The sequence below is a fragment of the Symphalangus syndactylus genome, chromosome 19 (genome assembly GCF_028878055.3).
Source record: "Symphalangus syndactylus isolate Jambi chromosome 19, NHGRI_mSymSyn1-v2.1_pri, whole genome shotgun sequence".
Lineage (NCBI taxonomy): Eukaryota > Metazoa > Chordata > Mammalia > Primates > Hylobatidae > Symphalangus > Symphalangus syndactylus.
Genome location: NC_072434.2, coordinates 24,109,193 through 24,220,713, shown reverse-complemented (window position 1 = coordinate 24,220,713; position 111,521 = coordinate 24,109,193). Strand labels below are relative to the sequence as shown.

Genomic DNA, 111,521 nt, shown 5'->3' with positions numbered 1-111,521 from the left:
GCGCTCCAGGGGAGTGAGGGGACCCAGAAATGGCAGAACTTGGCAGCCATGTTGTTGTTACCCAGTGAGATTGCTCTGTCAGCAGGAGAAAGCAGTGCTGGCTGGGTGTGATTACATGCAGCTAAAAGAACAATGATGCTGAATGGGACTAGTTATAATTCAAAAGAAAAGACAAGTGGAAGAAAGTAGCTCGTGCAGCGTGCAGGTTGACTGGGTTTGTAAAATCTCCTGGGACCCTTCAGAAATACTTTGGGGAAGGTAGAGATGGGGAGGGAATTCTGAAGACTGAGGCCCTGCTGTATCCAGGGTGCAAAGTTTTCATGGACATAATTTTGTATCTTCTATATAGCCACTGTTCGTTCTTATTTAGTAGCAGCAAAATATCATGAACGAGATACATCAAAAGTCTTTCTCCTATCATTACATAATCACTACAATAATCTGAAAGCAGTTACTTTTGTGTGTGTGTGTGTGTGTGTGTGGTTGCCGGGCTGGGGGGAGTGCAGAGTCTCACTCTGTTGCCCAGGCTGGAGTGAAGTGGTGCCATCTTGACTCACTGCAATCTCTGTCTGCTGGGTTCAAACTGTTCTCATGACTCAGCCTCCCTAGCAGCTGGGATTCCAGGCATGCACCACCACACCCAGATAGTTTTTGTATTTTTAGCAGAGACGCAGTTTTACCATGTTGGCCAGGCTGGTCTCATACTCCTGAGCTCAGATTATTCACCCACCTCGGCCTCCCAAAGTGCTGGAATTACAGGCATGAACCACTGCACCCTTAAAGGCAGTTACTTTTTAAATCAATATAACCAGAGTTTTTGCTGAAAATGAATGAAACAGAGAAGATAAATATATTGTACTTTGAGCTTATCCATTCTTTAAACATGCCAAATTTACAGAAGCAGATACCTTTACAAAGACTTTTTATCTCAATTCTTTTTTCTTTATCAATCTCTAAACCACTGAAGCTGAAATTACTTAAATGCTCTATTATATCTATCTGTACAGTGATTGCTGTAAAATAACATTTTAATAAGTAATTTAATAAGGAAAGTGAAAAGGAATAAAGTAGTGAAAAACAGTAAAGAGATGCACCTGGACATTTAAAAGTATATAGTGACAGTGGCAAAAAAAAAAAGGCAAAATCTTTGCTTAGTCAGCAAGCTCTCAGTCATCTATTGCTGTGTAACAAATCACCCTGAATCTTAGCAGCTTAAAAGAACAAAGGTTTCTTACCTCACCATGTTTGTGGGTCAGGAATGTGACGTGGCTTGGCTGGGCTTCTCTTGGCTCAGGGTCTCTCATAAGGCTTGTAATCAAGATTTTGGTCCAAGTTTCAGTCATCTCAAGATTTGAGTAGGGGAGGATCTGCTTGCTAGCTCATTGACATGGCTGTTGGCTGGCCTCCATCCCTTGCCATATGGCCCCCCATGAAGTCTGCTTCATGACACAGCCACTGGTTGTCCTCACAGAGAGGTATCAAGGGTAAGCAAAAGAGAACAACCAAGATAGAGACCACTTTTTTTTTTTTTTGTAACCTAATCTTGGAAGTGCCCCCATCACCTCTGCTGCATTCTAGATCCAGCCTACAGTCGAAGGGTGGGTATTTCAGAGAAGCACCAATATTAGGACACGAGGATCTCTGGGGCCTATCTTAGAGGTTGCCAATCACAATCTCTAAGACAGAAAAGCTTTGGATCAAGGGTTAGTGTGTTATTGTTTATGAAATATTGTGCAGTTTGATATTTGGGCACCTTAATCATAATCTCCCTTGACACTCTCACTCTCTTTCATTGTTGAAATCACCCAGGTTCATTGGAATCATCAGTTTTGAATTCCACCATCTCTTTTCTGGGCAGTAATAATTGCCTCCTAAATGGTGTATAAGCAGCTCAACTAGTAAATCCTGTTAGTTCAACATTGAAACCACCCCAGAGTGATTATTTTTTTGAAACATAAACCAGATCATCCTGTACCTTTCAACCTTTGCTCCTATCACTCATTTAAGGATACTTTGCTGGATTCCTATTGCCCTTGAGACATTAGAATAAATATTAACATGGCTTACACATTTTTATGTGGCCTTGGCATAGACCACCTTAGCCTCAGGTAACAGCAGCCTCCTGAGAGGCTCTGTTCCAGCCAAATTATATGAGTCTCTATGCTTTCCTTGAACTGCCTTTCTTCTTCCAGTATTGAGGGTCTGCACATATTATTTTCTCTGCCTGGGATGCTCTTTGTCTCCTTATCCTCAATCCATGCCCCCAACTTCTCCACCAGTTATCATTTACATCTGTTAAGTGGAAACTTTTCCATTAATGTAGCGCTTGCCTAGGAGGTCTCAAAACTAATTTAGTTTTAATCACAACTAGTTCTAACCAGCTGAAGCTCATAAAAGACCATGAACTTTTTTGTTTGTTTGTTTTGTTTTTTAGATTGAGTTTTGCTCTGTCACCTAGGCTGAAGTGCAGTGGCATGACCTCGGCTCACTGCAGCCTCTGCCTCCCCCATTCCAGCCATTCTCCTGCCTCATTCTCCCAAGCAGCTGAGATACAGGCACATGCCACCATGCCAGCATTTTTGTTTTGTTTTGTTTTGTTTTTTCAGTAGAGACGGAGTTTCACCATATTGGCCAGGCTGGTCTCGAACTCCTGACTTCAGGGGATCCACCCTACTTGGCCTCCCAAAATGCTGGGATTACAGGCATGAGCCACCAGGCCTGGCCCAAAGACTATGAACTTTGAATAACCTGAGTACACCATTTACTGGACCTAAGTGAAGATTCTTTACCAATGAATAAACTATAAGATTTATTTTATCCAACCATGTATAGACCTTGGACTCATTTAGCTTATCCAGAGAGCTCCTTTTCAATTCTTATTTAGAACATTACCAAGGGTTTCCCTGTCTAGCATGTAAAAATCTGTAACTTTTCCCAGTTCCTTTTATTCTCTAGGCCTTTACTTAAGAGCCCTCTGTTTATATAACTGTGTGATTGATATCTTTCTCTGCCACTAGACTTCAAGCTTTCACAAAGTAGTATGTCTGGGCTTACCATGGTATCTCCCCCAACACTTAGCAACATGTCATTAAATAAATGGCCTCCCAGCACATATTTGTTGAATGAATGAATAATTTTTTATTTCATGACTTCATATTAAAAATCAGGAAAGAACTTGTTATGAACTTTTTTCTAGTTGTTTAGTTCTTAGGTTTTCAGGCAATGGCTGATATTTTTGACAGAATATAGATGAATCTATCTTAATTGCTATATTAGTACGTGCTTACCAGTTGCAAAAGGAATTTAATGATTTGGAGAAAGGCTATCTGTCCTCCCCTTTCTTCTGACATTACCAATAATGTGCTTGGCCAACTGTACAATACTGTCGATGTGTACAGAAATTCTTTTCTGAAAAGCACAGGTGATCATGTTACATCCTGAAGCCTGAGATCTGATTACTCTTATTATAGTAGTCTGAAAAGTTACAAATGTCATTAGTAGTCATTAAATTACTCTGCTTGGCTTTCTAAAGGAGCTCTGGTATTTAACTCAGCAATCTCTCATGGCTGTAACGTCTATAATTTGAACATGCATTTTCACGGGGCTGCATATATTTTGACAGAGTCTATGTTTACTGCTCTCAAAATGACCCTCAGGAATGAACGCGGAACCTGAACCAAAGAATTCTAATCGAAATTCATGGAAATCCAAGTCTTGGAATTAAGTGTGTGTGAGTATTGGCATGCTCAAATTGTCTTCTCCACCCCATCCACTACCCTTCTATTTTGCTGTGTTCAAGCAATTTAATTCTGCATCTAATTTTAATCTGTAAACCGTATCCCTTCCTGCAGTTGTAAAGCATGTGTTAGCACTTAACCAGCAGGAGGGGGTTGCCTAAGGTAAGAGGATTGATAGCATAACCCAGGCATCTTAAAAATGGCTTTGTGGGATTTGGCGCCACTAGCTAAGGCTTTATGTCCACGGGTCCAAGCTGTCTGTCCAGGGCTTAGGGAGACTCAAGCAGTGAACACAGAGAAATCTTTTATTCCTACTACTTGGTGTTGATTTTTCAGGAATATTTACATGGTGAGGGGCTGTGTAAGCAGCTCAGCATATTCACAATCAGCTTTCTTAGAAGGAGCAGGAAGAATGAGTGAACTTGAAAATGTGGTTAAAACCATTTAAAATTGTATTCGATTGTGATAGCAATGAGTAAAGTAAAAGAAATAATTTGGAAAAACACAAATATGTCTGCCACATAAATGCTACTCCTTCTAACTAGCTATAATTTATAGTATTAGAAATTAAGAAAAATCTATTTTACCTAAAAGTTATTCTGACATGAACGTCAAGGAGAAAGTTTGACTTTAAGATCAGTACATAGGATAAAAATCATATACAAATAAAATAACCCTTGAATGTCCTTAAAATAGTTGTAAAGTTCAAATGATTCATTTCATTTCCACAAAATAGTAAAGAGAAAATTAAATTATTTCCAAAATCTTTCCATATTTTTTCTTCCTTATATTACCTTTTCAGATTTAAGTGTATTCCTTGTTTAATGTAAACAATGCAACCCATCAATGGTGACATTCTGAGGGTAAATACCGTATGACATTTACTCTAAGATGTATCTTTCACATTTTAACATCTCTGAAACTAAGATGTGTCTTATGATTCAAGGCATTTTACGATTATAACAGTGAGGATTTCTCTTCTTTCTTTCTTTCTTTCTTTCTTCTTTCTTTCTTTCTTTCTCTTTCTTTCTTTGTTTCTTTCTCTCTCTTTTTCTTTCCTTTCTTCTTTCACTAGTTCATTCAATGATGGTTTGTCTTGCCATTAATTATTTCTTAGATAGGAAGAAATATAGTAGGTAAATTCTCATATGGTAAATATATAAGTAAAAGCTATGACTCCACTGGAAATAAATGCCATGCTTTGTATGTAGTTTTCTGAGACACCCACAACTCAACTTTGACTCACAGCATCAGACCTAAAGCATTGGATTATATGCTTTATGAGTAGATTCATTCTTGGCTCATTCATTCAGCTAATATTTATTGAGCTCCTGTTGTATGTTTGACGTCGTTGGTGCCAGGCTTAGAGCAGCAAACAAAGCAGGTAAACCCTCTGACTTGTAGAAATTTTTTATCTATGATTAATAAGGAAAACCAAGACTTAAATCACTTGAATTGGCGTGTCATGTTTCCAAATATGTAGTCTGAGGGTATAAACTTTGTTCTTGGATCACATGTTTATCATGCCCTAAATCCCAGTGACAAAGAAGTCAAGCTTAGCTATTGTTTTTAAAGGAATACACTATTCTTCTTTTCTTAGAAATAGTTATTCACTACAAGCTAAATTCTCAAAATTTGAATGTAAAGTAGATAACATAGCTTAGAGCCATCACTCTATCAGTTCTGTGGCATCAGGCATATTATTATTATCTTGTGCTCATCTTTAGAATAGTATTTCCTTTCTCAAATGGTTCTTGTGAGGATTAAAAGAGACATGTAGCCATATCATTGTGTGAATTCAATAAAGTAAATAATAATCCTATTTAACCTTATTTTGCAAATTGATCAAAAGTGAAAAATAGGTCAGGCACGGTTGCTCAAGCCTGCAATCCTAGCACTTTGGAAGGCTGAGACAGGCTGATCACCTGAGGTCAGGAGTCCGAGACCAGCCTGGCCTACACAGTGAAACCCCATCTCTACTAAAAATACAAAATTAGCCCGCATGGTGGCACATGCCTGTAATCCCAGCTACTCACTCAGGAGGCTGAGGCAGGAGAATTGCTTGAACCCAGGAGGTGGAGGTTGCAGTGAGCTGAGATTGCACCATTGCTCTCCAGCCTGGGCAACAGAGTGAGAGTCTGTCTCAAAAATAAATAGAGAAACAAATAAAAAGTGAAGAACAACTTGTGTTGTATTTTTTTGAACCAATACTTAGAGTCTTTTAAAACAGTAAAGAGGTATATGTTGTCAGCTTAAAACAAAATTAAAAAAGGGAGAAAACTTTAAAATAAAATTTTCTCAAAAAGGCAAAATCTAGATAAATATCAAGAGAAATTTTTAACTAAACTAAAGTTTGGTAATGACTGGTCTTGAAAGGAAATCACAAATGAAAATTAGACTCTCTCTTCTTTTCAAACTATCTGGAAAAGAAAGATTATTGATAAAAGATACCTACTTATAATAATTCCTTTAAATATTTGAAATACATTTTAATTTTATATATACCTTTCTTAAGATATCTTGATGCTACCATTGGGCAATGACTGCCCAATATCACTTAAAAGCACATCCTAGCATGTGAGTTATGACTTGATTCTTCTTATTTTTCATTAAAAAACTGGTAAAGTTTGTAACTGATAAAGTTACAGAAATAATAATCATTATATTATTAATGATTATGTTATGTTATGAAAAATCAAGAGCAACATTCAAAGCCAATGAGTAAATTAAATATTTTAACTTTTTATGTTATGAATTCAAGTCAATGTACATGAAAAGTATACTATTAAATGGAATTTTCATCAATGAACTTTATATATTTAACTGTCAAGCACTCAAATTCCTTCAGAGGAAATATAAAAGAGTACATAATTGACTTGATCTTTCAGACTAACTCATTATTACTTATGCTTATTTACCTTAAAATTTTGGACCTGAGTTTATCTTCATATTTAGAATGAGAATAAAGTTAAATAAAGTGCTTTTATAAGGCATTGTAGCATTCTGTGTGTGTTGTTTATGTTTAAATAAATGCATGCTTTATAACATTTAATAATTTTAAATGCTGTCATCAATGCCCTGTGACTAGTATGTATTAGAGTTCTAGCACTTTGGTGGGCTTTTAGTTCAATAAACAAATATATTTGGAATTTAATGATAGAGATATTTTTAAAATAAAGTCATTTAGTGGCTTACTATTATCTAAAAGAGTATAAGTAACACGTTTTAATCTCAGAAATGTAGAAGATATAATGAATATGACAGAAAATGGCCAAAATTCCAGCACTAAGAGTTAAAGAAAAATAATAACTTGTTATGTATTGGGGTACGATCATACACAGGAATAGTCTACTACTACTACTACTAAATATTTACTAAATGTCAGGCAGTACGCTAAAGTCATTGTATGAATTATTTCATTTATCCTTAAAGCAATATTGTTCAGGTAGGGAGTATTATACAAATTATATAGTTGAACAAATTCAAGCTTAGGAAAATTAATTTCCCCATGATTACTCTTCTAGTAAGCTGGAATTTAACCCTCTATCTGAGTTCTGAAAAATTTATACTTAAATATAAGCAGGATTTTTAATAAAAATATAGTTATTATTATTTTCCATCATATATGTCATAATTCATTTTCCCACTCCTCATTTTTGAACATTTAGCTTGCTATTATTAAAATTTTTAAAATAATGCTGCTTTGAATCTCTTCATACATACATACATAAATACATTTTAAAACATCACACTTCCTAATTTCAAAAGATTTCACAAAACTATCGCAATCAAAAACAGCATCGTACTGGCATAAAACAGACACATCAACCAAAGAAACAAGAAAGCCCAGTAATAAACCCAACTGCTTATGGTCAACTGATTGTTGACAAAGGTGCCAAGAACACACAATGGGGGAAGACAACTACTTCAATAAATTGTGTTGGGAAAACTGGATAGCCACTTGCAGAAGAATAAAATTGGACCCTTATGTTGTACCACACACTCACATCAACTCAAAATGGATAAAGGACTTTAAATATAAGACCTGAAACTAGAACTTTTAGAAGAAAACAGAGAGAAAAATCTCCATAACATTGGTCTAAGCGATGATTTCTTGGCTATTACCCCAAAAGCACAAACAACAAAAACAAAAATAGACAAGTGGGATGGCATTAAACTAAATTGTTTCTGCAGAGCAAAGAAAACAATTAGGAGAGTGAAGAGATACATAAGTGATATATAGATATATAAGAATATATATATATATTATATATATATTCTCGTCCATGGACTGGAAGAGAATATTTCCAAACTTATATCTGGTAAGGGGTTAAGATCCATAATATATAAGGCATTCCAATTTAAACAATTCAATAGCAAGAAAAGAAAAAACCTAATTAAAAAATGGGTAAAGGATCTGAGCAAACATTTACCAAAAGAAGATATACACATAGCCAACATTCACATCTTTTTTTTTTTTTTTTTTTTTTTGACAGAGTCTCGCTCTATCATCAGACTGGAGTGCAGTGGCGCGATCTCAGCTCACTGCAACCTCTGCCTCCTAGGTCAAGTGATTCTCCTGCCTCAGCCTCCTGGGTAGCTGGGACTACAGGCATGTGCCACCATGCCCAGCTAATTTTTGTATTTTTAGTAGAGATAGGGTTTCACCATGTTGGCCAGGATGGTCACGATCTCTTGACCTCGTGATCTGCCCGCCTTGGCCTCCCAAAGTGCTGGGATTACAGGCGTGAGCCACTGCGCCCAGCCTCAACACCTCTTATCATAAGGTAAATGCAAGTTTAAACTACATTAAGGTATCACGTCACACCTGTTAGAATGACCGTTATCAAAAAAACAAATGAGAAGTGTTGGTGAGGATGTGGAGAAAAAGAGAGCCCTTGTATACTGTTGAGGGGAATGTAAATAATTCATATAGCCATTTTGGAAAATAGTATAGAGGTTCCTCAAAATACTAAAAAGAGAATTACCATATAATCCAGCCATCTCACTTTTGGGTATATATCCGAAGGAATTGAAAATTGGTACGTCAAAGAGACATCAACAATCTCATGTTCACTCCAACTTTATTCCCAATAACTAAGATATGGAAGCAACTTAAGTGTTCAATATATGAACGGATTAAAATAAACGTGGCATATATAAACAATGGAAAATTATTCATCCTTAAAAAGGAAGGAAGTTCTGCTATTCCTGACAACATATATGAAACTGGGGGACATTATGCTAAGTGAAATAAGGGAGGCACGGAAAGATAAATACTGTATGATCTTATATACATGTGGAAACTAAACAATTTAATTTCATAGAGACAGAATAAAAATGTGGTTACTGGAGGTTGGGAAAGTGGGAGAGGAACAGTGATAGGAAAGATGTTTATTAAAGTTTACAAGGCTTTATTTAGACTAGAGGAATAAGTTTTAGTGATCCTATCATATCGCATGGAGACCACAGTTAATAATAATGTGTTGTATATTTCAAAATCGCCAAAAAGAACAGATTGTTAACATTCTTACCATCAAAAAATGATAAATTCTTGAGGTGTTAGATATGTTAATTACCTTGATGTAATTTTGCTTCAATATATTTATAGATCAAAATATCACATTGTGGAGTTTGAGACCAGCCTGGCCAATGTGCAAAACCTCGTCTCTACTAAAAATACAAAAATTAGCCAGGTGTGGTGGTGCGTGCCTGTAATCTCAGCTACTTGGGAGGCTGAGGCAGAAGAATCGCTTGAACCCGGGAGGTGGAGGTTGCTGTGGGCTGAGATTGCACCGTTGCACTCCAGCCTGGGAGACAAGAGCGAAACTCAGTCTCAAAACAAAAAACAAAAAACAAAAACAAAAACAAAAAAAAATCACATTGTATCCCATAAACATACATAATTAGTATTAGCCTATTAAAAATAAATACAATAGGTAAATGGGAATTATAGAAATACAATTATTGTATTTGTCATACAATATGTAAATAAAAGTTTACAAGCATTGTTAAATTATTGATAAAATTGTTTCCATAACATTTAAATCAGATCATACTCTCACGAGCATTGTATAGTTCTGAAGGCAAAGAACAGAAATCATCCTTAGCTAAATAAAATAGGACTTATTTTAAGCCATTAAAATTATTATAGACACCGAAAACAACCATCAAGAAAAAAAAAACAAAAGCAGAGCAAATATGGCTGGGAAAATGGTTTCTGGACCTGGAGCTTTTCGGACTAAAGCTTTTTCATCCGTCTCTCAGGGAACTGCAAAAATCTCATGTCTATTTCTTGTAGGTGCTCTTCACTAACCACCTTCCATCTTTTATTTACTTTTTTTACATATAAACAAAGAAAAACGTTAATCTATTCCAAAGCTTCATGAAATTATACATTTTGTACACACCTTCTACTCCTGAAAGATTTATGTTTTTTTAATTCAAATTCATAAGAATGAAAATAAAAAAGTTTCAGTCAAATGGATGGATTGAGTCCCTTTGGCACAGGTGTGTACTTCCGATCTAATTTGCCATAGCTGGAAGGGTGTGTTTCCATGTTCAAAAAAGGAAACGGAAAAATCAAGCCTATTTCCATGGAAATGGAAAAATCAAGCCCAGAAGTTTCAGCAGAAACCAAAGACAATCTAGTATAGTATGAGAACATTCATGTTACCATCACTAAATTTTCTTCATCAGTTAGCTTTACTAAAGAAATATTACATCTCATGGTTTTTAATTTGAATTTTCATAAGTAAAGCAGAATTTTACATCATGTGTGTCTCACTCGTTTGCTTTACATCTGTGACCGCTCTGTTCATGTTCACTGTTCATTTGTCTCTTCAGTTGTTAATTTTTTCTTACTCCTTTTTGTATATTAAAAATGTCATATATTAAGTGTATTAATCTTTTTTCTTTCTTATTGTTCATTTTCATTTGGCTATCTGCCTTTTCATTATATGGTTATTTTTGACACGTTATAGTTTGAAGTTCAATGTAGTCAAAGTCATTCTTTTTTCTTTTTGCCTCATTTGTGTTAAAATTGAAAATATTCTTCATCATTTCAAGGATATTAAATTTTCAACTACGTTTATTTTAGAAAATTTTCAGAAATTACATTTAATTCATTAACATACTGAAATTAAGCTTGAGAACTTATACGAAGTTCCAGATATTATTTTTTTCTCATTTAGCTAATATTCACAACGCTTTTCCCGCCAGAACGATCCATCTATTAAACATTTTATTCCAGGTGCATTAAAGGGTTTCACAATATGATTACGTTTTTAAAATCACTTTTTAAAATACTGTGAAGAAAATATTGAACAGTTGGCTGGCTGATGGTGGGAGGTAGGAGACTATTGGAATAGTCCAAGTAAGAGTTGTGCATTTCTGGACTAAGATTCGTAGAAGTATACAGAATAATTGAAATATTAGCAGGATAAAAAGTGAACATCTTCAGGACTGTGCGATTATATGTTTAGAAAAGGAGAGGAAGCAAGGTTCAGGAACATGAAATGAATTGAGATTTATGGCTTTGGTTTCCAAGTAGATCAAGAGTGCTATCCCTTGGGAAAAAGATGATAAGTTATCTGTAGTCATGGATGGGCTTGGGTCTGTGAGAAGAGCAGAAGACAAATATGTAGCTTTGGGATGTGTAAGCTGGAGATAAAGACTTGGGTATCCGCAGCATCTGAGCAGATGTAAACATCATTCACGTGCCTGAGATTCCTTCAAAGATGGTAAGACAAGAGAAGAGAAAAAAAGCCAGAAAGTTAAGGATGGGTCTCAGAAGGATACTGGCATTGGGAGTTCAAGCAGATGAAGAGCTTCTTAAAAATAAATAAATAAGACATCACTGTAATACAGACAGAAATCCAAATGAGAGTAGGATCACAAAAGTGAATGGGGACTGGAGTTTAGGAAGAAGTGGTCAGCGATGTCAGGCATCAAGGGGAATTCAAGTAGGATAACTGGCAGAAAAGTTTGATTTGTATTTGGCAATATGGAGCTCACTGGTGATTTGGGGAAAAGCAGTGTCATTAGAATGATGTTATGCACAAGTGGGAGAGAGAAATGGTAGAAGATGCCAAATTACATATAGTTAAGGTGAAATGGGAAGTAAACAAATATAGACAGTGCTGCAGGCTACTACGTACTATTTCTAAAATCTTAGCTTTTAAAAAGAAGAAAAGAAGTGGGGTAAGTAACTTGAGGATAAAGCAAGTATAGAGAAGTTTTTCTCAAATTTCTTTTGTTTTCTATTTGAGAAGAGAGAAAACCGAACCTTGTCACATGTGAAATGGAGCCAGATGGTGAGAGAGGAGGGGGATATCACAGGGGAAGAGTCCTGAGCAAGGCAGGAGGCTCACGTGAGAGAACTCAGGGCAGAATCCTACGCGTTCATAAGCTATAAACAAGGAAGTGGAGGGAATAATCACATGGACTCAGGCTTCTCAATGAAAAACAGAAGTCAGTTCATCTGTTGAGAGTGGAATCGTGGAAAGGAGCAGTTGAGGAAAGAGGTAAACATTTAGGCTAAGCACGAAGGAGTGGAGTAGAAGAAATGCTGGGTCAGAGTTGAGGGACGGAGGCATTTGGAGGCCCCTGAGTATGTATACTAATGTGTCCGTAGGATGATGTGATTTTATTTTTCAGCAACACTGATATTGAAAGGACAGTTGCCTTGGAGATAAGAGAATGAGAAACTAGAATGGTAAGAAGTGATAGACAGAGTGGGATATTAGATATCAAATGTGGTAAAATATTTTAAGGTTATGATGAGGTCTAGAGCCGGGTCCCAGCAATGGGTTTCTGTAATGGGAGTTAAAGGCAAATGGGATTTAGAATATCAAGGAAAAGAAAGGATAATTTATTTGACCATTAAAAAAAAAAGAACATTGAAGCCATCCGGGTACTCCAAGCATAGACACTCAGGAAAGCATTTTATTTTGCTATATAATTATTGTCATTATGAATGGTAAACTTAAAACTGCTGTGATCAAATTTAATGACAAATGTCCTATATAAAAATGCAGAGGCAGACCACTTAAGAAAAACCATGATATGCATAGGCTTTTACTTGAAAAGTCAGATGAGTAAACATGAGGCAATTAATGGGCCATGACTGTAAGTCTAACCACGCAGTTCATGCACGAAGAAAGTGGGTAAAGTTTTAACTTAAAGTGGAAATTGAATTGGGAAAATCAATCCACTATATGACTGTCATGAGTGTTCTGATAGTTATATAATTATGTATATATTATTTTCTTCATGTTTAGCATGTTACATAGCAAGAGGCAGAGTTATATGAGCAAATCCTCACCCAGAGAAGCAGAAAGCTAAAATTATCTGGTGTTTCTATCCCACTTTGACCAGAACATCTAACAAAAGTTGTAAAGAACACATATTTGTAAGTGTTGTTATTGTCAATGGCATGAGTGCTGACGTCCTACTTTATGTCTTCTTTTTACTCACACTATAACAGTAGGAAGGTGAGCTAACCCAGATGATGATACTATTTGTTTGATGGACAAAATAGTTTTGCCTTCTCTAAAACATGCTCTGTTTATAGCATACAAAAGATAGAGAAGCATTATTCTTGCTTAAACCAGTGCCTTTTTCATTGAAACCTCATCACATGATATAAATTGAATAAATAAACCAGAAGATGCTGACGAATTGAAAAACTTAAAGAACAATAGTACTACTTTGAACACATCTTTCAAAGATGGAATATCTGTTGATTGTGACAGCAAAAAGCGGGGCCACAGTTGCATTCATTGTTCAGTGAGCTTGTCCACACAGTTCAACCCACCGACAGCAATGAATGTTGATTGTGACCTTTTACAAAATAATCTCTGCAAAGGGAAGAGAAAGTCCTGGTGTGTCCACCTTTGGTTTCCTGTCTTCAGCGAATTCTGAGCACCATGGAGTAGATGATGGTTAGCCATAGGGTACAATCAACGGTCGATGGTTTTGATTTTAATTCCAAACTCACCGACAGCGTTGAATGTTCACTGAAGCAACCTCGAAACTCAGAATTCTACTCACTTTACAGTATCTGTAAGTATCTGAAGGGGATGGGAGACAGAAACAACAGTACCTTCAGTCATATATTTTATGCATTTTTATGCCATTTCAAAAGAATACAAAAGAAGACAAATAAGAAGCATGATTCTTCCAACAAAGAGTTTGGCAAACCTCCACATCACATTGTATGAGAGAAAAGGATCGGTTTCATTCAGCTAATAAAATGGCCTATATTGGGCTAGCTCCAGAGATGGAATTATCTCATTGATAAAGACACGGAGAATTTGTTATTCAAAGTATGTTGGGGTATAAAATCCAAACAATATCTTATAATTTAAATATTGTTACGCTTACAGTAGGCAAGCATTATGTATATAGCTTATACAAAAATTAAACAGAATTACCTTAGATTTCCTCAAATTGGCGTTGATGATATCATTTATATTTACATTATATATTTACTATATTTTATTCTAGAATAAGGCTTTAAAATTAGTATAACTTCCTAAGAATAATCTTATTTAGAAAATACTGAACAAATTATAAATGAAGAAACCAGCTCAATTCATTTTTCTTAGCTTATGGCACAAAGATTTCATTAATACAGTGCAAGGCAAATACAATCTATGTATGCTACAAAACCATTCATTTCCTATCATTTTAAATAACATCTAACATCTCCTAACATCTCTTTATGGGTAGATGGGTGAGGGATTATTTTCATAGTCTTTATTTTCTAAGACTGTTTTATCATTAATGCTTATTTTAAAATTATTATGAACTCTACTGAATTTATTTTTAGAGCCATTTTCAATAATTTTCTACCATCAATTAAAACAAAAGTCACCTTGGATGTATCTAAACCAGAATAGAAAGTCATTATTTCATACATTTAAGTTGCATCTCATATGGTTATAGAGTAATTATCTGTAGGAGGGACAACCCACAATAATTTGGAATGCTACTTTGAAGGTGATAATGGTCTATTCAAGTGAAGGCAATTACTCTCAAAATGTTAGTGAAATATGTATCCCAAATTTTTACACATTCTTACATTTCAGTCACTTAGAATTATTTTAAAGCCAATAATTGTTTGACCTTTTAGACAAATTATTTACATGAAAACATCAACATATTTTTTTTGAGAGAAACAGGGACTAGAGATCAACTGGAAGTAAGTTTTAAAGTGACAAATAGTCACAGAATATGAAACAGTGATGTATCTGAATTTTGCATTGTTTAATTCTTTTGAAAGAAGCAAATTTCTCCCACAGAATAAAACCCTAGAAGAATGCTTTATCAGTAGGCATTTCTGTCTTGCTGCTGGAAAGAATATTATCATGGGACTGAGGATTCATTTGTTTGCATTATCAATTACGACTGAAAGCATATCACTCCTGTTCTGTTGCCTGCCTATTGTGGTATTAGTGTCAGGTCAATATACAACTGTTTTCAATCATGCCTATTCATCTCTTGCTACATCTGCTAACGTTTGTATAATAGGGATGTTGTGATAAAAGACTCTACACTGTGTATTTTCCCTTAACACAAAATGCATTTGGCCTACCAGTAAGCAACGCTCTAGGTCAGTTACAAATAATTACAACGCATAAGTATGTTATCTTTTGTTTTCCAAAATATTCTCCTAGAAGTCTTTGGAAGAATACAATTAACTTAATCCTAAAGTTGTTATATTCTTAGAATAAAAATCTTAACTATAATTGATTTAACAATAAAATTCTTAAAAATCTTGTAATGATTCACTTGAAACAATAGAAGTTACATTAAATGTCTTGTTATTTACACACAAAATAGCAATGATAAATAAAGTGATTAATTATTTTTTCTTTCCTTGGGCTAACCATAGACATAGTTTGTTAAAGATAAAACCTCATATCTTAACAGTTTAAATCCTCCACAATGGAAAACAGGATCTCTGTGTACTTGCTTCCAATTTATCTAATGTCAGAGAAGATAGTAAACTTTAGGCTCTATATTCTAAATTATTTTGGGAAATACAGAAAAATTGTTCTACTTGTTGGTTCAATTTAGTTTTCTGCTCACTCATGTGGTCTTGCAATTACTGTCGTGTACCTTCCAATCCTATATCTTTTCCATCTTTATTTTCATAACTTAATCCTTAGTTATAAATCATTTATCTTGAAAATATTAAGATGCAATGGTACTGAGATTTCACATTTTCTGGCAATTTTTTAGAACACATTGTTCATAATTCCAGAATTCTAAGTTGGTGGTAGCAATATGCATTCTTGCATAGTTTCCCTTGAATGAAAAAAAAGCCACAAGCAATAGGTCATTTATGCATAAATACTCTCTTACCCCTTCTTCCTGATTTTGGAGGGTTGTGTGGGTAGGATAAAACCAATCCAATTTGCATCCAAGCCAAATTTATTGTAGCTTTCATTTCTCATCCCTAGACTTGTGGGAACATTAAGTATTTCAGTTTTGCTTAAGGTTAGTAGGTCATAAATAAACCAAAGCAATTTTTTTGCTTTGTGCAAGAGGGTCACGAAATACATGAAATACCACTTTTAAACAAAGCAAACCCTAACATGAATTGACAGAGGAATATAAAAAAGTAGTGCAATGCGCCTCAGTAAAAAGCCATAGGGATTTGGGATGCTGAAGTTGTCTGTTTTAGGAATAGATTATATATCTTGTTTGATGATCTGTATTTAATTTAAGTGACTGCCTCTGCCAGTCCTTCCAGAGGGCAAGTGTGTGAAATAGAGCATCTCAATGTCAGTCTTCAGTCCTTTCCTCTGCCTGATGCCTTGACCTAAATTGGGCATGTGGGCATTGATCTGGACAAATGAAAGAGACTGAGTCTTTGCTGCCATGCACATTTTATCCTTAGTTCTACTTAGTTTTAAAATCTGGGGAGCAGCATGTATGCATAAATAGATTTATAGTTTAGTCAGTTTTATTTTATGTCATGAAAGTGAATCTATTCAAAACAAAAGAAGTGAAAAATATTGCATTAAAAAATGCCATTGCTGTTTCCTCCTCCTCCAAAGGAGATAACACTATTTCTGAAACCCATCATAAATAAAATTTCTGCTTAACTGGTATTTTGGAGTCCCAAGATCCCTTTCTCATGTCTGTCTCCATTTTCTTAGAAGACTTCTTCCACTGCTCAGGATATAAAATCTCAATAAATCCTTCAGCACTGGCACTATTACCTTCCCAGTTATGCAGTTAAAGTGCTTATCACAGAAATGTTCATTCTGGGTAATTATAATTGTAATTATGGGGCCTTCTGGCTGCTTTGATAGAAAAAGCAAAAGCATGAAAGAGGTCAGAAACTGACTAAATGTGATGGAGAGCCAAGTTGGACACTTGGACATGGTTCTCCATTGAGAAAGAAGGAAAATCAGGGCGAGTCATGCCAAAGCTTGGCTCCAATAAGACATCTTTTACTACCGAAATACTAGCACCCCTCAGAGAACTATAATTATATTTCCAATAGCTTTGTAATTAATGATAGCCCTTACTCCTGATAACAGAAAAGGGCCTGAAAAGTTTCTGGTTTCCCGTCCCAGAAAACTGTGGGAATAATTCTACATTACTCACTTTGTAAAATGTCTTACGAATTTCCTTTTGAGAAGGGAAGAATTTCCACTACAACCTTTGCACTATTTGATAAAGCTATCAGTAATTGAAAAAAATTAATTGGTTTATTAACATACATATTAACTGTATTTACATATAAGAAACCCACATTGTGCCTCTGTTACAAAACAGACTTTGAGCGATTTAAAAATGTTTTCCAAAATATCTAGGAATCCAACTTACAAGGGATGTGAAGGACCTCTTCAAGGAGAACTACAAACCACTGCTCAATGAAATAAAAGAGGATACAAACAAATGGAAGAACATTCCATGCTCATGGGTTGGAAGAATCAATACCGTGAAAATGGCCATATTGCCCAAGGTAATTTATAGATTCAATGCCATCCCCATCAAGCTACCAATGACTTTCTTCACAGAATTGGAAAAAACTACTTTAAAGTTCATATGGAACCAAAAAAGAGCCCGCATCGCCAAGTCAGTCAATCCTAAGCCAAAAGAACAAAGCTGGAGGCATCACGCTATCTGACTTTAAACTATACTACAAGGCTACAGTAACCAAAACAGCATGGTACTGGTACCACAACAGAGACATAGATCAATGGAACAGAACAGAGCCCTCAGAAATGATGCCGCATAGCTACAACTATCTGATCTTTGACAAACCTGACAAAAACAAGAAATGGGGAAAGGATTCCCTATTTAATAAATGGTGCTGGGAAAACTGGCTAGCCATATGTAGAAAGCTGCAACTGGATCCCTTCCTTACACCTTATACAAAAATTAATTCAAGATGGATTAAAGACTTATATGTTAGACCCCATTAAAATCCTACAAGAAAACCTAGGCAATACCATTCAGGACATAGGCGTGGGCAAGGACTTCATGTCTAAAACACCAAAAGCAATGGCAACAAAAGCCAAAATCGACAAATGGGATCTCATTAAACTAAAGAGCTTCTGCACAGCAAAAGAAACTATCATCAGAGTGAACAGGCAACCTACACAATGGGAGAAAATTTTTGCAACCTACTCATCTGACAAAGGGCTAATATCCAGAATCTACAATGAACTCAAACAAATTTACAAGAAAAAAACAAACAACCCCATCAAAAAGTGGGCAGAGGACATGAACAGACACTTCTCAAAAGAAGACATTTATGCAGCCAAAAAACACATGAAGAAATGCTCCTCATCACTGGCCATCAGAGAAATGCAAATCAAAACCACAGTGAGATACCATCTCACACCAGTTAGAATGGCCATCATTAAAAAATCAGGAAACAACAGGTGCTGGAGAGGATGTGGAGAAATAGGAACACTTTTACACTGTTGGTGGGACTGTAAACTAGTTCAACCATTGTGGAAGTCAGTGTGGCGATTCCTCAGGGATCTAGAACTAGAAATACCATTTGACCCAGCCATCCCATTACTGGGTATATACCCAAAGGACTATAAATCATGCTGCTATAAAGACACATGCACACGTATGTTTACTGCGGCACTATTCACAATAGCAAAGAGTTGGAACCAACCCAAATGTCCAACAACGATAGACTGGATTAAGAAAATGTGGCACATATACACCATGGAATACTATGCAGCCATAAAAAATGATGAGTTCGTGTCCTTTGTAGGGACATGGATGAAACTGGAAAACATCATTCTCAGTAAACTATCGCAAGGACAAAAAACAAAACACCGCATGTTCTCACTCATAGGTGGGAATTGAACAATGAGAACTCATGGACACAGGAAGGGGAACATCACGCTCCGGGGACTGTTGTGGGGTGGGGGGAGAGGGGAGGGACAGCATTAGGAGATACACCTAATGCTAAATGACGAGTTAATGGGTGCAGGAAATCAACATGGCACATGGATACATATGTAAGAAACCTGCACATTGTGCACATGTACCCTAAAACCCTAAAGTATAATAAAAAAAAAAATGTTTTCCATAGTAAAATCCAACCAGTTGACACATACTGAACACTGAAACTTTTTTGTTCTTTTTATTTTTGAGACAGAGTCTAGCTTTGTTGCCAGACTGGAGTGCAATGGCACGATCTTTTCTCCCTACAGCCTCCGCCTCCGGGGTTCAAGCAATTCTCCTGCCTCAGTCTCCCAAGTAGCTGGGACTACAGGCACGCGCCACCATGCCTGGCTAATTTTTTTGTATTTTTAGTAGAGACGGGTTTTCATCATGTTGGCCAGGATGGTCTTGAGCTCCTGACCTCATGATCCGCCCACCTTAGCCTCCCAAAGTGCTGGGATTACAGGCATGAGCCACTGCATCTGGCCAACATTAAACATTTTTAAAGCGCTTTAAGCTCTGGAAAGATTTAAGAGATTTACAGTCTACTCAACTTTTTGGTTTGTTTTTATAAGTGTTTACAGATATAAATGTTTGTGTGTTGTTTGTTTAAAAACTGCATACAAAATTAAATATTCAGAGTTTAATGTAATAAGAAAGTTAAAAAGAATCATTGTAACTCCAACATTAATATTTTAATAACCTCCCATTGATTATTGATATTATTGATAATTATTGATATATTTTGCTTATTTTACTTTCCTCAAATTTATCACTTCTTACCACATGCTGGTTTAAACTGTTTTTGTTCAGTAGAGTGTATACATGCACACTATGTCTGCATGCATATTCTATGTATATGAATTGCGGCATTGTAAAGGTGTAGTTTATTGGGCAGCATAATATAATAACTAAAGAAACAGCAATAGAACTGAGTCAATGAACCCAGGACCTCCCAGTCATTAGCTTCATTGTATAACCTCTATGAGATTTGGTTTTCTGAATAAAATCTAGATAATAAAACCATTCTCATATACAGCAGTTCAATATAGTTCTGAAAAATCCTTTATAACAGATATATTTATTATAAGGGATACCATTATTTAAGGGGACCAGATTAAATCAGGGTCTCCTAAGATTCTAATGCTTCTTCCTTCAAAAACAACTGTTTACCCACTTCTGAAATAATAAACAAAATCTATTAGCCTCAAAACATATATATATATATATATGTATTTCTTTTTTTTAAATTTATGGCACAATAATATTCCCAGTAAGGTACAGCACTCTGCTGTGTGGCTTTCTTACCTGGTAGGTGGTAATGATTGACAGACAGGGAGAGCTCTTCCAAGACAGGTAGTTCTAAAGAGGATTGATGTGTACTTGAAAGTTATAATTAATCTTAAACTCTCCTAAAGTTAGGAACCTTGATTAACCTAATGCATCCCTGTCTTAATCTTCAACATTAATGCAAAGTATGAAGACTATGGTGTATTCAGGATAATTATTACTGTTAACTTTTCAAAATAGTTTATTGGTCTTGAGCTTACGCTATAAATTATTTTAAATCAAATCAGTATGCCATTGGCTGTCTACATAGAATTAGACTAGTTTTTAAATTTTTTTGTATTTTTGAAAATTGTTCAATCTTCATATTTTTTAATATTTCGAGATTTGTCTACTGGAAAGCTATTTCAATGTTTATTTGCTCTGAAATTTAGACTTCTTCCTGAAGCAAAAAATAAAAATAAAGTGAGAGAGAGAGAGGGAGAGAAAAATAAGAAAGCAGAGAAAGAGAAAGAGAAAAAAATAAAATATATATAACTACATTTTTTTCAAAATCCGTGAGCTTATAGTGCAGATAAATTATACTGAGCTATCAAAAGTAATCCTTTATAAACAATGAGTTATTTAAATAATGAATTTACAAAAAAAGATAGAAAAAAATTTCATTTTTATAGAAAAAAGCACAATGATGATGTGAAGTTTGAAGTTAAATGAATGTAATGAAAAATTCAAATTATAGTTGAAGCCATGTTATTTTTTTCATAAAGATAATCAATCGTGTAATAGTATAACCCCATGACTTCCACAAACGGTGCCAATGCCACAGTGAGCAGTGTTTATTTTTAGCAAAGAAATATAATGCCCTCAATCCAAGAATTTGTACTAACAGTTGATTAATTCTTCAGTTTAGGAAGTACAGATATGTTAACTGATATTCAAAATAACTTAAAATTAATCCCAAATAAACACTACCATATCAGTAACACAACTTATATTATTATGTTTTTATTATTAATACTAAATATATTTGTTATGAAAAGAAGTAGTCCCCCTTGCCTAGACAAATTATTAAAATTTGCTAGTGGGTGGAACGTGAAATGTACAGTCAACAAAAACACGTTAGCCTTTTTAATTTTTTATGTGAATCATTAAAATGTTATTTTATTGTTGTATCATGTTACTTTGGAAAATGAGTGATTATAATTGTATTTTTAGAATATTGAGAATATCTTTCAAGTTTTCTTTGCTCCATTCAAAATACAGTCTACAAATTGGAATCTCCCAAGCTCTTTGACTGCATTCCCCACTATGTTATTAGAATACCTGACTATTTTGGGAGGATATTGTGGACGTATTTCTGGCTTCATAAATTATACAAGCATCTGTTCTTTCAATCAACAGGATACCAAATGTTTTTTACATCAATCTGTGTGAAACAATGTATATAATACTATTTTATTTCCCATGAGCTTTTAGTAAGCACTGACTTTGCAGTCAAAAAATGTTTGAGTAATTAAAATGGTGGAAGAGAGATGAAAAATAGTAACAAAAATGTATTACAAAGTAAGATCTGTGTGAACTTTTAAAAATAATGTATGATATAAAAGTAGTTACACTACCTTTCTGGGTTTCTATACTACATAGACATTTTTAAATCAATTGACAGAACTTGAGAAGTTTTAAATACAAAGCTGAATATCTATTAAAAGGCTATTGCTCATGGCTCTAATATTACATAAAATGCTATATTAGGATAATATGAAAATTTATAAAATTTTTGATACTGAGTTCTGGTACACATTACATGGATTGTTTACTTCACCACAATTGTCTTTATAAAAAATTATCTTTTAAGAATGAAGAATCTAAATAGACTTGAATATGCAAGAAGTTCTCTAAACCTTCCCTAATGTAACCAGCAGGTTACTGTTTTCTCTCCATGGTGACCTGTGGGCTGAGAAAGGATTCCAGCCAAAAGTCAAGACTCCATTATAGTTAAATATTTTATTTCTTGATAAATAATATAAAAATGAAATACTTTAGCTCAAACATACACCATTATGACATGTTTGGATTATCTAAGGAATATATACATTGATTTTGGACTCTGATAAGAAATCTCTTATAGTCCTGAGATTCTGCAACTTTTTACTTTCTGTTTTTTATTTTCCTTAATCAAAGAGAATGATTCTAGAGGGCTTAATTAATATTTTCTCTATGCTACATTTAAAAGAACAAATAGGCAAAAATCCAGTATTTTGTTAACAATTCACAGTACATTTTTCTTTATAAAAAATATTTATAGATCAGATATTCCTTGAACAATAGGATCATGTGACTACTTGATTCATTGAAATCACAACTGAGGAAAGAAAAAACAAAAGACTTAATCTGGGGATTACTTTGTGTTTCTACCAACAGAAGGATGTTCTTTATTACATGTGTAGCAATAATACAGATATTATAACAATTTTAAACTACTCATAGTCTTTACAATATTTTCTTCTCCAAAAAGGATACTGGAAAATTAGATAGATAAGTGAGAAAGTTACTTCACAATAAGAAAGTTTTCCTCCATTTGTATTTTCAAATCTTCACTGTTGGTCTGCTTTATTTTTATATTTATATATGTACAGAAAAATGAATGGCTTAAATTTTCAAAAAGTACCACATTATTGATAATAGCCTATTAGAGATAAAGGTAAATCACATTTGATGTCATTAGGTAACTGTGGAAAACTATGATTTCATTTGAACAATCTTTATGAATTTATTACCTACAATCCTGAAAGGACCCCTTCCCACTACCACTAATCCATCTAAAACACCTAGTTTCTAGCAAATACATGATGTAATTGTGTTATACTTTTAAAGTTATTCCTGTGGGGCTTAATTTACAAGCAACCTCTTTCCTGTATTAAATATAAATGGTTACCAGAGATCAACGCAGAGAAAAACTGATACAATTACCCAACTGAAGAATGACTTTCAAAAATATTAATATTTGCAATTAATAATAGAGTGGCTTTATAGTTTACATGTTTTAATCAGTGAGGGTATTAATTAGATGATCTTGGATCAAGTTAACTCAGGTGCTTTTTAAATACCTTGCCTGAAACTCTAATTAAATATACTACTCTTCCCAGTTTCCTGTCTTAAAACTAAGTTTTTAGTGTCGCCTGGAAGCTGTTAAACAGCTGCAACAGTCGAACCATGAAACTAATGTCTTTTAGGGATGAGTGGATTACGCAAATGCAAATACAGTTAAGTTTCTTCTGGGAAAAGGTCTATAAATGCATAGATTGAAAAAAAATAAGCTTAGTTATCAAAAACTTTCAGACATAAGAATATAAATATGCCCATAAGTACCTTAAGTGCTTTATGAAAACAGTGACGATTACTATACAAATAAAGAAACACATTGTATGGCCATAGGAGGAAGACAGAAGTATTTATTCCGTAGAAGTATTGAGCTACATACTCAAATTGGCACAAAGACTCAAAACATTGAACAATTTGAGACAAGCTATCAGATAGTGACACAATTCTAGCTTATTTTTTATGTCCTTTATATTATTCTATGTATATAATGTATTAGCTTCTATTAACAGTTTTTTATTTTCTATTTATTAACCAAGAATTTGTTTCAAAATTGTACAAGAAAACAATATAAATTAAGTTCCATATTTGTACCTTGAGACTTACAGGCTATCTGATATTTCCAGTTGACCTTTAATATAAGGAGAAAATAAGATAGTGTAGTAGGTTAAGGGCAAGTACACCAAGATGATACAGAATTCTAGTTTCAATGCTACATATTTTTCACTGTGAAAAGTTTTCTAAAAATGAAATATAGGCACACCGGTAATTTAATCAAAGTTTCTCTTTCTTGGCCTATCTCTCTCACTAGACAGTGAGATCCTTTGAGTCAGAGGCTGTTCTTTAGTCATCTATGGACTGTGGGCACCTAATATATTTCCTGGAGACAGGAGGCACTCAGTAAGTGCTTGTTGCCTCTTCCTTGATTCCCTAGCGCACATCAATATCTAGCTATTTAACTCGACTCAGTTTATTTCCCCACTATCCTCCATTTACCTGACTTCATAAAAAGCAGTGTAGAAGTAGATAATTTTCATATTGGTGCCCTATGTGTCTGAATGCAATCTATTGCATTTAAAGTTATTTTTGAGAGACTGTATACTTATTCTAATAATATTTTCATTTTTGAAAACATTTCTATATTATCCCTGTTGATCAATGCACATGGGTACCATGTAAAGTATAATAATTTGGGGCCCATGCGAAACAGTATTCATGAACTGTTTCTAGCTTTATTCAGTAAAAGGGTAAGTGGAAGGAAGCAGAGAAGACAGTAAAGTGCCTTGGTTAGACAAAAGTCCTCCTTGGAAATGAGTTTATCTACTTCTGCTCTTACCCTAACATATCTTCAGCAATAGGTTTCACCCCTACCCAGGTATCCAAACCACATACTATTTTCTCATTAAGGTAAGTTCTGGCAAAAAACAAAAACAAAAACAAAACAAAACAAAAAACAAAAAAATATATATATTTGTTCTGTAATGAACATATATATGTTATATATATATTATATATATAATATATATATTTTTTCCCAGATTAAAATCCACCTAAATTTTAAAATTCCAATTCTTGTGGACCAAGCTGATCAACCAAACTGATCAACTACTATATGTACAATATTTTGCAACATTAAGAGTTTCTAAAGCTATTTTTGAAACTTGAATCATTCTCAAAGGATGGAAAGTTGTCTTGTTTGAGTATCTTTGAAGAATGGGGTTAAAAAAAAAATGGTTCAACTTAATGGCAACTCCTAAAAACACTGTGATCAGTGGCAGATTCCCTGGCTTATGGTGCCATCTTTCAAGGCATTCAACTCTGAAGGGCAAACAGCATTTGGATGTATACACTATAGGGATGTGTTTTTCCAAAAATTAGTCACATCAATGTAAATATTGATATTTATTTTAAAAACTTAGCAAATGGAAAGTTTGTTTCACAGCCAAAATTTTAAAAAAATAAAAGTGATTTTTACTAACAGTTAAGATGCTGCCAGTTAGAGTGTTCATAAGGGAAAATGTTTTAGCATTCTTGGATTTTTTTTATTGAAGTAATTTTAGCTAGCAGATACTTTCCCCCAAAGATATCATTAGAAAGAACATTAAAAATAACAAAATAACTTAGGGTCTTTTTTCCAACACTTCTTTTGCTTTCATTAAATTCAGTTTATATCAATGTCTAAAAAGTTGATAATCATTCCATTGTCATGTCATCTCTTGTTTTGTCTTTCAGTACAGCTTTCTCTGTGAGACACTGATTTACATTGTAATCTGTGGTCATCATATTGTACCTAAAATTACACTTCTAAATGTTGTATTGGATTTCTTCTTACTGTTCAAAAGAAGAAATTCTGACCAGTAAACAACAAATTGAATTATATAGTCACCTCGAAGAATAAGCATCCCCAAAATAGCTTCAAACATATTGACTGACTTGAACAACCCAATTAGTTTCTCTCTATACCTAATAACTAACTACAGAGAAGGCGTATTTTAAATAATGAGATTTACAGATGAATCCTATCATTCTGGAGAAAAAAAACTATAACAATATATTATGCTTCAATCTATCCTTAGCTTTTATTTTCACATAAAGCAGAAAAGTGATTTTGGCCATACCATTTCAAAAATCTTCTATTTTTTTTTTTGTTTTAGGGTAAAAAACTTGTTTATTAAATGGACGTTTTTAACCTGAATATTAATTTATAAATAGCTTCTTTCACATTCTCAATTCTATATTCTGCCCAGTTTTGTTAAGATCACCTGAATGATACAAAAGTTACTAATTTATAATGACTTGAAAGCAATCACACAAGCACACCATTCTATGGATCAGAACTGCAAGACTGAATCTGTAATGAACAAAATTAGCCTCATGAAATATTTTTCAGTAAGCACTTTTAACTTATCCTAATTTTCTCATACTATAATGGAAACATTTGAGGGCATTCCAGAGAAATAATTCCATTTCTTTGGGATAAACAATTAAAATAAAAAAAGCCAAAACATCTATTGGGGAGAAAAGATATCAACGAGTAAGCTTTCACTTCTATTATGGGAAATAGCTTGAGGCATATGGCAGAAGTAATGGCAAGTGGCTTGATTTTCCTCTGCCTTTAAATACAACTTTTTACTTTAAAGTTAACATTATATTGAAAGCACAATTTTTGTAAGCCTCTGTAACTACTAAAGATATCTTATTTGAAAGGACAGTAAAATGTTAAAATTAGATGCACATACATCATCACAAATTTGGAATAATTTTGGGGGAAATAATGGAATTAAAATATACAGTGCATACTGAGAAATTCAAAACAGATGTCTCCTAAAATTTAGTATATTTACATCGTTGTAAACAGCATATCTTTCCAAAACATGACATTTTACCTTTAGGAGAGTTTTTGTGTGTCTATAGGATGATGGGGTGAGAGAGGGAGAACATGTTCTATTCAAAGTTCTACATCTGATAAAACCAAAATTGAGTTTTTACAAATTATTTTAAGTATGACAATGTTTCTATTTGAAGGAATTTATGAGCGAATAAAGTAATAATTTGCTTTAAGCTGACTTATTTTCAGGCTTTTATATGTGTAGTACAGAATATTTGATTTTTATATTTTGAAGATTTTAGAGACTTTTAAACAAAAATGTATACCAGAGGGGTTTCACAATATTTCTCTCCACCAATAAGGCTGAATTTGGAGGTTGCACCAATTGTCTTATTTTATGGCATTATAGTTTGCTTTGGAATTCTCAGAAGGGTATGTTCAGGTCCTTGCTGTAAAACTGTGGAAACATAAGGGAAGTCTTCAGGAATCTGAAGTTCAAATTTCCAAGCAGGAATAACCCCGCCACCTTTTTAAATCTTTTTTTAGTTTTAGATGCAAACATGGAAACTAAAGGCTCTATTTTATTGGAAATTTAGCAATTTTCTTTTTTCTTCTTGTTTTCCTTTTTCTTCTTTTTTAAATATATTTTTATTATACTTGCAGTTCTAGGGTGCATGTACACAACATGCAGGTTTGTTACACATGTATACACGTGTCATGTTGGTGTGCTGCACCCATTAACTCATCATTTACATTAGGTATATCTTCTAATGCTGTCCCTCCCCACCTCCCATTCCACAACAGGCCCCAGTGTGTGATGTTCCCCTTCCTGTGTCCATGTGTTCTCATTGTTCAATTCCCACCTATGAGTGAGAACATGCGGTGTTTGGTTTTTTGTCCTTGCGATAGTTTGCTAAGAATGATGGTTTCCAGCTTCATCCATGTCCCTACAAAGGACATGAACTCATCATTTTTTATGGCTGCATAGTATTCCATAGTGTATATGTGTCACATTTTCTTAACCCAGTCTATCATTGTTGGACATTTGGGTTGGTTCCAAGTCTTTGCTATTGTGAATAGTGCAGCAATAAACATACGTGTGCGTGGGTCTTTATAGCAGCATGATTTATAATCCTTTGGGTATATACCCAGTAATGGGATGGCTGGGTCAAATGGTATTTCTAGTTCTAGATCCCTGAGGAATCGCTACACTGACTTCCACAATGGTTGCACCAGTTTACATCCCCACCAACAGTGTAAAAGCGTTCCTATTTCTCCACATCCTCTCCAGCACCTGTTGTTTCCTGACTTTTTAATGATCGCCATTCTAACTGGTGTGAGATGGTATCTCATTGTGGTTTTGATTTGTATTTCTCTGATGGCCAGTGATGATGAGCATTTTTCCTGTGTCTCTTGGTTGCATAAATATCTTCTTTTGAGAAGTGTCTGTTCATATCCTTTGCCCACTTTTTGATGGGGTTGTTTGCTTTTTTCTTGTAAATTTGTTTGAGTTCTTTGTAGATTCTGGATATTAGCCTATCCAAGGCTGGTTCAACATATGCAAATCAATAAACGTAATCCAGCATATAAACAGAACCAAAGACAAAAACCACATGATTATCTCAATAGATGCAGAATAGACCTTTGACAAAATTCAACAGCCCTTCATGCTAAAAACTCTCAATAAATTAGGTATTGAAGGGACGTATCTCAAAATAATAAGAGCTATTTATGACAAACCCACAGCCAATATCATACTAAATGGGCAAAAACTGGAAGTATTCCCTTTGAAAACTGGTACAAGAAGGGATGCTGTCTCTCACCACTCCTATTCAACATAGTGTGGGAAGTTCTGGCCAGGGCAATCAGGCAGGAAAAAGAAATAAAGGGTATTCAATTAGGAAAAGAGGAAGTCAACTTGTCCCTCTTTGCAGATGACATGATTGTATATCCAGAAAACCCCATCATCTCAGCTCAAAATCTCCTTAAGCTGATCAGCAACTTCAGCAAAGTCTCAGGATACAAAATCAATGTGCAAAAATCACAAGCATTCTTATACACCAATAACAGACAAAGAGTCAAATCATGAGTGAACTCCCATTCACAATTGCTTCAAAGAGAATAAAATACCTAGGAATCCAACTTACAAGGGATGTGAAGGACCTCTTCAAGGAGAACTACAAACCACTGCTCAATGAAATAAAAAAGGATACAAACAAATGGAAGAACATTCCATGCTCATGGGTAGGAAGAATCAATATTGTGAAAATGGCCATACTTCCCAAGGTAATTTATAGATTCAATGCCATCCCCATCAATCTACCAATGACTTTCTTCTCAGAATTGGAAAAAACTACTTTAAAGTTCATATGGAACCAAAAAAGAGCCCGCATTGTCAAGTCAATCCTAAGCCAAAAGAACAAAGCTGGAGGCATCATGCTACCTGACTTCAAACTGTACTATAAGGCTACAGTAACCAAAACAGCATGGTACTGGTACCAAAACAGAGATACAGACCAATGGAACAGAACAGAGCCCTCAGAAATAATACCACACATCTACAACTACCTGATCTTTGACAAATCTGATGAAAACAAGAAATGGGGAAAGAATTCCCTATTTAACAAATGGTGCTGGGAAAACTGGCTAGCTATATGTAGAAAGCTGAAACTGGATCCCTTCCTTACACCTTATACAAAAATTAATTCAAGATGGATTAAAGACTTAAATGTTAGACCTAAAACCATAAAAACCCTAGAAGAAAACCTAGGCAATACCATTCAGGACATAGGCATGGGCAAGGACTTCATGTCTAAGACACAAAAAGCAATGGCAACAAAAACCAAAATTGACAAATGGGATCTAATTAAACTAAAGAGCTTCTGCACAGCAAAAGAAACTACCATTAGAGTGAACAGGCAACCTACAGAATGGGAGAAAATTTTTGCAATCTACTCATCTGACAATTTAGCAATTTTCTATCAAAGCCTTTAATACAAATAAATAAATACTTGTTTTGTTATCCTAACTTCCATGAGACAGAGAGAGTGTGTGTGTGGGAGGAATGGAAGGAAGAAAGAAAGGAAAAGTAGGGAAGAGAAGAGAAGGGAGGGAAATGAAAGAGAGGAAAAGAAAGGGAAGAAAGGAAGTAAGAAAAGGAAAGAGGAAGGAAGGAAGGAAGGAAGGAAGGAAGGAAGGAAGGAAGGAAGGAAAGAAGGAAGGAGAGAAAGAGGAAGAGAAAGACAATGGAGAGAAGGTTTCTAATGGGCATGGTGCCACTGTAACAGATGGTCATGGGTATAGACAGCCAGGAGAGGCGTATGAGCATCAAAGGACATAAGGGCTAAAGGCAAGGCTGATCTGGAACCACCTAAACATTTATCTTTCCTGTATGAATTGAGAGAATATTTACTAATGGATTGACTGGAGTCTATTTTTTTGTTATTCTTTAATCTGAACAACGACTCTCTTGAGATTCCATACCTGAGCTGAGCAGGAATAAACTCTTGTACTTTCTACTACTGCAGAGTTTTATATTTGGACAGTTGGATAGTACTTACACGTCCCATTAGCTAACAGGTTACATTTATAGTCAAATATATGCTATGCAATAGCAGCTTTATTTTAACAAAAAAAATTTTAAATTGCTTATTTTGGTTTTCTTTTGTGAAACTGAAAATTATATAAGTCCATGGTTTAATTTCAGAGATTTCAATGTAAGAATTAGATACCTAATAAAGCCTATATTATACTTTAGGCATTACTTTGATTATAGATTATCAGCTGAAAGTGAGTATAAATTTGGATTAGTTCTCACTTAACTATACAAATATACAGATTCTGTGATAAAAAAGAAATCTTAAGAAGTAACCTAAAATTAATAATTATCAGGTAATAATGAAAACCTATTAACACTAATTCTATTTATTTTATTATAAAGAATATTCTACCTAGATTATACCCCTTATCAAAATTTTAACTCTTAAATTTCTAGTTCTTTGGATGTTCACCACATAGTCTAATAGAAGCACTTAATTTCATAAAGTGATGACTAAGAAAATGTAACAAACTTGCCTAAAACCCCACAAAAATATAAAGACAGAGCCAGGAGTCAATGTATAATCTGGAGTCATTTCTAATAATCATTTCCTCTTTTTTAGGGGCTCACTGAAATTCATGGGTTGGGCAAAAAATCTCTTCCCAACTTTTAAGACTATGATTATTGCTTCAGCTCTTGTTCCATTTTTTGATTCATCTTATGAGTTTATTTTTATTTTATGTCAGTGCAGAGATAACACCTAGAGTGTTACAATGTTTCATTATAACAATACAAACTTACTGCCCTATTCTAATTTTTTTCTCTCTCTTTTGTTTTATTTAACAAGTACACTCAAGAATCTAAAACTTTGCAGTGCCTTCAGATCAGTGTCATCACACTAGTACCCATGGAAAGCCAGTATCTCCAGCCCTTCCCTTCTGTCTCTTAGAGAGCCACAAGGAAATACATTTGATCTCAAAATGTCATAAAACATCAGCCTCCATTCATTTTTTTCTTCTGAAGAGCAAGAACGCTTAACGGATTTTTCTGTATTATTTTTATGTGAGACAATGCGTTGAATGCTTTATACTTTGTAATAAATAAAATGCCTACCTGGTTCTTAAACTTCTTGATATTTTTTCTCCCTTCCTTCTCCTTCTCTTCTTCAAATAAATCACTTATTTTTCAATATTTGAAATGGCAAATGGTAAATCAAGATTTGAAGACAGAGCCAAAATTTGCCTTGCAGAAATATACATCAGACCTTAAAATAGTATTTTTTTCAATATACCTTCCCATTAAGTAATTGATATCTTTAAAAAATGTAAAAAAATTCAAATTATCTTGGATCCATGTGAGAGATACTTATATTATGTGATATTTACCAACATTTCATATTAATATAAATATTTAGGTAATTTGTTAACAATTACATCACTTTGAGAGTTATTTATGCTTTTCTGTCTTGTCTCCTACCTCCAACCCAACCTATATACATTAATATATAAATAATTAGACTCTTAAAAAAGTAAAATTATGCTAACTCTACCGAACAATAGAAAATGAGAAGTGGGAATTCCATACAACAGAAATTTTCTGAATTCTTGTCTGTCCAGGCACAAAGCTCATTTCTGAGGTCTGCAATTCTCTCTATAAAATCCGTGTGCATTGTCAGACATCAGAACGTGTCCTGGATCCCTGTTGGCATATGTGGCAGAGTCATGGCCCTCTTCGTGCCACTGCAATTACCAGAAGAATCAATGAGCAGAATAATGTGCTGCCTTTTTCTCTAGGATTTCTTGCTGAGATGATTTAGGCAGTAGATTTCCCCAAAATCAGTGAAGTCCCAGGTGACATTTTTTTTGTTTTTGTTTTGTTTTTGCTTTGTATGTTTGTTTTATTAAACACTCACTGTAAGTAATTTCTCTGCATCATTATATAAAATAAAAGGAAAATAATTAGGAAAGGTCAGATAGAATACTTTTTTTTTCATTTTAAATTCATTTCATTTAAAATGTATTCATTTAAATTAAGAATGGCCTAAGTTAAGAATCATTTTCTGTTTGTTTGAAGCAGGGAACAGTCACGTTGTAGTCCAAGAACTCTGACAGCAAATTTCAGGATGGCAAGGGCTGACCCTTTTTGCTGCGTTTAATGAGCTGGGAAGGCCTGAGTTGGCAGTGTTCATTCACATCCACCAGGGTCCTTTGCTGCAGGCTCTTTTGCCTTCCGTGAGGAAATGCAGAATCAGAGCCCCTGGGTACAGCGCACTTCTCAGCGCTGGGATTTTAAAAAGCACATGTAACCTGAAGAGGCTGATTCTGCGGTGGATTTGTTTCTTCTAGGGAATATTCCAAGGGGCCTCTTAGCTCTTTGCCCCTGCTCAAGTGACAGCTTTCAGGTGATATGGCCAAAAACCAAGGCAAGTAATCTGCCTTAGGCTGTGCATTGTCCCCACCCAGGCATTTCTCTCAAGAAGGACTCAGCCCATAAATCAGAGACAGAAAGTCTGTCTCAGAGGAGCGTGAAGGACCCATTGTCTGCAGCACTTGGCTGTTTGTTGAATGTGTGATTACAAGCTGGAAAAACGCAGCCCTTGCAGAGACTCAAGTGCCTGAATTATACAACAGCGATTAATTAGGACAAATTTCAAAGTTGTGAAAAAATGAACAAGTTTTTAGAATGAATGGGATTAATTTATGATGTATAGTAGGCAGTCTGTCTAATTGATGTACCCTTTAGACAAGTAAAATAATTAAAAGCCTATATATTCTACCAACTTCATGTGAATTTTTTCAATCAATTTCTGTAACTCCTTTTGGAACTAAATATAGCACATGCTTTTTAACTTGACAAAATCTGCTAAGTGTACTAGATGCTTAATCTTACATAAAGAATTGAACTAAATAACAAAGTATAAGCATGGCTTCTAGTTTTAAAAATCCTCAAAAACTTGGATTTTGGTTTTTTTTGTGTGTATGAAAACACTTTCCTCTTTCTCAGGCAAGGTTGAAAGAAGATACTTTGGTGTTACATTGAAATGATAGCCACTATCACAATGAGTTACTTGGTGATTTAAAAATTTTCTCTTCAGAAATGTCATCATGTTCATTGAAAATTCCAGAGAATGTGCTGAATGTAGAAAATAATAATGAATAAAAAAGTCTTCAATGATAAAGCATATAATAAACCATAATCTTTTAAAAGTTACCTTTCACTTTCTGGCTTAGAATAATTATAAACATATATAGAATTTAGATTGAGGTAATCAACAATACTGGATCATTTCCTCCAAGGGAAGACATTTTAAAGAGGTGAAATGAACTGTCTGGTAATATTTTGGCGTGTTTATGAGAATAAACAGTAGCTTGAAATAAACAAATTCTGTGAACAGAATACTATTGTTATCCTATTGACTCATTATTTAATAAAATTCAGCTATATATTATAAGAGTGTAAGTGCAGAAAAATCGATAACACAGATTAAGACTAAAATATTTCGGGTTCTATGAGTGTGACTGCTACATGTAATGTGCATTTGTTGAAAATAAGACTACAATCCATTTTTTTTTTTTTTTTCTTTTTTGAGATGGAGTCTCACTCTGTTGCCCAGCTCTGGAATGTAGTGGTGCTATCTCAGCTCACTGCAAGCTCCGCCTCCTGGATTCAGGCCATTCTCCTGCCTCAGCCAGGCCCAATCCATCTTTTTATTAGTCTTTACATACTTTCTTAAGTAAAACTTTACACACATCCCTTTCAAACCTAAGTTGCCTTCTGTCTGTGTGTTTTGCATTGATGACATCAAGTATATACATAGGGAATGAAATTAAATGTTTACTTCTCTTTTCATTGTCCTTGTTTGTAATTTACAACTATGAATCAGTCCATGGTAATAAATAACTTGCACTAAATATTTGTGTACATGCCTGCTATTCTGCTAAGTGCTCTGATACGGTTTGGCTGTGTCCCCACCCATATCCACCTTTGAATTGTAATAATCCCCACGTGTCAAGGGCAGAGTCAGGTGGAGATAATCGAATCATGGAGGCCGTTTTCTCTGTACTGTTCTCATGGTAGTGAGTAAGTCTCACGAGATCTGATGGTTTTATAAATGGGAGTTCCCCTGCACAAGCTCTCTTGCCTCCTACCATGTAAGACGTCCCTTTGCTCTTCCTTCGTCTTCCATCATGATTGTGCAGCCTCCCCAACCATGTGGAACTGTGAGTCAATTAAACCTCTTTCCTTTATAAATTACCCAATCTCAGGTATGTCTTTATTAGCAGCTTGAGAACAGAATTATACATGCTTTCTCTTCAATACCTCTCAACACTACATCTTGGTAGGCAGTCACATGATTAAATCTAAAGTCCTCACCACAGCTTATATGAATGGTCTGAACTGTTTCCCGCATTTTGTTTCCCATCTTCTTCTTTTCACTCACTCTTCTCTTGTCACAAGTGCTTCTTTTCCATTTGCAGAGCATGCTAAATACGAAATAGCCTCAGGGCCTTTGTGCATGCTGTTGTCTCTGTCTAGAATGCTTGACCATTAGTTGGAACCATGACTCATTTTTCTCACTTCATTCATGTCTCTAGTCAAAAGTTACCCTCTCAGGGAAGCCGTCCCTCACCACCCAATCAATAATAGTACCTTACTTTATCAACTTACTGTGGTTTTTTGTTTGTTTGTTTTGCTTAATTGCAAATATCACCATAGAATATTACATTAGATACTAATTCAGTCCTTTAGTAAATAGGTAACAAATACCTGATACATACCAGGCACTATTCTAAGATCTTGGGATATGGCAGACAGCCAAATAGACAAATGTCCCTGTGCTCATGCAGTTTACATTTTAGTGAGAAAGATGAAACATAAAGATAAATAAGTAAAAGATGTGCTGTATTAGAAAAAAATAGGACCAACACTTGAAAACTAATAGAACAGGAAAGGGAATATGAACTGTGATGAGGGTGGGATTTAAATTTAAAGTAGGTAACCAGTGAAGGTGACTTTTAAACAGGAATTTGAATCATGAGAGGGAGCTAACTCTTTAGACTTCTGTGGGAAGAAAATTCCAGGAAGAAGACAGCACATGCACTAAGGGCTGCAGGTAGGAGAAGACGGGTATCATTAGTCTGTCAGTTTATTATGTGTCCCCTACTACCAGAATGGAAGCTCCATTGCAATGGGTATTTTATTTGTGTGGTTTACAACTAAATCCTTATAGCCTAGAATAGAAATCTCTGAATAAATATGTTTGAATGCATTAAACAAATTAATTATTCTCAGTTTACCAATGAGGAAATTGACACACATTTAACTAATTTGCCCAGAGTACCAAGGTGGTAAGTAGTGGGCTTAAGATTTGAATTTGAAAAAAAAAATACATTTATATACGTATACCTCCACAGTCTGTGTTCTAATTACTATCTTCTGCTGTTACGGTAGCTTCCAGTTCTCTCGGAAAGTAAGAACATGTTGTGGGTAGACTAAATGACTGAACTGGTAATCAGGGCAGACAAATCACTATTCTGGATATTTTTATTCCCAATTTTAATTTAGATTCAGAAAGGTTACATGAGGTAATGTCCAGAAGTTCCCAAGGTTAAGGCCAGAACCATCTGAATCAAAGTCTCATGTGATCACTGCTATAGAGATTGGCAAGTCATAGATAGTTAGTCATGATTGTATAATTTATTACTGTATGACTTTGGACAGTATTCTTTCTTTGTGCTTCAGTTTCCTTAGCCACAAAATGAAAAGATTGGGCTAGATAACCCCTAAATCTTTTTTCTGTTTTTATGGTATCTTATCTTTAGATATTAAGTCCCCGAAAACACTCTGAAAAGGTTTGAATAGTTCTTATCTACCAAAGAGATGAGTAGACATTATCTGTGACGAGAAACAGACAAGACATGTGAAAAAAAAAGGGTTATTAAGGGGGGCAACTTGGTATAACAATTCATATGTTAGAAAAAGAGCACATAAATATTAGACTGGTGTCACTGAAAAACAAAGTGAGTAGAGGGAGAAGAAGGATGTTTGAATCTGCTAAATTTTCTGGGCTCAGAATATGAAAAATTTTTAATACCATGGTAGGGAGTGTGGACCTGATTCTATGGGTAGCAGAATGTCTAGACAATTGCAACACAAAGTTATCTGAGTTGTATATATTTTACATGGTCAGTGATACATCTACTGTATGGGCTACAGTAAAAGTTAATCAGTTTCTTATTTATTCATTTATGTTTTGAGATAGGAGCTCACTCTGTTTCCCAGGCTGAAGTGCAGTGGTGTGACCACAGCTCATTGCAGCCTTGACCTCCCTGACTCAAGCAATTATCTGGTCTCAGTCTCCCAAGTAGCTGAGACCACAAGCGCATGGTATGACGCCCAGCTAATTTTTGTATTTTTTTGTAGAGATTGGTTCTCCCTATGTTGTCCAGGTTGGTCTTGAACTCCTGGGCTCAAGCGATCCTCCTGTTTCAGCCTCCCAAAGTGCCGGAATTAAGTTGCTAGCCACTGCACCCAGCCAATCAGTTTCTTATTTTAAAATATTTTCAACTTGATTTGAATTGTGACAAGTGAAGGTGGAGAAGCAAGAGACAGAGTTTAAAAAGTTATTGGAATAAATTATAAAGGTGTAAAAATAACTTTGGGAGGCCTTCCTTCCTCCCCTCTACTTTCCTGTACTGGGTCTTTGTAGACTGTAAGGCGTGGGGTTCCTGCTCTCACGCAGCCTACCACAGCATAGACAAGAGCATTACGTAAACAACACAGAAACTCATTCCCCAAATCACTTACAAGGTGTAAAGTTTAAAAAAAAAAGTTCTAAATTGAATGAGGTGAAATTTAGAGTTTTTAAAAGGCTATGTGGACATGTAATGGCAATTGAAGGGAAGAGTTGTAGGGTTTATCTAAGTAGTTAGTTCAATGGTCAAGAAAATAAAGAACAATGAAAGTTGCAGTTGCCTGTCCTCCCACACATTTATTTTTTTTCCCTCCTTTCTTTTCCCTTCCTCCTCACACTTATTTATGCTTTGCATAGCCATCTGTGTAAAAATCTCAAAAAGCTTCCTTTAGAGACTGTGATTCACCAGTCATTGCACAGTATTGCATTTCTTGATGACTCACATGTTGAGTAACCCATGTGCACCCTTCATTTTTAAATGGAGATGTGTCTTTCCTCTAGAGTTGTTGAATATCATTTATAAGGTCAGTTGCACATTAGTTCCTCTACCACAGAAGCCGTAGGAAAAAATCAATATATAGTTTCCAGCAACACCATATAAAATGCAGTATGGAAATTTAGTAGAAATCCACTTCAAAACAGATAAGTCAAAAAGAAAAAAATGTAAAATGCAAATGCAAAGAAGTACAGATGTCTAGACTTTGACCATATTAGACAATTTCAGATACTTTCGAATCTAAAATTTTAAGTTAATTCTTAAGTATATTTAGTTAAATTTAAATTTAACTACATTAAGCCAAACCACGTTACCAACATAAAATAATGACTTCATTCTAGAAATAACTGTAGTGTCTAGCAATATACTGTATTCAAGCATGAAATTAACTGCATATGATAATGATTGTTTCTAAAAAGCAAAAGAATTATTGCACTGATGGTTTTGATTTGTATATATGTATATATGTAATTTTATATTATATATGTATATATTTTAGTAATACGCATATGTATCTATTTTTTTAATTATATAATTGCCTTGCTTTAAGTAGTACGTATTTTTAGAAGTGAACTAAGAAGTCAATATGCTTTATTCTCCTTTTCCAAACAGATCCTCATATTCTGAGCAACGACAACCACAGACACCCGTATTATTTCCCCACTTTGTTCTTTTTCTTTCTTTGTTTAGTTGACTGCCTTCCATATTTTTAAATCAAAGCCTTTATTTATTCACCTACCCTCATAATATTTTAGAATATATGTCTTGGTCACCTCTAAACTGTTCAAGTTTTTAAAACATTATGCGTCTCACATTTTGTGTATATTTTTACAGTAAATATTTTGAAGTGGGAAGAAGAGTATCGTATCAAAGAATGGCCACTTCCCAAACTTTAAAGCAAATTGATTTTGGAAAAGTATTTTCTCATAGTCAGGACGCAGCTCTTCCAAAATAAATGACTATATCAGTGCTCAATGGCAGCAGGCTTCTTACAAAGTTGATGTCTGAGAGATAACTATTTCTATTTTATGTGGAAAAACTTCAGTGCAATTAGTTGATCCATGATAAGAAAAACAAAGTTTATTCATTTAAATGATGGAGACATGAGGACAAATAACCATTCTCATTCAGAAATAAAATGGTATTGTACTAATATTTCAGAATGTTTGCATTTTTAAATTAATGTTCATATCCAAATTATGTTTCTCTTTTTTCTAGTCAACTCTATTTTAGTTGTATCTGAAAATATTTTAGCATTATTATCAACTACTTTTTACCAACAAAATATTTTGTCCTTTATTTCAGCCTTAAGGAATCATTAAGCTCCATTTTGTTTTACGCTAATGAAATAAACACGTTGGAGGAAGTGAAATCAATTTAATAAAAGCAAAATGAACCTAAAATTGTATGCTCCAGGAGACAGGCACTATACGAGCATTGATAAGAGCTTGTTATAGCATAGGTATTACTGATAGGTTTAGAATATAGATCTCTTTAGTCGAAAATGAAGCCCAGTAGTTGTAAAGGTGATAAACACTTTTGTAATAACAAAGATGTAATAGTATTATGTTTCTTTAAGAGAAACACAGGAAGGGTTTCTGGGACTTTTTTAAAAGAGTACCATTCATATTTTATGAATTATTATGTGAACTATTATTTATTTCATAATTCCACATTTAAAAATTAACAGTGCCTTTTGCTCCTTCTTTTTGAAAATAGATTATGATGAAAGGAGCAAAGATATTTTGATGAAGTGACTACAGGGTGAAATTTTCAGGCCACATGAAGAGAAGGATAAATTCACTACACCTGTGCTTGTTCTTTTGCATGAGCCTGTGGAAATGATAGTCCAGTTCTCTGACATGAAACTGGATTAACCCAAAGGATAATGAGTAGTTACCTTTAGGGGATTTCCCTCATGTGTTAAGGCATGAATGATATTTCTATTCACTAAAATTCAAAAAGAACTAAACTACAAACAGTCCTCATGATGATTACTGAACTTTTCCATGCATAGATAAGCACTTTGGAAGATACCAAAATGTATTATTATCTAGAGTTACTCACAAAGATGAGCTTAGGTGGCAACCCCTGAAAGATCTGGATTTGAAGCACCTAAACAATTCCTACCCTATCAGGTCAGGACAAGTAGGATTTGTATCTAAGCTCAAAAATATGTTTAGTACCACAAAAGCATTAATGCTCCCTATGACTATACTGAAGGAGATTTCTGCAGTAATTCTTAAGGTCCATGGTTCTGGATGTTTGAGAACTTCTCCCAAACTCATCAGATCTAAATGTGATGCTCAGTCCCCTGATTAAAGAAATACGGCATAGGGCAAGTTACATACTTAACTTAATATTTAAAATATGCATTCAGTATACATAGTTAAGATTTTATTGCCTGGGATAAAATATGTTAATATCAGTAAAAACTAAATGGTGGTCATGGGTTGCATAGGTTATGGAAAAAGTACAAATTAAAAACCAGAAGATTTGAGATATTATTATACCACTTATCAGCTCTGAAATCCTAAGGAAATTATTTAATATCTCAAAGATCTATTTCTCAAGAGCAAATGAACAGCTGCCAACTCTGCTATCTACTTCATGGTGTTCCGGTGAGGATTAATTTAGCTAAGAAAGGCAGAATCTATAGTGGATAAAATGCATTTTGACACCAGGAAGACTAAAGTTTGAACTTTGATATTGTCATTTTTTAATTGAAGGACCTGTACACTTTACCTCTCAAAATCTGTTTCATCTCCTGTAAAATGGTCAAGAAAGGGTTGAGCCAGACTGACTTGACTATCTATCTATCTATCTATCTATCTATCTATCTATCTATCTACCTATCTATCATCTATCTATCTATCATTTATCTGTCTATTGGCTTATCTATCAAATCATCATCTGATTGTGAGTATTGGCAAATATTAACGAAGTAGAATAAAGTATTCTTTGATTAGTATTCCATGAAAGTGTATCCCATTATTAAGTGGAGTAGCATGAAAAAAGTGTGTTTATAAAATCTGCTCTTCAAATTCGTAACTTTATGTCTATACTTAAAATTCTAATGGTTTCATATTACTGAAATTAGAATACAGCAATTTGGATATTGTATCAATAACACTTGTTCATTTTTAGAAAATTAAATGCATTCAAGTAACAAAAATATTGTAAAAGAAAATATATAAAATGTGTATTGTCTCTATCCTTCCTTCTGCCAATCTAAAGAAAGTATTCTCAGGGTGTTTTGTTTTGTTTTGTTTTGTTTTGAGACAAGGTCTAGCTCTATTCCCCAAGCTGGAGAGCAGTGGTGCGATCTCAGATCACTGCAACCTCTGTCTCATGGGCTCAAGCGATTCTCCCACCTCAGCCTTCTGAGTAACTGGGACTCCAGGCACATGTCACCATGCCCTGTGGTGTATTTTGTATTTATTGTAGAGATGGGGTTTTGTCATGTTTCCCAGGCTGGAGCTCAAGCGATTCACCTGCCTCAGCCTCTCAAATTGCTGGGATTATAGGCATAAGCCACCATGCCCGGCCAGTCTCAGAATTTTCTTTTAACACCTAGGATGGCAACTGCCCAGGATGAAAACTAATGGGACTTCTTAAAAATCTTCATAGCTAAAAATAATTGAAAGCAAAGACTAAAAAAGATATTTGTATACTTCTGTTCAAATAAACAGTATTTACAATTATCAGAAGGTAGAAGCAACCCACTGCTCTCTGTTCATCAATGGTTGACTGGATAAACAAAATGTGATATACATATATAAAATATCTTATGATTATATATGTAATATCTTATGATTTTATATATACACACACACACACAATGGAATACTACTCAGCCTTAATGAAGAATATTCTGCTACAATATGGATGAAACTTGAAGACATTATGCTAAGTGAAATAAGTCAGTCACGAAAAGACAAATATTACATGGTTTCACTTACATGAAATAACTAGAGTAGTCAAATGTATAAAGACAGAAAGTAATATGGTGGTTGACAGGAGATAGAAGGAGGCAGGATAGGTGTTAGGTGTTATTGTATAATGAGTACAGAGTTTTAGTTTGAAAAGGTAAATAATAGAAGAGGTAGAGATGATTGATGGTGATTTTGCACAATGATGTGAATGTAGTTAATGCCCCTGAACTGTACACTTAAAATGGTTAAAATTGTTAAATTTATGTCATGTACATTTTACCACAATAAAAAAAATCTATCTAGTAATTTTCTGTACATTTCTCTACTTTCTTATACTTATGATTGTAATTATAATCTTCAGGTTTGGTGTTAATATTTAGTATTTCCCAAAGTGGTTTGAAAAGGGTATGGGAAGAAAAATGAAATGGGTCATTTTTGCATTGGCTCAGTCCTTTAATTTTAATCTCCATTCCTTGAGTTTAAAATAAATTTGTTTAATTAATATTAAGATAACCAAAATGGATTCTGGCTTTGCTTCCTCTTATAGATAACAGATTTGGGGAGAATGGTTGTTGATTGATTTAGCAAGGCAGGTATTTTATAAAACCACTCAAGTAGCTACTTATAAATAGAATTGATGCCTGTGCACAAATAATACTTGTAAAAGTGATGAAAGTATTTAATATTAGAAAATATTTAGGTCTTTTAAAAGGAAGCTTGTCTAGTTTTATATTAATAGCATAATATGCTTCACATATATTCATTAGAGTTTTAAAGTTTTACCTTCCACATATATACCCTTCATCCATCCACAAACCTATGACTCAGAAATATCTATTCTAGTACATACTTTAGAGCATTTATTGACCATGTGCTCCAAGAGATGCATACAAGAATACTTGCTGCAACAGCTTGCTTAATTCCAAAGCAGATAACAACTTAGATGTCCAAAAAAGAGAACAAAAAATAAATTAAGAATGCTTACATAATTTAATACTATACCCCAAGGAATAAAATAAACCTAAAACTATATGCAACAATGTAGATGACAATTAGAAACATATTTTGACTGAAGAAAAGCCAGTAATAGTAGGAATATGTATAAAATGTTACCATTTTTGTAAAGCCCAAACTAAGCTAAGCTTTCATTTGAAAAGGTAACCCTGAAATTCAGGAGGATGGAGAACCATCGTGAAAATCTGTGTAGGTGATGCACGGCACACTTTAAGGGGCATCGTTCATATCAGAACTGTATGGAAGGGTAGGCATTCCCTAGATTTGTAAAGTACACAACCTGCACAACTGTATGTGGAGGCTTTGATAATAGTAACCTCTGAGGGAGAGAAGGCAGAGAAGTACAGAGGTTGCTTTATCAATTTTGATGCTGCTCTAGTTCTTAAATTGGATAGCAGATTTACAAGTGTTCATTATATTGCACATATTCTTTAGTATTTATCAAATAATATATTTCCAGAAACAGTTCTGGGAATTATCCTAGTGTTGTGGGGTAGAAGAGAATGGGGATATAAAATTAACTATTTTCCACACAAAGAAAAGTGTTCTTTCTACTCTAGTCTTTTGCCTCTGAAAACCACTATGGTTTTTTGCTCCCAATAAGAAAAAAAGTATTTTAATGAAAATATTACATCATATGTTCCCACTTAGACACATAATATTCTGACAATAATTTCTTATTTGACAATGATTTCTTATCAAATGTCCACCAAGTATGGAGACATCCAATCCTAATTCAATGAGAAAGTCTTATAATAAATTATCCCCATTCTCAATAAATACATTCTACATTTTTTACCTGGTTCCTCAGCTAAGTAAAATATGTCAAAGGTTCCTTGGCATTTCCAGATTGAGAAAAAGACTTAACTCCTCAAATCTGTTATGTTTCCAGTAGGCCCCTTTATTTCTACTCTATATGTAGCAAACAGAAGATGTGATTTTCTACACAAAAATAATAGTTATAAAAGTCAGTCAAAATCAGAATCAGTTTATTGTAATGGTTGGCTTTTTCCAAAACAGATATACATATCCTCATAAATATTCTCAGTTGATTTTATCTAAGATAATGTCACTTTAAAGAAATGCCTCCGATGGGCATGTTAAAATCACTTATCCTCAACAAGCATATTGCATCTCAATCTTAAAATGAACATGTGATTTAAAAATTCATTATATTTTCAAGTTATTTAAAACTACTCTTAAAAAGGCATGAAACTCCCTGTTGTATTCTGAAGCATGAAAGCAAAGTTATCCATCAGTTACTAATCTAGCATATGCTCCTGAAAAAAATGAGTTTTACTTTTTAAAATGGCTATAACTACTTATCAATATATATAATATTGGATATCAGGAAAGTGTAGGTTAATTGTGTGTTCCTGATTACATCTATTTTTGAGAAAAAGCTCATTGCTTCTGTAGAAAATGTAACATCTAGGAGGGTGTGCAGCTCAGGAGTGAGTATTGGACTGCAGATCAAGAAAATGTAACATCTTATTTTTATATGTACAGGAATATTCTGAGTAAAATGCTAATTTTCAGCAAGTTTTTATTGTTAAGTTACTATAATAAACACGTTAGAAGTACATATTCAAATGAAAATTTGTCTCTCCAGTGACATTTGAAACACACCATCTGCATTATGTGCTATAGCAGAATTCAGAGAACAGCTCCTGTCTTTTATATATAATAGTCATTCTATTATAAATCAGTTTAACATAAAACACTTTGCTTAGAAAAAGCGATACTCTAGCTATAATTTTCTGATGGGAACACATTTTTATTTTTCATGTCACAAAACTCTATAGTATGCCATGTGCCATGTGATACATTAGAGAGAAGAAAATCCTAAAATCAAACAAACGAAAATGTGGAAGAATGAAAAGAAGAAAAAAAATCTTTAAGTTGGTTTAAATTTATTAAGTTAAAATAATGTAAGCCAAAGTATGTCTTTGTCTATCTTGATTAGTTCAACCCATAAACCTAGTTAAAAAGGCAGTTTACTCAAATTTTCTTCCAAAAGAGAAAAATGAGGGCAAGTACAGTATAGAAGAATTTTTAAATGAGACATACTGACAGAATATAACATGGTGTCCCATCAGATGATGTGGTGTTTTGACTGCATGGCTACAGAGGGCTATAATTTAAATGCCATTAAAGACACATAGGCTTTAGCACGGAGACAGGAATACTGTAAAATCTTTTGGTCTGTAGTCACAATGCAGATAAAATTGTTCCTTTGATCTTGCAATGCCAAAGTCTGTTGTCCAGAAGGGAAATGTCTTTGTGCTTCTGTCTTAAACTAAGACAGAATTCATTTTTTTAAATCTAAGCCATTCTGTGAACACCATGTAAAATAAAGTGCATTTTATCAAGCAGAGCTTAGTTTTCTTCCATTGTTATTTTAGGTTACATTATGATTATGTAGTGCTCAAAAAAATGTGCCCAAAATACACACATCTGGGTTTAAAATGATGAGATGCTAACTTCAAATGTCTTGATGTGGACAGTTTAGTGGCATTTGTATGCTAGGAGTTAAGAACATTGTAGTTCTCTTCTTTATATGTTTTTCTTTTTAAACAATAGTGATATATTCTGTCATAAGACTAAGCAGAACATAAACACACACATTTGACCTCTGTAAGAAACCTCAGCAGCTAAAAGTCTGTAATAAAATATATGCTGCATGATTTGCAGAATCACACCCAATGCTCTCCGGATCAAGTCTCCAAATTTAAAAAATTGTGAAATGTTAACAATTTTTAAGCATTAAATTGTAATTTTAAATGTATATATTACATTATTAAGGGGAAGCTACAGTGTGGGAGATTCTCGTAATACATTCATTATGTCTTATTTCTTTAAAAAAAACTAGAAAAAGGAAGCAGTTGTTGGGATTTGCACATAGTCTTGATGGCTCATTGTACATGAACTATTACATTTATGCCAAATACATATATAATTTTTGAATGACAGTATGTCAATGATAGCTTCCAGCACCTAGTGTATTTTAGCTCTTAATGGCTTATATGGTGATTCTCCTTTATATTAAAAGATGAGCAATATTATTTTTAAAAAGTAGATAGTGAGTTTGAGTTAGAGATACAGATATTTTTGCTAAGATTAAATCTAGTATTAAAAATGTTACTTATCTCGTCTCTACTAAAAATACAAAAAAATCAGCTGGGCGCAGGTGACGGGCGCCTGCAGTCCCAGCTACTCGGGAGGCTGAGGCAGGAGAATGGCGTGAACCCGGGAGGCGGCGCTTGCAGTGAGCAGAGATAGCACCACTGCACTCTGGCCTGGGCGACAGAGCAAGACTCCGCCTCAAAAAAAAAAAAAAAAAAAAGTTACTTATCTCTCTATTCTAATTAGACTTAAGAACTATTTCCAGTTTCTTTCCTAGGTGAAACTTTTGGGATGATTAAAGGCTGTATGTTTATTGGCCAAAACTAACATTTCCATTCTGTCAAAATTTATGTTATCAGGTGAGAAACTTTTGATAATAAACTTCACTAAAGTCAAGTTTGAATAGCTTAAAGGCAAAACGTCTTATGCATAAATCATCCGTTTATTTTATTTTCTGCTTTATACATTTTATTATATTATGGCATAACAAAATTCTTAAACGCAAGTTTCTGACCAAGAGGTCTTTGGAAAGTAAAGAGTGATTTTTAAATGTGTAAGAAAAAGGAAAAAAAAAAAAAAAAACAGCTTAGTCAGCTCTATTTCTGGCACAAATCATGCTCAAAGTGAAGCAATTCAAACATATTGGGCATTTCTGCACAACACTGATCAACAAGCAAACAGTCAAAACCAAAGCCTGTAACTGAACTCTTCAATCATATTGTTATAAATATTTGATAATTTCAACCATTTGTCATGTAGCAAAGGATATCTGTAACTTTTAGCTGAAAGGATGTGCTTTCTTTGTTCTAAATATTTGAGATCAGTTTGTACTTAAGAGAAACAGAGGCTCAGTTTGCTGTCTGGCCCAAAGTGGAGACTAATGGAGATGCTTCTGTTGAAAAGCTTTTACTTAGTGTATATTATTACTCAACTTTGACATATTATTAGTAAAGACTCTAGAGGATGAGAACAGTGTCCCAGGCATTCTCTTTGTGTTTCCCGCAAAGTCCAATATGTATGTCAAATGATGAGCGCCCTGATGGCAGAATGGTGTGCCCATGTCTCATTTGTGTAAGTGGATCCCTTGGCAGTTAAAAGTACATCACTGGCGTTTTGTCCAGACCTCTGCAAAACATCAATGATGTGTAAAGACACCATTTTATAAAAATAATTCTGCTTTGCTGATTCTGAAAATAATTTATCTGACTATGAATGTCCAGGAACAACCCAAGATTGATACAGCATTTTTTTGTGACTCATTGCAGGCTGATGAAAAGTGAATTTTAGTTAAGATAAGAAAGGCAAGCAGCCTGAACGGCAAGAAAAACAATCCTAGAAAATGTGTTGTATTTTTGTGTCTGATTTTGAAATAGCTTTTTAAAAACTTCCTATCAAGGTATTTCTAGAATCCATAATTGCCAATGGTTACAAGTATCAGCCCCAGGCAAATTGCCTAGTGAGATTTTCTGCAGCAGTGAAGGTAAACAAACCAGTCACTTTCTAAACAAACATTGCTTTTATGGTTATTTAAGCCTGCAGTATATATTGGAGCATTAAAATAATATGAGAATGCACAGTATCTTCTGGTTATCATAGGAACTCTTGAATAAAAGTGATCAAATGCTTAAACATACACAGAATCAGTGTAATAGAAAAGATATTATAAATACATTGCAAAAATATTTTTAACCAGAAGAGGATATCAGAAATTAGAGTCACTGAATACAAGGCATGAGAAATCACTTAAGATGAACTATTAAATTGTGTGTGATAGAAAAGGAGAATGAAAAAAGAAAGAGAATAAGAGAGAGGAGATTGAGATTTAATCACTACGAGTGTAAAATTCCAGAAGAAATAATTAAACAAGGAGAAATATTAAATTTAATTGGAAATTAGGTCAAATAAAAATATACGATGGAAAACTTTGCCATATTTTAAAAAAATGTAGGGAAGAGGGAAAACGGAAATAAAAATAAAAGTATAAACTAAATCAAAATTAATTATATTTTTCCAGAGCTTTTCTGTGAATCAAAGCAATCCTCAATCTGTTCTGTAGCAAGACAGTTTAGTTTCTCGGAGATCATTGGCAATCATTTTGATTACAAAAGTAATTGTAGGGCAGTACTAAAATCCATTTCATTCTTAATTTGATTAACAAAAGACACTAATGCTCTTAAAATGAGAATAACAATTATTTGTAGCCATTTCAAAGATAAATTTGCAGTATATCAATCCAGCAGTCATCCCTTTGATTATTTTTAAAGAATAAGAGCAATCTGACTAAACGATATATAGATTTATCAGCTCAAAAACACAAAATAATTTTAGGCATTTGGTGACGCTAAAATGCAGCTGGATTTGCCCAACATTTAATAGTTCTGCTCTTCTTTTGGAGGTCTTGATTTCTAGAAAATGAATAAGTATCTGAAAATCTCTGATAACAGAGGTGCTATGTGGGCAAATACAGGGCAGGATGATTCTCACAATACTTACTTTCTAACTTAAATTAATTGATTCTCTTCCAAGGATTTAAATAGGAGCATATTTTTTAGTAAGTCTTTTTCCGTGCTGATCATTTGAGAAAATGATGGCAGAAGTGAGTATGAGCAGAATGAGGTTTAATTCTCTAATATACTACTCTATATTTAAAGTGATTAAATTTGGAATATGATATCATTAAGAGAAAGACAACATTAACACCTGTAAGTTGTTCAGACTGTGACATGTTGTACATTTGTGTATAATTCCAAAATGTGGTTGCCACAAAATAATGTGTTCACCAATATCCAAGCTTTTTGAGCTGCCAGAAAATATCAAAACAATTGGTGCTCTTTGGAATGTGTAGTTAACTTCCTGCTAGGAGAGGAGTCACAGCTGCTACAGTAGCAGTGGGTTTCCAGATGTCAAGGCTGTGAGGATAGTGAGGTAATTGCAGGAAGGAAGGGATACAATTTTGTTATTACAGATTACCCTCCCCATTGAAAACTCTGGATACAGCATTAGTATCAGTGCTTTGGATATGCACATTATGAACTGGAGGTCTTCATGTTGAAGTGTAGAGGTCTGTACATTTGCTTCAGTCGAAAAGGCTGGGCCAGACTTATTAAAATTTGTCGGAAACAGAGTAAATGCTCTCAAAGCTGTATTATTGGATTTATAAGGCATCCATAAGTGTTAATATGTTTTATCAGCAAAAGTTGGTTTTATAAGGACAATAACCAAATAACAAAGTTTAACTATAAATGTTCCAGTACTATAGCTCATCCACTGAATTAAGAGAAAACAAAGTGTTTAGATACCGATAAATTAATCAGCAAATCTGCTTAAGGCCTTCTTTGTATACTAGTGATGAGTAGAGGAAACAGATGATGATTTTTCCAGTATTCAACTTAGAAGAATTTCTTTCTAACATCCCATATTATGTAGTCAGAAGAGTACAAATTACTGAAAACTCTGTTTTTCATTCAGAAGCTACAATCATGGTGCCATATTTCCACATGGGAATTTTAAAGACTACAGTATTTTGGCATATTTTATTGTCAAAACCAATACATATTTGTCCACAAAAATTAAATTGCAATTAACTGAAGAAATTCAGTTTGTTAATTTCTGGGGGTTTTTTTTCTGTTGAAGGGTCTGTATTATTTATTATACTGAATGTAGATATTAGCTTAAGTTTCTTTGTAAATGAAAGAAATAAGTGATGCATTAGTTTCACCTAAAATAAGGCCGGGTTGAGGATATTGTGAGAGTTATATGAAGTTGACAATTCTGGATTCATTCTACCAGCCACGAAGAGAGAGACTTCTCATCTCACTCATAACAGATACACCATCCTCTGCTAAAACTCTAAGCTCTTCAGAGTTTTTGAGGGCAGTTACATATCACTATTGAAATCACATTGAGCTATTCATGGTCAACTAATAGCCAAAAGTCCCATGTGCCATTCTTACTTCATGTCTCCCACATTCTGTAGAATTTTGAAGTTAGGGCTAGAACTTTATGCCTGTCTTGCTAAATCTGGCCTATTATATCTGACTAAGGCACACTGGGTTGTACAATTCCAGAGAGTGCCATTCCTATCATTAACTCGTAAGTGTTCTTCCTGAAGTTACACAGCCTCCATGGCCGCAGGTGGCCTTGTCTACCTTTGAATTTTGTTTTTAAATCATGGATAATTTATTCACTATAGTAGATGTCCTCTAGTTTAATTAATAATATACCTTAAGTTTAATAGAATCCTATCAAAGTTTAAATAAAATTATTGAATTAGTGGGGTCTTAAAATACACTTAGGTGATGACATATAGAAGGACAAGAGCTATTGGGTACTTCAGGGAGGGCTGAAGACTGAGGACATAAAATGATTAATTCTTTTGTGGCAGGTGAAATAAGGATAATTATGGGAAAATATAAACAAATATTGATAACAAAGTATTTGCCAGTCTAGGAGAATGAACTCTGACTTTGTAGTAGGCGTTTGACAAAAAAGTTTTTAGCTAATTCAAATTCCCGTTTAGGAGTTGATTATCAGTTTTGTTTTTCTTTTAAGGTTTCCTGTCTTTCAATGGCATGTAAAGAATCTCTCATTAAAACAACCACTCTCCTAAGTCATTCTTTCCAGTGGTAATGCTGATTTGGTCTGTTGCAAATTAGAAAACCCAAATGAATACAATTTATTTATTTTTATCTACACCGCCTTTGCTATTTTAATAAAGAGAAAGTTCTCAAGTCAAAATAAGTTGTACCTAAAATTAAGCATGTCTCCAGAACAATGACTCTCTATACTACTGCATCACCGGAGAACTTGTTAGGAACGCAAGTTCTCAGAAACCCTGAACATGAAGCCCAGCAATATGCATTCCAATAAACCCTCCAAGTAATTCTGACACAGCTAAAGTTTGAGAAACTTTGGCCTAGCAAATCTATGGTAGCTGAGTGTTTCTTAAACAACTAGGTTGGAAGAAATAGTGACCCAGTACTTAGTTAAAGGAAATTGTCATTTCTTTTCAATTTGAACATATTCACTGTAAAAAATGTTTTGTCACATTTCAAATATACCAGCAAGGATAAGTTCTCATATCCACTTTTCCCCTTTATTGCACATGCCATATTATTTGTTATCAGGGAAAGACTTTACTGTAATTGAAAAGTGCAACATACAGAAACAAAGCATTGTTACCCTAAGCTCTTGATAAAGAAAAAAATTGAACTATAATCATGCCACCATTTTATTATTTAGTTACTATAAGTTGGACTATAAATCCTCCCAAGTTTTATATCTGAATTTTGATACTACAGATTCATGGTAATATGTTCAGCAACATTACAATTAATACCTGAAAGGAACTGATCCTACATCTATCCTCAGTGAACAATGCTGGGTCTACAAAAGAAAAATCTATTTTAACATTCATGGATCTAGATAGCTTATTAAAATCTGAAAATTTAAAAATATAATAAAAGAGAAATATTGGTATATTTAAATTTTGGGGCCTTCGTATCACCTAGTAGAGGGTTTCAAAGTAAGTGACCTGGTGAGGTGAAGTGGCTCATGCCTGTAATGCCAACACTTTTGGAGGCCAAACTGGGAGGATCACTTGAGTTCAGGATACCAAGACCAGCCTGAACAATACAGGAGGATTTCATCTCTACAAATAATTTTTTTAAAAAATAGCTGGATGTGGTGGCACACACCTGTGGTTCCACCTACTCTGGAGGCTGAGGTAGGAGGATCACCTGAGTAGGGGAGGTTGAGGCTGCAAAGAGCCATAATCACGGCACTGCACTCCAGCCTGGGCAACAGAGCGAGAACCAGTCCCAAAAATAAATAAATAAATAAATAATCCTCAGGAGCTTTGGGAAATTATCCATGAAAGTCATAAAGAATGAAGGGCAAATTAGGTAAGTCGTCCCAGGTGCTAAATGAAGAAGCCACATACACAAACACACACACTAATTAGATATTTATAAATTTATACTGAAGGGAAATCTTCAACATTTAATAAATCTTGAATTGTTCATGTAGCTTTTTTTTTTTTTTTTTTTTTTTTTTTACAGATAAACTAAGCTAAAAGTTACTGGTTTAACAACTTTCACCATTTTTGAAACAATGATGGATCAATTCCATATAATGTACTTTTTTCTATTGTGTAAAGCTTCAGATTTCATACTACCTAGATATTTCTCTTTTATTGACTTGTCTCCTAAGCTTCCATGTGACTATTATTTTTTCCTTTCTTTTCAATTTATTTCCACCAAAACACACACACACACACACACACACACACACACACACACCATAGTGGGAGGGGATACTATTGGCATCTACTGGGGAGAGGTCAATAATGCTGATAAAAATCCTCCAATACACAGCAAATTTCTTCAGGACAAAGAACTATCTGTACCAAAATATCAATAGCGGCACCTGTTGAGAAATTGGGGCCCAGAGAAAAATAAAGTGTTCTCTAGGCCAATATAAATTGGCCATAGTTACTGTAATTTCCATGTTTCCTACTTGAAAAATGAAAGCCTTCCATCATAGCAGTGTAACCCTGCAACATGAGCGAAATTCGCTTTTCTCATACTCAAAATCTCCACTTCCACTCTAATTCTCAACTCCTGGGGAGAGCTTTCCTTCTAAGTGCAGAAACTATGACTAATTATTACAGACAAGCATTGAATCTTTATTTATTAACTAACATTTTTGCACTGGCATTTTGAATTATGTGGTACATTGCCTTGTGTGACTGTTTAGCTTTGTTAATCACTTTCTTTTACTGAAAAGGAAGTTATTACATTATGAAATTACTGCTCCTTATAAAAAAGTAGTCATTTCACTATCTATATAATTACTATTCCTAATAAGACTTTTATTTCTATTTCATCTCTTTCTAAATTTTCTTTGTGATTGAAAATTAGTTGACAAAATATGAAACCACAGCCAAATTTCTAAACAATATAAGCTGTTGATCAAAATATACCTTTCACTGTGCCTTTAAAAAAATCTTAGTTTTTAAAGGCACAGTGAAAGGCATATTTTCTAGAAATGTTTTCTCTAGTGTACATTATAATCTTTTTATTTTTTAGCCAAAGGATGTTTCTAGGCTCCCCTGGCTAAAGATGTCACTCAAAATTTAGTATAATTTTGCAACATAAAGATAACAATAGACAAATGTTGCTGTGAATTTACAATTTATCTAGCAATATAAAAATAGAAAATTGGGAATAATGTATTTTTGTGCAATCTGATTTCAAGTTTCATTGAGTTATATCCTTCAGTGCTATTTGTAGAATATGGGCAGGTGATACACAGCTGCACTTCCTGTCCCTGAAGATTCTAGGAAAGGCAGTTGGCGAGAAGCCTAATTATTTCTGCTATATTTGATTATAGATACCTTTATTAATACCACGGATACTGCACACCTACAAATTCTGATGATATCTTCATATCAATTGTTACAGAGAAGTCTATAGAAGTAACAGGTAAAAATAATCATGTTCATCCTCCTTTGTGATGATTTCCCTGTACTTTTTTGGCTAAGAAAATTCAATTTTCCATATATACAAATTAATTATAAGACAGCAGTGTATATTTTTGATATATTATTATTTAAATTATGACAGCCATTGAGACAATTCAGATCTTGACGATATTCATCTGAATTTGGAGCCCATAAAATACAAATTTAGCCTGCCGACTGCCACATGATTCTGATTTCTTAAAAAAAATGATTTTTTTTTTTCACTGAGATGTGTCCTCAGTGTTTTGAGACTGAAACATATGCTCTGAATAAATAACAGGTAGCACTTAATCGTGGAGACGGAGAACCCTTTCAGTATTGTTATTTCATCAAAATGTTCATCTTTAACTGAAGAGATGACCATATTTTAAACATTTGAATCAAAATATGTTTAGAATTAGAAAGCTAATCAAATTATGATTACCTAAATGCATTGAAGACTTGCATTGTTAATCCTAAGGCAGCCTTGAAGCCTTTTGGAGCAATGACTTTTTGCTTTTTTAGTTTTCAAAAATCCTCATTTTCAGTAATATCACCACACACATTTTGGTATGATATTTGCAGCATTAATCTGAATGGATATTTCCTTTAAAATTGCTTTATTTCTCTAGAAAAACTAGAAAGCCAGGTTAGGGATATAATTTAAATTTTAAAAGCCTTGTTTAACAAAAATATTTACTGGTATATTTAATATGTTGCTTTAAAAAATATTACGTCTATTACATCTTCAAGAACAAACTATATTTTCTGTAGAATAAAACTGATCGTCTCCAATAATAGGTCTAGCTCTTTATTGGTAATGCATTTGCTCCCCACCTCACCACTGCCAATTTTTACGGGAATTCTTATAAATGAGAAGATGAGATTTTTTTTCCTCCTTCTTTTTTCTTTTTTAAGAATACAAAGCTAATAATAGAAAAAAAACTTCTGATTTCCAACAAAACTGATGAAATAGCTTACCTTCTTTTCTTCTGGGTAATCCCTTTGTTCTGGTTAAAATACAGAACTGTGAGTAATAAATAACTGGAATACACAAAAGTGAAATGGGGATTGTACTGGTATCCAGAAATAAATTTATTTATATACAGAATTTGATTGGTTTATATATTTTATACATATACAGAGGTCAGAAGATTTATTAGCAATTCAAGTAAGTTTTGCTATATGCATAATACACTCAGGCAATTCAATACATATTCTTGCCTATGTTGAATGATGGACAGTTACATTTTACTGTGTGTATATTTTGATGATTATATTTCTTCTCAAACAGTTCTAACCAGTTTCTGAGAAAGTATTTTCTTTGCCTAAATATATGCAAAAAGTATAGAAAACTATAATTAAGCCAACAGCACTTATAGACAAGCTGAATGGCTTAGGACAGTTGATTTTTTGTGCATCATTTTCTTCATCTGAATATGAGAGTTGTATATACAGTTTCTATACTTTCTACCAGCTCTGAGATTCTGTTAATTTTAATGAAAAATAAGAATAAAGACAAATTATACATTGAAATTCTCAAGATCATAGTGAATATTATGCAAGGTAGACAGGTACCTACATTTATCATTTTATTGGTGATCCTGCTTCTATCAAAATTCATGCCTCAAATTACTTCATCTACAAATATTCCTGACACCCATAGACCACAACACATTCAAAAATGAACTAGTGGACTGGGGAGGCCCTTCTGAGATGCATTGTCTCCTTTCTAAACATACTATATTTTCTGGGGACATCCAGCATGGAACAGTAGTCAGAGGCCAAGAAATTACAGTAAAAAAAGGGGGTGGGAAAAGGGGAATGAGAAGAAGGAAAGTAAAATATAGAATTGTCAGAGATAAAATCAAGTGGAAAGTGTGGGGACACAGGAACGGGGCGGGGAATAGAAACTAACTGGGAAATGGATTCAGCGAGGAATCACCTACAGCACATCTTCAAAACTGAGGGCCTGATTCACTGTCAGACGCAGAAGTGTCTTCTTCCCAGACTCTGAGCGCCAGTAGACACATCTTTAAATTGCCTGACTCCAACAGCTGATTTGGTTGCCACCACATAAATAGAAATTACAGGTTTCAACCCTTCATTTTATCTCTCTTACCTATAATCCTCTAGTTCCAGTCTGTCTGACCACTTGACAAAGGTTTTTTCGTTTTTGTTTTGTTTTGTTTCAACATTAGTGCAGCATTGAGGGAACACTTAAATATGTTTTACACATAGAGAACAGTAGACAGCCCTGGAAACCCTAGATGAGAAAAGATATATCCTGCTGGGAGCATAAAATGGCACACAGGACACACACTAATGATTCTTGTAATTGAGATTGTCATGTGTCTTATTAAAAGCCGTCATTTACCTGGAGGTCTTTCTTGAAAAAAAAAATGCAAAGATGCTTTACAGATTTTACTTGAGAATGTTTCTCAAAGCCTTACTGATCTATTTTCATAGGTATGTTGTTTGGTTAGGTCCTTCAAAGGGCTTCAAGGTTTACTTTTATATTTAAAAAGGGTGAAGATGAAAGCTATTATTTGAATACAGCATTGCATTCAGTGGCACCAAGACGCTTATTACAAGTGCCCTGATGAGACAGTCGAAGCGTCTCATGGAAGCTAGTCTCCTCTAATGTGTATTTTGGTGCCCTGTCTGCTGGTTCGCCTAAGTGATGTGGCATACATTTGATGAAAGGACAGTAAACGACATCAATTATAAAAGACATCTACTAATGAGAGGAAGAAGAGGAAGAGAGAGAGAGATTGAAAAAAAGAAGAAGAAATTCTCCGCAATGGAAACAGCAAAGCACTTTGATTGAACTAAAAGAAATGACGTACCTTAATCATGCCCTAATTTTAGGGTACCACCAACCAAGCTACTCACTCTTCTTTGGAAAGATGACATGTTTCTTCAACTTCTGTACAACTGTCATTGAAGATTTAAATCAATCTCCCTTCAGTTTCCATCACTGATTGTTGGTAATTTTGCCAGGATCTCTGTACAAAACAAAACAAAAAGATATTATGTGAAACTCAGGCCATGCTGAGCAAATTAGCTGAAATTTATTTTTATCCTCTTATAGGGATGTTTTCCAATTCAACAATCCATAGGGATCTGCCAACTTTTCACATTCTAAATTTTCTCCTTTCTAGGGCTACTAATTTGGTCGCAGAAAACATATTTTTTTTCTCTATAAATAAGCTTTGTCAAATAACAACCAGAGATTAGTGAAAATACAACCTAGTTTTGGATATTTCTGGTATACTAATTGAATATAAGGTCCACATTTTCTCTCAATGCATATCCCATGCGTAAAAACACTTAAAAATGTTACATTAAGTATTAGCATAATTGTTAACGAAATCTAAGATTTTATTCTCATACATCTTATATAAATATACTTGCTTTTTAATCATCCAGTATCTGTAAAGGGACTTTATCTACCTAATAATAATATTATTATTTTATATTAACATCATTCTTCTAGTCTATGATAATAAATTTTCAAATAAGAAAATATTAAATGTGATTAAGCAGTGTGACTTTTCCCCCTTCAATTGGGCCAAATAAAGACAAACAAATCTGTTTCTTTTCTTTTCAATATTGAAGTATAGAATCCTGATGTTTTGCTTAAGAAATACTGTAAGAGACTGCTTAGAATTTATAAGTTTGATGACCTTCTTAGGTTAGTCATTACATATCTCTCTGCAGGAATGCATTTCGATTACATTTTTCTTGAACATTTTCTATATTACAATATGTTTTATTCCCATGATATTCTATATTCAAAGCTCTAGAGACTGCTTAGGAAGCACAACTAAAGAGGTGTGAATGACCCTGTTGGCTGAAACGCAAGGAAGTGTATTGAAAAGCTTCACATGTCATCCACTGCTGTTCTTGCCTTCCAAGGGAGAGGCAGTGTGCTTAGCAGTCTGGGAAAGGGCATAATCTTGCCCGCATTTTCTGGCTGGATTTTTGGGTCACTCTGGTTCACACTGGCTCACTCAGCTATTCTGTGTACATATACTTAGTAGTGAAATGACTAATAAAGGAAGGGTGAGTTAATATCAATCAATCATGTAAACAAATATAAATAAAGCAGATATACTTTAAGAAATTAAAAGTCACAGAGTATCAGGTTTAATTTTATAGCATGTAAAACATCCTGAAAAGTGAAAAAATACACAAATCAACTGGTCTTTGGTGTAGTGACTACATAGCTTTGGACTGATTTATTTTACTGTATTCACCAGGGACTTCCTGTCCTTATTAATACACTGAACTGCTCTGCATATTAAGCTTAAAAGTTTTAAAGGACAACAAAAGTATTGCACACTCCCTTCAACTCCACATATTTACATTTTGTAGTCAGTGCTGGCTTTGTAGATTTAGTCCCCATTTTCTTCAGCTGGCAAAATTCTTCATATTACAGATAGGTAAACTAAGGCTCTAAAACTCACTAAGATTTCAGAGTAGCTGAATAGGGCTAAAAAGTCCAAATTCCCAAACCAGTGCTCCCATTTGATAAACAAATAGATGAATACTCACTTACATTATTTTAATATCTCAAATGAAATATTAATTTTATTAATTAATATTTTAAACACCTTGGTTAAATACTCCACAGTATTCTTCTTAGATTGGAAATGATACTGAAAATGTATCCTGACATGAACGTTGCTCTGAGACTTAAAGGGTTTGTATAAAACATTTAACAGACATAGGGTTTACCTAATATTCTCTTTCCTTTCAATTTCCTTTCAATTATCTCTCATTAGATTATAAAGTAATTTCTTAGTCTCTTTTCTCTGTCTGATCCTCCTGTTGACCAAAGAAATTTAAGAAACTCAGGAGCTTGGAAGGGGATGAGAGTGAACAAAGTGTGTTCTCAATTTTTAAAAAATTTGTTGTAAAACTTTCTAATTAAAACATCCCCAGTGCAATTTCTTGGTCTACTACTCCTGCCAGCTACTATTAATTATACTTTCACCTGTTAAGGGTCTAACACTTTCTAAAACATATTAAGCCAAGTTTTCTGTAAGTATTGAGCCTATCTGTTCAGAGCAAAATGATACTGAATGGATTTGGGTGAATATGTAAGCGGGCAGGAAGAAAATCATAATCTTCCTTAGCAAATGACAAACTTTCTTTGTCTCCCAGTCCTAGGCTTTGTAGCTACACACTGCCTGGTGTGGTGTGGAGGCCGACCAGACGGCCTTCGCTGTTAGATGCCAGAAGAAGGGACTGCAGAAGCCAAGGCCCTGGGCACACAAGCTAAAACTTGCATGCTTGGCAAGGCTCAGATGCCAGGTTTGAATCTCTAATAAACCACTCGCTGCCTCTCCAGTAATGATACCCTGGGGCTGCTGGGAGGGGATTCTTTTTATAGGAAACATACTCATAAGGATTTAATATTATCTTTCAGAACCCTTTGATTTAATGGTTTTTTAAAAAAACTTTTCCCCCTTATTTTGTAGACCCTGTGATGTGAGACAGTGTTAATTCCTAATCCAACAGTAGTATATAATCAACATCTCTCTACTGAGCTCAAGATTCCTTTTCCTTTTTAGCCGTGTGCTTAAAAAAAATAAAATATCTTGCCACTGAATGTCTTTTTACAGACTGAAAAGACTTTTAGGTTAAACAACATTTGTTAGGCTTTGATGCAATCAAATGCAATTTCAATCTTGAATTATTCAGCCCTGCCTCTCTGAAATTGCACATATGTGTCAGCTTTCAATTTTTCTCACTAGTGTTTTACACATGAAATCTATTTTCACTGAGAAAATGGAATCTTTGTGTCTTTGTCTCTAGGAGCACTGCTTTCAGGCATGTTCTGGCAGGGGCTTTGACTGTCTAGGCACTGGGGGAGGGGCCTGGCAGTCATTTGTCAGCTTTTCTTGCATCTGTAATTTCTGGCCACTCAGCAGTATTAGGAGGTCTCAGAAAGGGGGTGAGGAGGGTGCGGGGAAGAGCTTGTCATTGATGAAAGCCAAACCCCAAGTAACTGCCCAATGTTAATGACCAAAGAGAGAAGGGAGAGTCTGAAAAACTTTTATTGTGCTTTAATGAAAAAGACTTTTTGGAAATGGCTAATTTACAAAATTGCACATGGTAACATTTTCAGATCTCAGTTTAGAAAGCCCCTGTCCATATTGTGTTACCGATTTCATTGCTTTTAGCTTGGCAAGGGCTCATGAAACTATTTTAATTTTCCACCAGTGGCTTCTGGTTATTTCTGCTCTTATTTCCTGGTAAGAAAACTGACAGCCCAATTAAACATCTGCATTTTTTAATCTGAATTTCCCCCATAACTATTTTGCTTTTCTTCTAAAACTTCCAGATGTTTTGGTTCCTTTATGATTTTAATGCATGCAAGTATATTTCTTCCCATTTCAAAGAGAGAGAGAAAGAGAGAGCTAGAGGGACTGACCAGATGTTTCTATATGAAAAGCTTTGTAATACACCAATAATCAGGTCAGTATTTTTGTCTCTTTATGAGAATATTTACATTAGAATACATCTCATTGTCTTTCAGCACTTTACAATTTGAGTCGATCTGTGCAACTTATTTTTGTGGGCCATTAGCTTTCAGAATTCACATTGTGATCTGTTAATTAATCCTTGTGGCAAATGAAGAAAGTAACCAACTCTGTTATCTCAGTATGTAGTAACAGGGATAGAAGCTGCTGTGATTTGTTTCTTATCATTTGTCTTTTTTTCCCCCACTGTGGGAAATAAGAAGTTGTAGGTTATGTGAAGCAACAATGTATTTAAATTCATTTTCCAGATTTGTACAAACATTGACGGAATCATCTATATCTTGCCTTGAAGTGTCTGGACAAGAGTTTAAAGAGTCTCTTGTATATTTCAAGAAAACCTGTTTCCCATAATTAATAACAGGAAGCCTGGTAAACAGACTTTTGCTGACAAATGAAACTGAAACAGTAACATATACACAGAAACATGGGAAAAGAAAACAATGCAGCATTGTATGGTTATTCCAGAAGAGTAGCTCAGTTCGGATACACTTATGCAATACTCACATAAAACCTCAAGGTCCAAGATTATTAATTATATATTTCTGATCATGTAAACACATGCTTGCAGAGTACAATCATTTATCCCATTGCTTACTATTTGAAAATGATCTCTGGCTATTTAGACATTTAACATTTAGGCAGAAAATCATTATTTCCCGGAATATAGATTTTCCAGACTATCAAGTAAACATGAAGAAAGACAATCTTTAAAAAAAAATTATTATAAGATTGTAAAAGTCCATTCTTGATGCATACTTCTGGAAATGAAATGGGAACACATAATAAGATAATTTTGGTGTAAGTTTTTTTTTTGGGGGGTGAGGAATGGATATCCAATTTGGGGAGTGTATATTTATGAGGTCTCAGGCACACTAAATACAACAGTCATTAATTAGACAGTTCACTGTGCAACTTGACCCACTTGTGCTTAAAGCTCTGGACAATGCTTCCCCTGGAAGTAATGGGTCTTTATCTTCCAATTGTATCATAGAATGGGAACTCTCTGATCCCAGTATTGACCTTGAAAGTAGCAAACTGAGGTTATACGTGGTGTCCCTGCTTAGAAACATGTTTGAGTTTAAAATTTTTGTTTTTGTTTTCAAAAAAGAATTAGCTGCTTATTTACAGTTAACTATTAGGAATGAATTGCTTGATCCTTAAGTGATTTTTAAAAATTACATGTTAAAGGTGATTATCTGAGAATGGCTAAATGTAAAATAAGCTTAATCAGATATTTATTTCTGTTTCTTTTAAGATGAATAAGAGAATAAGCAATGAAGGGGAAAATAAGAAAATGCTTTTGTTTTATGATGCATTATATTGCACATTAAAGGATGTATTTTGATGATTCAAGAGTAATAAAGAGACCTAAACTGTGCTACATAAGTAGAATTACTTGCCTTCTTGGTAGGCTCTCGTAAGTCGTATCTTAACACTAGAAAAATGAGAATGGAAAGTGTCCTGGGTGGCAAGGGCAGCGGTTTGTGACATGTATAATATGCATTCATACAACTGACTTAAGAACTAAAAACCAAATTTTTTTTTTCTTAACCATATCTGCAGTGGATATAAATTTGAGTCAAGGAAGTTACACTCAAAACGGAATAGGTCCAATTACAAATAAATAACACTTGTTTCATATTTTACATATACCTGAGTGAAAGAGAAGTACATATGACACACTTTAACTCCGGAATCTTATATTTATTGTGGAAGTTGGAATCAACCAAACAAATACTTTGAATTGAAAGGAACAGTTGAGTTGGAATAATTATCAGAGTAGACACTTGCTAATTGCAAGAGAAAGTAAAACATTTCCTTGGCTGTAAAATTTCAGTGAGTTTGTAGGTAAGCAAGAACAACATCCAAAAATTTAAAGTGATGAAAGTGTACTTATTTGAATTTCTGTTAAGTATAGGATGGATTCTATATATTGTTTTTTAGGTATATATTAGTTCTTTGGGGAAGCTTTTTGGGAAAAAAAGTGTTAATGAATCCTAAATCATAAGAAATGTCAATAGAGCTGTCGTTTGTTAAATCCTTGTAGAAAGAAAAGAAAACCAATCAGGTTTATTACTAGAATTATGCTATTTGCAAATTGATGCTTTGGAAAATATAAAATATCCTTCCAAAAATTTTAGATAAAAGTCTTCTTGGAAAACTTTTAAATATAAACTAACTTTTAAGTAACAATCATAAATTTATATAAAAACAAGGAAGATATCCAAATTTAAAATAATGATTTTCACAGGCAGATTCATTATCGTACCCTCATTTCACAATATTTAAAGTTATTCTTGGACATGGTTTATCATAAAGACCATGTACATGATATGACTTACATTGTTTAGTGATATGATCCCAGAGCCACCCCAAATCTGGTTACACTTATTTCTCAGGTAGATTAGGTTGAATAGAATTCCCAATACCTGGTAGGAATAAAATTTCTCCTCCTTTCTTTGGCTCCATGAGAGCACAATGTACTCGTCTTTAGATGAATCAAACAGGAAAAATTTGGTGTATATATTTCAGAGAACAATGAGCTCTGTGTATAATTGTCAGAGCATCAGTAAATTATCTTGCTTTTGTAGGAAAGTACTAATGAAAGTTTCATTTCTTGGAAATGAGATCTGGAAGAAAAAATATTATTGACCACAGCATTATACATGCCACTGAACTTGGACAAAGATTTTCATCAAAGAGCTAAAATATATAAAGCAAAGTTCCAAGTTAGACTTGTTTAAATGTTCTCATAGTAACGTCTTTTGGTTTAAGTGGTTTGTGTATGGTGTACAAATTTCATTTTTGTTTGCTCACCCTATCATAAACACACGATTGGTGATTTCTCTAGTATACTGTCTTCTAGTTTCCATTTTGTTTTTAGTAATCTGCCCCAGAAAACAGTAAAAATCTGCATCTTGACTTCTGCCTTTCCCTCTGTTATTAATTTATTCATTTAGTTAGTCTTTTGTAAATTTCCTGTAACAGGTATTCTAAAGGGATAAAATATGTGGGTATAAGTGGGAACTGGAAAAATTATTTCTTGACTACTTGGTGCCTTCTAACACTTTCAGTAGCTCCTATAATCTATCTGATACCTAGTAAATTTCCAATACAAGCAGGGGAATTTCTGTTGTGAATGTCAGGTATGAACAGGGTAATCCCCATCAACAGAGTTTGCTGAAGAGCAAGGAAACAGTGTTGGTACAATTCTTTGACAGAGAATTTAGCAGTTTCAACACCTCCCTTCCTGCTCCCTTTTAAGATTCATTGTTATCATCAAACAAAACTCTAAGACTATTTCAGACTTCCCAAAACAAGGAAGTTCTTTCAAACTCCAACCAGGTTTCTGGAGATCTTTTTGTCTTGCATTGTCATGTGCTTTGCTTAGAACATCCCAATATATTTCCTGTCATTGTCATCATTCTAAACACTGCGACCTGTAATACACACTGAGCCCACTGGAGGAAAACATGTTATTTTGTTAATAATGTGCTAGCGGTAGAAATTATTAAGATTGAAGAGCAGTTTTTAAAAATCTATTCAAATGTGAATAAATGATGGTTTTGATAGGACCTACATTAAAGTAACAATTACAATTTTATTTGTAACATAACTATAGGTCAAGGCTGGACATGCACATTGACTATAAATATCAAGAGTGCTGATTCTTCTGTAATAAACAACAGAATATGCCTAACATATAAAAATCAACCCTTTTATTTTGACCTTACAATAAAAAAACAAAATGGTGAATCATTACTGCCATCCAATTAGCATCCTTTTTTCTAATTTCTCACCATTTACATGTCTTCTCCCTTCAAAGAGAAATCAAATTCGCTTTGCTAGAGTGTAAATTATGTTTATAAATTCAAATTTTGTAGAGCAAAAGTATAACATTTGTCTTGGTGGTTTAACAAGTAGAATATTCATAATATATCCCATCCATAATATATTCAGAAACGAATTTAGCTCTGCTTTACAAAAACTACAGATATTTAAAAATAAAAATAATTTTGAAGTATAGCTGCATTTTTTTGTTTAAATGAGAACTCAAATGATATTGCTTGAGAGAGTTTCTGACTTATAAGAACCCATAGATTTATTTATAGATTACTTAGCAAATGTAAGTATACATTATCAGTCTGTTAAATTTTACTTGCTTCTAGATAAAGGGTTTATTGAAACCTTAAATATGTTGTATAAATTCTCTATGAAAGGAAATTAGAACAATGTATAAGCGACTTTTGGGAATTGATGCTCTTCGATTCTACATTTCTGTTCTTCATGGGCTGCAATATCTCTAAAGTGTTCAGTTCACTTTTATTGAAGTGTGATAAATAGGCATGTCAAATTGTATACAGAGAATAGAACACAAATCAGCTCTGCCTGTTTCTGTTGTTTCTTCATTCTCTAAATAAGTATCCATTGCTCATTATAAATAGGGTATGTGTCCTTTTATTTGGCAGGTCTTATTTCTTAATTGACTTCCACATTTCATGGGATGGCAATAGAATCAACAGCCATTTATATATCTGGGAAGCAAGATTTATTGGACAGAAAAACAACATATTTTCTTTCCTTTTTAGTATATTTTGTACTTTGTCTTATAAATTCTATGGCAGCAAACAGTGACTGAGAGAAACTTGGTATACAGATTTTACTCTTACAATTTCAGATAACAAAAATCATTCCTTTAACAATGTTTATTATGCAAAACCATCAATATTTATTTTTCATTATGCACAATACCATTTTTATTATATATAATGTGGCAATATTTGAAAATAGTTTGCTCATAAAATTAACACTAAATAAAATTTATTGTTTGTATATTATAAAAAGATAATGTTATATTTTATACTATGTTACTAGATTTTTATCTATAATTTCAAGAAGAATTATTTGGTTGTGGTCTTGAAGCTGTATGAGAAAATATTTCTTATGCGAATTATAAGCTTAGTAAACTTAAATATTTGAGATATTTGTGGTTTTGAGTGGCAGAGTATTTTTTTATTATTGTTAATGGGATTAGAAAATTCTGAACTTCGGAACCTAACAAAACAACCAAATAACCATTTCATTATACTCTGTCATCATATTTACGATGCTCATTGGAAGCAGAAAAGAACAACACTAAATAGAATACAGAAGATGATACACTTCAATTTCTATTCTTACATAATCTTTTGAAAACATCTAAAATTTGCAATCAGGGTTTAAGCATGCCCGACTTTCAACAAATGCAATTTCCAAAAAGACAGGGTTGAGAGCATCAATAACTCTGACAAGATAAATCATTCTACTTTTAGCAAATCTACATGCATCAATTATAGCATCTTCTTAGGCAAAAAAAAGAAAAAAGAAAAAAGTGACTTTTTCCTCTTTCATTGGAAGGAAACCTAGCATATAACCAATGAGACGACTCCCAGTAAATATGCAGTGACATCTTGATTGCTCTTGGTGACTATCCATACTTAAACAGAGACTGCTCCTTTCTGTATTTTAATAAATCCTTAATTCCGTTTCTTATACTCTTCTATCTCCCATACTTATATTTGCAAATTCCCCTATGATCAAGGATTAGCACAACACTGAGGGCTGAAATGGAAAGAAGGATCTAAGAGAAAATACCTTGAAAGAGACGACAGAACTCATCTTTGATGGAACAAAGAAAAGGTTTAAAAATTCTCTTTGGACACCTGAAAAAAATGTTTTCTTTTTTTTTTTTCTTAGAGAATAAGCAATTGGTGGGAGTCACCAGATTATCAATTATTTAACCTCTCAAGACTAGTGGCAGGTTTTTCCTTTCTTATTTAGCTTAAATGATTATTTAGGAGTTAGGTCCTCAGAAAGCAAGGATTGTTTCCAATTCTCTGTTATTCTTTGTACCACTTAGCCAGAATATCATGCATTTTAGGGGCTGTCAGTAAATATACAATGCATTAAATTCTCTTTGCGTTTCCAGAGGAAGGAGGTAGGGAAAAGAATTAAATGAATGCCTGACTCAAGAGACTGAGAATCTATTTGAGTGAGGTGTGGGTCTAGTGGAAATCTGCAGAAAAGAATCTTGTAGAGGAAAAATGACTCACAAGTATGTGAGGGGGAAGACTTTTTAATGTCAGTGTCCATATTTCCTGATTAAAGTGAGGGTATTTGCATCATGTTCTAGCATTCTAAATATAAAAGCAGCTAAGAATCTCCAAGAATCCCTTAAATTCTTATTCAAGAACAAGAAGAAATGAATAGGTTAAAACTCAAATATTATAATTAAAAAGTATTCTCTAGCACAATAAAATCATTACAATAAAACTTGTTAGCTGACCAGTTAGTGTTTTAAAGTGCTGTAAATGCATAGTAACTGAAAAATGTTTCAGAATTTAAAAAATAGGCCATTGGTTCAGAATAAACAAATATGTGAATGTTCAGGACTAACAATAAAGTTAGACTTTTTCTCCTAGAAATAGTTTGTTAAATGATATCTTTAAGGACGCTTTTAATAATATTTATGCTTTAAACACACATATTTAAAAACAAGACAACACAGAAAATATCACTAATAGGATGTATTTTCCCCATAGAACGTGCTTGTTAAAATTGTTCAAAAATGAATTATTGCATGTTTGTGTTCAGCCTAAAAAATGCAGAACATGGCTAAAATCACTACACTAATCTTTTGAAAATAAGATGCTAACAATTTTTTATGAAGCTAACCATTTAAGTCAATATTCAGGATTTTTCCTCATGCTAAAAATACATTACATATTTTAAATCAAAACTCCTCTTGAATATGCAGAAGAAAACTGAGAACAAAATGTGAAATTTAGTAGAAGGAACAGTAGCTTTGGAGCTCTGGGATCTGTCTTGACTTGTGACACAAAGCATGTCACCCAGGCCTCTCTGAGAGATGGGGTTAATCCTAACAGATGAGCTCCCTAGAGAGTAACTGTGAGAATAATTACCATTATAAATATGATATAATGAAGTCTTCTCAGAAAAGGTGATCTTTACGTCTGGCGGAATCTTACTTGGTAAAGTCTTATATAATAATTTGATCTTAACTCTAACTTAAAATACACCAGAATCCAGCCACTTCTCACCACCTCCACAGCTGCCGCCTTAACACAAGGCACCTGCACCTCTTGCCTGGATTATTGCCATACCAGCCTCAGTGGCCTCCATGCTTCATCCTTACACATTATCACCACCCCTAGCCTAAGCTGTTCTTCGCACAGAAACCAGAGTGATCCTTTTAATTCTAGAGCCAAATCACGTATGTCCACTGGTCAGATCCCAATAGTTTTCCATCACACTCAGAATAAAATCTTGAATCTCAACCAGAGCCTTTCAAGGCCCTACACGATTTGCTCACCTCACTTCTTCACTGCGTCCCCTGCCACTGTCTCCTTGTTCACTCTAACGACCTCCCTCTTTACTCTTTTGCTCAAACATCCTAATAACATTCCTGCCTCAGGGCGTTTGCACGTGCTATTCCCCTAGTCTGGTCTGGAGAGCTCTTCTTTGGATATTCATGTGGCTCCCACCATTCTTTCCTTCAAGGCTCAGCTCAAATAGTATCATATCATAGAGGCCTTTCCTGATAGCCTTATATAAAATGTCATACCACATATAATAGTCTGTTCTCATCCTGCTAATTAAGACATACCCAAAACTGGGTGATTTATAAAGACAAAAAAGTTTTAATGGACTCACAGTTCCACATGTCTGCGAGGCCTCACAATCATGGCAGAAGTAAAAAGCCATATCTTAACGTGGTGGCAGGCAAGAGAGAATGAAAGCCAAGCAAAAGGGGAAACCTCTTATAAAACCACCAGATCTCCTGAGACTTACTGCCACAAGAACAGTGTGGAGAAAGCTGCCCCCATGATTCAATTATCTCCTACCGGGTCCCTCCCACAGCACGTGGGAATTATGGGAGCTACAATTCAAGATGAGATTTCGGTGGGGTCACAGACAAACCACATCATTGCACTTTCATAATTCTTTTATTTATCTTTTTAGTAGTTATAGCCCCATGATTGATTATGTATGTGTTTACTGTGTGCAGTGAATTTGTGTTTATCATTGTCTTCTCAGCAACTAGAAGGGTGCCAGACTTATAACAGGTACTCAATAAATACTTGTGGAATGAAACAATGAATGAGACAGCAATCAGTCACAGAGATGCATCAGCCATAAGATATTTTAGGATTACATCTATTTGTTGTATTTCATAATCACTTCCTCTCCTAGTCTTATAATGGTACTTCTGTTATATTCAATTCCTTTGTTCCTCAAGATTTATTCTCGATAAGCTTATTATTTGTGCTTTTTAATGATGCATATTTAGGACATACTTCCATTAAAATCTGTAAAAGTAATCATTGTCTTCAACATTGGTCATGTATTGGGCATAGATTTGTAATTCATATAATTAGAATCCCACTCCTATCTGATTCCCCTCAATTCCTAAGGTTTTTGTTTTCAGTTTATTTTAAAAATAGGACTATTTGAATATTACAATTTAGGAAGAGGCAACTTAGTACCCTTCACATTTCTAGAGATGTTCACGTTCTAGAGCTGGCTTTTGGATTTCTTCAGGGATTTTTCTAAATCCTTACACATTAACTCAATATTTTAACAAATATTTACTTGTATCTATTAGATCAAGGGCACTCTGCTGAACGATTGAGATCCTGCCTCCAAGGATTGGTCTTCTAAGGATGAAAATACAGTAACACAAGATACAGTGTTGTAAGTACCCTTAAAAGAATAGAGGTGAAATGTTATTGACATTTAAAGAAGAGATTAAGTACCACAGTGGTAGATGAGTAAGTATTAGAGAAGGTGGCATTTGAGTTGAACTATATTTGCATATTCAGAAAAGAGCAAGAAAAAATCATTACAATAGGAGGAAATAGCATAAGCAAATTTGGGAAGTATATGGAAAACAAAACAATCAGTTCACATAATAATGGGAAACCTTGGGCTATGATTGTTTACACACTCAATTTCTTTGTGCAAGAGTGTGCTTACTGTAATGCACAGTATGGCCTAAATATAAGTAGACTTGTACATACACTTGAAAACATGTACTTAAAAAATAAAAATTTCTTTCGTTTTTCCTACTTTTATAACTTAAAAACCCCCAAAATCAATGTTTAAGTTACATTAGAAAATTCAATAAGTAATACATACAATTGCAGCAATGTAGGCATATGTAGCTTTGAGCTCTTGAAGAAAAAAAATTACATAAGTTTTCAATTATTCTTTACATTCAGTGTTATCAGAGTATGTGGCACACACTAAGTTACTATTTAAATGTGTTAACATTATCAGGTATTTGCTTTCATGATAAAATACCTGCCTACATATGCACATTGAGATGGTTTTCATGTTTTCTGGGCCAGGGAAACTTAAGATAAAACTGCTCTTCCATCTTTGTATTTTTAGTGAGAGTCAACATGTTATCTCCTACATGCAATTCATGACTTCACTATAACTACCTTGATACATTGCATTACTAGCAAATATATGGCCAAAGAAGGACACAAATAACTTTTAACTGTTAGAAGGCTTGCATCATGTGTGAACCTGAGGCAGAGCAAAAAAATGTAAACTTCAGTTCGAATGTCAGTATTAGGCATTTTCCTCATCCGAAAGCATTGTTTCCTTTATATAGTTTCTTTTTTGAATGATTTTGAGCAAGGCAGAGCAATTACGTGGGGTGCTGGCGGAGGCCCATGCAACATCAGCCCCAAGTGACCAGGCACACACTCTTGGGAAGTCCATATGTGAATTAACAACTGAGAGTTTTTCCTGTGTGGGTTGCATTTGCTTTTTATACTTTGAAATAATAAAATTATATCTGGCCTGAAACTACACCAACTTAAACATGTGCTCCAAATGTGTAAATGAAGAAAAACATGAGGAGAAAAATTAATGGCTGCCTGTTTTTAAGTCTTTTGTTTAGAGAATAAACACTTGAGGAAAAATATTAGTTACATTTCATGCTTAAATCCATATTTCATTTTTGGCAATTACAATGTCACCTCATCCGAACTGATGCCTGAGTTATCTTTCCAAATGCAGATTTGATCCTGTCATAGTTTTGTTTGCAATCTTCAGGCGACTGTCAATTACCTCATACATAGACGTGTTCAAGGAATGTGGTTCTATAAATGAATCAGGTGTTTGCAAAGGAGCTAGATGGCATTCCCAGAATAAAATCGTACACATATATCTTGAGATCCATTTTGTGAATGGAATGTTGTATAAATGCCTCCATAAACCCATGAGATTTTCCGAGAATTCTGCCAGCACATTGCCTTCGCACTCAAACTGCAGCTCCTCTGGGTCCCCGGCCTGATGGCCTGCTCTACAGATTTTGGGTTTGCCAGCTTCCACAATCACATATACCAATTCCTTAAAATTAATATCTCTCTCCCTCCCTCTGTCTATACATATGTGGATGTATACATTTATATATACATTATCTTATTTTTTTTCTCTAGATAACATTGACTAATGCAGGAAAGTTGTATGGTTTGAAGATGACTATCTGAATACTGACCAGCCTATTCACATATATTTTGCTCTACAACTCCTTGGTAAATCCTGTCATAGACTCCTTCATAAAATTGTTTTAGAACTGGGACACTTGAAATCTGTTGGATATGTCAGCTTCACTTTTGCACTGAAATTATTCCAACATGCAGGACTGGCTTTCCCAGTAGTCAGTACAGTATCTCTAGAATGTCTGGTCTGAAAGGTGACAACTTTGAAGGCTATTTCTGCTACATGCCACAGCCCTCCTACTGCTAGCTACCCTGGAAGGCAAAGGGTTGATGTCAATGGAAGAACCAAGAACAGATGATAATGGAGGAAAAGCATGAGAGAATTCCATGCCTCATCAACATCTTTAGCAAAATTGTTTCTACTGTCTGAAAAAATTAATACTGCATGGTGAAATGATGTGGCTGGCGATGTTCTCATCTCATGATTAGGACATAAATAACTTTTAATTGTTGTTAGAAGATTTGCATCATGTGTGAATCTCAGGCAGCAAAATTATTCATATGGTAACATACTTTTTTAGATATTTGCCAGGTCCTATTATTTTTGAGTATTTATGATAGGCAGTTTAAGAAGGAGACTTTGCAGAAATGTTGAATGAAATCCTTTACTTAAAAAAGTAGGGTTAATTTAATGTTGAAACCAGAGTTGAAGTACTTGGTGGAGTGTAGACATGACGTTGAGGGGCAATTTTCTTGTAGCTGGTTTGGGTGGAGAATCAACTTGCTCTGACCTCTACAGTTTGGAGCCCTATTCCTAAGTCCTGGGGAATAAAGGGCATATGCCTCTTGTGTAAATCCCCAATTATTCTCTACCCATTGTTTTAAGCGGAGATTTCTGGCAATCACTTCAAGCTTTGGTAACTCTTTCCTGTGGAGAATTATCTACTTATTACCATATATGTGTAGGTTTTTGTGAGCTATCTTTATGAATATTAATTTAAATAAAGAAATAAAGCTAGGATTTTTTTTAACTTTACTATACTGTACTTTTGTACTTCATATTCAATTGCGTTTTATTTCTTTTATGCATATCTTTATGGGGAAAAGTTTCTTTCCCTACTCTTGTCTTTTCATGTGTAATGAGTTCCATTAATGTAACACTTTAAGCTCTCCTTTTTATTCTACTCCAGACACGCATTTAAATGGGAAGTTGGGAAGGAAAAACTGGGCACATGAGCCTGCATATCTCCATATCTTCTTTTTCTTTCTCCCTCATCCTCTCACTGTCTAACTCTCATGTTCTCTTCCTCTCTTTGTATTGCCTAAAGAATGTAATCCTCTCAGATGACCTCTCTATGCTATAAATTTTCAGCCCACATACTTGAAGGTGTGAGTCACATTCTTCAAAATGATCAGCTGTAGCAATAATAAAGGTGATATTCTGCCTCCATCTATTTTGCTTCTTATTTCAGAACTCGAGTGGGGAAGAAGGGTGCTATTTATTGACTTCCTCAAGAACTCCAACTATCTAATGCATGGCTTGAAACAAATATAACCTTGCTTTCTGCGTGGAATGAAGTATTATCCACACATATTTACCTATATTTTATACTACTGTTTCGGTACTTTATTTTCTTTTTTAATTGTGATTCAGAAATATGTGTGCAGTAGGGCCTAATTATCATATTCTAATTTTTCTTCTTAAACAACAAATCGATTGTTTCAATTAATTGTGCTGACACTTCATTTCTCCTAGGTAAAATGATAATCTGTACCTAAATTAGGAAAATAAGTCAAAAGAATACGGATTAAGACTTTTGATGGCAAACACCTGGATTTTGCTCAATGAAGGAATATAAACTTGACCAAAAAAGAAAACAACTTCAACAACTTTCTTTTTAAAACTATTTTACCACAGATTTTGTTATTTTACAAAGTTGACATATTTACCCTTAATAAATACTTTTAAATTCTCATTACATTAAAGCACACAGGGAGTCTCAGCAGAGGGTAACACTGCTCTGAATTATGATTTCTTTATTCCTTCCTATAGTGTTCCCATTAATTCAGAGGTACTATTTCTCTCCAATGAGAAAAATCATCAAAATCAAGAGCAGAAAAATAGGCTACCTTTTCATTTACTCTCTCAGTAATTGAAACCCCCATACCACTCTAGCATCTAACATTGAACTATATAAACGCTATAGCAATTCAGTCAAACTCTTGAAGCTGGCTGTATTAGGGACAATGAGCTACAATTACACTCTAAAAAACATAATCTGAGACTATATATATGTCAAAGTCAACACTTTACAGGTGGCTGATAAAGAACCATATTGATACCGAAAAGTCATTAGGGACAATCAGCTGTGTTAACGGGAAAGAATGACATACCCTGGGGGGAGCACCATGGCAGTTGTTATCATAGCTGCTTGGAATCCTACTGCAATGCCATTTCCACAAAAATAAGAAGAGAGCATAGACTGTCAGGGGCTGCCTTTCATGGCACTTGAAATCTCTTTGGAGCTAGCATTGCACACCTGAGTCTCTATGACCAAAATAAAAATGTGGCTATTGCTTCTGAATGCCTCCCCAGCTTCATCCAGATTCCTAGGTCAGAGAACCCCATGCATGGCTTCTGTTTAGTCCTCACAATGTGTTCCTTTGCTATCTCCTTGCAATTTCATTGGCTTTCTAAATTAATTCCATCTGTTATTTTAAAAACCATCTTAGCTTAAAATCTTTTGAGCAGTTTCATTTGTTACATCTTCCAGGTTCACCCCATAGAAAGAATAAAACCCCCTGACGTTTATGTGGCCAGTTTCTAGGAAGTATAATTCTGTCATCTGGCCAAAATACAGACATACCATACTTTATTACACTTCACTTTATTGCACTTTGCAGAAATTGTGCTTTTTGCAAATAAAATGTTTGTAGCAACCCTGCATTGAGCAAGTCTGTCTGTGCCATTTTTCCATAGTATGTGCTCTTTTTGTGCCTCTTTGTCACATTTGGTAACTCTCTCAATAATTCAGAACTTTTCATTATTATTTTATTTGTTATGGCAATCTATGATCAGTGATTTTCGATATTTACTGTTGTAATTTTTGTGGGTGCATGAACTGCACCTATATAAAATGGAGAATTTAATTGATAAATGTTGTGTGTGTTCTGACTGCTCGACAGACCAGCCTTTCCCCTGTCTCTCTCCCTCTTCTTGGGCCTCCTTCTTCCTTAAGACACAGCAATATTGAAATCAGGCCAACCCTACAATGGCCTGTAAGTGTTTAGGTGAAAGATAGAACCACACCTCTCATTTTAAATTTAAAGCTAGAAATGATTAAACTGGGTGAGGAATGCATGTGGCAAGCTGTGACAGACCGAGAGCTAGGCCTCTTGTGCTAGTTAGCCAAGTTGTGAATGCAAAGGAAAAGTTCTCCAGGAAATTAAAAGTGCTACTTCACTGAACACACCAATGATAAGAAAGCAAAACAGCCTTATTGCTGATTTGGAGAAAGTCTGAGTGGTCTGGATAGGAGATGAAACCAGCCACAACATTCCCATAAGTCAAAGCCTAATCCAGAGCAAGACCCTAACTCTTCAATTCTATGAAGTCTGAGAGAGGCGAAGAGGCTGCAGAAAAAAGTTGGATGCTAGAAGAAGTTGGTTCATGAGGTTTAAGGACAGAAACTGTTTCTGTAACATAAAAGTGCAAAGTTACACAGCAAGTGCTGATGTAGAAGCTGCAGCAAGTCATCCAGAAGATTTAGCTAAGATAATTAATAAAGGTGGCTACACTAAAAATATATAATTTCAATGTACATAATACAGTCTTCTATTGAAAGAAGATGCCATCTATGACTTTCATAGTGAAAGAGGAGAAGTCAATGCCTGGCTTCAAAGCTTCAAAAAACAAGCTGACTCTTTGTTGGAAGCTAATGAAGCTGGTGACTTTAATTTGAAGCCAATGCTCGTTTATCATTCCAAAATTTCTAGGGCCCTTAAGAATTATGCTAAACCTACTCCACTTGTTCTCTATAAATGGAATGACAAAGCCTGGGTGGCAGCATATCTATTTACAGTATGGTTGGCATGCTGTATTTTAAGCCCGCTATTGAGACCTACTGCTCAGAAATATAATTTTCTTTTAAAATATTACTGCTCATTGAGAATGTACTTGGTCACCCAAGAGCTGTGATAAAGCTCTAATGCAAGAAGATTAATGTTGTTTTCATGCCTACCAACACAACATCTATTCTGCCACCCATGGATCAAGGTATAATCTTATTATTTAAGAAATACATTTTGTAAGGCTATCACCGCCATAGATAGTAATTCCTCTGAGGGATCTCAGTAAATTGGAAACCTTCTGAAAATGACTCATCATAGTAAATGCCATAAAGAACATTTGTGATTCATAGGAGGAGGTCAAATTATTAATATTAACAGGAGTTTAGAGGAAGTTGATTACCACCCTCATGGATTACTTTGAGGAGATCCAAGACTTCAGTGGAGGAAGTAACTGCAGATGTACTGCAAATGGCAGGACAACAAGAATTAGAAGCGGAGCTTGAAGATGTGATTGAATTGCTGCAATCTCATGATAAAACTTTAACGAATGAGGAATTGCTTCTAATGAACAAGCAAAGAAAGCGGTTTATTAAGGTGGAATCTACTCCTGGTGAAGATGCTGTAAATATCGTTGAAATTACAACAAAGGATTTAGAATATTACATCAATTTAGTTGGCAAAGCAGCTGCAGATTTTGAGAGGACGTACTTCAATTTCGAAAGATGTTCTACTATGGGTAAAATGCTACCAAACAGCATTGCATGGTACAGATAACTCTTTAATGAAAAGAAAAGTAAATCAGTGTGGTGAGTTTCACTGGTGTCTTATTTTCAGAAATTGCCACAGCCATCCCAAACTTCAGCAACCACCCACCTCACCAGTTAACAGCCATCAACATTGAAGCAATACCCAAAACCAGCAAAAAGATTACAACTCTCTGAAGGCTTAAATGATCTTTAGCATTTTTAACAATATTTTAAATTAAGGTATGCAATTTTTTTACATAACGCCATTGCACGCTTAACTCACTATCATATAGGGTGAACACACTTTCATATGCACCAGGAAACTAGAAAATTCATGTGACTCACTTTATTGCAATATTTGCTTCATGCAGTGGTCTGAAACTGAAACCACAAAATCTCTGAGGCACGCCTGTATTCTCCAGGTTAACTGTGGATTGGTAAAAAATCAAACTAAGCTCTTTCACATTTGTTTGGCATATAGAGAAGTAAAAAGATAATGATGGTGACATTGATGAATGGGATGGAATTAGTATCAAGCTTCAATGGTAAGAACAAGGATCTCAGAAATGTAGTCCCAAGTTTTAACATGACAGGTGGTGAGAACTCACTTGTCAATTGGAGGGTGTCAGATGACTAATTTTCTAAAATCAGTGGTTGCATAAACTACTGCTGCTATGAGAGTCCAAGCCATTCCAGAATTTACAGTTTGATGAGAGTATTCTGTCTTCATCTGTCTAGCTCCAAGAGCATCATGGCATCCTACCACTTCTGCTGCTCTGAAATGATTCTGAAACCACTAGTTTTTTAGGTCTAAGGTTTGCTGAAAAAGCTATGTGGCATAGGGCATCAAAAGGAGCACTGTCCTAATCTTGAAGATTCTTGAGGAAATCGTAGGTCATAGTGTATTGGATCAGATCATGTGTTCAGTGGTTATGCTAATTGTGCTTATGCTATGCTCATCTAAACTCTCAATGATATCATTGATTTGATGAAGATAGATCCTGAAACATTGAGAATGACATGAATGAATGTTAAGATTCCAGTTGTTGGGCCGGGCGCGGTGGCTCACGCTTGTAATCCCAGCACTTTGGGGGGCCGAGGCGGGTGGATCACGAGGTCAGGAGATCGAGACCACGGTGAAACCCCGTCTCTACTAAAAATACAAAAAAAATTAGCCAGGCGTGGTGGCGGGCGCCTGTAGTCCCAGCTACTCGGAGAGGCTGAGGCAGAAGAATGGCGTGAACCCAGGAGGCGGAGCTTGCAGTGAGCCGAGATCACGCCATTGCACTCCAGCCTGGGCGACAGAGCCAGACTCCATCTCAAAAAAAAAAAAAAAAAAAAAAAAAGATTCCAGTTGTTATTTGTAGCATATCTAAACTCTTCCAAAGGCCTGTACATTTATTGGAACAAATATCCTACAGCAGCTGCTACTTCTTTGATCACATAGAAAATGTCCCTGCTTGGTGATTTTCTTTTCTTTCATGACATGTGCATCCTTTAAGAATTGGGGAAAATATGACTTTAGTAAACTAATAACAACATTTTTTATATACTATCAAAGCAAGAAGTAATTATGTGATTTAATAAAATTCCCTAAGAATTACGTAAGAAGGCTGGGCGCGGTAGCTCACGCTTGTAATCCCAGCACTTTGGGAGGCCGAGGCGGGCGGGTCACGAGGTCAGGAGATCGAGACCACTGTGAAACCCCGTCTCTACTAAAAACACAAAAAATTAGCCGGGCGTGGTGGCGGGCGCCTGTAGTCCCAGCTACTCGGAGAGGCTGAGGCAGGAGAATGGCGTGAACCCGGGAGGCGGAGCTTGCAGTGAGCCGAGATTGTGCCACTGCACTCCAGCCTGGGCGACAGAGCAAGACTCCGTCTCAAAAAAAAAAAAAAAGAATTACATAAGAAATATTGATATGGAAATGCAGATTTTTTTCTGAAACTGATACATTTGATTAATTCTTGGAGTCTCATTTTAAAAACTCTAGATTTTATTCTAATATTACACTAAACATAGTTTAGTATTTTTATTTTTTATTTTACTTATTTATTTTTTTGAGATGGAGTCTTACTCTGTTGCCCAGGCTGGAGTGCAGTGGTGTGATCTCGACTCATTGTAACTTCCGCATCCTAGGTTCAAGCAATTCTCCTGCCTCAGCCTCCTCGGCAGCTGGCACTACAGGTGCACACCGCCATGCCTGGCTAATTTTTATATTTTTAGTAGAGATGAGGTTTCACCATGTTGGCCGCTCTGGTCTCAAACTCCTGACCTCAAGTGATCCACCTGCCTCAGCCTTCCAAAGTGCTGGGATTATAGGCATGAGCCACCGTGCCTGGCCAATTTAGTGTTTATTTTTATAATTCTAAATCTTTAGGATATTTACTCCTCTGGTCATCATTATGAATATCAATTATATTAGCAAAGTATTGAATAAGGACAATTTAAAAAATGTAATTCCCTGAAATTTATTGCTATCCACAAATTTATGATTTTTACAATAAAATGTTCTGCAAACATACAGAAGATATATTTTGAATATAAAAGAAAAATTAATTATGGTGCACATTTTAAAATGTCATTCTGAATCAATTTGCTTATGAATACATCAAGGGCAGATAATACATTTTTCTCATATTTTTTATATCCTCCTGTGTAGTGCAGTGTTTAGAATAAACAAAGCCTTAATTAATAGATATTGAATTAAAGTAGCACAGTGATCCAGTCTCTGTCCTCCTACCCTGAAAATTAACTAGGGAATTTGGTCAGCATCTCCTCTTTTGTCTTCTACTCCTCAAGGACAAAGTAGTAAATTAGCTTTACTCTTTACTTACATAGTTAAAAAAATGAATATATGAATGTTTGAATTCATGACTCAAACATCACTTATGAGCATGGAAGCTGAAGAAAAAAACTGATGAAAAATTATAAATGGGTACTCAAATATAAGATATTCTGGCTGGGTGTAGTGGCTCACGCCTACAATTCCAGCACTTTGGAAGGCCATGGTGGAGGACTGCTTGAGGCCAGGCCTGCAGCGAGCTATGATCTTGCCAGTGTACTCCAGCCTGGGTGAGAGAGCAAGACCCTGTCTCAAAACCAAACACAAACAAACAGAAAGCATAAACAAATCGCTTTCTAATAATAGCTTCTGGTTTCTTTAATGACTTTTGCAGTGACTACTCCATAACATTTGGAACTCTGATTCATTTTTCAGGGATAAATAATGGAACTTCTTCAGGATATTCAACATGACTTCAGCAGACAATTTCAAATTTATTGTAGAATTTCTTAGAAGTTAGGGCAATACCGTAGAGAACTTTGCCACAATTGCTTCCTGTTCCCTACTATTATGTTGCATTTGACCTTCAATAAAAGTTCTACTACAGTAGGCTGAAATTGCATATAAACACACTAGAGACATGTTTTAAAATAGTGGATACCTTCAAAACGAAGGTATTCTGAGGTATTCCTGCCTTAGCCTCCTCAGTAGCTAGCACCACAGGTGCACATCACCATGCCCAGCTAAGTTTTATATTTTTAGTAGGGATGGAGTTTTGCCATGTTGGCCATTCTGGTCTCAAACTCCTGACCTCAAGTGATCCACCCATCTCAGCCTCCCAAACTGCTGGGATTATAGGCATGAGCCACCGTGCCTGGCCAATTTAGTTTCATATATATATATATATATATATATATAAAACATGCATATATTTTTTATGTATATTAGAAATTACTTCAGGTCTAGCAAATAACAAAAACTGTTCTTCTGTTGTTTATGGAATAAATGAGTTTCTATAGTGAGTTTCACTACCTGACATAAAATCAAGAACTATTTTTTTAGAAAGCTGGGAACCAACAAGAAAATTTTCGGGTAATGACTTAACACCACTTCTCTAAGAGAGAAGTTGACTTGAGTCACACTTTCACATCTTGTAACTTTCAGTTGATTAATGCTTAAAGAGTCACAGGAGAGAAGAGAAGGAATTGTGAGTCCAACCAAGTCTCTAACTAAACCGAAATTTAGTTGTTTATGGAAATTTTAGAAAATGCCAAAAAAAATTGAGAGGTGTGAGATTTTCGGATTTCTAAGTACATATTTTTAATCCTTGACAGACTCCATTAACCTTGATCCAAGATTGAGACCATCTACAGTTTTCCATTTTTTAAACCATGAGAACATGAATTATGTTGATGCCCAATGACTTCCCCTGAGCTAACATTTGAGATTGATTATAAAGTGACCACATTGTAACAATTTGATAACACTGTCCTTGGACTCAGTTTTATCCTTCTGTAAGGATTATTGGTGGCTACATTGATTTGGATGGAAGCCACTGCAGGCTGGACTTCTGTGCTACTGTGAATGGTCGTGTAGGCAAGCTCAGTACATTTACTAAAACGCTGTGAGATTATTTTTTAAATTTGCAACCACTATTGGTATATTTTTTTGAAACATTAGTTCTATTTAGATGGAATAGCAGAATATAACATGTTGAACAAGTAAAGGAGATAAAAATACCGAACAGATGAGCCATAGGGAAACATGACTGAGAACAAACTGATATTTATAAAAATATAAAGTGTATTATCCACACAGGTCAAATCTTATTATGCTGAATTTTAAGAGAGTTTAGTATACAGTAATTTTAAATAAATAAGTAAAACGAATAGACTTCTCCATTGTGCTTATACATGTTCTATCTCAATCTTCCTTGTAATGGAACTTATTACAGAGTTTTGACCTGTGCATCTAAGTATTGATTACTGATGATAATCAGGATTAATATGATCTTGCATTTGAAAAATTCTTTCTTACTTTGATGTTTCCCCCTCCCCCCACCTATTATCTCATGTTTTAAGACAAAAGTGGTGGGAAGCCATGAAGCAAAGCAGTTAGATGCAGGAGTAAAAAGTCTCTCTAGCCTCTGAGTTCAAATCCTAGCCCTATCCCACAGGCATTACAGCATCTTGAGCTTACGACCTGGCCATCCTGTTTCTAAGTTTCCTCATCTCCAAAATAGCATAATAATGGGAGAGTTGCCTGATAGAAATTTTATGAAAATTAGGTGCAATATACATAGTTTTATGATTTACTTGTAGTAAGCACTTAATAAATGTTTCTCGTATTATGAGATATATACAGCATGGGCTGTTATGACTGTTCACAGACGAGGAAACTGAACAACAAAGGGGTTATGTCCTTCTGTAGGAAGTCTGATGTTTCTTATTAAAATGAATTGCTCAGCTTTATCCTTAGCAGGCTTTTATCAGAGCTAATGTTTTTAACCAAATGGGTTCATTGTGCCCTTTGTTTCCCTTGACGCAGTCATTTTTAAGGGGAAGTCCAAGTAATTGAAAGAACTATACTTTTTATCACTCTAGATACTATATGAACGTAGATTACTTGCTTCTCTTCTCAGGCCTCAGTTTCTTTGTCTTTCTGCAATCTCTAAGGCTCTTTTGTTAGTAAATGATGTTACATTATTTCACATACTAGATAATTAAACTCTTGAACTCTAAGATTTGACTCTAATAAACAAACCATCCTAAATTAAAAGAAAAGAAACCCACATTTTGGCCATAAAAATGTTATGGATTATTTTCTGGTAATAATTAGGTACTGATATTAGGCACTCCTAGGCCAGTTCTTTCTGTTTTTAACATCCCATTTCAAAAATGGATGGAAATGAATGGAAATTCAGATCCGTAAACTCAGCCTAACATTGACAGCAGTTATAGAAACAAAGTTTCACCTACCAAGTCCAAATATGATCATTAATAATGTACTGTGTATTAATAGGTGCACATGGTATAGACACATCAATGCCTAATGCAATGACAAATCACATCCAAATCTAATAGAAGTAAATATTACTAAAATTCTACATTATTTTTATTAAATAATTAATTCCACATTTTCAATTAAGAAACTACTTTTGATATTTATTTAATATGGTCTGCTATTGCATCTCTAACTTTTTTTCCTTCATTTTCCTCTGTCTAAAGATTGGGCTTATATGACCAAATATCAGTTGAATAAATTGATATTTTTTTAAAAAGAAGGATGAAGAAAATCACAGACATTTCTGAAATTTCATATTATGGATAGATTAAGAATAACTGAATTTCATATGCGATGAATACCTAAAAAGCAATTTAATTTGAATCTATTCTGTATTTATAGAATATTCTAGACCTGGAGATAGTTTTGGTAAACAAATAGATTTAAAAATTTGTTTCCAATTGCCTGCTTTATGGCATGATCTAAATAGTTATTGATTAGAATTTCGTAAATTAAATCTTTTGTATAGACTTCAGTGAAAAAAAATTGTCAATATAATTATAACTATTTACATTTCAAGTATATTTTTAATTCATGTTACATTTCTTCTTTAACTCACTTGTGATTTTTTTCTCCATGGACTACCATTACTCATGCTACACTCTTCATATTTAGATTTATATTATTATCGCTACTTCTGACATTTGAATCTATAAGTTCCATCCCTTATGCTTACTATTAATGAAAGTTCATTATATGTACATCGTAGTTATAAACCAGTTTAAACCTAAAGCATAGTCTGAATTAGCAAGAGAATTTATAACTTATTGTCATTTATTCAGAAATAAGAAATCTGAGTTAAGTTTGCAATGATAAAATTCAAGGTAAAAGTGTTGGCAACAGTCACTCAATGATCAACTTTCCTATAATAAAAAATAATGGTAGTGCTAACTTAAAACATAATAAATTTGATAATACTCTGAGGACATCCATTTTGTAACTCTTAGTATTAATGTCTAAATCAGCAGTTGGAAAACCCCCACAGTCATATCATGTGGTTCAGTAATAATAGTTAAAATCTATCCTGCAGTGAATCTTTTCTTTTTTTGAGCTACCCAATGGTTCCATATTATTACAGAATTTGCAGAGAATAATTTCTACCCCAAAAGAATCTTTACAAATAAGTGCCCATGCTGTTTCCTGACTTTACTTGGCTTATCTGTAAAATGCATTATCAGAATTGAATAAGATCCTTTTAAGCTATGTGATTTTACATGTGATACTTCATAGAGAAAATCAGCGGATTCTGGTGAAGAATGCTTTTCAGAAGACACAGATAGGAACCAAAGTTCATATACAAATGAGTTTAAAATATGAAAATTAAATACTAAAAGAGAATAACCTTGAATAAGTGAGACCACATTTTAAATAGGATGGATCACTTGGCACATGTACAATATAGAGATTATTTTGAGAGCTCAGAATTTATTAATTGGCTAATGGTCTCATTTTTAGATAATCATGTAGAGATACATCCTAAGACCTGGGAGATCCACCAGCCCTACGTCTCTAAATTACTGATAAGGAAAATGAGGTCCAAAGAGAGCCATCCAGCAGTTGAATAACATGTCTTCTGACTCCTTACCCAGTTCTTTTCTTATTTGCTATTTTACCATGAGAAACAGACATAGGTATTCTGAAAGACAGTTAATTAATTGACAGAATTGTGGAGAAGAAAACAAAAAAGATCGAAATAATAGACACTGTGTAATTATCTGGAGGAAAGAATATTGGTAGCTTTTTAAGTCTAGTAAAGATACAAATGTCCAAGGAAAAGAAAAAAATAATAAATATTTAGTAAACATATTTCAAGTTCTTTTGGCCAAATTATAAGAAGAGAGCCTTTAAAAAACAGCTTTTCATATTCTTCAATTTATTTTATAGCAAAAATGTGATGTCTTTGAATAAATGACTTGGCATACAAAACTCACAGAATAAAGAATTTTAAATATATTATTGTATAGTAATAATATGTTCTTTTGATAAATGGTATGGCTGCAATCATTGTATCAGCATTTTTTATGTAGATCTAGTGTAAAAAGTCAGAAGTCACATTTATTGAGGGCTATAATATACTCTCTCTGAACCTGAGAAAAGATGGAGTCTTTCATATTCACCTGTCTTCATCTTTAGACTATGTTAGCCCAAACATTGTCTGGAGTAAATATTTACTAATGGATACTAATTGTCCAATTTTGAAATAACTCGTAGTTAATAAATGTGAGTTGAAGATAGTTTAGGTGGATAGCAATCTCAAATATCTAACAAAAGTAGTACAGTTGCTTACATGTTTTAGGCATTAAGATGTTGACTAAAGTTTTAAATTGACTATAAGTATCTCTTGATATATTGCTACCTAGATAATTTAATTAGTGAGGGAAGTATTAATAGGGGACAAATCATTTAAACTCACCTTTACATATCTCTGAAGTTTTTTGTCTATAGATTATGTTTAGGATCATACATGATAGGAAAGGTGCTGATGCAGATTTCTACTCTGATGCCGTGGCAGAGACAGAGCATTAGAGATTTGTATGGCAATGCATTACCACATGGTTCATGTAAATCTGCAGTAATACTGTATTCAAATAAGGATCTTGGTTTCAGTACACTTGTTCAGAATTGCGTTTGCCCCTTTTTAAAGGAAAATCTAGTTCCAAAAAGCAACCCTACTGTCAATGCTCTTTCTTTAACTATGATATTGGTGCTATTTTCTTGGCAAACAAAAGATAATTCTTATGGATTGTTAGAATATTTTATAATAAGCACCTTACAATATCCTTTGAGAGTGTGGCATATGAAAATTAATGCATGGAGCTAACTGTAGTACATTCTTCTTTATGAAAACAATAAAATGGGAGACACAGAACTAATGTTAAATAATAACATTTTAACCATATTACCAATTCCTTATGTAACATAAAAATAGCTAAAATGTAAGACTTAATTCCAAAGAATTTGAATAAAAGAAAGGCATGAGGCATATTTTCTCAATTTCTGCAACCATGAAATTTAGTTGAAGCAGGTGGAAAGATCTTTTAATTTAAATCTTTAATCAACGTTATGGTTTTAAACTGAAAATATATTAATAAGTACAGTATCCAATGAATATATTTATTTGAAAAAGTTCAATAACTTAAAGACAAATTTAAAAACTAGTTAGGAATTTTATATTTGATACCTCATTCTTTTTATTGTTTCTGATATGTAGGTGATTAAAATGTAAAAATAGAGACATGAAAGATAAGTTGCAAACTATGAGATAGTGATTACTTCCATAGCCAGAGGGAAATCAGGATATGAAATGAGGATGGGAGTCTTCAATTGTATATAAATAGTTCTTTTTTTAATAATTTGGGGGTAAGTATAGCAAAATATTATAAATTATAAATCTTGGTGGTGGAAATATGGATATGTATATTATATTGCTTTTACTTTTCTGTGTAGTTTAAAATATTTCAAAATATAAAATAAGGTTTTTTCTACATTTTAAAATTCTAGCTAAAAGAAATGCTTATATATTATTTCTCCAGTGAAATTTTAAAACCAACCTTTTCCTCAAGTTAGATATTTTATTGTCTTCACAATTCAAAACTATGTATTTAAAATACATGAATTTATGTAATTTGGATAATTCTTTGCTAAACAAAGCATTCAGCAGAAAAGTAAAATAAAATTCTGAATGTTTTTAATGTAATCCAATACTTGCAAAACTTTATTTCCCCCTTTTATGTTTATATAGTTAATATAGTCATTTCATATGTTTATGCATGTTATACATAATAACATTAGATTTTAGAGGCAGATATATGGTTGGTTTGTTAAAAATATCTATTAATTAGTATGTATAAATGGATGTTCATTTATATTTATCAAACACCATGTAAATACATAAATATATTTTATAAAATGTAGTAAAAATTGTTTACTAAAAACACTAAAGTAGCTTGTGTATTCATCTCTTAGTTTATAATTTTTAAAAGTAAAATTAATCCTTTAAACAAATATAAGCCTGGAATAGAAGAGCTTTATTTATTACTAAAAGTGTATGTGTGAAAACATAGAGGAAATAATTATATAAAGTTTTCTATGTCCCCCTCAAAGTAAAGTAGCTTAAATAGAAATCACTATTTTAGATATATTCTTACAAGAATTCATTCTAACAACAAATGTACTAATCTGGTTTAAATGTCAGTTGCACTTGAATAGCCTTAGTTATATCTTGAAGAAGAGCAATATGCACTGTTTATTAATTATAAAAGGAAACGAATCTAAGTTTACTGAGTTTTTAAACTTTTTAATAAAAATGTGAGCATCATAGCTACTGGATTATTTGCTATGTTCAACACACTCCGTTCACAATTAAAGTTTGCACATAGTGTCTAATAATGGTCAAGCACTTGCAAAAATGTTGCACCTGGAACAGGGAGGAGTGAGAAGGGCAAAGGTCAAAACCAGTCCTTAATAAGCATTGACTAAATAGACTTTGGACTCAGTGAAAAGTCCAGACGACCCCTGCAGCGTCATCTTACAGCTCTGATTTTCCTCTTTTCAACATGTAGTATAATCCATAAATACAACCAAATCACTAGCAGCTTAGTCTTTGGTTTGGTTTTTATCTTTCAGTTTCCCCCCACTGCCCCCTTCACAAAGATTTGAAAAATTAACCCCTTTCTGTCCTCAGACTAACCAAATAATGAATTTCTTCATAGTCACTGTTGTCAGCTTAAATCGTTAACCCTTTTCAGGGCAAGAGGCACTTTGTAAAGTGGCTCATAAAAACCAGAGTAGTGACTGAGTGTTTCATTTTCTCCCAATATATTTTGAATAGATAACTAATAGTAACAAGCCAGTCAAACAATTATACAAATCAGTAAATTATGTCTCTTTTATAAATGTTTTTAAAGCAATAAAATTAAATTAATACTTAAAGCCTTGTGAGGAATTTTTACTTCTGTTTTCCCATCACACAGTGGTTGTATTTTCATGAGTTTCTTGATCATTCATAGGTATAATAAAAATGTCTATAACCAATTTTTGACACACTCTCCTAATTTCAAATTATTTGATACAGTTTACACCCTGATATTGACATAGTCTCCTCTTTTCATACTTGTCTTTTATTTTTCTAGTCCAACATTTGCTGAAGGAGAAGTTAGTTCCTTTAAGTTAAAACGGTAATTTCCCTACAGGAAATATACCGAATCAAGTATAAACCACAAGAATGAGTCGAGCATCTACTTCAAGTGCATTAGTTGAGAGAAGCCTTCCACTCTGAAGTGGGCACACTTCATGAACCAGAAGTGAGAGCTGCCCAATCAGATTCAGTGTAATTGTATTATTCTGTCTACTACACTGCAGATTTTCAGAATGCCAAAGACATCTGCGTCTGTCCCTACATTTATCCTTTTGATGTCATGTCTACCCTGTTAACCCTGTTTCCCTTAGAGTTAAAAATATAACATTTTAAAACAAAACTTTAAGAAGACAGCTCTGCGTGTGAAACATAAACAGCACTACTGAGGGTGAGGCAAAGTCCTAACTAAGCAGAAATGACTGGGAATGCAGCAAACTGGGTGGAAGTTCAGAAGTGTGCTATAGTCTGAAGGAGGATCCTTTAGAAGGAGCATGAAAACAGATAGAAGTAGTGTCCCTGGAGAGTTAAAAGAGGCCTGGGTTTCTCAAGGATTGCTGTTCCTAACTGATTGTCACAGTCTTAGAGAACAGGAGAGAGGATATAGCAAGGGGCAGACATTTTGCACGATTGCAAAGCTTCCCTAACTGGCCCTATTTTTTTATGCTCTGTTCGCCTACAGAATCAGGATACATGGAAACAAACAGACCAGTAAATCTCAACCATGACCCCACACAAATAAAAGTACCAAAACTTATTTCAAAGATAAGTAGAAAGTGTTTCTTATTTTATGTAATATTTTTGATTATCTACAATCTTGCAGAATCAAGACCAATTTTTCCAGAGTAACACGGAAAAGGAGAAAAATGGGAGTAGCTCAGAGTTCTATTCCTTATTTAAACCTATCTGTCCAGAACATCTTAGCTTCAACCATCTGAAATTATAACACCAATGTAATTTTACTGTTTTTTCCCCAAGATTCTATTATCCATTACCTCCGACAAACAAAGTTAGATTCAGCACTACTAAAATGTATAGTTTTAAAAGTAAAGCAAAGCTAGAAATATGTATAATGTAATACTTTTATGTTTGTTTTGTTTGTGTATATTTTGTTTGATTTCTTAAGTTTCTAAAAATCTTGTATTTATTTGAGGTAGGAAAACAAGAATTGGCTAAATCACTGCCCTTAATTTTTCTAATGGGTTTTTATAATTCCTAAATTGATGGGAAAATCATCAAATATTAGAAAATTCTTATATTTTGGAAGCACAAATTGATTCACGGAACATATATATATATATATTATATTCTCTCGATATAGAATGAATATATATATACACACACATATATATAAAAGACGATCTCAGATATTTAAATTTTCCATGTTCATAAAGAATTTACTTCATATTTTGGTGGCTTAGAACATGCCTTTATATTTGTGAATCCCATGAACAAAAACAGTTCAGTTTTCTCTGAAATTTTGATTTAAAAAAATTATAATTGATCTTATCATTCATAAGACTTGCACTTTTCAAACAATTGTAAAAACATGGCTTTTGATGATTAGGCAGCACATATTTTTGGACAACTAATAGAATTTGCTTGAGATCTAAGGTACCTGATGAAAAATGAGAAAAGAACACTAGATCAGGTAGAGTGTTGCTCTGAGACCACTTCAAAAACCCTGATAATTAATTTGGAGTTTTTCTTATCTCTATTATATATTTTTAAAGTATACACCTTTGGTTTATGGTTTTTTCTGTCTTTATTAGGAAAACAAATGTCAATATGTCTGGATAACTTGTTTTCATCTAATATTTTCACCATTTGAATAATAAATGTCTTTTAAAAAAATCTTTGACTCTTTGCAGTAATAAATAAATTGCAAAGATAATTATTTGAGTCAAGAATTTTTCAAAAAGAAAAAAAATCTGGGAACTTAGATGCCCACTTTTAATACATACGTAATTCACTGAGCTATACTGAATATGGAGATCACCTTCTATTCTTGATTTTTTTTTACTGGTCCAAGTTCAAATAAAATTTACATAAAAATATTTTCTTTATAACATGACTATATAGATAATGAACCAAGAATATTATATATTGAATATTTTCATGGTAAATTTGAGAAGCATATGTATCTTCCAAAAATAATGTTTTTTTAAATAACAAGAAAAATTAATTTAGTATAATCATTCTTTCATCTTAATTCAACCAATATTTTATTTTTTAACCAATAAGGTGCTTACTAGACAGTTGAAACTGTGTAAGCGAATAACTTAAAAAAATTACTTGTGATAAAATGATAGAAAAAGCCAACTCAAATAATTTTCGTTGAAGACGAATCTTGCAGCTATATTAATACTAATAAAAATTAAATGCTTTTGATTAGTCTAGATTGGCTCGTAAGGGTAAAACACAAAGACAAAACTGAGGCAGTGAGCCTCACAATGCCTCTACTGATTTCTCTACTGGCCCTTCCTCTGCACATGGTCAATTAGAATTGAAAATCCTGTGCTGATTTCATTCGCTGGAATTTTTAAGCAGGTCAGGAAGAAAGATGTTATTGAAAGGAAAAGTCTCATCTAAATAAGAAAGGAGCACGTGGCCATCTGGTCTTAGCTATACATATAAAAAGTTATTTCAGCTGAACTGCAGGCTTGATGTTTAAAAAGATGTGCCAGAAATCAAACCAAAATCTGTTTACGGTAAAATATCCCAAATGTTTCTTTTTAAACTTTCAAATATGCAATACACAGTTCATTTCCTATCTGTGATTCATGAGCCCATTTGACCCCAGCGCCTCACTGAGCTTGACTGAGTTTCACTCAGTAGAACATTCAATCATTTTTAGAACACTTTTCCTTCATAGAGTGTCAACAAGACAGTGGAGCTTTTGAAAATTGTGAAAATAACTTTGATAGTTTTCACTCAAATTAATTTTGAGTATTGTCGTCATGTAGGATTGCAAAAATAAAATTTGAAACATAAAGCAGCCAAACCAGTTTCCCTTGTTTTCTCATCGCAACTTGAGGTTCCTGTGCATTCTCTGCACAGTGCTCAGGTATCTACTCACAATAATTTCAGGCCCTATGCCTAAAGGCTAAGTTAAAAAAAAAAATTCCCTTTTCATGAAGAGAAATTTTAAGTGTTGAGTCTTCTTTTGCAAATCACTTTCATGGTAGTAAGAAACAGAGATGGTTTTAAAAATCCTATTTTATACTGTTTGTCAAATTAGAGTCATATCTTTTGATATTATTTTTTGACATGAGGTATTTGTGGTAATTATAACATCAGTACATTAATTCATCCAATATCTGATAATGCCCTTCTGGTGGTATAGACATATAGACATATAGTTGATGTCCCAATCTGAATTTTATTGTATTGAAATACATTAGTAGTCTTCAAGAACTCTTATTATAAAGTGACAACAATTATTTGGGGTCAGAAGACTATATTCAAATACTATATATATATATATATATACACATATATATACACACTAAATATGCTATATACATGTAAGAGACATACATGACCATAATACCAACACATGCTAAACAAGGATGTAGATTTAAGCTAAGTCTTCAGATAAATAATTGGATTAAAATATTCTAATATATGAAACAAAAGCCTCTTGACATATCTTTGACATAAAATGCCCATTGGTTGTTTTTGTATATCTACTATGTTTGTTCTGCCATTTCAAATAAATCATTGCCATTGTGTAAGAAGAATAAACTGTACTATAGTAAATTGTTCTTTCTCCGTTATGCTCTGAAAAACCATTTGTTCTTGAATTGGCGTTACGTAGTTCAACTATTTCAATCAAGTCCATTATCTTCTTGTCTTTGAAAGATGTCTTTTCAGTAACCTGTACCCAGTGGGCAATGTCATGTATTGTTTTTTGAAAGTAGGTAAAATTTAAACACAACTATTTGCCCATTTTAATCTTTGATAAGGAAATTATATAATTAATCATCAATCTTCCACTGTATGTTGGAAGAACTGTTTATGTCAAAATTATAGAGTTAGGCCAAGAATTTCTTAAAGAAGTTATTTATTAGTTCATAGTGGAGTCTTACCCTATAGACTGTCATCTAACTTGTGTAGCTTGTTTTCTCTAAGTACAAAATGTGTCAATTCTTTAGCTACATACTTTTCTTAACAATAATAACATGAAAACAGAAAAAGAGCAAAACATTTTTTCATTTGTTTTAAAACAATCACACAATACATTGACAAAATGAATCTTATTAATTTGTTGACATATATGTAGTGCTGTTTATACATATATGCTTTGAAAATCCTTTCAGATTAATTGCTTTTTAGTATGCAAGAATGAAGAAGTATTAAGAGCAAATTCCAAAATTATAAAAATTATGTATCAGATACGTGGTATGTAAAAACTGGTAAGTATAGCAGTTATTCTATTCTAATGAAGATTAATTTAAATTACATATCAAAACTTGGTAGTTAAGGGGTAGAATGTATACAGAGTTTTTCTATATCTACATCTCAAATCTGGCAATATGTTTTGGTAAAAGTATTAAACTTTATTAACGTGAAATAAAATAATGTACTTAAATATGTGCATTAATAAAAATCTGATCACATGTTTGGTGAGTAACTATCCAGTGTAAGACCCATAAAACAGACTTGAAAATAAATACAAACACTGAACTAGCTCACACAAAAGTTAATTCAACTATTATCTAATCCACAGATACACCCTTATAAAAGCACACGAGAGAGCATTACTTCTAAATCATTGGTATAAAATTATTCTCTCCTAAAGAAATAAGTTAAAAGTAAAAAGGATTTAATTGTTACAAAATGTTAAGTGGCGAATAAAAAACACCAAGTCATAATAAATTGCAGTATTGTAGCATTTTTATCCAACTTGATTTCAAAATGCTCACCATTTCTACATCTTATTTATATCACTGAAATTCAGCCGCTTTTCAAGTGTTCAAACAGCATATTAATAAGGCTTCCTAGAACCAGGAAACTCTGACTACATATATCTTGATAAACATACCCATCCTGCCCCATAAACACATCTTCAAAAGAAAGATAGCTGCAAATAAAATAGTCCTTTCCTGTGGGTGTCGGTTAACCCCACGAGCACGTGAACTTCCTATGGGCACACACCCAACATACATTAGCGATTAGGTGATTGAAAATGTTGCCCACAAAGGCAAAATTTTATATATGATGACATCACCAGCTAACCTGGATTTCTCTGTGATATAATGATATAATTTCCTGGTTGAGTGTGTGCATCTTGAGACAGAGAGAAAGAGAAAGGAGAGCGAGCATGTGTGTATGTATGTGTGTGTGTGTGAGAGAGAGAGAGAGAGAGAAAGAGAGATGCTTAAAGAACAGCATCATCAGAAATGGTATATAACCTTCTGCAAGGTTTGCAAGAATCTTTCGACAGACCTTTGACTTGTTCCAGATTTCATGCAGCGTAAGTTCATTCAAAAATGCATTCTCCACACAAACAAATTACGTTATGTTTAGTTAGCACACTATTAGTTCCTAAAATATTCTGATAAGATCTGTTGAGATGAGATTTCTACACCAAATGAGGCATGTGCATCTGTATGATACGGTGCGGGAGTTGCAAAGTCCCTTGAGACCTGCCTTTGAATGGGTAAGACGTCTTGGTTGCAAAGGTAATGAAAGGGTTAAAAATTGAGGCTGTCTAGGGTAAGAGAAAGGGGATATTGTTGTCTTTAATCTTTCCGCAGTATGTGTAAGACTTCCATCCCGGATCTGCACATAGCAGTGGAATAGGCTCGGCATGCATTGCGTGCAAGCTCCTTGATTGTAGAAGGGGAAAAAAATCTGGCTGGAGTCCAGACAGGCTGGAGCTCTGTTGATCATTATGTCTAGCCTTCAGGTGTCTCAGCACACAGTGGGCGGCGGTGGGGGAGGTGTAGATAACATGAGAGCAGACAAAGAAAAAAAATGGTGTATTTTTATAAGATTATGTGAAAATTTGTATTTATTTTCAAGTCCTCCTTAAGAAAATGAATCCTAACATCTTGGACTTTTATAATTAGAACACAGGCTCTGCTCTGGCAGCTCTCTTTAAGCCATAATTAGTTATGTCTGGAGCCTTTGAATAATTCCTTTCAATAATTGATGGAGTTAATATTCTCTTTTAAAAATGAGGAGGACAATGTTTTTCACAAACTCTTTTTGTTGGAGGCTTTGTCATTCAAAATTTTCATCAGTCATAATCACACTGGTGTCATTTGCCTTTTCATTTCTTATAAGACTTAGCTTATAACTTTTTAAGGATGTGGATAATTCTAAAAGTAAAGGCATAATGTATTGCTAGATTACTCTAGCTGAATATAAAAAGAAAGCAGTAATACAGGAACATTTTATCCATTTGTTTCCAATTATTTTATAAATTTAAAAACTGCATTGTATGTCGCTTCTGTTTGAAACTCCATCAAAAAACCTTACTATGAATGTAAGGAACTTAGATGCTAATCATATCTTTTGCTTGCTAGCAAGAAGAAATGCCAAATTATTTTATTCTTCAAGCATTCTTCTATAAAGAAGCTTCCGCATGCTTCCTCCCCACCCCCACATCCTCACTCCACCCTATTAGGAATTTCAAAAAAAAAAAAAAAAAAAAAAAATCTTTATACATGGAAGGCTAGATCCTAAGACAGAAAGCTGTCTTTTCCTTCTGTCTTTACACTGGCCACTTTCAGTCGCCTTCACTTCTGCTGGGACTTTATTTCACATTGTGTGGACTACAACACTGAAACCAGTTCAGTCTCTATCCTTATTATAAAATTAAAAGTGGTGGTTAAAAAAACATATAAAGAAAGCCCTGGCTTGAAGCCATTGTTCAGAATTTAAGAGCTATTTGCCCCCAAGTGTCTTTGCAGTCTTTCATAGCTAATTATAATAACTGTCAGATGTCTGGAAAGTCTATGGTGCCCTTGTCAGTGGAGTCAGCAAAGTTTGTCTTTTATTTTTCTTGCGGACAGAGCAAATCTGATTAGACATAAAAAGCAAAAAGAAGTGAACTAAGTACATATGCGTGTGCCTTCATTTTTTCTTATGAACAAAGCAGCACACTAGAGCGATGTTCCGGCGCACAGCCTCCTACAGCTACTCTTTGGAATGCCTGACTTTTATTTAATTCTTTATCCTTAACAGAATAAAGTATGCAACAATTGTCCCTGGAATATTTTCCTGCCAGCTGAATACCCTTCAATATACACATGAAAGAGTACCCTTAAGACATCTTCAAATATTGGATGTTTATGACATAAAACTATTTTAATCAGTCCACTTGACGGAAAGAAAGGTATACTCACAATTTCAAAATGGTTATTTGCTCTAGTTTCTTGTCCCCGGAGGCAGAGCAGAGGCTTTTGCCAGACTGTCCATGATGCAGGTGCAGAATCACTGTTTTCATGCCGGAGAGGAAGGTAGAAAGTGCCTCATAAAGTCACTCGGAACTCAGCCACTTGTGCTCAGACATCCCTTGCTCCTGTGGAAGCTGTACTATCTGCAGTTCTGAATTGAACTAAATTACAGCCCATGTGAAAGACAGGGGCAGTGAGTCATGTGAGAGATACAGAGCTATCCTATTGGCCACAAAGACATAGCTTAGGCATTCTGCCTTTTCCACCATTGGTGAATAGTTAAAACTGAAAGCATCTAGATCCTCCTCTTGAGCTTATTTGTCCTTTATGTGTGGAAGAATGACTGTAGGATTTTACAGTGACAGAATTAGTTAAGAAAGGGACTGAAGTCATCCTTCACAGAGACTGGTGGGAGGTGATTGGAGGCTCAGCTTTTTTAAGATTTCTTTTTTCTTTTTATCCCCCTGCCCTGCAGTTTTGTCTATAATTTGCCTGTTTGCCTGTCAGAAAAATGTTTTTTGTATTTTTTTCTCCCTTCAGTTAACTTTGGAAGTGACAGAAAGTAAATTATCATCATATTCCTTTGCAGAACTGTCATGTTTTGAAGCACAAAATCAATTATTTTCAATGATGCATTTTCAAATTTTATTTTTACATTTACAGAGACTTTATTGCAGTTCTAAACTAACAAACTAAATTGTTCATTAGTGACACCAAAAAAAGAATTAACTTTTGAGTAATTATTACATTTTGGAGAAAGGAGGGGTAGAAATAACTCTGGAAAATAATAAAAGGCAACAATATCAAAACAAATCAAATAAGGGGCTTTAACTAAGAAGGGATAAAGAAGAAACATATTTCTCCATCAAAGCCACTCTTTAATTTACCACTTTAGGTAAGGCAAAATCTCCAGAAAACTGCCAGTCAGAAGGTATCTTTTAGTTATCCTAGGATTCTTTAATTCACCTAATTCCTTAAAAATACTTAAATGTGTTTGTAAAGATTTAGAGGCTGCAAACTACCTTAGAAGCCATCAAATCTCACATTCCCTATGTTAAAGATGAGGAAGGTGGCCTCTGACAGTAATGACTCTCTTCATAACACTGATCCACCATGTTATGCAAAATAAATGAAGGAAACATTGAAATAAATACTAGTTTGCTCTGTCTCACGTACCTACTAAGAGCCAGTTACCTTCTCATTTAATTCAATAATTGTACAACCCATAGAATAAGTTTGACTACTTTCATTTCTCCTCGGCAAAAACAGACTCAAATGTTTTACTACCATGGTAGTGCCTGAATTTGAATCCAAGTGGCTGATTCCATGCCTACTTTTTCCAACTAGGTATGTATCCTTCCAAATAATGATGGTTGTCACTTATAGGTTCCTTCCTACTGTATGGCAAGTAATGTGCAAAACCCTTTAGAGCCCCTCATTCAATTCTCACAACTGTTAATGAGTAAATTATTCTATTTTGCTGATTTCATTGATGAGGAAATGAGGTGTATACTACTCAGTATTGTGTAGGTGGTAGCTGGTAGCATGTGATTCAAACCAGCTCTTATCTGTTTTACAGACTATATGGATTCTTATCACAGTGTTAAATAAGACTTGATTTTTCCGTGTTTTTTTCTGGTCTAATATATTAGAATATTTTGGCATAAATACGCAATATTAACTGTGGTCATGTCATTATCTGGGTCTGTTTGGTTCAGACCCAGATCATACCATGAAGTGACCCATATGGGACTGGAAATAGGCATCAGAGGAGCAGTCATGGAACCATATTTATCTTGGGGCCCTACAAGCAGCCTCACACAGGGTCTTGCAATGATAGGAGCTTCGACATCAGTTGAAGGGGCACATGCTCTCAGAACATCAGCCTGGGTCTTAAGGAGTCCTACTGCTGGTTCAAAATCTGAAACCCACTGTTTAGCAGAATAAGTACCGGATCATTTCAAAAATAGTGTCAAAAATTCCATTTCAGCCAGATATCAAGAGCCACCAAGGAGTTTCCTGAATTGTAACCCTCCTGCAGCAGCTGTAATCATACAAATGGGAAATTTGCATTGGCTCCCGCAACCCTTGTGTGGTTTGTTTGTAGACGGAAGGTGATTACTGAAGTGCAACTGCATCTTCACCTGCACTTTCTAAAGCACACATTGCTGTTGCTCAGAATATCATATAGGACAGGTTAGGCAGGTCCCAGATAGCATCGGAAGAGAGTTTTTAGTCCTCTTCTGTTTTAAATACTTTTGCTTCTTTCCATAAGTGCTGCTTACTTTCCTGAACAATCCACAATCCAATCACCTACCTCATGCTGTCCCAAACCCTTCCAGGTCAGCCCTCTCATATAGTGAGCATGTGATAACATTATGTTATCCTTATCTTCATCAAATAAGCTTCTCTATTATATCGCAAATATTTCAAAGACTGAGCTGTATCTTGTTACATTTTAATCCTGCATCATGCTCATCACAGTAGAGATGAGATAAATATTTGATTTTCTTTTTTTTTGGCCTTCAGTGACCTATTCAGTGGTATACAACAGATCAGAAATAAATCTGGTGAGATAATGCGAACATATTTTTTAAAAACTTAGCACTTTAAAACATAGTCTAAAAAAGTGAATCAGACACTGGAGAACAAGTAGGAAAATTATTATGAGACCACGGACTCTCCCTAATATTGGTCTAAATCAATCAGATACAACACTTATACTAACTAAACTCATGGTCATGGCATTAGCACACACTTACCTCAGTCCTCTCTGCTATCATCTACCAACTTCTCCTTCATTCCTCTCATTTACTGTTTTTCAGATTTCCTTTTTGTCTCTAGCCCTGCTTTAGTTCAGTGTTCACAAGGGCAATCTATTCAACACTCTAATGTCTCAGTTCAGCAACTTCCTCAATTTCGATGAGGTTCACTGCCACTCCCCATGACAATCACCCATGCTCATGTGTTAAAGCTTGGAAATTTTTATTTTATTATTTATTTTTTCTTTTTTTGAGATGGAGTTTTGCTCTTGTTGCCCAGGCTGGAGCGCAATGGCGCAATCTTGGCTCACCCCAACATCCGCCTCCCGGGTTCAAGCGATTCTCCTGCCTCAGCCTCCCAAGTAGCTGGGAATACAGGCGCATGCCACCATGCCTGGCTAATTTTGTACTTTTAGTAGAGATGCAGTTTCTCCATGTTGGTCAGGCTGGTCTAGAACTCCTGACCTCAGATGATCCACCTGCCTCAGGCTCCCAAAGTGCTGAGATTACAGTCATAAGCCACAGCGCCCAGCCCAAACCACCTACTTTCTAATCACCATCTTCAATGTTTTCAACTCTTTATCACTATGCTTTGTTTTTCAGCTTCTCTGATACCTTCAATCCTTTGGTGTCTACGTTTTCTCCTTATCTATCAGCCCCTTCATTCCTTTTCTCCCCTTTCCTTTCATACTTCATTCTCTCTTAGAGTTCATGATTCATAATTTCATACAGTGTCCTGAACTTTCTTGCCCTGTTTTTCTTCTGATGGCCTCCTCCTCCCAAGAAAACCAGATTCTGAATCAATCCAACTGTTAAACTTTTCTTTCTTTTTTTTTTTTTTTTGAGACGGATCTCGCTCTATCGCCCAGGCTGGAGTGCAGTGGCATGATCTCGGCTCACTGCAAGCTCCGCCTCCCGGGTTTATGCCATTCTCCTGCCTCAGCCTCCCTAGTAGCTGGGACTACAGGCGCCCACCACCATGCCTGGCTAATTTTTTGTATTTTTAGTAGAGACGGGGTTTCACCATGTTAGCCAGGATGGTCTTGATCTCCTGACCTCATGATCCACCGGCCTTGGCCTTCCAAAGTGTTGGGATTACAGGCGTGAGCCACCACGCCCGACCTAAACTTTTCTAAGCTATTCTGGGCTTTCTAAGAGCTGCTGGAGAAAAGTCTCTTAAGCCTAGAAAGGATGTTACTATAGGCCAATAGTCTCCAGATTTGACCAGTTACTCAGTGCTATATTAAAAATCTATGTTTCCCCAATCAGCTTTTTATCATTTTCCACAATGCTATCCAATCTTTTCTCCACCACCTCTACTTTGCGTTCTCACCAGATTGTATTGCCTTCTTATTCTCAGGAGAACCAATGAACTTGCCATATGTAGATTCAACTTTTTCATATTCATTCTCATCACAATGGAAAAGTTGTTTTTCAACCTTTTCAAGGCAGATCATTTACTGTGTACAAGGATATCAATCTCTTCTACCTACTTGGAAACTTTTTCTTAGATGTTTTTATCTTTCTCAAATTGTCAACATGTCCCTGCCTACTAAACTAATTGATATTAGCATTTAAAAAATGCTGTTTTTATCTTTAATATTTAAAAATCTCCTGCATAGATACCAGGTCCTGCTTCCTGTCTTCTACCCTTCCTGGGTAAATCTCTTCAAAGATTTAGTGATACTCACTATTACTGCTTCATTTCCTTTTGTTTCTCTACTTAATCAATCTGGCTTCCGTCCTCATCATACTGATTTTTGACAAATACCTCTGTGCTACCAAAACCCACGAACAATTTTCAGTTCTAAAATGTTTGTGGACATTTGGGTTGGGGCACATATACACCATGGAATACTATGAAGCCATAAAAAAGGATGAGTTCATGTCCTTTGTAGGGACATAGATGAAGCTGGAAACCATCATTCTGAGCAAACTATCACAAGGACAGAAAACCAAACACCACATGTTCTCACTCATAGGTGGGAATTGAACAATGAGAACACTTGGACACAGGGCGGGGAACATCACACACTGGGGCCTGTGGAGGGGTAGGGGGATGGGAGAGGGATAGCATTAGGAGGAATACCTAGTGTAAATGACGAATTAATGGGTGCAGTAAACCAACATGGCACATGTATACATATGTAACAAACCTGCACGTTTTGCACATGTACCCTAGAACTTAAAGTATATATATAAAAAAAATGTGCAGTTGACCACTCTGTTTCCTAAGGTGTTCTCCTTCAGTCTCATGTGTTCCGGCTTTTGTCCCATCTTCCCTATATTTCCTTTGTTTCCTCCTCTTGTCTCTTGAATATTTGTATTTTTCAGAATCTCCCATACCCCATATTCTCTTCTCACTCCACAAGACTCTCTTTCAGTCATCTCATTCACCTACACAGTTTCATTTGCAATTCTGTACTAATGATTTCCACATTTCTATCTGCAGACCAGAACTTTCTCTTGAGCACCAGAGCTGTAGATCCCACTGCACCTTCCCTTGGATGGCTCACTGATATCTCAAAGCCAATACGTCCAACACGAAAGTCATCATCTCATCTTAAAATTGTGTAACTTTTATTGTTTCTTATCTCAGCAAATAGTACCACCAGGGGCCAAAGACAGAAAACAAGAGGCTAATATTTATATCTTCCTTTCCTTTCCATAGGCTTTCATATCCAACTAATCAGCATGCACCATAGATCTCTTGCATCTGTTCACTTTGCTGCATCTCACTCATAGTAGGCATGCTTCAGTATGCATAATAGTTAACATTAGGTGTCCCTTTTGTCTCCAGTCTTGCTTAACTCCACTTCAGCATCCCTGTGACTGCAACAATCCTTTCTCAAACTTGCAGCCAAATGGATCTTTTAAAAAGCAACCTGATTCTTTCACTCCTCAGCTTAATACTTTTTAGTGGTCCTATTACTTCTAAGGCAAACTGTGAATGTCCCTGAGGAGCCTGCTTTTGTAAGCTCCAGTGTTTTATTAAAGTAAATGCATGGAAATGTTTCATGTATGAATAACATTATAATTTACTTAGTTAAGTCTCTTAAACTTGCCCTCAAACCTTTTAAAATCTTCAAGTGAAATTGAGGCATCAGCAGTGGACAATATTTGTCCAGTGGCGTGAAGAACTCCCAAGGGAACTAACGTTCTAGTCTTAGAATAGGAAGACTGAGTAGATTCAATATCTTTCTTCTTCAAGAGGATTGAAAGCCGACTCACAGCAACAGAGAGACCTGTTTTCTCTTCCCCCAGACAAATCTTTTGTCTTTAAACTCTAGAGGAGTTCTAGGAAATCTTATATATTTTTATATTGCTTCTTTCCTTTCCAGGGGTCTGTGAAAGTGAGGGCATCTCAAACATACAACGCAATAATAGAAATTACAAGGTGGATTAGGTCAGATGGCTTTCTAATTTTCTTGAGTTTCCCTCTTTTCTTTCACCACTCTTCATTCTTCATTATTTCCTAACTCAGTTAATAGCAGCCCAACAATTGGTCAGTCTGAAACCTGCCTATCTTTCTTAATTCCCTTCTTTCTCCTCTGCATGCCCACAGATAAGTGAATATAGTCAGGCTTACCTTTAAAATAGACTTGAAATGCAATTACCTCTCACCATGTGTTTTGCTGCTGTGCACACTGAAACCACTATTATCTCCCACATGCATTACTGCAATCACCTTCATCTGGTCTCTTCTTCCACACGTGCACTCACTCCCACCACAGTATGTTCTCCAACAGAAGCTAGCTTTTAAAACATAAAATATATTATGTCCTTTTCTTGCTTAGAATTCTCCAGTTGCTTCCCACTACATCTGCATTAATCACCCGATTCATTGCTATGACCTATAAGACACAACATCATCCTGTCATAATCCATAGCTCACACTCTGATCTCATCTTTTGCCCACCCCCCTCTCATTGCGCTGCAATCACACTGGCCTTAGTTTCAGATATTCTGCAAGCTGTTTGATTAGCTGTTCTCTCTGCTGTCAATGTCCTTCCCCTTGATCTTCATCTGCTGGCTCCTCCTCATCGTCTGTATTTCTCTTCAAATGTCACTGCTTAGAGAAATGATTTTTTTTTTTTGGAATGATACTTACCCATCTACCTATCTACCTTTTTGTCTTGTTTTGTTTTGCATAGCAATTATTATCAGAAAATGTCTTAGTAGTTCATTTACTTGTCTACTATCTCTCCTTCCTCATCTAAATATGAGTCTTATGAGAGAATACTGGTCATCATTATTTTTTCTCAAGTGCTTGGAACTTTCCATTGCATATAATAGGCAATCAGGTATTTGTTAAATGAATGAACGAATGCTTAAATAATTATAAAAATTATAAGATGATTCAAGTAGTGTATTTGAGGGGAAAATCACCTGTCACAATAAAAATTATTAATGTAGTTCTATATATTAAAAAATAAAGAAACACTATTGCATTACCACTGAAGGCTAAAACCCAATATACAAGTTAACCAAAAATGTATTGACGTTGAATGTTCAGAGAACTATCTAACATTCTAATTTTGACTAAAATTATTTTGTTTGCAGTAAAACAATTGAGCTCAAAAATTCTTTTTTTTAATTTATTATTATTATTTTTTTTGAGATGGAGTCTTTCTCTGTTGCCCAGGCTGGAGTGCAGTGGCATGATCTCAGCTCACTGCAAGCTCCACCTCCCAGGTTCAAGCCATTCTCCTGCCTCAGCCTCCTGAGTAGCTGGGACTTCAGGCGCCTGCCACCTCACCCGGCTACTTTTTTGTATTTTTAGGAGAGATGGGGTTTCACCATGTTGGCCAGGATGGTCTCAGTCTCCTGACCTCATGATCCACCCGCCTTGGCCTCCCAAAGTGCTGGGATTACAGTTGTGAGCCACCGTGCCCGGCCCTGAGCTCGAAAATTCTAAATACACTTTATAATGGCCATTAAGTATATTCAGTTATAAATAAATTGAGAAAATGAAATTGAATAAAGTACTCAAAATGTAGTAGTCATGAAAATGAAAATAATACCAACAATTTAATTTATGAGTATGTTTCCCTCACTCTTTCAAAATTGTATCTATGTGCTCTTGAATAATTGTTCAAGGCCAAATAGAGTGAAGAAAAGTATATCTATGTTGTTGCCCTGTAAAAATATTCTTCCATATTAAAATGGTCAATTTCTATGTTCAACTTTCTGAAGAAAAATCTATTGAAAAATGAATGCTATTGATGGCAGAATTGGACATCCTAAACTACATGTTATTAAATAAACCCAAATACATACCACTTTATAAACTCTATAGTGTCTTTAAGAAAATATACTTACCGGCCAGGCACAATAGCTCATGCCTGTAATCCCAGCACTTTGGGAGGCTAAGGCGGGTGGATCACCCGAGGTCAGGAGTTCGAGACTAGCCTGGCCAACATGACGAAACCCCGTCTCTACTAAAAATACAAAAATTAGCCAGGCATGGTGGCATACACCTGTAGTATCAGATACTCGGGAGGCTGAGGGAAGGGAATCGCTTGAACCTGGGAGGCAGAGGTTGCAGTGAGCCGAGATCGTGCCACTACACTCCAGCCTGGGTGACAGAGTGAGACTCTGTCTCAAAATACTACTACTACTACTACTACTACTACTACTACTAATAATAATAATAATAATAATATATCTTACCAATAATAATCTTTTATATTAATATAACACTTGATACATCTCAAAGCTCTTTAACTCCCACTGTTACCTATATTCACAATAACACTATGAGAAAGGTGGTACTAGTATTTTTATCTCCTTAACATAAAGAGAGAAACTGAGATCTGGAAAATAATATGATTGTTGGAAAGTCACAATGCAACATAGGAACAGCACCATGTCTCATGATGACTATGAAATTGTTCTGTGTCTCGGACATGCAAATAAATTATTGGATTATGTTAAGATTTCTAATTTGACCTCAAACTTGCATACTAAAGGGGAGAATGATTATAGAAATAGCTACTTTTCACAGGTATGCATAAAAGCTTTAGTTATATAGTTCTTGCTAGTAATTTTGCCCAGTTTTTTGGGTGGTCTGGGCCCTGGGTGGGAAAATTGGGATCTGATGAAATGAGAGTTATCTGAGCAGGACGTTTCTTAACCGTTCTGAATTTACAATGAGTACATATTGGAATATGTGGTCAGATCATAGGGAGTTGAAGTAAACAAGCTAAAAAAGGCTGCCTCTTATTTTGCATTGAACTCTGTAAGAGATAACATTTTCTGTGAACTTAGATTTTTTACCTTTAAGTGGCTGAAAGGTGTTTGATTTTTCTTGGTCTATTATCCTTTCTTAAGAGTGATGGCCAGATTTCTTATGAGTACCTAAAAGCATTAGACATAGTGAATTTCTCATACACGTATATCATTCATGTAGAACAAATTTGAAAACTCATTATTTTGGTTTTTTCTTTTCCTTTTTTTTTTTTTAAGATTGGGTCTTGCTATGTTGCCCAGGCTGGTCTCAAACTCCTGAATTCAAGTGATCCTGGCTCAGCCTCTTGAGTAGCTGAGACAACAGGTGCATGTCACTGCACTTGGCATGGTTTTCCATTCTTCATGTGGCTGCTTTGACATCATGTGGAAAAGAGAAGATAGGCAATCTCCCAATTTCCAATGCCTTGGCTGACAAAAGTCAAAGTATATTTTCTGTTGTCTTCTAATCACAGGGAAACAGTTATGTAGACAGCATGCAGCCTGTGAACAGACACTCTGTATTTTAGAACTAAATTGAGCAAAACAAAGTGTCATTATTGCCTAGTCTCAGATTAAAACCACAAAATTATATTAAAGAACAATGTTTTTATTAGAGTTTAAATTTCACTTATCAATACATCATTTAAGCATTTACATCTAGATAACCAAACAGGAATGCTTCTCCAAAATTAACATGCACATGAAGTACTTGGAACCTTGTTAAAATACAGATTCTGATTCTGTAGGTCTGAAGCACTGTCTTCAATTCTGCATATCTAACAATTTCCTGGGAGATGCTGAATCTGCTGCTCTGCTGAGCACACTCATTAGCAAGGCACTAGGAACCATTTAGAAATCTTAGGGCATAATATCAGAGGCTAACTACTTAAAGGTAACTTAATAACGATCTCCAGCAAGACAGTTTCTCTCACCACACTTTCCCTTTTTCTTTTTATCCTCTGTGTCAAATCTTGTCCTCACCCTCCAACTTTATCATACCTTGCTATCACTTGACCATACATGATAACTTCAGGCCACAGCAATTCTTATGTCATCATCAGCCACATACCAGCAAAATAGAATTTATAAAAATCTAATTGAACCACTCTATAACTCCTAACAAAAGTTCTACTTTCTGCTATCGCATTTATCTATCCAAGGTGTTACATTTGTCTTTCATCCACAACTTTATTTCTGGTATGCTTTCACTTAGCTCTTGAATGATCAAGAGCTCAAAAACATAATAGCCAACTTTGGCTTTGTTTTTGTTTGTTTGTTTTTTGCTATGTTTTTATACTAAAATGAATTTCAAAATAAGCTGCTACTTTTCTGAAATGTTTGCTCAGTGCTCTGCTAGACTGGTTTTGTTGTGTGGTTCTACTGGACAGCACCAGTATGAATAAGTATATTTACCCATTTGGGTATCCAGTGGTGAATGTTTTTCGATTCAACTAACCCGTCGTAAAAAATTTAGGCAATGTGACTACTTGGTGAAGAAATGTTTGATAAAATGTGAGATTCTGATATGACCCTCAAATAACACCACTGAATGCCTATCTACTTCATTTTTGTGTTAGTATTTATGTTTCATCTGATAGCACACATATGATTCAATTAAGCCGTTTTAGCCTCATTTATAGTAACTGAGTATGTACGTGGTTGTGACACAGTGGAATTCAAGGCTGAAGTGCATTTAACACTATTTGGGGAGTGTATGTATTTATGGAAACTTCTACTGAACATTCTGTTGGTCTTCCTTGGGTTTTCTTTTTACAAAGATTTATTTTCTGTTATTTCTTTTCAAAAATATTCCTCAGGCCATGATAATGACTACTTTGATACTTTATTTAATGAAAGCAAGTATCTAATGGTCAATTAATTTTACCAAATTATCCCATTGACCCTGGAAAAATAAAATAGAGACAAAGTCACAAGAAATAACAGTTTATTTCATAACTCTAGCTTCCTAATGTAGGTGAATACATGGCTTTCAAAGACACACCAAATTATATATTAATGTCTTCAATTATGAAAATTGTTAGGCCTACCAGACATCATATTACTTTTGAGCTGTATCTATATATTCAATTCCAACGGTACTTCCAACTCTTGGGTGGTCTAAAATTGAGATAATTAATTAAACCCTTTGAAAAGCATCTGCCATCCACATTTTATCTGGGATGAAAGAAATTATTTCATGCTTTACTTAAGGAAAGTTAATACCCAAAGGCTGCACATTAGCACTATCTTGAATTAGAACTTGCCAAATCTGAAAATTGGCTACTCACATGCAATCTTCTTTAATAACTTATGAAAATTTAAATTAAATTGGATTAATAATTTAAGTAGAAAGTTCTACAAGGAAAGCTTAAAATTTTAAAGTTTTAGAATAAGCAGAGAAAATATCAGATAGAAAATGTGTTGCTGGATGTACAACTTTAATAATTGTCTTAAAAGACATTAAAAGCAGAGAAAAAAAGTCCTTCGTGGGAACTTGCCTTAGACTAACGTACTATATCTAAAGAGGGCAATAAAATCATTGGAAGAAAGATTGGAAAGTAAATAAAATTATACCTGTCACCTGGACAAATTGTTTTCTCCACTTTTACAAATCTTAGACAATTTTTGCTTAAAAGGTATAGGGTTTGGGGGCTGGGGATGGGGAATAGTAACATCAGTTGGCTGCTTTAACAGACGATCGTTACGTTAAAAATTTCCAATTTAGCATTTTTTCTGAGAAAACACCAAATGGCAGATGAAGCAGATGCAGCGGGAAGGCGGGGCGGGGCGGAGGCCCCCTGGGGCCCTGGGATGCGGAACCGCGGTGGCTTCCGTGGAGGTTTTGGCAGTGACATTCAGGGCCAGGGCCTGGGCGGAGGCCACGGAGCTCGATCAAGTCCCTGGAGGAAATCTATCTCTTCTCCCTGTCCATCAAGGAATCTGAGATCATTGACTTTTTCCTGGGGGTCTCTCTCAAGGACGAGGTTTTGAAGATTATGCCGGAGCAGAAGCAGACCCGCGCCAGCCAGTGCACTAGGTTCAAGGCGTTTGTTGCCATCAGGGACTACAATGGCCACGTCGGTCTGGGTGTTAAGTGCTCCAAGGAGGTGGCCACTACCATCCGCAGGGCCATCATCCTGGCCAAGCTCTCCATTGTCCTCGTGCGCAGAGGCTACTGGGGGAACAAGATCTGCAATCCCCACACCGTCCCTTGCAAGGTGACAGGCCGCTGCGTCTCTGTGCTTGTGCGCCTCATCCCCGCTCCCAGGGGCATTGGCATCGTCTCGGCGCCTGTGCCCAGGAAGCTGCTCATGATGGTTGGTATCGATGACTGCTACACGTCAGCCAGGGGCTGCACTGCCACCCTGGGCAACTTTGCCAAGGCCACATTTGATGCTGTTTTTTTTTTTTTTTTTGAGACGGAGTCTCGCTCTGTCGCCCAGGCTGGAGTGCAGTGGTGCAATCTCGGCTCATTGCAAGCTCCGCCTCCCGGGTTCACGCCATTCTCCTGCCTCAGCCTCTCCGAGTAGCTGGGACTACAGGCGCCCGCCACCACGCCCGGCTAATTTTTTTGTATTTTTAGTAGAGACGGGGTTTCACCGTGGTCTCGATCTCCTGACCTTGTGATCCGCCCGCCTCGGCCTCCCAAAGTGCTGGGATTACAAGCGTGAGCCACCGTGCCCGGCCTGTTTTTAAGACCTACAGCTACCCGACCCCCGACCTCTGGAAGAAGACTGCATTCACCAAGTCTCCCTATCAGGAATTCACTGACCACCTCCTCAAGACCCACACCAGAGTCTCGGTGCAGAGGACCCAGGCTCCAGCTGTGGCTACAACATAGGGTTTTTATACAAGAAAAATAAAGTGAATTAAGCCTGAAAAAAAGAAAAAAAAAAAGTTCAGTTTAAGCTTTGGCATTAGGGATAATTTCAAGGAATGAAAAGCAAATGACAAAAATATGCTTCTTAGCTAGTGGAGATTGAAAACAACTGTACAGTGGGCACAATCATCAATGAAGCATGCTGGAACCTGAGCTTCAGGTCTGGGTAGAAGGAGAAAAAGCAGAAATGGATTAAACTCAAACTTGAATACTCGCAAATAATTGTAGAACTCATCTGTAGATTGAAAACTTTCAGATCAAATACAAATCCACTGGCTCAATCTAGACAAGGGAATCTGGAATGATATGGAGGCATGGGAGGGAGGAAAATCTAGTCATACGGGAAAGTATTTACTTTTTTTGTTTAGAGCACAACTCTTGCCAGCAGCTCAAGATAGACAAATACAGTGAATGCCTATTGCATAGGATTCCCACACCTCTTTTCTCGGAAATTCCACTGTAGCCTTCCATTCACATGTTTGCAACTGAGGTAATCCTGTTCCTATTACCCAGCCCACAATGTCTCAGTCCTGGTTTGGGACTTGATTTAAGTTCAGTTAATCAAGTCTTTTTCTTAGGACTTCAAAATTGTGACTAAGATTTAGCTTCAGTCTATAGACTAAGAAGGGAAAAATAGCCCATTTTCAACAAGAATATACACTAGAGAGTCATGAAAATCAATCATCAGCAAGAATGAGGAGTGACGCAGAGCCTAGAGATGTGGATGGTACACTTGTAGAGTTTTCTACAATGTCATAGATTTCAATCTTAATGCCAAGTTATGTTCTGGCCCTCGGGTTTCTTGACATCTCTTCTTCAATGATCAAAGACAAAGGACCCATGGATTGAGATCTGATATGGGCTCATCACAGAAACAAACATCCGGGCTAGACCGGTTTTGATGCAACTTTTAATCATTATCGTCCTACCACATATAACTAGGCCTCACTGTCCCTCTGACTTATTCAGTACATTGCATTTTAATTAAAAAAGGGTACAATTCCTTTCCTTAGAGTCACTCCCATCTTCCTGGAACAATTGATAAGTTGTCCTAATGTTTTTCTCCAGCACAATGAAAGGCTTAAATCATTTTTTCACTTATGTACTGTGAGGTTGAAAGTGTCAGTCAACAAATATTTATTGAGAATGTACTATTTACCAATATTATCAGATGGGAAAATAAAAGTGACAATAATGCTCTTTTCTTACCTGGCAAGAAGAGATAATAAGGTATGGCTAAACCTACCATACTAAACCCTTTATGGACCCATTGAAATGCATCTAAAAATGACAAACGTACTATTGGTTCTTCGACTTCTTTAAATATATTGGATTATATATTGTAATATGTGAGTAATATATATTATACTATGTAGTATATGATATGTAGGAGAGCCATAGAAAAGGAAACAATCTTTCACATTAAAAAAATAAAAATCCAGCTATCACTAACACCAAAGCTGTCAAGAACATTGTTCTCCAAATATTTCTTATGACTATTTCCCTTTGATTTTTTTTGTTCTTTGCTGCCTTAAATGGTCTGACTTTCATTAAGCTCTCTATGTTAGCTTTTTATCAATGTCTTTAGTTCATCTACATCATTTCACACCCACTGATGCTCTTCTTGAGCTAGGGTCAAGTCAACTCCCGGAGGAGCAAGAGAAACTTGAATGATACTAATGTGTTTCATCTGACTCTGAATTCCAACCCTAAATTCAGGGTTTGTCCAAATAGCCAGGGTTTTATAAATAATAAGATATCACTTTTCCTATTTGCCTACATTCATGAAAGCAAAAGTGAGATCAAACTTCTCATCCCCCAAAAGAATTTCAATTACAAGAACTTTTTCCCTCTACCCTCCATTCCCTAAAGCCACATCCTTTGCAGCTCCTACCAGTTCCAGATTCCCGCAAACCTTGATCTCTTCAGATCCATGTTATAAAATTCATCAAGCTCTCTGCCTCCCAACTTTCACATCCAGTTGTCCCTGTGACTGTTGCGCTTTGCAGACTGAGAAGACTAGAAACTTGCTAAGACCTCTCTGTAGTCATGAGCAGAGTGGTGTTATCGTGAAGTGTTCTGTAAGGACACATACCATTTCACTATAATGCTTCTAAAATTCAGAACTACTAAACATATTTCAGCTGCCCTTTCACGCTATTTTGCAGAATATTAGGGCATCTAATTAAATTATGCATGCTGATTTGACCAAATAAGGCATTAGCTTCATTTTAATGGAGAGTGACATTTATTTTCCTATGCTAAGAGAATTCCACAGAGCTTTCACCGTAATAAAGGCTAATTTTTATCTCTAATATGATAAATATATAGATATAACCAAACAATTTCTATCTTAAAAAAATTTTAGTCATTTTCAAGAGGTACGTTTTTCTTACCTACATTTTTAAAATTAACAATAGGCTTGATAACTAACTTCAACTTTTCATCTTAGTTTTATGGCATATGTTCTTGTCATATCCACTAACTGTGAACAGAACATATCATTTGAATGCACAATTTAGAATCAACATAATTATTTTAAATGGGTTCTTTCGATGTTTCAGATGACTATTGAAATTTATACAATGGGGTCAAATTGCAATTTACAAACTTTTGTGCATATTGAAAGTGATTTCTTTGGCAGTGATATGTTTTCAACAGATGATGATGATGGCAGTTATCTTCCGCTGGTCTGAATTTAATTTCAGTCATTTTTATTCATGATATTATAACCCATGGCATATTAAAGAATACATAACTTCTAAAAGTGCTGAATTCTCTTTGAGACACAGTTTATCGTCTGTTAAATACTATACATCATAAGCAAACAATTCATGTAGAAAACTGTGCCTGTTCTTTGGAGGGAGGTAAATAGATAAGCTGTCCAAGGTACAAGGAAATAGAGCATAGATAATGCAGGTTTGAGATATTCTCTTGCTTAAGTGATGCATTAAATCAATATTCTGCAAAGTCTTTTTCTTGTTATGTTATTTACTTCGATAGTGTCACAATTTTCCATTAAATTGTCTGTTTCAGAAGATACATTTTTCTCAGTTCCCAATCTCATTTGATTAGTATTCTTTAAACTCTTTCACTATATATGCAAATTATCAACTATTTCCATCATGTCACTCTTCTACTCAAAGACCTTCAATGGTTCCCTATTATGTGTCATATCACATGTAACCATTTGTGCCTGATTTTCAAGATCTATAGTAGTACCTGGGCCCTAGTCTAACTACAAAACATTATTTTCTAGTATTATCTAAGATTCTGCCTGGTGCAATCAGGTCATATAAACATGTCACGCCAGTCTCACCCCACTGTTAACTACTTTCTTGCTCCTTCTCTTCTTCCTCCTCCTTCCTGTTTGTGTACACGTGTGTGTACTATATTCCCTTCCTCATTCTCTTTCTTTAACCTTTAAAAGCTAAAGACCCTCCTCCCTAAAGTTTTCTTTTAGTCCTTAAAAAATAATTGACTGTCATATTTAAGAAAAATCCTGCATACATAGCACACACTGTCTCTAAATGCATAACATTGGTCTTATTTACATTTTCTTATTTGTATTTTTATTCACAATTATCATATATTCAGCTATTATCATATACTGAGAGACTTACTATGTCTAGTCACTTGATATACATGAATGCAGCAAAGTAAATAATTTATCCACAATTATCATATACCAAAATAATTTATTCACAATTATCATATACTCAGCTATTATCACATACTGAGAGACTTACTATGTCTAGTCACTTGATATAAATGAATGCAACAAAGTAAATAATTTATCCACTCTCACACATGTGCCAGAGTCAAGAAACCAACCCATGTTTATCTGGGTCCAAAAGTCTCATGCCCACTCACCCTACTAAACTGCCTATTTCATGTGCGTAATTTCTCCATTGAATGATAAATTCCATCTATTTAATGAGGGAGTAAACATGAAACACTGGCAGGAGCATGAGAATAAGAAGCAAATGAGTACGTGCCTTGTTTAAACTGCTGTGCTGACTAGGGGTCTGTGTCTTTTTGAACTACATCACCTCTGTCTGTTTCCTTAAAGCTCTGTAATTCCTTGACAAGGGTTTATGCTTCATTATTTTTCAAAGAAGATGGTAGAACATTGAGAACATACCTAGCATTCATAAAAACATTTTCAGTGTAATGTGTTAATTCAGGTCATGATTATAAGGAATTTTCACAAATCAGTTTGATTCATTTACATAGGAATTTATGAAAAAATACCTAATTGGTAACATCTGTCATAAAATTTTCATGTTAAAAACTAAAAAATTGCCTAGCACTTAGAGATATTGAAAAACATTTGTTACATGAATAAATAGCCCAACTCTGAAACCAAACAGGGTAGTGTACTAGTATTATAGTTATAAAATGAAAGAACAGGGATTTTGTATATATGCAACTTTAAAATGACAGATTCATAAACAGAAATTGAAAAATAACCAAAATATTACATAAATATTAAAAAGATAGATATTTTGTATTGTTATTTCAGGTACTCCCAAGTGTCACTTAGCAATACTGGATAGCTTTATTCTATTATCTGAAAAATATCTAGGTTTCTTAGGATAGATTTTACAAGTATTTAGTTTGGTTTTCTTTTTAAGATTATAAGTGATATAGCAGACTGATATGGAGTTGTAAAACATGTGACTAAGCATCTTGAGATGAAGCCTTTGTCCTGGATTATCCAAGTGAGTCCAATGTAATCACAAGTGTCCTAATGAAAGAGAGGCAAAGAGAGATTTGACACAGAAAGAAGAGAAGGCAATGTGAAAATGGAAGAGACTGGAGTCAGGTGGTCACAGCCAGGGAATGTCAGCAATTGGCAGAGGCTGGAAGAGGCAAGAAGGCCTCTGAGAGTCCTTGGAGGGAAGACAGCTCTTAAAACACCTCGATTTTTGCCCAATAATACTGATTTTGGATTTATAACCTTCAGATATATAAGATAATATGCTGTTTTAAGCCACCAAGTTTATGAAAATTTATTATAGCAGCAATTGGTAACTAATATCTTCTTGCAATTGACATAATCTTACATATGAGAAAACCTAAAATCTTCAATAAAAACTTTTGAACTATTAAATATATCGAGTAAAGTTGCAGGATACAAAATCACCATGCAAAAAATCAGTTGAATTTCTTTATACTA

General features: G+C 34.7%; 1 protein-coding gene and 2 long non-coding RNA genes across 4 annotated transcripts; 2 read left to right on the top strand and 1 right to left on the bottom strand.

The window, feature by feature from the left end:
• Positions 1-40,866: 40,866 nt before the first annotated feature.
• On the bottom strand, positions 40,867-93,641 carry LOC134731967 (uncharacterized). Of its 2 annotated transcripts, XR_010114725.1 has the most exons (3): positions 93,416-93,641; positions 52,755-56,198; positions 40,867-52,683 (listed from the first exon to the last, which is right to left on the bottom strand). It is a non-coding gene; the product is annotated as an uncharacterized lncRNA (long non-coding RNA). The 2 variants fall into 2 exon arrangements; XR_010114724.1 differs by having other exon boundaries at positions 40,867-56,198.
• LOC134731971 (uncharacterized) lies at positions 68,403-71,711 on the top strand. Its single transcript, XR_010114729.1, has 2 exons — positions 68,403-68,498; positions 70,259-71,711. It is a non-coding gene; the product is annotated as an uncharacterized lncRNA (long non-coding RNA).
• Positions 93,642-105,207: 11,566 nt separating the features above from the next.
• On the top strand, positions 105,208-106,331 carry LOC129458231 (small ribosomal subunit protein uS5-like). The gene is made up of 3 exons (XM_055233966.1): positions 105,208-105,283; positions 105,325-105,855; positions 106,146-106,331. The coding sequence occupies exons 1-3, from the start codon at positions 105,208-105,210 to the stop codon at positions 106,298-106,300; spliced, it is 762 nt and encodes a 253-aa protein (XP_055089941.1). The 3' UTR covers positions 106,301-106,331.
• Positions 106,332-111,521: the final 5,190 nt, after the last annotated feature.

Coding starts and splice junctions, on each gene's coding strand:
- LOC129458231 (XM_055233966.1), top strand. CDS start 105,208: ATGGCAGATGAAGCAGATGCAGCGGGAAGGCGGGGCGGGGCGGAGGCC. Junction 105,284..105,324: donor CCCTGGGATGCGGAACCGCG/GTGGCTTCCGTG, acceptor ATTCAGGGCCAG/GGCCTGGGCGGAGGCCACGG. Junction 105,856..106,145: donor TGCCAAGGCCACATTTGATG/CTGTTTTTTTTT, acceptor ACCGTGCCCGGC/CTGTTTTTAAGACCTACAGC.